This window comes from Typha latifolia, chromosome 10 (assembly GCF_019914945.1).
Source record: "Typha latifolia isolate L0001 chromosome 10, TyphaL0001v2, whole genome shotgun sequence".
Classification (NCBI taxonomy): Eukaryota; Viridiplantae; Streptophyta; class Magnoliopsida; order Poales; family Typhaceae; genus Typha; species Typha latifolia.
In genome coordinates this window covers 5,129,438-5,262,861 of record NC_133095.1, presented here as the reverse complement: position 1 = coordinate 5,262,861, position 133,424 = coordinate 5,129,438, and the positions used below count along the sequence as shown (strand labels likewise).

Below are 133,424 nucleotides of genomic sequence, written 5' to 3'. Positions count from 1 at the left end.
TTTTCTAAAAAGAAGTCATGCATAAGACATATCTGCAATTATTGCAAATTTTGCATAAATGGGTAACCTTGATCTCCCTTATTTCTTTTCCATTTTACAAAGATAATATCTAAAGCAAAGTAGTGACTTTTTGCAATAGTGGTTGTCACTTTTCGTAATGTCAAGAAAGTAGAGCACCTTACATGCACCCAAAAAAAAAAAAAAAATGCCAAAGAAGAAAATGGAAAGTAGATGGAGGATATTGGGAAGTGGGAATTATTCTCTCCATCTTGGGAAGTCAGAGTAGTAATACTTTACATGATATATACCATAAGAAAAGTAAAAGGCAAAAAAGATTGAAGTGATCTCCAATTGGAGATCAAATAAACTTGGGCTAGTTTAGGGATGAGATTGAAAGTTAATGGATTGGATAATGACAACTCTCTCTCTCTCTCTCTCTCTCTCTCTCTCTCTCTATATATATATATATATATATATATATAGATGATAAAGTTGGCAATTGTAACTGGATATTATGGCATTCATATATAAGGTAACAGTCATCTACTACTCATAAATAAAAATTTAAGGATTAATTGTATTTTATTCACCTATGGTTTAGCTCAATATATGAAATCTTCTCTTAATTTCAACTTAAGTACTTAAAACTCTATGGTTTGGATTAAAATATATTTCGTCATATTTGATCAAATAACAAGTTGAATTGGATAAAATCATAGAGAATTTGATAAATTTTCTAACACATTTAAAATAATACCTATCAAATTTTAGATGACAAATATATAACAAAAGTACACATTTATTATTTTAAATACGTCGAAAAGCTTATTTAATCATCTAATAGTATCATGCAATTAAGCCAAAACACATTTGAGTTAATTAATGTTCATTTTCCCTTAAATTTCAGTCACACTTTTACCACCAAATCTTTATATCTATCCTTATCTTAGAGTGAAGTTCAATCTGACTTCACAAGAGAAAGTTGGAAGCTAATATAACCCTCTAAGGTGAAAGATATTTAAGTGAGATTGGGTTCAAATTAATCCCAAATCTTGGCTGGACTTCTCTAATATAGACTTTGGCATATACAATAGAATGATTAGTATCTTAATAAATAACAATAATATCTAAGCTAAGCTTCTTAAGATCACATGAGCACTCTTGGTTTGCAAGCCTTTGAGATTAAGATAGGCATTGGTTGTTGGTTCCAAGACATAGTTCTTGTGCCGGATCATTGTGATTGCTTAATATAAGGTTTAAAAATCTTTGTTTAATTATCATCCAACCAAAAGCTTTGCACAAAAAGATACAATATTGATTTGCATGTGGATCCCTAAGTGCTGCCTTTGTGGGGGATTCTTGGAGGAAGATCCATGTTCATATGAACTATAAGAATTAATTCCTTTAGATTTTATTTTTCCTATTATTTGGTGGTTAATTTGGAGAGGGAAGAAAAACTACTCTCTAATTGGGAGTTTAGAAAGGAGGAGGGACTAATTGTTAGAAATTTTCACACTTTTGTTCTTTTAATGTAACTTTTAATTCTTCTACTAAAATCTAATTGCGGTCGGATCCCCATTTCTTCGATGAAAAAGAAAAGTTTAAATAAAAGAAACTCCTCAAATTTACTTGTAAAAGATTTTTGTTAAAAGAGATTTTATACAAGTATTATTTTCCTAAAAGCTCCGTTAACAACATATAATACAATAAAAGAGATTTGATCACCAAAAAAATGGCCCGCCATTAATTTAAGTAATAAGTTTACGAGTTTACATGGTATAATAATACATGTACCCTAAGTATGAATAATATTATCAAACTCATCTATTTAAGTCAACTCTACTTCTTGGGTCGATTATAATGGCTCGAATCCAAAAATGGTATTAGAAATAATAAAAACATAAAATTATTGTCCTACAACAACTTAAACTTTTATAACTGTTGATGAGTTTATAAATTGCACATATAAACTTCTATTTTCTTATATAATATGTAATATTATATTATGAAGAGAATTTTTTATGAAAGTATTTTTGCTTGTTGTATGTATTTTATGTGATTGATTAATTTGTTCTTCTTATGAAACTATTAAAGAGAATTGCACTGCAAACAAATTGGCTCATCTTCATACTGCTAGTAATGCAACATTGAAGATCTATCAAAGCTTCTGCCAGGAGAGTAAAGATGGAATCCAAGGACAGTATGTGTGTACTTTTATTGCTATTATTTACTGTTATCAAGGCTAAAATATTAAGATTAATTACACCTAGAATTTGAATTGCAATTTATTTTTCTAATGCACTTTAACCCAAATATTCTCTCTTTCTTTCTTTCTTTCTTTCTTTCTTTCAAACAAGTATAACATATGTTGTTCTTAGAACACCTAAAATTGATCATTGTCACTCACTGGAAATTTATATAGGGAATACTGGTATAATTATTCCAAAAAGAAAAAAAAAAGTTTTAAATGAACACTTGGATTCAATTAAGACAACCAAAGACCCACCAAGATAAATGTGTAAGATGAGATGGAATCACATTGCAAGCACCAAAATGATATATTAAGAGAAAAAGGAGAGAAGCAAATCACATATTATGACTGTTTACTTACATATCAGCTCTCATCTTATTTCCATTAATAAAGGGTTGTCAGAAAGGTTAAAACATTAGCCCTAACTGATGCACATCTGAAGGCATTCAATTCATTCACATAAGCACAATTGATGGATCGCAGCAGCACTCATCTATAAGGAAGCAGCAGCATAGAGCTGCAAGGCTGCAAAAGAAAAATAATAACAAGTTACTATCTTTTCTTTACTTGAATTTTATAATCTATATTAGAATTCGGTGTGGCTCAACATCGTGTGGGTTGGCCCTCGCAGCACCGTTCGATATGTGCCAACACATTGATAGTGCACATCTGACTACTCCAATCGTGCCCGTTTAAATGAGATGATCATGTACATTAATTTTTTGAGGGTGATTGAATAAGTCAGATATCCAACGGTGCTTCTTAAGTGACTCGCATTGAATTCTCGCTCTTTACTTTTATATTAGTAAGATTAAAGAAAGGAAAATAAGAAAAGGAGTAGAATGTAAACCATCCTTCGAGAAAACTAGGCTCTGATCTCGGTGGAGGAGCCGCATATTGTGGTGGTGCCATCACCGGAGGGCCTTGGTAGTTTCCTTGATAATACCCTATAAAATTTTACAATTAGAAATAGAGAAAAAAAATAAACTAAAAAACCTAAAAAAATAGGAAGAATTAAAAAAAAAATCAAATGTTTGAAATCTAAGTAGATGGAGTTACATATATAAATATATATACCTTGAGGAGGGTATCCATAAGGATACTTGGGATCATTCATCTTGTAAACTTTTGGTGTTCTATATGTGGCTTCAAGTAAGAGAGTAGCTACAAGATTAATGAAGGGGGGAGAGAGAGATATAGAGAGAGAGAGATTCTCATTATTATAGTAGGTGATTAATTTATATATATAAGGAGAGTTGCAACCAAATAAAAAGAAGGAAGGAAAGCATCGAGATAAAGGAGACCGACAAGAATAAGAGCTATGACGTGTTCGTGAGTGTTTCCTCGGATAAAAGTTATTCGGGTTTTGAAAGGAGAATAAGAGTATCTATCTATACCACAATACCATCAAATATCGAAAAAGTTTTCTTTAGATTGGATAGGGCGGTGGCAAAGTGAGCTCATTCATAACTTTATCCATCTTTCTTTTTTCTTTTCTCTTTTATATCTGAATACATATGTGAAGGAGATTGTGAACTTATTTGAAATAGACAAGGATAGGAGAGAATAATTCATTTTGTACTACTCTTTTTTTACTTCATTCTGATCTTAATTAGGGCAATATGTCTAATATTTGAACTTTATTTGTCCCATTTATTTGTCCCATTTAATTAGGGCAATATGTCTAATGCTTATTTTGTTTTATTTATTTATTTTTTGTCCAAAATTATTGGCGAAAGTAATTTTTTATTAAAATCTTTAATTTTCTTTTCGATCATTTTGCCGTTTGTATTAGCTGAGAAAGATTGCGAGGAAAGAAGTCTAAGGAAAAAATTAAAAGAATTGAGAAATTATTATTTATAATTAGTAATAGTAACATAAAAAGGATTAAATGACATAAATGAATGTTTAAGTAGCTAATCTACATTTTTATATTTTGGCATAACTATATGGGTGTAAATTATATATATATATATATTTTTTTTCTAGATTCAATTAAAAAAGAAATCATGCAAATAAATGAACATAACTTTAGATAAATTATAAAACCCGTATCTGTATCCGAATACAAATTCATATACAAAGATGAATAAAAATAAAATTCAATCTATATCCCACAAAATTCAGATAAACAGCTAGAATATTATCATACTCAGTTTTCACATCTAAATCCAAGTCATATATTTCTCCCTTTTAATTTGTTAATCAACAAATGTTTTGATGCGACAGAGGTTTGGAATCAATTTGATATTGTTCCATGTCTAGATTTTGTGATTTCTTTTTGGATTTAGAATAAATACCACATTAGCTAGCTCAAAAGTTGTTTCTTGTCTCAGTTTGATGTCAACTTAGAACAATAGAAGAATAAAAATCCAGTTCACATTTGAGAAGAAGATTAATTTTTTAGGTAGATTGGTTATGGAATAAATTTAAAACTAGTATAGTTATGCTCATTTCGTTTACTTGTATGAGAAAGTTTATACCGATTTAGGGTATAAACTAGTATAATAGTATAATAATTATACTTAGAAGAATTTCAAATTAAAGGGGAATAGTTTTTAAATTAATCAACTAAAATGTCCTTAGTGGATGGATGTAGTACACTTAACATAATATTATTTAAAATACCTAATATTAACGTCAGTTTTATATGCTAAAATTATTATTTACCCAATATTTTTTAATACCTGTTTTAAATGGTAAAACTACTCTTTTGTCCTCTAAACTGGTTTTTTTTTCTCTCATTTAATACTCCTTTTTCCCTATAAATGAGGTTACCTACATGTTTTACTTGCTAAAATTACTATTTTACCCTTTAAACTTAGTTTTGTCATCTAATATTAACACCCATTTTAACCAGTAAAATTACTATTTTTCCTTTTAAAATTGGTTTTCTCGTCTAATACTTCTTAGAATAAGGTTATTCAATATTAACATCCATTTTAATCGCTAAAACGATTATTTTTCTCTTTATTACTTATTTTTCTATAACAGTTATAGTTTAAAATGCTTTATTTTATTTTATTTTGGACCGCTAAATTTACTATTTTACTTTCTAAATGTAGTTAAATTTATTTAATACTCTTTTTTTTTTTTCGAACACATAGTTATCAAATATTAACATCTATTTTGATCGCTAAAATTACTTGAAGGGTCCGCAGCACTGCATACTTCTCACTTATTAATCTTGAGTATGATGCCCTAAATGTGTTTATGATAAATTGGTTGTAAACTTGGTTAGTGGTGTTAATCATAATTCATGGTTTGACATAAAATATGGTTCTTAAACTAGAAAGAAAAGTGGGTTTAGGAGATATTTTATTATAAAGCTTATGAGGGAGAGATAAAGATTAAAATGATAGTTGATTGAAATAATGTCTTCTAAATTATGAATGGTAGTATTAAAAAGTTTATAATGAGAGAGAGAGAGAGAGGGAGAGAAGAAGATGGAGAATGAGGTATAAGATTTTTTTTTCTTCATATATATCCTTCTAAAATCTTTTATTTACGTGGATACCCTTTAGAGTAGTTTATTTTTATATAAATACCGCTAAAAATTCTTATTTTTGCATCGATATTCATAAAAATCAACTGCCTGTTAAATTTTGATTCACTTAACCATAAAAAGGATAAGAACACTCTTACTATGTTTTGCATATGTTACTCTTAATTAACTGCATCATTGTCTTTTTATGGATTAAATGGTAAGATAATTGGTTAATGTTTTCTATTAAATACTAGAGATATTAGATAGTAAAAAGGGGTGAAAAAAAAATATTAATATCACAAAAGTTAGATATAAGGGTCTATTTGAAAATGTGCTAATAGTCTAGGGGTCTAGATGTAATTAACTCTATTTAGTTGTATCTCGAGATTCGATTATTCTAAATAGATGGCCTCCATGTGGTTGTGGGTTTCACAATTGGATTCCGCCTCCTAATTGACATCGAATCTCATGTTTGATATTGCGATTGGCCAAATTGCATTTTTTTTTAATTTAGATAATAAAAAAAAAGAGTTCCACTTGTTCCCCTAACCCTAGGAACTCCCACACTTTCTCGCATCAAGAAAAGAAAGGGAAATGAAAAGGAGAGCCACACAAAAAGGCCACATTTGGTGGAGCTTGTAAGCTACATTTGATTGTTCACATGCTAGGCAATAAAACCTTACTCGGCAGTCCACTCAGTATATGACAGAGTGATGCGTATCGGGTTAGATCGGATTACATTACGGAGAGATTAGGCTCAATGGATTCGGTCTAATTATTTTATTTACTTATTTGGTTTAGTTAGGTTATGATTTTATTTAATTAGCTAAATCCAACTCTATACAGTTTCGAGAAAATATTCACAGAATATTCTATAGACATCATAATAATATCAAATTAGCGGGATAAGATTGCTAACCTTTGATATTCACGATTTTCTCGGAATCTATCCTGTGACGAAACGAAGGATTAATTTGAGAAAGATTGTCTATATGTGACGAAACGAAGGATTAATTTGAGAAAGATAAGAAACAATTAGTTAGCTATCTTATTATTTGAATTTCAAATAAATCGGATAATCCGCATGTGAATCCAATCCGCTAAGAATTTTTACTCGTATAAATAGAAGTGGACATATATTGATAATAATCATTGAATGAGATTGAATGGGATGAATTTAAGTTTAGCTAAATTATTATTTTCGTCTTTTTTAGATCTTTCAAACTTTAGCCATCACCTTCCTCTAGCAGCCACCCTATCCTGTGACCGTCCACCACCACCCTCCAACGACCGCCACAGCATCGAATATTTACCGTTCTACCCTCTTCTGATTTATCTCCACTATTTTATTTTTAATTTTTCATCCCAACATCCAATTTAGGTAAACTAGAGCTATTAGAATCCTAACTCACGAGGCTACTACCACCCAAATTTTCATAATTTTCTTACGTTCAAATCAGGCCAGATCCGATTTGTAACACAGAGCCAGGCAGACTCAACACATTTTGTACGTTAAAGTAAAGCCCAAAACCATAAAGAAAAGGATGGGAGGGGAAAAACTCAAAGAACTACAAGAGGTATTCAGAGTAACAACCAATGTGAAAAACAGTGAATGAAAGAACTGAAACATCAACCAACACCGGTCCAAAATCCAACTAAATAATCTGGATAAGTTTAATTTACCTTGAGCACAAAGCCATGAAAGAGTTCCTCTAGCTCCACTAGTGCATTCAATGCTGAAACAGAATAGACAAGAAAACTTCTCGTTTGGTCTCCTACTGTTCCTTCAGATCTGGTTATAATTTTCCATTTGACTATTAAATGAAGCTTCTTGATAAAGTATGTGAAGTTTTTAAAATTGAGAAAATTATATTTTACACCAGTGGTTAGGCTTAAAATAACTTTAACCCCTCATGTTTATATCCACATTAAAACCACTACTTTTTTCCCATCATATTTGGTGATACCGTAGATAGAAACTCATTAAAAGTAAATTGTAAAAAATTATATTATATATACTTTTAACACATAAAATAATAACAATTAAATCTCAGATGATAACGATATATATAATATGTCATCTAATATCCAATTGATATTATTTTAAATGTATTGGAAAACTTATCAAATCCTATATAACTTTATATCTAATGAATATCTTTAAATTTGACATGCAGATTAATCAAATATGAAAATTTTTTTTTATTGAAATATAACTTTAAGGAGGCAAAGTAACACAAATAAAACTATATGGTTTGGGATAGAGTACCGTGAACTTTAAACCTAACCACAGGGAAGTAAAATATAGTTTTACTTTTAAATTTTAATTTAACCTTCAATTGGAAAGAAAAGCAAACTCACACAAGAGACAAAAAAAACATTGATATAGGATAAAGCCAACGGACTAAAAGCAAAGGTATTCATCATAGGAGATACTTACAAGGAGCAAACAGACATTCATTCATCGTATCAGAAAAGCACCAGACATAAGTACGGCATAGGAAGTTCTCACTCACAGTTCCATCACAATGTTCTCAAAAGTTTCACTTTGTAAAGCTTGGGTCACTTTCCAAGTTCTTCCAATATCCCATCCACAGAGCACGACCAAGCAACATATTCAAGGCAACGTCAAGAAAGAAGACTAGAGAGCAGTACATCTAAATACAGCTAATCCTCTCAAGAGATATACTTGCTTAGGTCTCTCTGGCAAGACTATCTCAAGAGATATACTTGCTTAGGTCTCTCGGGCAAGACTACATCTCGAATGAGCTCCAAAAATATTGTCAAAATTAACAAAATAGTCTGGGTCTTCTATCAACAAGATTTGTGGCTGCCAACTTGCCAAACCTCTACTAGCTTTAAAACAGATATCCAGTAAAAGGGACAAAGAATCACAGCAGCTCAACAGAATTGCTGGTGTAATATCTAGGTGAAAGCAATGGAACAATGCATTGACCAAGTGAATACCATGCAATGTACAAGTTCAGGTTGTCATCTTATTCTGTGAACCAGATGGCTACTGGAAAGATTTTGCCACTGAAAATTCATAAAAAGATGAAGTTAGAAATCCAAATGAACACCAGAATGCAGTTTCCAAACAGAGCAGAAAAGAGGTGATCCTCACTGAAAAATGTCTAACTAATTACAAGATGCAATATATTATTGTGGTAAAAATAATAAGTTACCAGAGTTATGTGAAAAGAATGAAACTGTCATGTTAACTCGAGCAGTGGAAAAATAACATCCAAAATATAGAAGAAATATCAAATTATTGCAAACAAGAAAAGTAGCAATGAAAGAAAAGGTAGATCTGCAAACATGTGTTTAATGAAGAAAAGTTGCATGTAGTAATTCCAGTCTGCAGAACTCAGCTTGCTAATTATCGGTTGTCTAATGAACCAATATAAGTCGTTTTGTTGCTCATGCCAATAACATGAGTTTTCATGGTTTTGATAAATGTATGATACCTGCTAAGCACAGATAATTCTAAACAACGATGGCCATGCCACAGGTATGGACCATGCTGACCACCGGCTGACACAGCTCGACATGTGCCATAAGAGGAAAAAAAAAAGGTAAGGGATACTCACTTTCACCTTTGTAGTCACCATCGCTCGTCGATCGCCGCTCACCGCCCGCTACTCACCTTGCTGTCGCTTCGTCAGATGCCCTATCCCGAGAGAGAAGACTCCGGATCCTCAACTTAAGTTTTAACCCCCCCCCCACCCACTCTCTCTCTATCTCAATCTATTCTCCTTCGGGATAGGGCATCCAACGAAGCGACGGCGATCAGTGATGGGTAACTCGACGGCGATCGGTGATAGGTAACTCGACGACGAGGTTGACGGTGAGCGGTGAAGCTATTAGGAGGGGAGCCGTGCAGCACTCCTCGTGCCATGTGCCGGTATGCCGCCAGCACGGCCATCCATGCTTCTAATCTATCAATATCGTATTAGATATTACATCAGATATGATCAGAGTTCCAAATATCGAGATCGGGAATGAAATCGACCAACTGAAAAAACGACATATACCAGCCATATCGACAATCAGTATCAAGACTATTTTTAGCCCAATTTGTCTTGATTGGAGATTTATAAACAATAAAGAAAATGGACCGCTGAAGGCCTAGAGAGAGGGACAACCCTAGATGTGAAAACTACTCGAAAAGCAATCTATTTCAATCTACAATTCCAGACGCGGATTTTACATTTCAATTCCCTAAAACTTCCTATTCTAATTGTAGCTTTTAGCAAGGTTCCCAGTTTCGGCCGATCCTGACTGGTTTCGGCCGTTTCGGCCGAAACCCGCTCCGTTTCGGTCGGCCAATCCCGACCGAAATGGGTGGGAACGGGTCGGATCCGACCCGGGGACATCAATAATTGATGTCCCCACCCCCCACCCCCCTCCTGCCTCTCTCCCTTTTCTCTCTCTCTCTCTCTCTTTCTCTCTTTTCCTCTCTTTCTCTCTTTTCTTTCTTTCTCTCTTTCTCACAGATCTCTTACTCTCTTTCTCACCGGTGACTGAATAGTGAGTAGATCTCCATCTCTCCGGTGATCTCGACCTCCGGCGACGTTCTCCGACAACCTCGATCTCCGGCGACCTTCGGTAGTTTTTTTTTTTTCCATTGTGCCGCACTCCGCACCCGCTGCTGCAGAGTCTTCCGCCGCAGCAGCAAGCATCTTCTTCTTTGTGAGCTGCAAAGAAGACCAGCCTCAGAAGCAATCTTTGCAAGAGAGACTTCTCTGCTTCTTCTTTGCAAGCAGAGATTATATTATATTTTAATTTTTATTTATGTTTTTTAATTGCAGAGCTAAAATATCAATAGCTCCAAAAGAGAAGTCATATGATACCGACATTGGGTAGCAACATTGCAGCACTATTGGGCAAAATAAAAGGTGCATTAAATGCAACTGGTGTGGAAAGGAAATGAGTGGTGGTGTCAGCCGTTTGAAAGAACATTTAGCTGGAAGACAAGGAAATGTAGCAGCTTGCACTCAAGTGTCTTTGGAAGTTAGAAAGCAGATGTTGGCTCATTTAATTGGCAAAAAGAAAGATAAACAATCTGCACAACAAAGAGAGTCAATGATTCATGAAGAATTGATGCATAATCCTGTACACATTGATGATGATAGCAGTGAGCAAAGTGAGGAGGATGAGGAGGACAGACAGATGAGGAGGGCAATGAAAGAGAGCAAAAATATGCATAGAGAAGAGGAAGAGATAAGAAGAAGCACTAGTGGTAACTTTCAGAGATCTAGATCAGTTAATATACGAGGAGAGAGAGAATATGGGGGCAGCAGTTCTACCCATAGGACTCCTGGTGTTACAGCAGAGTCTAAAAATATTGGACCAATGGATACATATCTTCAAAAAAAAAGAGGTCGTACACAGACTTCAATCAAGACAGCTCTCAAAGGAATTAAAAATGCAAAGAAACACATTGGTAAAACTATCTCTAAATTTTTCTTCTACAACCATATTCCTTTCAATGTAGCTGATAGCCCTTACTATCACACTATGGTGGATGCTATACAATCAGTAGGGCCTGGTGTTCCCCCTCCTAGTTCAAATGATATTACTACTAAATATCTTGACTTAGAAGTAGATGAACTTCATACTTATATTGAGACATTTAAACGGTATTGGGATGAATTTGGTTGTACACTGATGTGTGATGGGTGGAGTACACAAAACAGAAGAAATATAATTAATTTCTTAGTGTAGTCTGGCATGGTGATAATATTTTTGAAGTCTGTGGATGCTACTGCTCATTTCAAAAATGCAGATTAAATTTGTCAGTTGATGGATGAGGTGGTACAAGAAATCGGTGAAAAAAGAGTAGTCCAAGTGGTTACTGATAATGGGGCAAATTATAAAGCTGCTGGAAATTTACTGATGATTAAAAGACCTCATTTATATTGGACGCCATGTGCTGCACATTGTATTGATATGATGTTAGAGGATATTGCAAAAGAGCCTGAAATTGACATGGCCATATGTGAAGGTCAGAGATTAACAAATTTTATATATAACCATGGTTGAGTTTTTAATTTACTCAGGCAGATGACTGGTGGTAGGGAGATCATTAGACTCGGCGTCACTAGATTTGCCACTCACTTTTTAGCCTTGGAGAGCATCATGCGCTACAAGGATGATATTATGCAAATGTTTACATTACAGGAGTGGTCTATGAAAATTAAGAATATAAAACCTAAAGATAAATCTTTAGGTGAAACTTTGAAAAATATGGCTCTTGAAAATACATTTTGGGATAATATTACAATTGACACCGCAATATTTGAGCATATTGTCAAAGTATTAAGACTTGTAGACAGTGATGATAAGTCTGAGATGGGTTTCTTATATGAGGCAATGAACATAGCTAAAGAATCAATAAAAAAAATTGTGAGCCAAAGTTATAGAAAGTGGTGGAAGATGATTGATTCTAGATAAAACAAACAACTACATAAAGATATACACGTTGTTGGTAAGCATACTTTTAAGTTTTAAGTTTTAATTAACTTTTATTTATGAATATTTAAAAATTTGAATGCTTACAAATTTTAAATTTCTACAGGGTATTTTCTTAATCTAAGATTTCAATTATCTAAAAATGTCAATAATGATAGTGAAGTCTTGTTGGGGGTTAGAAAGGTAATCAGCAAGCTTGAGCCCGATATTCATAAACAAATCCTGTGCGATAAAGAAGTGAGTTATGATTCAATTAAATAATTTTATTATTATTTGTTTCAAGTTTTAACTTTCAATATAATCAATAAGCTAATAATATATTTATGATTTTAGATGGAGAGATATAGATTGAGAGCTAGGCAATTCAGTACCGCTATATCTCATAACACTCTAGCTGAATGGTGGTCTATTTATAGATGAGAGGAGGCACCAAATTTGACGCCAATAGCAAATAAGATTTTAAGTCAAACTGTATCTTCATCACAATGTGAAAGAAATTGGACTACTTTTTCCTTAATCCACACAAAAACACGCAACCGATTGACAATGGAAAGATTAGAGAAGTTAGTTTTTTGTCATTATAATATGAGATTGAGGGAGAGAAATTTAAGAAGAAAGGTAGAAAATGAACAACTGATTGATTTAAATCATGTTTTTGATGAAGAAGACCCCTTGACTCCATGGATTAGAGAAATAGAGGACTGATTATTAGATGACAGAGATAACCCATGGTTAGATGAAATATTGGAAGAGACCACGACGAGGGCAGAGGCTGGTACGAGTCATTCAGCAACGAGAGATAGTATACCTACTAGTACTAGTCATAATCCTGATGATACATATGGTGGTGAGATCGTTCGTTCCATCTACATTTGTTGAGGAAAGTTAAGGAGGCATAAGGAGTGATGACAGAGAAACTGAGGATATATATACATATCAGCGACGTCGTCATGAGATGCATTTTGGTTCCTATGATTATGGTACATCGAGTATTTATTGTTTGGAGCCATCACAAGATCCATATGCTAGTTATTATCCTCAGTATTCTTAGGCACAAGATCCAAATGCTGGTTATTATCCTCCTCAAACGCAAGTCATACAACAAAATCCATATAATATGACTAGTATGATGGAATCACTTTTTGGAGCATCAGGTCCCAGACATCAATATTTACAAACTTATGGTGATTATGATGATGAAGACTATAAAAATTTACGAGAACCAGCTCGTTATTCAACAAAGTTTTAAATTTTGAGTAAGTTAATACATTTTTTTAAGTTTTTAGACTTCATATGTGAGTAATTTTTGTTTTCTTATTTTTTGTCATTTTTTCTAAATTTTTCTGTATTTTTAAATAATATTTAGAATTTTATATAATTAAAAAATAGTCCGATCCGATACGAACGGCCGATACGTCTCGTTTTTCTGGACGGCCGATACCGATCCCGATCCCGATACTGGGAACCTTGGCTTTTAGGAGAAATTGCCACTGAAGTGAGCCGAGGAGCCAAGTGACCTGCCAACGCTACTATTTAATTGAGTGCTAGCATGTCGTCTTCCTTTTGTTGGTCTTGGTGCCTTCACCATAAGATTAGCAGCTTCTAGTGAAGACCAAATGTTTTTTCATATGTGAAATTTCAAAATTATTATGTAAATACATAAAAATCCTGAAAATTAAATTAAATAAATAAAAATAAAAATTATTTCCATATAAAATTTAAAAACTAAAAAAACTACATTCTCAATCTCTCTCTTCCTTTTTCTCACACAAATAAAAAAATCTCATTTTCCCTCTCTTCCCACTATCTCTCCTACTCATTCTTCCTCCTATTAACTCTCTCCCACTCCCTGCCATTTCTCACTCACCTGAAAAAATAACTCTTTTACTCTCTCCTTCTCTTAATCACTCACTCCCCCCTCTCTTCCTACTGGTTTCTCTCTTTTCTGTCTCCCTTGCATTTTCCTACTCCCCCCTCTCTCTCTTCCTTGTACTCTCTCACTCCCTCTCTCATTCTCTCTGTTACTGTAGCAAATAGAGAGAGAGAGGTGTTGCTGGATCCATTGAAGGAGCCCGTCATCTATGTTGAGGGAGATGGAAGAAGGTATGTGGCTGTCTATGACTCATTCAATAACCCATATAGGATGGCCTCAGCCAATTCAGCCAAAAGGGATCCGATATGGGGACAATTTCTTTCATCTAGCCAATCTGGCCCCAAAACCAACCAATAGGTTGAGATCAGGGTGGTATCGAGATCAGCTATATCAGATTGATTGATACTAGCATCCTTGGATATGATGATGCTCCATCAACTACTTTCTTTACATATCTTAATTTTTCCATAATTAAAACAAAGGGAAACTTCTAGGATACTTTGGAAGGTCCAAATATAACTCAAATGAATAAGTTCAGATGGTTCTATTTGGGAAGATCTATGAATTTGAAGGACAATGAACTTGTTACTATATATCAAGATTCTTTTCTTTGTGCTCAATATTGTTAATTAACAATTAGGTTCAAATGCTTTGCTTTGCTTTCCAATGAATAAATTTTTTTTTTGGTCTACTGTCGACAAGTGCACAATGATAGAAAATTCAAAATAAGATAAAATAAGATAAAATTAGAACAATGGCACTTACTAATTTAGAATAGTGAGACTAGGTAATTTATATTAGTGACAATTGTTAATTTATAGGTATTAGGAAATCTACCAAGTTATCGTATCGTTAATTTAGGATTAGGAGTGATACATGGTGTATTTAGTCTAATAAACATTTATAATAGAGTAAATGCTACTAATATATATATTGCTTTGCTCCATTGATTAGTATGATACTATGATATTTGATACGGTGATGTTTGGTCTCTGTTAATCCTCTAATTGAAGAAAATGCCATAATAGATATTTCTCTACTAATGTAATTTTATTGCAATTAAAGAAAATGAATACTGAAAGAACATAATCTAATCAAAATATTGCATTTTACGATTGTGGATGATAATGCTCCTTTAGAAAAGTATGTTACTAGGATGGAGAAATTGGAAGAAGGTAGGAGTAATCATAATTTTAGATATAAATATTGTCCACAAGTCTACAAAGGATTATACTATAAAGTAAAGACTCATATGTTGAAAGTTAGTGGGGGATTGTCCAAAAGTAAGCAATGAACAAATTATAGAATTATTGATATGACCAACTCGAGGATAAAATTTTTGATGCCTAAACAAATTCTTTTGCCAAAATCTATCCAAGCTACATCTTCTAGTAGCTTATTAGAAGTTGGAGGTGTATGTTTGGATATGGGACGGGCATTAAAAAAAAAGAGCAATAAGAATGATAGCTATTGAGAAGTCATTTAACTCTGGTACTAGTAGTCAATTAAATTGTGAGATTGCAAGGATGTCATATTCATTTAAATTAAATTGCCTTTTCATTTGGCAAAGAACCCTTACTAAGTTAGCGCCTTTCAATTGCAGCTAATAATAATATTTCTGAATTTGTGCTCTCTAGCTATTAATATGTTGGGAACTACACTGTTAAACCATATCAGAAGCATATGGGGAAGAAAGAGGTAAATATTGTATGTGATGATTGGATTGATAAATTGAGGCCACTTATAAATTTTTTGACAATAAATGAGAATGGCTTATGTTCTTTAGAGTTATTAATTGTGAAGGGCATATAAAGATAATTTTCATTTCCAATTTGATTATTAATATCAATGAAAAAATTAGGCCTCATAATATTCAAGTAGTTACAAATAATGCACCTGCTTGTAAAATAGCAGGGATGCTTCTTAAGGCAAAATTTTCTCACATTTTTTTGACTCCATATACAGTTCATACTCTTAATGTAACTTTGAAGAACATATACACAATAAAAAACACCAAAGGCAAATGAGATTGTGCTTGATGAGTGTAGCTATATTCAGACTACAGAAGATGTAACTTGCATCAAAAATTTTATTATGCAACATTTCATAAGATTGGCTATCTTTAATGAATTTGTTAACTTAAAATTGTTTGCTATAGCAAAGACTCATTTTGTTTCAGTGATTTCATTTTTTCAAGCGACCGATTCCAAGCCTAAAATCAATACTTAGAATCTTAGTTGAAAAGATTCAAGAAGATCAAGAAAGGTTTTCAATCAATAGTAATTAGTGATAAAATGAATTTGCTATTAAGAAGATGATGTGATCAAAGTACAATTTGTCAAGGATAAAGTTTTTAATCTTTGGTGGGATAAGATTGAATATATACTTTGCCTTCATAGAGCTTATATATAATATGTTACGGGTTGTAGATAAATCATGTTTACACTTATATATAAGATGTAGAATACCATGATTGCAACGGCGAGGAAGGTCATAGGTATGCATGAAAATAAAAAGGCAATGAACATATTTTTAATCCAATGGTGCACAAGATCCTAGTAGATAGATGGTACAAAAGCAATGCACCACTATATTGCTTAGCACATCCTTTAAATCCAAGGTTAAGTTAATTTCTAGTCATTTTTTGATAATTTAATGTCTTATTATTTCTTTCATTGCTATGTATTGTTTATTAATTTGATGATTATGTTAATAGATAGTATGGTTCGTTATGAATTCAAGAGGATCCAAATCTTTCACCATCACATAAGGATTTGGAAATTTCTAATATGAGAAATAAATACTTCGAAAGGTTATTTAAGGTTATTTTTGAATGTAGAAGAATGAAAAACTATATATCAAGAATATACCAATTTCTCCATAGTAACTAAATTTTTCGTTGATTATGATTCAATAAGAGATACAAATGATTTTGATTCAAACATGTGATAGGTTGCTCATGGTGTTTCTGCTCTAATTCTCTAGAATTTAGCACTTGAGGTTATTTGGGCAACCTTTGCTTTTCTTCAAATTGTGAGAGGAATTAGAACACCTATTTTTTCATCCATTCAATGAAAAGGAATAAGACAACTCTACAAAGAGTTGAATATTTAGTATATGTGCATACTAATCTTCATCTTCTATCAAGGAGTTTTTTAGATTATTTGAAAGTGGAAACTAACATATAAAGTGTCTAGAGAGATTCTATTGATTCCTTTGATGGTGCAAAAGTATTAGAGTTTATCGATCTCTTAATTGATAAATCAAATTTGGAGGCTGATACTGATGAAGGCAATGAGAATCCACCATTAGCTGAAGATGAATGATCTATCTTATGTTATCTCTTTACTTTATAAAGATTACTAACTTTTAACCTTTTAGGGTGCATTTATCTAAGGGATATAAAAATGAGATTAAATTAGTTATCCTGTGAGCCCCACATAATCTCATGTTTAGTATGAAATTAATAGATGAGATGAGAAATTCAGACTAGATGATATGTCCCGAGTGGAGGGATAAGGACATTATTACTATATTGCCCTTATATAAGAAATAATAAATTTAGATATATAAATAACAAACTAACAATCTTAATTACTCAAAAATTTTATTTTCATTTTTTTCTTATTAATATTTTATATTTTATAATTTTTAAACTATTACTATATTAAAAAAATTATATTTTTATTACTAAACATGTTTATATAACTTATTCTATTATTTTGCATTACTTTTGATTTTAACTCTGATTATTTTGAATTGAAAGTGATTAAATTTTATAATTAATATAGTATAATTTAATAATACTTAATGATATGATTTAAGGTTAAAATAATCAATAATAGTTTAAAATAGTAAAATTACGTTACTATTTTCTTATTGAGGATAATAATATAGTTTTGTTTAATTATTTCATATATAGTCTTGTATAAACTAAACAATAGATCAAAATTGTAGTATGAGATTAGTAACCCTTGAAATAAGCCTAGGGATGACTTATCCCCTCTTATTTAATCCTATAACCAAACGCAGTCTTATGGAACTCAATTACTCAGACATGTTTTATGGCTTGTAATAATCATTCTTATGGCTTTTTAAAATTTGTACACTTTTGATTGTTTTTCAATCTCTTATTATCTCTAAATTCTCATGAATGCTTCTTATAGCTTAATGTATGCGTGTTTTACACTATGAGACTACAAACTTTTTCTTTAGATATTATTAATAAACTATATATTTTAGTTACTTATTTACTTATTCTACAATGTCCATAACTCCATATTGTGTTGCCTCCCTGCTTCATTGGTGGCGATATTTTTCAAAATCACAAAAATACCCCAAGAAATAATTACTAGGAAAGTAGAAATAGATATAGCATGGTATGTTTGTCATTGATTTAAGGAAAATTTGCATATAACACCCTATATTTTAACAAAATTTTGATTTACATCCTATATTTTCATTATTTGCAAATCAAGCTCTATAATTTAGCAAAGATGTATAAAAAACACCCTACCATTAAGATCCAATAGTTAAACTTAACCAAATCTCTAGGTTAAGTTAACTATATTGGAAAAATTATGAAAATACCATTAGCTAAATTATACTTACCAAACATATACTGCGGGTATTTTAGTCTTTTTTTAAACAAATTATATATTTGATAAAATATTCTTATCTACGCAAACGGTGTTAGTTCGAATCTAACCAAAGGTATTTTCTGCACTTATTCACTATATTATAGGGCTCGATTTGCAAATAGTAAAATTGTAGGTGTAAACCACAATTTCATTAAAATACAAAATGTTATATGCAAATTTCCCTTGATTTGAAGTGAGTATTGGATGCTAATATCCCTTGCCCTGGAATATCAATTCCCCATTAATAAATATCCAAACAGATTTCAATTTACTTCATGCTTTTTGGTAGAATTTCTACCTAATTACCTTACAAGAAAATGTCAGGAGCAAAGAAAAAAAAACACGGGGTAGTAAAGTAAAAACATGGTAATAATTAGCTTACAAAAAAGAAATCTCCTACTAGTAATCTGCATTGTCAAATACATAAACAACATGCGGAAAGAAAGTACTACAATCACAAGCTATCCTTATACATTTGAATTATTAAACATAAAAATAAAATCTTATTTTAAGATTAAGTGAGATCGGAAAAGAATGTTATACATCATTTTTGGGATCAAAGAGGGAAAGATTTCTTATGTGCCAGAATATCACAATAATTTTATTGATAGATTAGAAACTAGCCTTTCAGGCCAGATGATGTAAAATTGAACAAGAAATAAAGGCAAATGAAGTTGAGAATCAGCATGTGTAACTTACACACCCAAACAGAGAAAGAGAATAGAGACTTCATGAATTAGCATTCTAGAGAAGCTTGACTAAAGCAACATTAACGAACTTCCATTTGAGTTGGCAAAAGAAAATAAGCAAGACATGCAAATGATAAACAGTGCCTCATGAAACTTGCAGAAAAGATGAATACACGAACCACAACATGATTAAAGAAACCAAGAATCTCACCTTTCGATGACTCCAGGACTACCACAACGTGCATTGTGGCATTGTTGGGTGGCAACTGCAGACGAAGAGGATAGAGCTTATTGTTCAGTGGGTTCCGGGAGCATATGATTATATTACTGAGCTCAGTTTCCTCCTGCAACTTGTGGGTCAACTCCTCCAAGCTTGTCCCATTGAAGGTTAATGAGTGCCCCTCAAAACCGCCTTCTACATTGCCATCATCATCCGCGACAACATAGTAGATTGCCCTACCTTCCACCTTGTGTGGTGGAGCAGAAAAAGATTCTGATGACTGGTAACACAAGACAAGTTCAAAAATTATCAAGATATTGACAAAAAAAAAATCCAACATAATGCAACTAACAAAAAAAATCACTGACAACAGCTAGAGCAAGATCAGTGCAATGTTATCTATCTGGATTCTAAAGGTAGAACTCTAAAGATCAAGAATAATTTATCAAAAGAACAAGTAAGAGATGAAGACAAGACACCCTACAAGATTCAAACCTTAAACCAACACAAATAAGAGAACACGAATGATCAATTCAAATTCAAGAAAACAAACTCATGATTGAAACATGTATAACAAGTTATATTCGCACAAGAACCTAAGATCAATAATTCCAGGAAGAACCAATATCAATTCATATTGATAGAAAGATCAATCCATAATAACATAAACAGAATTCATAGCCTTTAAGCAACACAAGAAAAGTTGGATTAATATTACCACATGGAAATAATTCAATAAGAATATACCATAAGAATAGTCACACTAAAACACTAAATAAGAAATACTGTATCAGAGATTCAATAAGCTACTCAAAACAAAGTCCAACATTAAGCAACACAAAAATAATAACCCAAATGATAGAAGCAACATAAAAAAAGGTTTTGAAAGAATGTAGGTGATAGATGGGCAGACAAGGGATCATGTAATGCCTAGACACTTGATGGGTGCCTAGGTGGGCGCCCAGAATTCAAGGAGGTTAAAAAAAATAAACAAAAGAAATAATAGTTAGAGAAAAAGTTAGAATTAATACATATAAATTTAAATGATATATTAATGCATTCTTATTAAGAATTATAATAAGCTATTAGAATCCAATAACTCATCAACATGTACAATCAGTTTGAATTTCAAAATCAATCTACATATTAAAATATGATATTAGATGCTAAGACAGTCACCTAGGCGGAATCTAAACGGAGCCTAGTTATATTCTATCTAAATCGGAGCCTAAGCGTTAAGGCGAAAGTTTTTTTAATAATTTCAAGAAAATTAAATACAAATAGTTCTGAGAAGATTCAATTCATCTCTAATTCAAGAAAAAGCAATCAAGATTATCACAACATAATTCAACGACCTCCAAATTCGGGCCCGATGATGACCGCGTTGGCCTGGAATCAACCATAGACGGCTTCGTAGCCGGCGATGGAGACGACGCGGGAGCGACCTCGATGATCTCAACATCCCAAAGCACCCAATCCTGCGTCGTGGTACGGCTGGGGACGTCGTGGGTGACCGAATTCCTCCACGGAGGTAATCCGCCATTGGCGCGGAGGTAGTTCCCATACCTGGTTTTCAGCTTGACCTGGAAACCCTCACCGATGGGCTCCCACTCGATGGAAGAGTCAAAGCGGTCAGGGATAGTCTGAAAGACCTTGCGGCCGGTCATCCCAAGGAGGAATGGCTCGTTGGAGGCGGTGAGGTAGCCGCCGTAGCGGCTGCGGAGGCGGAGGAAGTGCGCTGCCTCACCGGCCACGGAGACGGGGACGGGCTCCACGAACCACCGGGCGTCCGGGGAGGATCCGTTGCGGTCCTGGGTGACGTGGTGCTCGTCGTCCTCGGCGACGAGGTACTTGTCGTGCCGGCTCTTGAGGCGGACGGCCTTCGCGCGTTGGAAGAACTCCATCGAATAGACGAGAGAGGAGGAGGAGGAGGAGGAGATAGAAGAAATGGAGGATTCGATGACTAGGGTTTTGGAATTTGGAGGTAAAAGAAGAGGAGGAGAGGAGAGGAGATTTTTTCAACGCGGAGGAGACGAAGGTAGCGATGCGGAGAAGGAAACGAGGACTTTCTCGGTGAGTCGTGACGACGAGTTCAGATATCGTTAATTTCGGAGGTTGGAGGATTTATTTTGGGCCAGAAGGTCTTATGGGCTTCGGCGTGGCTTGCACGGGGATGGAGGACACTTGGACTTAAAAGGGGAGTTTTGACAAGGAATGGTAGTAAGTACCTTACTAATGACTTTTTTTTTATTTTATATTATTTTAATAAAAAAAATTATTTTCAATAGTAAAAATATTTATAAATTTTTAGGTTAATTTTCCCACAGCCAGCGTAGCGTATCTAATTAAATGTAAACATTTCCAAAACATTAGACCTCGTTTAGTTTAGGAATGAGATTAATTTTAGATTAGATATATTTTTTAAATAAAATAATTATTTTTATGTTCACTTGTATATTAAATAACGGCATAATCTTTAATATAATATAAAGTGAAGAAATTATTTTTTTATAGAATTATCATAAATTATTTGATTTAATATAAAGTAGATTTATGAGATAGATATCAAAAGCAGATTAATAATTAAATTAGTGTATGGTATAAAATATTTATATCTTAGAATAAAGTTATTATGATATTTAGTTATTATTTATAAAAAAAAGTTATATTTCAGAATTAAAAAAAAAGATAATTCCTAGAATGAATGTGTGGCATCTTTGAAATACTTTCAAAATGTCTTTATAAACAATCTGAAACTTTCAGTATATTTATGTTACTCTAAACCCGCTATTAAAAGTATTTTTTATTAAAATAATAATAAGAAAAAGGTCTACTTTAAGGAAAACATACTTCAATTGCAGAGATGCAAGTAAACTAAAATATGGAGCAAATTGATGCAAGGTTTACAGTGGCAACATTTGGTCGTGGTACTTTATAAGTTTGCCACCAGAGATTGAATTACTAAAGCATGCCTGGAAAGCAATTTAATTAGCTAACACCATCGTTTGCATGGCCTTGAGCAAACATTGAAGAAGCATTGAATTGTGAGCTGGAGTTGCTGTACTGTTGCAGATATAAAAGGGACTGAACTCTTCAGGTCAAAGGATGCCAAAAGTTTTGGCCATCCATGTCCAAAATCATCCTGCCTCTCTTGATTTCTAGTAAATATGTGTAGAACTCTCATTTAACCGAAGCTAAAATACAAAAGGATGAAGGTTTACTTTTCCATGAGCTAAATAGATGTAAGAATCAAGAAGACATTGACCATTTTCTGCTCTACTCTATGCTTGTTAATATCCACTTATAGGGACAGAGGTGCAACCTAAGTTTGAACGTCTAATGAGACCAAGTCGATGCATTTTCTTCTCATTGGATTGCTGGTTTAGTGTAACTGCAGCTATTTGTCCTTCAAATCAAGTCCATCAAAATATGATCAAAATATAAGTCAACAAACTTAAAGCTGTTCCATTTTGATCATTAAAATATCCTCATGATCCAAATTCTATGCCTATGAGTCGACCTTCTTGATTGGGATTCCATTCCCACAAGCTTTCACCATCAAATTCGATATCAATGTTTTCAGCATTAATGATCACCCTGCATGGCCCAATAAATGCATCGTTGATCAGAAGAATGCAATTCTTATACATACCATCTCCTGGTGGCTGATTTAACATGGATGATCTAGGAGCCAAAATCCTTCGGTCCATACAGACGCATTGTTCATCCAATCTCAGCACAACACGGTGCCTCCTCCCTAGTAGTTCAGATACATACTCCATATCACCCACAGCCAGAGCACGGCGAACACGAGTAGAAGATACTTGTCCCTTATCGGTTGAATTGATACCTCTACTGGCCCCATTATAAGAACATTGTGTCTTATCCAGGACAGAGCTTACAATAAATGCAGACAAACCATACTCCTTGCATAGTCTAACCAACTCTAATGCATCACCAGATGCTTTATATCCAAATCTGTAATTCTCACCTGCCAGATAACATAACCAGTAAACAAACGGTAAATGGCAGTTGCAACACAACTATTAGAATAAAAGAATATGTTCCATACCTGCAACTACACCACTAATTCTGAGCTCCTTGGATAACCTTTCAACAAATTGCTGCGGAGTAAGATACCTAACCTTTGAAAAATCAACTTGATATTCAAGAGGAGCTACATTACCACAATAAGGGGCCCAAGATGAGAGGACTCGTTTCCGATCAGATGCAGCAACTATAGGAGGCCTGAATGGGAATTTACCAAAAGAAAATTTTACTTGAGAAGAAAAAAACAGATTAGCTTCTTCTTATGACAAACTTATCTATAACTCAAACTTCAAAATCCGTAAGTGCAGATGAAAACCATTTACAAGATAAACAAATCAAGCAACCAGATTCTTCTTCTATTGGGCACTTCTTATAAACAGAGATGAAAGTCATGCAATGTTATGTTGTTTATCTTATATGTAGACATCCAAGATGACATTTATCTACAGGTGGGTAACTGTAGTTTATTTCTAAAAAGGCCATGCAGAGAGGCAATCAAATACATAAGAACAAAACCTATGGTCTCATTACATATGTTGTACATTGGCCATACTTCAAGGATGCGAAGGCTGGTGATGGTCAAAATTGTACAGAAATTCCAGACTGGGTGTACAAAAAACTGAAGAGGTGCACATTAGTCTGAGCCTTCCACAATATTAGGCAAACCTTCTGTAGTTCCTATAGATGAAAGCAGCCAAGGGAACCCATTAGAGAAGGAAAATGACCTTGAAACCTTTATGTAAATTATTTAGTTTTGCCATGTAGAATTTGCAACTAACTAGTTATGTAAATGAACACTGAACAGGAGATAGAGTATGAAGGTTATCAAGCTACAGCCTACAGAGGAAAAGAATGGGGAATGCAGTCTCTTACTGTGAAAAACTTTACATTTAGTGTGGAATCTATAGATGCGCAAAAATGACAAAAGCTCATAAAATCAAATTTAATGCATATTTTGTGGTCAGCTAAAATGTCCACAGACGCAAGCTCCTATCAATCATGGATGCCAACTCATAGGGAAAGATCATGTAATTCATTTATCATACTTCATTAATGTAAACTTGGAAAAACTTATCATAAAAAAGAATAAATAAATTATTACTGTGATGAAGCTTATAGTTTCAGTGCAACACATTACTACTTTGACAGAAGCATGAAACTAACACAGAAGCACTGATAGGCTTAAAAAATTTACCTGGATTCCCAACCAAGTACTTCTGCTATTCCTACAAATGAAAGAAGGAACGGAGTCCCAGCCTTTGACGCTTGTATTGCCAGTTGTCGATGGCCAATGTGTAAGGCATCAAACTTTCCCAATGCAACTATACCCCCTAAAAGTTCAGATAAAAAATAATGCCCAAGTTGGATATAGCTCATAAAAGCACATTCAAACAAATATAAGCCTAATACTAGGAAACAGAAACCACAATTTGAAGTGTACTGCTGGCCAACCTTCTACAGCCATAAAAAACTAGCGTATATAGAAGTAATTATTAAAACAATCAAATAATTTGGTATCATCAATAAAGACTAAGGCATGCCATCTTAGATGATTAAATCAAGGATACAAATGTTGGTTATGCCCAATAACACAAATGCAGCAAATGATCTGTGGGAAATGGATGTTGTCACATAGTGATACTAAATAGGTATATAATTGAGGATCCATATAACCGACGAAAGAAATCAAATGAGTTTGGATGCCAAACATATATACTAGAAGCCTAGAACATTGCATTGTTCCATAAGAATCGAGCATTAATTGATCTATGCAGGTACTAAGGAATGCCTAATTAATGATCATGAACTTAGATAACAAATGTTTAGCAACATGAAAGTTGAATGGGAAATATTGCAAACGTCAAGATCTAGTGTTAGATGTAACAGTTGAGCACCTTACTATAAAATGGCATCACTCAGACAAACCACTAGGACATTTCTTACAAATGATGTGCCACATGACATGCCAAGTACTTTCAAGACCAAGAAAAACCGCTGAAGGAAAACAAAGCTTCCTTCTTGATTATGTCAATTTGCTGCTAGAATTTTGATAAAATAGCTAAGACCACTATCTAGTGATGTTCATGTGAACAGAACAGACATTTAAAATTTTTAAAACACCATAAAAAAAATGCTTAAAAGATCATGTGTGTATGCCATATTCAAGAGTATCTCCTTGAAAACATTAATTACAGTTGACAAGATTCATTTGAATCCAAGTCTCAGCATGATGTCACATTAAGAATCTCATGTCAATCAACTGCTGATATTCATTGTTAAACATTGGTCTCATAAGCGCAAGTGAAAAGACAAATGGAAGCAAGATTTCTTATTCATGGTCCATAAACAGCACCTTGTTTACTCTACAAACATATCACTAACACGAGATGATAAAATATACAATATACAGGGACACCAGAGGAAGAGCAATAAATTCTTGATCGCCAATATTTTATATTCTAAAAAAAGGTCACATCTTCATCTGAATCTAAAGAATTGCATAATAAATTCAAACTTTTGAATTACGCAAGATCACAGTAGAACTACCTACCAAGTACACATTCTTGATCATCTCCACAGTCAATTAGAAATTTATCTTTCTTTGTTTCTTCACTACTTAGGTTAGCCTCTTGTGACCCATATGAGCTGAAAGCCTTCAAAGAACATTTGCAGGGTCCATCAGGAAAAATTAAATGTTCTTCCTCTTTCAAAAAATTACAAGACCTATAAGTAAAAAATAAGCTCAGTTAACCGTGGAGAGAATAAAAGAAAATTTAAAATTCATGCTAAAAGAACCACTTTATGAAACTAACATAAAAATGAATTCCCACAGAAGGCTCTAGAGTCTGCTCATTCATACAACTGCGAAGTTGCGAACACGTATAGCCATAAGCATAACTAGCGTGTAGCGTCATGATGTCCTCTATTCAGTGGGTTAATGGTTACCTAACTTAAATTGCTGAGTTAATGGCCGGTTTGGTACAGAGTGGAACGAAGACCGTTGATGCGCATTGACATGGGTCAGTATCACAACATTAACCAATATCTATGCCAAATTCATATAGACACAATAAGTATGCTGCAGTACACCTCACTCTACTTGATAAGAAAATCCTTGACATGACTATGAGACTTGAGGAACCCTGGCCTAAGCAGTGCCTCCAAATGTCTAGCCTACAATGCTCCATTGTCACCATATGTAAATAGATCTACCACACAAAAGGAAGGAACTACCAAGAGAAACTACTTTTGACATCTTAAAATAGCTTTTCCATGAGTTCATGTAAACACATACTACCTATCACCATGATGATGATGCCCATGAGTAGATAATTATGTGTGTAAGTGCAATAAGTTTGTAGTGGATAGAAAGGTCAAAAGGAGAAGTATGGAAGAGGAAAAATTCAGAGTAGGCATATCAACAATCGTAAATCAAATCTAACATTTCAAATATTGTTTCACAAGTCCCATCCTAGATATCAGAATTGTGAAAAGCAATTTTGGCAGCCACCTTGAAATCTTTTGCATAGGCCATGCGTGGCATAGAAAGGCGGGCAGGCCACTTACGAGATAGTTGTGATCATATTTTCTAGTTTTTCCTAATTTCTAGTGATTTACTGAATTAACTATTGTGATATTTTACTTCTTTATTAGCTTCTTGAATGGCTACCATTATTAGGTTGTAGTTTTATATATTTGATACAAACATGCTGCTACCAGATGCTATTTGTGTGCATATAACATGGTTCTGCATATGTCAATTAGTGCATTTATACACAAAAATTTATTACTAACAAATTTCACTTATCATTTACATTATATCATTCACATATAATATAATATTTTAATATGTTAAAATGCTAGGTCGTTGGGCGCCCACATACTGCCTTTGCAGTTAGAGGGCAACACGCATATGGCAAGTGCTTTCGCAAATTACAAGAAATGCTAGGTTGGTTTAAACCAAGGAACTCTTAGCCCCCGTTTGGTTCTAGGTTACTTTTTTTCCCCTATTCTAGATTAAGGAGTACTATTCTAGATTTATAACCAAACATCAAATTATCCATTTATCCCTAATCTAAATTAGAAACATTTCAAGTTATTCCACACATAAACCTAATTACAATTTTACTTTTGATTTGACTAAAGTTATTTTAAAATTCTCTCCTCTCTCTTGCTACTGACCTATCTTGTTCGACAAACTAAAAATTCTCATTCAATTTTTCCACCTATCTCCTCTCTCTCTTAATGCTCACCTATCTCATTTCTTACTCAAGTATGGGAATACTTTAATTTAAATTTATGTATCAAATCAAGAGTACTTAAGTCAATTTTCTCTTCTTATCTATATTTTTACCTTAACTCTATGCCACATCAAATATAATTATTACACTATTATTCTAGTTAACATTCAAACATCAAATTATCCTATTCTAGATTAGAGGTACAATATTAAGAGTAAGAAGTTAGAATACATACTCTAGATTTTCGGATTTTCCCTTATCCGGAAACCAAGTGGAGCCTTAGAGCTTCAAGGTGCATCAAGCTCGGAGGTTCAAACAAGTTGAAGAGCATCTATAAGAGCCCATAAGCAGGGCAAAAAAATCTCTGTCTTCTCTCCTTTCTAATAATGCAGTTTACACATCTTAAGGTTGTGGGTTGTAAGTCAGGAATCCCTTGTGTTGTTTTCTATCTAAATTTCTTTCTGAGTTTGGTTCTAGATACTCCTAGATTGTATTTGTTGTAAATGAAAAGACAATACATAAATACAGCAAATAGCTGTCAGAAAAGTGCCTGAAAAAAAAATTAAATAATCCTTAAAAATATTTAAGCGACCTGGTTTACCTGGCAGCTAATATAATGAAGCAAGCCACTAGACCACTCACCCTTTATTTTATTTATTAAAGCCTTCCATTCTTTCCCATTCTTGGTTCCTTGAGTACTTCTTTGTAACTTGGTAAACTTTTCTATCATGATACCTTAATAGTTCCAAACAGCAAATTTGGTTAAACTAGAATTCCAAATCAATTGAATTCCACCGATTTGATGATTCCAAACAGGGTGGAAGGGAAGAAGGGTGAATTGCTCATAAGGAGACCTCCCACTCTAGCTAGTTGTTAATTTTCATATGTTTCCAATGTTTCCTGTGTCCTTCTACAATATAACCAAAATTAATTACTAGTATCATGGTGTTTTCCATCGCATTATCACCTAAATCTCTCCATATATATGCAAAAGATCATATTTTTCTTGCAGACAGATCCCACTGAAGAGCAGACGATCGAAAGGAACAATCTTTACACCAGATTACCATCTAAAAGCAGCCCAAAATCCACAATAGACAAAAAAAAATCCAAAGAGGAAAAGAAATTAACCAAAAGAGCGATGAAATCGGACCTGAAGCGAGACAGCAATCGAATCTTAGTGGAGCAGCGGGACTTCGTAGTGCCGAGCCGCCTCGCGGGGTTGCTAGGGCGAGGTGGGAAACGGTGGTGAGAGCGGCAGAGGAGAGGGGAGAAGCGGAGGGGGGAGGCGAGAAGGCGACCGGACCGGAGATTGAAAGAGAGGGCTCCTCCCCCTCTTTCCATCATCTCCATTTTGGTATTATTCTTCCACTAGCTCACCCATTACCCGCCTCCGCCGCTACGTATCACGCTTCATATCCTTTTGCTTCTCGCCTTTCCACAGGGTTCTTTTTATTATATATAAGTATATTGTATATATGGGATTTTTACATAGTTGCCATTAAATATTTTAAAATTACAACTACGTTCTACAAAATATCATAAATGAACCTTTTTCAAAAATACCATTTATTTTTCTTAACTACGAAAAATCTTCCCTAAAAGAAACTATGAAGAATCTCCAAAATGCCCCTTTCAAATAATTCTAGTTGTCTATTAAAAAAAAATGTAATTAAATTTTACATGCTCTAGGAACTATTTTACCTTTATTTTAGAGAAAAAAAAGAAAGAATTTATTTTTTTAAGGATTAGATGATTGTTTGAAGAGATTAGAGATTAGATTATTTAGGGAGATTCAGAATATTGCAATAAATAAATAAATTGGTTTATGTGAAAATTGACAAATAGTTCATGTTAGGGGGTATAACAAGACCATAATATTATGATTATATAATTAATTACTAAATTATGTAGTTGTTACGGCCATCTGTAGAATGATTATAAAAATTTAGTTGGAGGTAGCCTCATGAGTTAGGATTTTAATTGCTTTGATTTCACTTAAATCAGAGGTCGGGATGAAAAGATAAAAATAAAATAGTAGAGATAGGTCAGAGAGGGCAGAACGATAATTTTAACGACGAGCTGCTGGATGTAGAAGGTAGAAAATCTATCAGGTAATATAAAGATAAGGACAAAAATAATAAAGATTTCTCTCAATAATTTCATTCAATTCCCTAATTATCAATACATGTCTACTCATATTTATAGGAGTAAAAATCTATAGCGGATCGAATCCATATGCGGATTATCTGATTTATTTGAAATTTAAACAACTAGCTAACTAATTAAATCAGCATTCCTTATCTTTCTCAGATTAATCCTTCATTTCGCTGCAGATAGATTCCAAATATGAAGAAGTTGTGAATACCAAAGTTGTAGATCTAGAGGTTAACGATCTTATCTAGTTGGTTTGATATTATTTGAACGTCTGTAGAATATTATACGAATATTTTCCTAAAACTGCGCACAATTGTATTTAGCTAATTAAATAAGATTCTAACCAGCTAATTAAACCAAATAAGCAAATAAGATAACTAGACTCAATCCATTGAGTCTAATCTCCCACTGATGTGATCTGACTCGATTCGCATTAGTAGTTTTTGCATATTATAAGTAGTCTTAATTTTTTCAAAAAATGTCTGTCATACTACTATTATGTTTGGGTGCAACCTTGAAGTATTATGCTCTAAATTTTAGGAGGTTTCAGCTATTAAATTATCATAATTTGGTGATAAAAGCTATGATTTATTGATTTAGAATAAAATATTGTTTTATTATAATACTAATTATTTGAGAGGGATTTGAGTATGATCGATAATAAATGGAATAAATATGAATATTTTTAAAGATTATTTTTTCATTTAAAATTCAATATGAGTCAAAATTAAATAAAATTTAATAGATATGGATCCAATTTCTATATATATCTGACCGAGTTTAATCCAAATAGAATCCTAGTTCATGCAACCTTGGTGTAATAAGAATCTCTATTGAAAGAGTTAAATGATGAGTCTTCTCTATTTTTCTTTTCTTTTCTTTCCTTTTACAAAGGGTTAGACTAAATAACAATCTCAATATTACTATTACTTTCTTTTTCAACGTAAGTTGGTAAACTCCAAGGGTGATAATTTGAGAGGGTCAATTCTTATACCAAATAAATAAATAGAATTAACTATACTTAGTCTTCCAAACTATCAACATTTTTTACATCTATCTTCTAAATTATTTTTTTACCACATAGACTCTATAGTTCAAGGGTCTAAGTGGATATAGAAAAAATTTAAGATATGTATATAAATAAACCGTGTTCTGCGGAGTTGTCAAACAAAATAAAATTTATAGGGGAAGGGGCATTTGCCCTAAACCCCTTTTCCAATCCCAAAAGCCCTTCACTCTCTCTATATTGGTAGCCTAATTTATAACTTTAAAGTCTAATAACATAACAGGGGTATAGTCATAAGAATTTCCTGTACACAATGTCTAATAAGGCTCATAGAATACCTTGAACCCTTCATATTCATCAGGACTAAAATAGGGTATAGTTGTGAGAATTTTTCAAGTTTGGCCCAATTATAGGAAATTTTCTTGTACCTTCAACTTTTTAAATGCAGTTGTTGCTTTCTTTTTATCATATTTAAGCAAACCAAAGATCGAATTTAAAAATCCTCACAAAAGTATAAAGAAATAAATAAATTTTTTAATATATCTAAAATAATACCGATCAAATTTCACATAATAAAAAGTCGAAGATAGAATAAATAGACTGCACAGATATATATTTTGTTCATAAAGAGTTGGAAAACTTTCTTTTAAATTCTCCACTGCGGTTCTCATACTATAATTATAATACAGAGTGATCTAGTTAAGTGTTTAAGTTGAGAATTAAGAGGTATAATGTAATTAAAATTTTGAAATATGAAACGAAGAGACAACCAAATCAGCACATAGATAACATCCTAAATTTGGACTCTCTTTCAAATAAATCCATCTCTTTTTGTTATTAAGAGATAGAGACCCTGCCACTTGATTTGGTGTAGTTTTAAATTTATTGATTTTTCTGGAATTTAGGTATTTGAATGCAATTTTAGTGCTTCAGAGGCTTGATTCAGTTTTTCCGGTTTCTTTCTAGATTATTTTAGAAGTTTAGTTTAATTCTTAGGTTAAATTAATCCACCGGTTAATTTAGATTATATGTTTTTTATATAAAAAGATAAGGTATGCATTAGTATGGGGCTATTTTTTTTTAAAAATCTCTTAGATTTTTATTAATAGCAAGATTAGGCTCTTAAAAGCTTTTATTTTTTATAATGCATGCATATTTTTTTAGAATAATTCTCTTTTCACCTTCTGAACTATTATTATTTTTTATCGGACTCCATGAATTTTTTTTTCTATACATAATAACTCTCTAAAGTTTTATCTTGGTACATAATAACCCCTTAATGGAGGAGATTAATGAGTTATTTTTAATAGTTTAAAGGTCATTATGTACCAAAAGGAAAAATTTAAGAAGTAGTTTTGGAAAAAGGTGATAGTTCACGAGGTGAAAAAAAAATTATTCATATTTTTGTCTGTAATAAAATTCACACGATTTACATAAGAAATACACACAAATACTCATTTTTGCTAATTTTAAAATTAAAGAGTCTTTTTGTGCAAATATCCCCCCTAATGTGTTAAACAAATGGGAGCACTATTTACAAATAATAAAAGGGAGAACATTTTATTTGTAATATAGCCAATAATAATTGGGCTTTATCTCTAATTTTCTCTACATATAAATAAGCTAAGAGTTGGTGCTTCCTATCCATCTCTCAATTTTATTAAAAAGAAAGACAAGTTGCAGCTAAGATATTCGTTTGATACCAGGGTTAGAGACATTAGATAGCTGAGCTATAGTTTTAAGCGGTGTAATTAACACTAAGATCTTATGCCAGTGCACTATTACTATCTTAATTTGACATACAAACATACCAGTCTGTCTAATAAAATATTTGAAATCCTTATTATCTCTCAGATAAGAACTCAAACTAAGATGTATATATATCTGGATAATCTCAATCTATTATTTGTAGACAACCCACAATCACCCATCTGGAGAGCTTCATATCTCACACACTTGCTCATCTGTGAGAAAGAAATAAAGATAAGAATACACATGCCCTTGCTCTCTCCTAAGGCTTTTAAATTCTTTGGTTTGGTACAAAAAGTCTGATCAGATCTGAAGCAAAACACACCACACTAGCCAATATTAACTCGACGGCGAAAAGAAGAAATATTTAAGGAGAAATATATAACTACCACTGCTTGCCATGGTATGGAATGATGATGGGCACAACATGGTAAGATGCTTGCATTGATTGAATATTCACTCATCAGTAGCACCACAAATACAAGAAGTGCTCAAGGTTTGTGTGATCTCTGGATTTCTGCCGAGCGGTGTATCATGGTCAGGTTTCATCGTTCACACGGTGTAGGATTGCTGGATGGTTTCAATGTCCAAACCTTTCAGCCTCACTACAGACTCCACATGCCCTTTCAGTGTACTTAGTTCACGGAGCCTGCCAATGGAAACAATAACCCAATGATTGCAATATGAGGTGGTTAAAGTTTGAACAACACCATCCAGAATTTCTGGTACAATGGTACATATGACAGTCAAAGTTATCAAAAACTCTATAGTTATTATAATTTCTTATACTGACATAGAAGAGCTTATACCGATAAAGCTATTCTAGTGTTTAGTTATATATAGTGTAATAATTATACTTGATGCGACATAAATTTGAAATTATAGTTTAGCAAATGGTTAAAATACCCTTTACAATGAATCGACTAGGAGAAGAGAGAGAAGAGGAAGAGGAAAATGAGTGTGATTTAAATAATAATTAATTAAAGTGATATTTTTTCAAGGGTAAAATAATAATTAATAAATATAAATATAGTATAAACCTAAGTGGTTGTTTACTTGCTATAAAATTGCAAAAAAGCTTATGTTAGAATAAGTTTTTTCTTATTTCACAAGTGGACGGGAGACTTGAATAATGTGAAGCAGTGGGGGTGTATAAAAGACTGCAATAATTTAAAACTTAAAACAGCTTGCCCATAATACAAGGTCCTGTGGTCTTACCTTGCAATCTCAGCTCGCCTCTTGGCCTCTTCGGCCATCTGATTAAGATCAGTGATGCTGGCTCTCTCGCCAAACATCTTGGTGTCAGGTGGCTGCAGCCCATGCAGTGTTCGCTGAGCATGTGCCCACTTGAGCTCCCTTTCTTCCTTGCCAAAATCTTTCTTCCTGGTAAAAGCAATCTGCACAAAGAAAATAACCGTCAGTAATGGATAATCAACATATCGTCAAATAGATGTTGGCTAATTGTTGGAGTGCTGCAATGAATATTACTCTTTGCTCAAGAACAAGATCCCATGCTCTCCCGCTCAGTGCATATCGGATCAAGAACTTGATAATATCAAGAGGAAAGTAGAAAATGATATTGTAAAGCCAAATGACGCCAGCCCAGCCCCATCCAATCCCCTTAATGGCAGCAAATCCCCAGTCGGCGTATACAGCAATCAATGTAGCAATCTGCACACAAACATGATAATCATCAAGTACAATATGTAATCCTAAGGGTTGATGCATCTTAACGTATGTAAACATATGGAAAAGGAAATATACCAGCTGAGCAACGAAGAAAGCAGTAACAAGAAGCAAACCGGGACGCTCAACAAATGACCAACCACGGGAACGGGTCACAAAAATAAGTGCCTGACTGATCGTGCTGACTTGCAGGTAGACAGCAGAGGCAAGCTTTTGGAAGTCATCTTGAGCTGTTCTCTCAAGGCTTTCAACATTGAATATCCTCTGAAAATTCAACAAAACCAACAACGAAACGACCATGTCAAATGCATAAAAACCAAAATAGCTTGAGAAGAAATGACTAATCATGTAAGTGAACAATACTTTCAGTTGTTTGCAATGACTTCAGAAAACAATTAACTACTACAGATTTAAGAGGACGAGCAAAATCATCTTGGAGACATGCTAACTAGAAAGCAATTTCAAGGTCTGTACCGGGAAAAAATCAGTATTGTATGCAGCCCAGAAGAAAATGACTGTCATCATTGCCAAGTAGCCACCAAGGATAACTCCAGTCGCAAATATCTCAGCCAGCTTCCAGCTATCAGGGAGAGGAGATGGTTTGACCCTGTCCTTTGATATAGTCATTATTGTACCTGTTCGTGCCCAAAAAAAGAGCTGATCATGAGAAAAAAGAGTAGTTCATGATAGGACTCAAATTAGTATGCATTGAACCACAGTCAAAAGCGTGATAAGTAATGAGCCAGAAAAAGAACTCAGTTATAAAGAAGGGGTGAAGGAATACCATCATTGAGAATTGCTATGATCAGGACCATAAATGGTGGGAAGTCAAACTTCCAAATGAGAGCGAGCAGCATAAACCCAAGCTGTTGTAATAAATAAAAATGTAAACAATATAATCAATCCCGATTCTATTTCTAAAAGGCAAAGGTTGTTGCGAGCATAAAATTCATGAACTTTTAAGACAATAAAAAAAAAATCAGGCTATTCCAACATGTTAATCCACACAAAAATGGTGTATAATATCTACTGAGCTTGCAGTCAGTACTGTCATAATAGATAGTATTATCTCGGATGATCCAATGAAGCATCCAAGAAGATCTCATTGATGGCCAAAAATATCAGCATATTAAAAATTCCAAGGCTGAAAAAAAAACACATACCACAATACGGATGGTAATTGAAACTGCATAGATCTGCAACCATGGATATATTTTAGCACATGTATAAAATATATCTAGGAGAGTTTACAGATACAACCTTACGCACAACTTACGGTGTAATTCTTCATCCGCTGAAAAATTGCACGACTAGTCAGCACAGCACTGATAATGACACTCAGACCAGGCTCAGTAAGAACAATATCAGAAGCACTGCGAGCTGCATCAGTTGCATCTGCAACTGCTATCCCAATATCAGCTTTCTTTAAGGCCGGAGCATCATTTACTCCATCACCAGTCATTCCACATATATGCTTCCTTGCTTGCAAACGTTTAACAATCTCATACTTATGCTCTGTAAATGGAAAAACAGAAGAATTTAATTCCACCAACATATGGGGTCGTAGAAATTAGAAAGAATGAAACAGAAATTAGTTTACTTTAGCAGAAAGCCAAAGGAATAAAAAAAAAATGATACCTGGAAATACACCAGCAAAACCATCAGCTTTCTCTATAAGTTCATCAACTGGTAAAGCTGCTATTGACTCATCCTTGTTCTGACCCAGCAAAGCTGATGAAGGGTACATGTTTGTACCCATCCCCAAACGACGGCCTGTTTCTTTCCCTATTGCTAGTTGATCACCTGACACATATGAAATAGAAGTATAAATCCTTCTGTCTTAAGAAATAATCACCAAATCAGCTTGCAATCATGAAAAAGGGCAAATCTACCTATATCTAGTTGTCATAAGTTCTTTATCACTCTATATCTAACTCTTTAGAGTTCAGAAGTTATGGAACCTAGAGTACTAATTGAGTGAAAACTACGAAAAAAAATAGCCTTAACAGGATTTGTCTGGATATAGAGTTGTATCATCTGATGTTAAATTCAAGCTTCCATCTTTTCTCAAATCATGTAACTGACATGCAAAATAAGAGTTAGCATCACAAAAGTGTAAGATATAATAACTCCACATCTCTGGCTTCCCATCAGACCTCCACTTATTTTCCAATGTCTTTTTCACATGCATTTCTTATACTACAGGAAATAGCCGTACATATGTCCAAATAAACAATTCCAATAACTGCTGCCCTCCAAGTGCACTAGGCTCCTACGCGAGGTCTAAGGAGGAAGTATACAGCATTACTCTCATTTCTGAAGAAGTTTTTAACCGTTGAACCCATGATCTCTTAGATGAAAAGGGCAAGTCTTACCGTCATACAAAGCGATACCCTTGTTAAAGAACAGATTTGTGAAGTAGAATTTTCCTTTAAGGGGAGAGGAAGACCAAACTAAAAGAGGAGGAAACTAGGAAAAGGGACATTATCGCACTTCATTCACAGCAAACAGTCTGCCTCATTTTGAGGAAAACATAGATGAAAAGCACCAAAATTCAAGCAATGACAATGAAGCAAATAGATCAATGACAATGTTCCCTATGATTGACACGTCACTTGACCCAACATAATGTAATAAGAAGGAAATACTGCTATATCTAAATCATATATATACTTGTCACATAATAGGAGGTGACAACTATGACACAGAGAACATGATCAAAGAAAAACTATTCATGGTAAGCCGTTAATAATTAAATAACCATATAATCAGTTCAGCAAATGTTTAGTAGTCCTTCGAAACCACAGTCCTGGACACTAGTAACCTAACTTGAAAGAAAATCCTTGCAGCTCATAATATGCATGCTTGGCTGCTTGCACGAATTTATGTTCCTCACCATCCTTGGTAATATATGTTATAATATAAAATATAAAGACCATCTTTCTTAATAGCTTAAGTTTTTAGAGTAGTTGGCATGTTAACATAATATTAGCGCAAGGACTCTGAATTTAAATCTTGTCAAGCACGTCTATTGTTTAAAATATAAAATCTCCACTCAAGTGAAATCTAGGATATGCAATACTACATACTAGTATCAAATATAAAGAATAAAATTAAGCTCTACACAGACAATTGCATAATCGGAGCAACTTTAGTCCCATTTACTTCTTCAAAGTAAATAATTCAGTTTAAGCATAGTGTGCACCTAAGAGCAGCATATGCAAAAGATTAAAAAAAACATAACTGTTAAGATAATATAGTCAGTATTGAAATTAGTTGGTTAAAAAAATGGCTTGACTACTATAGAAAAGAAAAAATGGCTTGACTACTCATTTGTTCATGAGAAAATATAACACAAAATTTCAATTCAAATATAAAACTTTGGCTACTTCATTCTCAATTTTTCTTTTATATATTATTTTAATCAAATTAGAGGAGTGTTATTCTCACATAGAAACATCAAACGTCTATTGCTACCCGGTGACGTAGGAATAAGATTCTAGATTGTACCTTGGAGGAAAGAGAGACGATTAACTCTGTACAAAGAGCACCACTTTCTCATAGAGCAGCTATACTTTAGTGTGCCTCACAAGCCAAAGTTTCTTAAAGTTTTATTATTATAATATTAAATAATATTTATTTTATTTTTGTAAACATAAAACTAGATTTGCTCTATGCATAAATAGTTTATGTTAAATTTAAAAAAAAAATACTTTATACTATCATTTGCAAGTGGTTTACATCAAGGATTGCCGTGCCATCATTGACATGTGCCATACCGAAATCTAGTATGTCATTGGTACACTGTATAGACTTGACATATCAAAGAAACAATGTTCAAATCTTTCTAGGGCCTTAAAATAAGCTTTAGGGCTATATAAAGTACTTCAATACTCGATATCAGTAAAACATGTGCACTTAGATTCTAATTTCATGATTTGTCCCAATTTTCTCGAATCTTCTAAGCTGGGACAAATAACTTAAGGAAAACCAAAATTTCCTTTTCATTTCTAATATTTAAAGTATAACTTATATAGATTAAGCAACAAAGAGCAAAGGGGTATCAAAAGGGATAAAAGAGGCCCTAAATTGGGGATATATTCAATTTCTAATGGCATGCACGACATGGATGGATACGAGGGAGTATCTCCTTATTGGTTCCAAAAATTCACTAGAACAATATGTAGACCCATGCTAACCATGTTGACTGGCATGGCAATCCATGATTTACATTGACATAGACTTTTTAGCGATTTCCAGTCCTTAAATCCAATTTCATTATGTTCATCATTATGCAACTACTGCACAATAAAAGATGCTCTACACCAAATTAATTACTAGAAATATCTAAGCTATAATATCCTGATACAGCTCATTAGTATACCATAATTTAATTAAATCACTGCTCATCCACTAAGAAAGTACTGTTCGGATGTTTCATATGCTCAAGTTCTTGGAATTTTCTAACAATGACTTTCCAAGGCATGTTAACTGTTAACACTAGCTCAAATTCACCAGGAAAAAGAATAAGCAAAGATTCAAAAGTTCGATAAAAAAAGCCAGACCTGTAATCATCTTGACACTGACTCCAAGGTTGAGTGCCCTCCGAATTGTTTCTGCACTATCATGCCTGGGAGGATCAAAAAGTGGCATGAGGCCAATGAATTGCCATGGACTTCCTGAACTCTCTTTTCTTCCTTCAGGAACTTCCTGCAAAACAAAAGGAAAGGAGACATCAAGACAAGATACATAAAAAACCAGATGCCAGATAATTGCACTGGGAAAGAACAGAAGCAAGTGGTGTTTCTGGGTCAAAATGAACTATTCACCTGATATGCAACAGCAAGAGACCGAAGTCCACGTTCTGCATACTTATCAATAACAGCATGGACCCTACGGTCTATCTCTGATTTATTATGTGCGAGATTGAGAATCTGCAACTCAATTAGGATTATCAGAAAAATCCAGAACCTGGTAAAGAGAATAATATGCAAGACAACCAATATGTTAACATATCAAGTACCTGTTCTGGTGCACCTTTGCTGACACGATGCATCTTTCCGTCATTATCGATATAGGTCAAAGCAGTTCTCTTATCCGTAGGATTAAATGGCAGAAAATGAACTTCTTGAATACCAGCCCTTGCCTTGTAGCAGCAGTGATAGAAGAAGTAAATATGGTAAGAATAAAAAATTTATGCATCCAAGGAAAGTAAGAGAATGAAAGCTCCAAGTATACCTCTTTCGGATCAGCTAGCATCCCAACTATGGCAGTGTCTATAGCATCTTGATTTTCAGTTCTTGAGGCTCTAGCAGCCATTAGCATTACTGTATCCTGGGTTACACCTTTGGCAAAAACCTGGTAAGCCAATTAAAAGGTGGTAGCTATGTCAGAGTGAGTGATATAAACACAGGGAACAACACTATAGGAAATCTCCTAAATCTGACCTCAATGAGGTTCTTGTCCACAGTGAGTTTATTCAAAGTTAGTGTTCCTGTTTTATCACTGCAAAGTACATCCATACCAGCCATCTCCTCGATTGCAGTCATTCTCTTGGTGATAGCTCCCTACAAAAATCAGAGAAGTACCTCAAAACATGAAGTTTGATTAATGACGGTTAAACCTGTGAATTTCTATCTCATGAACTAGTCCAGCTTTTTCCCCAAAGAACCCATTCAAAAGGTAAACTCATATAAAGTGTAGTTAGACATCACCCTCTAATTTTTCATCCCAACCTGTTGAGCTAAGCGATGGGATCCAATTGCCATTGTAACAGAAAGTACTGTCGGCATGGCTATCGGAATCCCACCAATGAGAAGAACCAATAGATTGTCAATCCCTGGGCGATATGCTCTGTGCTGGATAGGATACATTACAATAATCTCCACAAACATTCCTACTGCAATCGAGCAAATACAAAAGTTTCCAATAGCCGTTAAGACCTGCATAGCAATTAGAAAGCAAGATCTATCACTGCATATCAAAGAGTAATTATATTTAAAAGTAGGAATCATCAAAGATAAGATATGTGCTTGCCTTTTGGAAATGACCAACTTGGTTTGTGGAGTCCACAAGATGTGCAGCCTTGCCAAAGAAGGTGTGAACACCAGTGGCAATGACAACAGCTTCAATCTCACCTTGTTTACATGTTGAGCCAGAATAGACACCATCTCCAGGACCTTTGGAGACTGGTAAGGACTCTCCAGTGAGAGCAGACTAAGAAATTGGATCAATGGGGAAAAAGAAAAGAAAATAGGACTCCATAAATTAATTAAGGTATAAGTTGATGCAAATTACGAATGAAAAGAATGGTGATGCATACCTGATCGATCCTCAATGGATCTCCATCAAGGAGACGAGCATCAGCAGGAACAATATCTCCTAGTTTAATGCTGATAATGTCCCCAGGAACGAGGATGGCTGCTTCCTCCTCGCTCCACCGCCCATCTCGAAGCACCTAGATTATGAAAACATACTGGTTCCTCAAAATTCTATGCTACTTATTCAAAATCTAATCTTTTGGAAATTTCTTCTCAAGCAATAATAGCCATACTGAAACAGTATAGGATTGTGTAGTGTAAGATATGGTCTCAAGACCTTGGCTTTTGGAGCAAGGCGAGCCATGAGGGCAGCGGCCGCATTACCAGCGTTGTTCTCCTCGATGAAGCTAATGGTGGAGTTGATCACAAGCAGGGTTATAATACCCACGAAATCCTGCCAATCTGGTGGCTTTCCCTGAGTAAAAGGAACCAAACAGCACATCTCAAATTGCAACACTAACACATGAAAACACAAATGAAACAAACACTGGATTTTGCTGCTTCTGGGTTCTTACCCCTCCATTGGCGAGGGCGATGGCCATGATGGCCGCAGCCTCCATGACCCAAGACAAAGGATTCCACATGAACCCCAAGAACTTGAGAAATTTGCTCTCCTGCAACCAAAATAACCACCAACAATGCATCAAAGCTTCACCTCCCAATCAATCCAAAAATAAATAAATAAATAAATAAATGACTACCTTCTTCTCCTCGAGCTTGTTCTGGCCAAAGATGGCAAGCCTTTGCTCGACTTGCGCAGTGGTGAGACCCTCTCGGCTGCATCGCAAATTCTCAAACACCTCCTCCAACGGTATGTTCTCCTGCAAATTTCCAACACCAACTCAAGATTTTACTCCCAAACCAAGAACAACCCATTTCCCAATACCCCAAAACGAATCGACCCACGTGAAGAAAAAAAAAAGCGGAAAAATGGAATGAAATGGCCCGGAAAGAAAAGAGGTTTGGAGTACCAAATCAACGACTTCTTTGAGAACTGCGTCCAGAGTTGCCTCCTTATCCGCCATCTTTATTCTCCCCCTTCACTCTTCCTCAATCTCAATCTCAATTCCCGACTCTTGTTCTTACGCTGCTGCTGCTGCTACTGCTGCTGTAACTGAAGCTTCTAAAGCAGAGAGGTTTTAGAAAGTGGGAGCGAGCGTCGTGCAGCTAAAAAAGCGAGGAAAAAAGATGGCTTTTTTCTTTTTCTTTTTTTGATAAGATAAAAAAGATGGCTTTTTGCAAAGTGAAAGGTTGGAGAGGAAAACAAAATAAAGTAAAGAAAAGGTATAGAACTAATTCTTCTTAGCTTATATATATATATATATATATATATATATATATATATATATATAACAAAATAAAGATGGCTTTTTTTCCATATAATCCTCTATTTAACAAACCTCTTGTGACAATTTATGAAAGAGAATTTAATAATATTTAGAGTCACATAGTTAGGCAAAAAGGGTAGGAAAATAGATATGACCACAAAATAATTTACCACTGTAAGCAATGCATATATTTATGTCAGCATATATTAAACACAAAATAAATTTATATCTTTTTTTAAATAATGCATTGATCTGTATGCTTTCTTTATATCTATAAGCTATTGTAAATAACAAGAGTTATGGTTTGCATTTACTAATGTGATTATAAAGTGGAATTAATTTGCAAAAAAAAATATTTGTGTTGGATTGCTTGTTAGAGTGCAAAGTTTGCAAACAAAGACCAACTTCATTGTGACTAATCTCTTCTTCTAAGATTGGTTTTATTTACAGATAGAAAAGGAGATTGATAATTTCTACACTACTCTTAATCAAGTGGAAAGAAGGTTAATAATTGCTAATTGGTTGGACACTTGGGAAGAGACTCATCTTGAAGTAGATTAATTAATTAATATTGCATAAAATCCTCAAGGTATTAGTTTAACTTTAATCATCACTTAGTGATTAGATTTATAAATCTTAATTCCTAGAATAAACATGGCATTATCTATGTATGTAGAGTGATTATTTTTATCTCTTTTTTTTACATAATTGATGAGCTTTTCCTGTTAATATTAATAGAGAGAGAGATCAGCAGGACACAAATAAATCTATTAAATAAAATTTCTTCTAAAATTAAAATTTTCCTCTGGATAAATAAATAAATAAAAGGAAGTCAAATTTATCATTCTTACATGATATAATATCCTAAGTACCTCAGATGTAAATTGAATAAGGAATATCCTTGATTAGCTTTTAAGAAGAAAGATTCTTCCAAGTATGCTAGCACAATGTTATTTTGCCATATCTTTAGTAGTGCATCTAAATATCTAATTATTCTTAAAAAGAACTAATAACTTAATTTCAAAAGGAAAAAAAAAGTAATAAGAATATCCAGTAAACTTGCCATCTTTTTTAAAAACTTACGCTGTTAGAGAACGACGGTGTTAATTTTTTAATATTACAAAATATATATTTTTCCAAAAAAGAGAAGAAGAAATAAGTAGACATCACCTTCAAAAGGGAAAGCAAAAGGTATGAAATCTGAGCTTGTGATTATGATCAGATTACAATTCAGAACTAAATTATTTACCTAATTAATTAATAACTCATTGTTTATAACTATTTGCCATTTATAATCAACCACTGTCAATAATTGTTTAGTGATTAGCTGTTTTTTTAAGTCATTAGGGGATTGTACTTTGGCAATGTTAGTATATTCTTGAGAAACCTAGGCAGAGTTCCACATTTTTCTGAAGAATATAGTCATTAATTCCCTTGTACTTAATAGCCAAACGGCATTTGATTATTGTAAAGGAAGTACATGTAACTTATCAACTATTTTAAAAGCTCAAGTGTTGCGAGAAAATAATTTTTATCTCTAACCCTCTCCATCAAATTAAATATAGTAGGACTTAAATTTAGAACATTATTTTAAAAGTTTAAGCTGCTATAACGTGCTTTAAGCTTATTAAAGATTGCACTCAGGATCACAAAACTTGAAGGGGTTAAATGATAGGATTTTTATTTATAATGAATGAGTTGTATGAGACCTCTTCAGAAAAAAAAAAAAAAGACTAGTCATAAATCATATAACTTGGAATATGCTTATTTGTTTCAATTTGTTTGTATTAAATCATTAGAGGCATTGCAGGATTCGAACACGAAAATAATTATATAATATGAGTCTCTTTAACTATTCGAGAATTCTTTAGCATATTTCTCTTACAATGTAAGAGTTAGGACTAAATTATCCACCAAAGTTATGAACAAGATTACAAGAACAAGAGACCAAAATATGTTTTGATTTCTCAAGCAAGTTAACCATAGGAATTGGAAGAGCAAAACCCACTGAGGGGAACAAGTAGCTTTCAGAATAATAGACAGGAAAGTAGTCACATTTTACACACTCTAAAGGCCACAAAGTTTGCATCTTATCCTTTCATGGACGAAGACAAGGCTTAAGAAGCAAAGTTGGAGAGAAACTGGCATTAGATTTTGTTAAAGAGGATTTTAATCCATTGAAGTATATTATGAACATTAATATGTATATATATAGAGAGAGGGAGAATACAAACTTTACATTAAATTTTAGAGAAATTTTATTAAAAAGATGCACTACATTTTCACTTTATTGTCATTTGCACTCTTACATTTTAATTTTAATGCATTAAAACTACTTAGACATTAGTTTTCTTAACAGATAGTTATCATACAAATGAGTTAATCTAACTACAGATATAATTGACATTTATACTCCTAAGTAAGCTTTTTAAGGTTAACGTGAAAAATAAGAGTAACCAAATTTTAAGGTCAAATGAGAGGTATTTTCGATATTTTTTTAATATTTTTTTTAATAAATTTCTCTAAAATTTACAACCAAACTAACTATTCTATAGCATGAAAAAAGTGGAGAAGAGTTATTTCTCCTTGATGAAGTCATAGAACTGCTCAACTGTGATTAATTTTCCCAGCAAATTGATTATGATAAGAGTTGTTAAACAAACTTCAAACCTAGAAATACCTATAAGAAAGAAAGAAAGGCAACTCTTCTTCTTCAAATGAATCCAAGGTTTGGTAGAAAGTTAAGAGCAATCAAAATATAGCTACAAATTGATTACTTGCAACTTAAATTTCAAGGGTGGTTAGTCTTTCACCATAGTCCACGTAGAACATCAACCAACTTTGTCCAAATAATTTATGACAATCTAAACCTACAAGTCTTGGAACATTACTCTCTAATGCTCTAATAGGTTGATCCTGGTCAATGCATACTAGTAACACTCTTGGCATGATGCAGATGATGGAGTCCATTTAGTCCACATGTGGTTAAATTCTAGCTTATCAACTTAGATTTTCTATTTGGACATTACAAAATCTTATCGAGAATATGCGGTCTTGTGGAAACTTTTGTCTAATATAGGTCTGCTCACCAAATATTGTATCCAGATAGCCAATTAGGTACCCTCTAGTTCACACGAGATAACATCGTAACCAGACAAGCGAGTAATAAATTTATCTGATCGATTTGGTGACTTCTAATTCAAATGGATACTGCATAGATGCATTAGGAGAATAATCGGCAAGAATTCAATTGATATTATTCTCTCATCTAGGAAACTCGGGGCAATAATTTTTCTACGTATGTATGTATCATCTTATATAGTGTTCATGGGAATCAAAATTGAACTAGCTGATATAAATAAGATTATAACTCACCTATATGAGAGGTATATCGTTTGGTAGGCATACCACCAACCTGTCAAAAACTCTAGTTTTCTGATTGAAACCACCCATGAGGCTTCATATCACCATCAATTAGAAGACAAGTTTTCTTCCATCAATTGTGGACACACATTTGTCTTCAAATTTTTTCTTTTTTCTTCAAAAGAAAAGTAAAAATAAAATTAGAAGACAAATATGTGTCTACAATTGATGGAAGAAACTTGTACGATTTGTACATAGGCTTTTATATATATATATAGTTACCAGTGATGAATGTGGATTGGAGAAAAGGACATCCCACCAGTTTGGTGGACGATTTGATCACGATTTTGATAGGATGACTTTCATAAAGCCTGGTTTCTGTGGCACACCAGTCACTCTTGTCCATGATAGGCAAAGAAGCCTAACAATTTTTACAAGGAGAAATGATGCTAGGGTTCCAGGCATCCTGGGACCAATCTTGAATTATAAGCTTAAAAGCTTATGCCTGGCTAACTAGTTATCTTTATTCAATTTCAGACATAATTAGAAATATTAGATGTGCACAATCAATGCGTTAAAGTTCATTAAATGATGCATTTGAATTAACACGAACAAGTGATCAGCAAGCTTTGAATATCTAAATCGTTCCCTCCCACGTAATCTGATTAACAAACTTTTTGAGGTATTCTTATATTTTTCTTTTTGGTATTAATTGGAACCTTATTTCTCTTGAAAAAGTAGCTACGCATGACAGATACGCATGTAACAAGTATTAATTAGGTTATATTAATAATTATAATCCATCTATTACTTAAAAAATTCTAGGCATCCGTAATACAAGTAGTATTGCTAATAACAAATTACCGGTAAGTCTTCTCTTTTGGTTGTCAACGACTTAGTGCCCTTTTTGTAATCTCTCATTGATATCGTTAAATACATGATATACATTGTTGATCCGTTACCTAACAATTTAATTTTTTTTGGCTCAATAAATTATTGAACATAATATCAAAGTTACTAATTATGGATGCCATGGGTTCATCCATATTTAGCCCAATTAATCCACTAAATTTTATTATTGCTATATCGTGGTTGTGCGTCCTATTGTGTATTATCTATCCACAACATATAATATATATTGTTAGTCTATTATCTAATCATTTGAATTTTAGCTACTATTTTTTTTTCTTTATCTCCATAATAGTAGATCATTTGGTACAAAGTTTAAGAGAAATTTGCACCAAATTTTGCCGCTATGAGATATTCTTCAATTATTTGTCCATAAGTACTTAGTGGAGTAGTTTGATTTGATCATGTAAAGAGTAGTGGGAGAATAAAGCAAGTTTAGTGGGTGCTACTACTGCATCTCATTCTCAATCCACTTTCAACTTTTAACTGTTTGCCTTCTAATTATTGGTTCAAAGTTATGCTTTCGTACAATTAAAGTATACAAGTTCTTATCAAACTCTCATAGAAAACCTTCTATTGATTCTTTTCATCTTAATGTTTTGTTAGAGATTTAACTCAATTTTGAGAACAATTATTGAATTTAACCTAATTTTTACAGTTTTCATATTGCAAAATTAGTTGCAAAATGTATATAATATGTTGAAAAAGTTAAATATCATAAACAAAGAAAAGAAAAAATAGTAATCGAAATTTTATTATGACTAACTGGATTATTTAGGTATTGCATCTATTTCTTTGCTAAATTATCTCTATTTCTGTATTATTAGGGCTTATTCTATTTTAATAAACCGTCAAGTCTTCGGAAATAGTAACAGTTATAAAATATGTATTCATCTTTGTTATTAAAAAAAAAGACTTTTATTCTAGGAATAATTATTCCTATGTTTTAATTTGATAGAGAAAAGATTAATGAGATAAATATTAAGGATAAAATGATAATTTGCTTAGTATATGGTAAAAGATATAATTTTAATAAATATTATTTGCTATTACGATATTATTTTCTAATTAACAATTAACTAACAGTTGCAAGTTTGTCTAATACAGTGTTTAAATTTAAAATACATGAGATAAGTTGAAATTAAGCAAAATAATAGGGTGACAAATTACTCTAGGAAATCTAGAGGCCCTGACATGGATGAGCCATTTTTTTTGCAATCCTCAGCCAAGACTCCACGCGAGCTTTCAACGAAATTAATAAGAATAATGAAGAGGCTTCAAATATTCATCAATATAAGAAGAGGGCAAACACCCCTGTTACTTTGTGTATCTCAAACCTCAAAAATGAAGAGGTTCTAGGTATTCTCACATACAATCAGATGTATCTCACCTATTCTTTTTAATTGCGTAAATTTAGTCAATTTAGATCCCAATCTGATATCTCTCTTTAAATCTATCCGATTGCAATATCTAAAGTGCTTACTTTGTCATTTTTCTATTATTATTGAGATAACTAAAGTTTAACAATTTAAATCTAATATAAAAAACTTGGTGTTAACTGGTTTCTTTTTGGGCCGATGAGTTAGCTGTCTACGTGTCTAAAAGAGAAGTATTCCAATTGAAGTATTTAAAATTTTGAAAACGAAATATATTGATGAGAAAACTCTATAATTAAAACTAAGCATAGTAGTGGTTGCACCACCTTGGAGTACTCACATGTGAAAAAAAAATTAAATACATACATTGAATTGAGCAAAGAAATAGCGATTATTGCACAAATCTTCAACAACATTTGGAGCTGCTCATACAAATGCTTCTTTCACATAAATTGGCTTACAACTCAGAGGTTGAAATTGAGTCAGACGATCAAACTTTTCTTGGTTTCAGTTAAAGACCAACTTTTCGCATTGTAATATGTGGCAACTGTTTCAGTATTTCACGCGATGCTTCCATTTATCTGCTCTTTGGCGTGGCGTCTATATGCTTGGAGTGCTGCAATTTGTTCTTCTTCGCTTTGTTCTATCATGTATTGGTCTCCCATTCCAAGATGAACCGTCAAAAGCCATACAAATGTGAGTAGCTCTCCTCCATCACTGAGCTGCTTAGCATGGATGAACCCTCTACAATGAGTTGCAGTAAAACATAACATCTCTACCCAAACACGACTCATCAACTCCCATCTCCTCTCTTCCTCCAACTTTAGCAACTCTTTTGCAAGTATAACCGCATCAAATAACACTGATTTGCTTGCATCCCCTTTAATTATAGCAGGTGGAATTCGAGTATCAACTTTGAGAAGCTCCTCACACGCCTTTTTCTCCTCATCTGATTGTAAGTCATTCTCGTCGAAGAATTGCTTAGCTTCTGCACAGGTGTCTCCATATCGAATTTGTCCGATCCCAGCAGTAAGCATAGAACGGTGAACTATGAGAAGATATAACATATAATCTAACAATTCTTTGCTAATCCTTTGTCTCTGAGTTGAGTTGTATGGATTTTGAACTGTACTATGATAGCAAAGATCGGAGGCAATGTGCCAGAGAAGAATGCTTTGGTCGAACTCTATGTTGTTGACACTTTCGACAAGTGTCTTAGCATCTTCCTTATCCATCTTCTTGAGAGTGTCCATTCCTCTGCAAGTGGTAAAATGCTTATAATCTCTAGAATCATTTGCTTTCTTAGTCGCTTCTTTAAGCACCGTAAAGATGAAATCTTTTAGTTCATCAGTAACATCAATACTCCTAGTGTGCCATAATTTATCCCAGATTTCTTTTAGAGTACATGTGGATGTAGGTGACTGATCACTGAGGCAAAAGGTTATGAGATTGCATTTTCCCATTGAATTGGACCATCTTTGTTTACTCTGCCAACGGAAGAACGACATGATGGAGAATATGATTTTCGACAGCCAAGAAATATATTTGAGATTGTGAAGGCGGATAACAGCCCACTTAGAGAAGACAAGTAGTCCAACAGAATAGAACTCAAGAACAACAGCCCCTCGTAACAATATGTACGTAATTACTAAATCAACCTCACCATAGCTATGCTTCTTGATGATCAAGAAGGCAATTAGGGAGGATAGGATAAACGCCAAAGTGAAGCAATGAAGAAAAGGTCCTAGTTTGGTATGAATTGCAGTCGATTTAGTGTAAAGCATTTCATAAACAAAAGAAAGTTCTATCTCAATCACCTTGAAAGCATAGAGGTGCAGCACTTGAGGAAGAAGGGCTGGCTCAACTTGCGGTCATTAAAGTTTAGGATGAGGCCCACGATGAAGCGTTTGGCAATCTGAAAGAAATCATCAGCTTTCAACAGGAGTTCTAGCCTATTAACATCCTGCATTTCTCTCTCCGGATTAAATGCTACAATGGTATATCCCTCTCTTCTCCCTCTTTTCTTTCTCTCTCTCTCTATCTCTCTCTTTCTCTTTCTTTCTCTATCTCTGCCACATATTCAACTATCTTTCTTTCTATCTCTCTATCATCTTCTATTAGGCGTAACCATTCTATTTCATGGACGTAGTTGGGCCCAAGCGTGGGGTCAGTGACCAAGGACTTCCTTAATACCCCCTCGCTTGCACGCTAGAGAGCCCAAGTCTTTTCCGCATATTTGATAATTCCAGCAAAAAACATTAGAATTGCTGGGACCAAGAGCTTGGTGCTGGACTAAGACCCAACGAAGACATAGATGACCATTGTAACTTGAAAAACTAGCCCAAGGAGGTGCCTCCTCCAGAGCTCATTATCCTCTAGGGAGAAGGCAGTGATTGTGTCAGGCCCGCCTAGATGTAAGAGAAGGAAGGGTGCCCAGAAAGCATGGAGGTCTCTATTTGCAAGACCAAAGGAAGTATTATTCCAGTTATTTGAGAGGAGGCCGAGCGCAAAGGTGGCGACCGAGTCGGCAAGCAAGTAGGCCAACCACATTATCAAAGCAACCAATCAAGATCCATTGCGCGTCCTATACTTCCCGGAGAAGATAAGGACGACCTGCAAGAATAAGCTGAACAAAACAGATGATCGAATTTCCCAAAATTCCCATACCTTCTCTACTCTATTTAGGATGTGATGCATCATCCCCCCTTCCTATTTCTTGATGCCTCTATATACTCGCTTCGAGCTCTCGAGATCTCCTTGAATGGCACCAGAAGAGAGATTTAATAATGATATAAATAGTCTCATATTATATTCTTCTTTCTGTTCCTTTCTTGGGCAGATGGACCAAGCGATCCAAATCTTGCACCAAGGTTTACCCTCTAATATGAGATAGTTTCCTTCTTCCAATAGATCAAACTTTCTGAATATGCTTAGGGTGTTCTGGCATCCCAAGATAGGTATTATCCACTTGAAAAGTTGGCCAAAATAAAGAACACTGCAGGATTAAATGGTCCAACCTCTCTCCTTTAGATCATACTGCAAACCATACGATTAGAGCACCTCATTATGAATTCTATCAGAATGCTATTATCCTGATTACGTCTGTATAGAGCACCTCATTATGAATTCTATCAGAATGCTGTTATCCTGATTACTTCTGTATTTCAAGCACAAGTCAAAGCAATTCCAAACAACAAATGATGAATATATACCTCCTCATCAAAACTATATTCACCGGATAATTTCTCATGCATATATAAGCCATGCAAAGCCATTTCCATTTCTAACTATCCAATTTAGATCAAACTGAGGGTATTCTTTTAGATCACTCTACATGCATGGATCCTAAGCACAGTTAGTCTTTTCATCATGTTTTATTGGCACCAATATTTTCCAACGTTAATAAATAGCCAAATGACCAACTACTACTCATCTATAAATCAAACTATATTTCTAGGAGGTAATTAAGTATTTTATAACGTCCTACTTAACTGTTAACAAATAATTATAATTTTGTCTAATAAAATGTTTAAGTTTAGAGCACATAAGATAAGTTGAAATTAAGCAAAGCAATAGGACGTCATGCAACGGACGAGCCGTTTTACTGCAAACCTCATCCGTCTAAGTTGGGCCTGAGGAGCTCTTTTGAGGGAGTTTTCCACCGTGAGGAAGAGAGAAACTTCGTGCCCATAAAATGGGGAATCATAAAATTGTGATGTTTTCATGCTCACTTGTTAGGCTAAGAAGAGGAAAAAGGCCACCAGCTAATTCCGACTGTACAATTATCATCATTATTTTTGAACCACTGAGCCAAATCAAAACAAAGAAGCTTCATGAAACTAAGGAGCATCATTGAAGAACAAACAACATTATCTGCTAGTCTTGAAACAAACAATCGGTTACATAAATTTTCCCAAATCAAACACTTTTGATTAATCAAAGAGTACAAAGGGATTGAGAAAATTCAAATGGTGCTATCTCACAACTACTTTCAAAACTTTTCTAAATGGAGAGTACTAGGTGATACAGCAGTTCACTCCTAGCAATTTACCAGTATACCACAGCAAATAGATAACATAGATTGACAAGCTTTAGATGGGAAGGTTGCAATTTATGCCGCATTTACAAAGGTTCAACCCATATTCATCTCATGGTTGACATGAAATGGACTGGAAACCAGAGTGATCATACCAGGTCAGCATCAAGACTCCGTGCGAGCTTCAACCCAATTAATAGGAATCAATTAACTTTTATGGACTCATATTTTTCACCCATAGAGCCACCTTTTTGCTTCTGAAACTGAATATATCAAAGAAAGCATCGGCAGATGAATCAGAAGTTGCATTGTCGCTTTGCATGTCAGTCGTGATCAATTCGATCAGACCTTGAATTACAGAGCTTGTGATCTGAGGATTTTCTTTCTCAAAGACGTATAAGTGTACCTGCAAAAAATTAAAAAAAAATCCAGATTATTCAGGATCTCATTGTACTCTAAGAATATAGAAGATTATGTTCTACAAATACATACTTGTTCAGTATTTCAATGAAGAGTGCAACGGACCCACTTCTTCCCCTTGTAACATTAGCCATCTGTTGAGCAGCATTTGGAATCCTCAAGGCACGCTTTAAGCAAAGGAGGACCCTGGAACAAGAAGCAGATCACAACTAGCATGAAGAGAAGTTGAATATTAAGGCTTAACATTCATAGAAGTTCGGAGAAGGATAAGATGAAATCATTAAATTTTCCAGACATGTCATTCTATTCATTGGCGTACTTTCTAAAGATTGGATGAAGAAACACAGGGAAACTTTACTATAGGGACACAAAAGAACTAACAATAAATGGTTATGGGAAAGGGGCAAGATCCTCGAAGAGTAAATGGTAAGGCTAATTAGATTTTAATTGAAAGCAGGAAGTCAGATGAGAACGCGCATATACACCTCTACACTGATCAGGCTTCTTTAAAAGTTTTGCCGAGTACTGCACAAGTCAAAGGAAAAGATGTCTATTCACGATATAAGAGGAGATAGTCCAACAGGAATAAAAAATAGAACAATCTCAACTGACGATAATGAAGAGGTTCCAGTGATAAGAAAAGTAAAAGAAGGCAAATACCCCCTTTTGCTTTGTGGGTTAGCATATCTCTATTCTCAATCCTAAATATGTTCATTTGTTACGAGCTGAACACATTGGTTAAGTCGAGTCAAGTAAAGTTAGTTAGTTAGCTTTATCTTATTATTTGAATTTTAAATAAATTAGATAATCCACATGTGGATCCAATCTGTTAGAGATTTTTACTATATAAATAAGAGTAGATACATATCATTGAAGGAATGTAAGTTTACCTAAGTTATTATTTTCATCCTTATCTTTTATCATAGGTAAATTATAGCCTTAGAAGTATCTCGATTTTCTAAACCCTAGCCACCTTCCACCACCACTAGCCACCCTATCTTATGTCTGTCCACCACCACTCTTGGCCGTCTACCACCCTCCGATGACTGCCGCAATATTAGTTAATTACGGTTCTATCCTATTTGACCTTATTCCACTATCAGTAATTTCTTTTCATCTAGACATTGGATTCTCGTAAAACTAGATCCATTAGAGCTTTAACTTCCGAGACTACCTCCATATAAATTTTTATAATTTTCTTACGTCCAGATCATTCCAAATCTGGTTCATAACATCACCCGCTGTAGAGTTCCTATTATTAAGTTAATTGCGGTCATCTGTGCACAATCAATGTGTTAAAACCAACTATGCGATTGACTGGTTATCTTTATTCAATTATCAAAAATATTAGATGGGCACAATCAATGTATTAAAATGCATCAAATAATGCACTAGCACACAATGAATCCCCAAATCGCCCCTTCCCACGTAATTGGATCAATAAACTTTTTGTGAGGTATTTTTACATTATTTTTTTGTATTAATTGGAACCTTATTCCTCTTGAAAAACTAGCTGTGTACGAATGTAATAATATTAATTAGGTTATATTAATAATTATAGTCCATATGTTACTCTAAAAAATTTTAGGCATGGGCAACATTCTACGCAAGTAGTATTGCTAAAATGGCAAATTACCTTGGGTCAATGACTTAGGGTCGTCCTTGTAATCTATCATTTATATTGTTAAAGACATAATATGTATTGCTGGTATGTTACTTAACAGTTTAATTTTTTGGCTTAATAATTTATCTAATATAATATTAGAGTTTAGAGTTAAGTTTTCTGGATGTTATGGGTTCATCCCTTAATAGCTCAAATTTATTCACTAAAATTTATTATTGCTATCACGTCCTATTATGTACCATCTATCCACATGCGGTATTAGGGACGGCAAGTGGAAGGGCATATTAAAGACATAACAAATATTTTCAGTCTATTATTTAATCGTTCAAATTTTTGCTACTATTTTTTCTTCTCTAGTAGATCATTTGGGACAGAGTGTAATTTTCACCAAATTTTGCCGCTAAGAGATATTCTTCAATTATTTGTCCTTTAAGTATTTAGTGGAGTAGTTTGATTTGATCATGTAAAGAGTAATGGGAGAATAAAGCAAACTTAGTAGTGAGTGCTACTGTAAAAGAAAAAAATCTGATATGATCACTGATTCTGTTAGCCAGCTATTATTGTGTTGTAATAATTCAGATAAATAAATAAATAAATAAAATAAAATAAAATAAAATATTAATATTAATATTAATAATAATATATAAATTAAAAATATAAAAAATAGACAAAAGAAACAAATAAAATAAATTAAAAAAAAATTTGTTGTATGGCGCGAGCTCGTGCCATGCAAATTATGGGCGCACATTGAGGGCGCCACGTGCGCCCACAACCGCCGGCCCGGCCAACCAGGCTGGGCCAGCTGGCTGCGGCAGGCCCCGCCGCGGCCCATCCCCTCCTACACCGCCTCTCTCTCTCCCACTAAATCTCTCTCCCTATCTTTCGGTCTCTCGCTCTCTCCAACTCTCTCTAACTCTCTCTCACTCTCTCTCTCTTACCCTCCTCTCTCTCTCGAGCTCTCTCTTTCTCTCCTTCCCTTGCCGACGCCGGCCTAACGCCACTGTTGCTGCCGTCGCTGCTAGAAACCCCCCTCACCGTCTCTCTCTATAGTTCTCTCTCTAACTCGCTCGTTCCCTCTCTCACTCTCTCTCTTACCCTCCTCTCTTTCTCTCTCCCTATCACCTCTCCCTTTCTGTAACAACCAAATCTAAAAAAAAAAATTCTTTGCATGGGCACGACGTGGCCGGCCTCGTGCCCATGCAATGAGGCAGCGTGGGGGAGGTGCCACACACCCCCCTCACGTCGCCGCAGCCAACCGACTGCGCCCAGCTGGCTGCGGCGGGCCCCAGCGCCGCTGCAGCCACCTCCAACCCCTCCCACCGCCTCTCTTCCTCCCGCTACATCTCTCTCTCTCTCTCTCTCTCTCTCTCTCTCTCTCGCTCACACCCGAGCTCGGGCCTATCGGAACCGAGCCACCGGCGAGAGGCCGGTGCCCTCCCCGCCGACCCGGTTCCGCAGTCCCCTCCCCTCATCTCTTCTTGTTCTTGTTCTTGTTCTCCTTCTTCTTTCTTTTTTTTTTTTCTCTTCTTCCTCGACTTCTTCTCCTCACTGTAGCAGGCAGTGCTGGGCCGAGCTTAGCGCTGATGATAGTGTTTTATTTCTTTCTTTATTTATTAGTATTATTTATTTAGGTTTTCCTTCTTAATTGATGCAAATAGATTATTTAGACATTAACTATTTTATTAATATAATATATTCTTCAATATAATTATTATTAACCATAATTTGTATAATTAATGATTATTTAGGTATAAATATATGTAATACTTATATTTATTATTTATATCCCTATTAGAGTAATATATTGATTTGTAAATTTTAATTATCAAATTTATATACTATTATCCTTATGAGATACATTTTAAGTAATTCTAAGAATTTATTGTACATTATTATTTTGTCAAATAAAATACTAGGCTTAGATATTTATTTATTATTTTATAAAGTAATGATTATATAATTTCTAATTAATCAAGATATAATTATAATTAGGTTTTTATCTATATTTATAGTTTTATTTTTAAAATCTAGCAAGTTATAAAGATAAGTAGAAATTCTAAAACCTACTAAATCATCTTATATTACATGAACGAATTTTAATCAGATTAACGACTAACATCATACTATTTAAATAATTTTAGATTCCGACCCCCTCCCCCCTATTCAGGATCCCGTGGACTTAGCTATCGAGGCTTGATCATTGTCGTAGCAACGTGAACGAGTGATTATTTGGTATTTGCAGTGGTGGTGAGTAGTCTTATCCCTTAGATCCCTTTCTCAAATTAGGTTATATTATATATTATGTACATGCATGTTTTGGCTTCCAACATGATTATATGACTTTATATAGAGATGATTTCAGTCGAGTATATTTTATCATGCATTTGATTAGGCTGATCTAGGATATGACTATATTGGTGATATATAGATATGATTGGAGATGATTATACTATTCTGATTTTATACCGAGATGATCTCTAGCATGAGTGTGCATGTGATAGACTGGCAGGAGTATGCATGTGTTAGATATATGGTTGGAGTTTGCATTATATCATTTTTCTCTTGATTCCTATTCCACCTAAATTACTATTATGCATTGACTTGTTATCGTACTGGATATATGCATATAATTTGTCATTTAGAAGGAAAACATAAAATGTGATTGATAGGATAGTTGATAGAAAGCATGAGGATACTCGAGTAGGCGCCAGGGTTAGGGGTGCCTGGAGTGATGATTATGGTCGCTGATATGCGATATCTCGTGGCTCATGTCCGAGGTCAGTTGAGTCTGTTCGCACAGATAATCGGACACATGCCGTTCGCCAGGGCATATGTGGCGAGTTATCCTCACGAGGTTTCTATCAGCTAGGTGGGTGCCCGATCTGGATGGATTTTGATATACCCTTAGCGTATGGCAGGGTATGTTTTGAGCCTATGGGCAAGATATTGAGATCGGGTATCAGGTGTTGACTGTGCACAGTGGTCTAGTATAATGATGACATATAGATATGACATTGATGACCGAGATGTTGAGAAATGCATATGATTTCATTATCATCTGATTACCTGATTATCGAGTAGTCAATATACATCATATATGATTGCATTTGATATCATAACATGGTCATGGTCGGCATGCATCATATGTATATTTGAGAGAGAGTTATGATGATAGTATGATACGGAGATTTGTTTACTCATAGTCGAGGATTATATACTTTTATCAGTTATGATATGTTATCTACTTTTCATTTATACATTATTGAGGATACATTCATATACTCATTCATGACATGATACTCTTTCTGATTCATATTATCCAGTACATGATTTACCTTCTGTTTGGCATCACTAATTCGGGGTAAGGTCTATTGACTAAGCCTTTTGCTCATGACTCTCTTTATTTCTTTTCTAACCCCTCAGATTTGTGGTATGTGATAGCGACTTGAGATATCCTGATGATATATTTTAAAGCAAGGATGATGTGCGCTATAGACGTGAAGCGGTATAGAAGATAGTTTAACCAGACATTAAGTTGTATCGTTGTTTGTTATATTTGTACCTTATTGTATCAGATGATGATTTGTATAGTATATGTCAGATTATAGAGCACTCGTTATCAGTTGTTTAGTTGTGGCCTGTGTGGGTCCTATTAGATTAGGTAGTGGTCTCGTGTATATTATTCTGGACTTGGATATTTAGATGTTATTAAGTTTATTTGGTTGATTAATATAATTTATTTGGTGTTGGATTATGTGAGTATGCATATGTTAGTAGGTATTATTTGATGATGTCATGATTACATGTGCAATGAAAAATATCTATGCGTGACGGGCCCCGCCCATCCTATCGCGTGCGCCGCGCGTGCCGTGTAGGCGCGTGGGCGTGCACGTGCCTGGGCTGGGCGGGGGCGTTACACTTTCTATTCTCGCCGTCGCCGTCGTCGCCACCTCACCCCTCACCACCTTCTCGCTCTAACTCTCTCGTTCTGTCTCTCTCTTACCCTCCTTTCTTTCTCTCTCTCTATCACCTCTCTCTTTCCCTCCTCGCCGTCGCCGCCGTCGCACCCCTCACCACCTTCTCTCGCCAGCATGATTATATAACTTTATCTAGAGATGATTACAGTCGAGCATAGTTTTATCATGCATATAATTAGGCTGATCTAGAATATGAGTATGATGATGATAAATAGAGATGATGAGAGATGATTGTACTGTTATAATATTATGTCCAGTTGATCTTTAGCATGAGTATGCATGTGTTGACGATATAGTTAGAGACTACATTGCATCATTTTTCTCTTAATTCCTATTCTATCTAAATTCCTGTTATGCATTGACTTGTTATCATACAGGATATATACATATAATCTGTCATTTAGAAAGAAAATATGAAATATGATTGATATGATAGTTGATAGAAAGCGTGAGGATACCCGAATAGGCGCGAGGGTTATGGCATGCTTAGAGATGATTGATCGCTCGATATAGTCGCGATCCTATTAGCCTTACATTTGAGGTCGTTAGTCTGTGTGTGCAGCAGACATTCAAGCACATGCCGTTCGCTAGGGCATATGTGGCGAGTTATCCTCACGAGGTTTTTATCAACTATGTGGGTGCCCGGTCTGGATGGATGTTGATACCCTAGTGGGTGGCGGGGTATGATTATATTTGAGATACTCTTGCGGGTGGCGGAGTATGCTCTATGCCTTCGGACATGATGTTGAGACCGGATATCGGGTGTTGACTGTGCACAGTGGTTTAGTATGATGATATTATACTGAGATGTCAATGATGATTGTGATGTTGAGAGATGCATATGATTTCATTATTATTTGGTTGCCTGATTATCGAGTGATCAATAAATATCATATATGGTTGCATTTGATATCATAGCATGGTCATGATCGGCATGCATCATGTATCATATTTGAGAGAGAGTTATGATGATAGTATGATATAGAGATTTGTTTACTCATTGTCGATGATTATATACTTTTTATCAGTTATGACATATTATCTACGTTTTAATTATATATTATTGAGGTTACATTCATACAGTTAATCATGACATGATGCTCTTTCTTATTCATATTATACAGTATATGATTTACTCTTTGTTTGACTTCACTAATTCGGGGTGAGGTCTATTCACTAAGCCTTTTGCTCATGATTCTCTTATTTCTTTTCTAACCCCTTCAGATATGTGGTACGTGATAGCGACTTGAGATATCTTAAGGAGATATTTTAGAGCGAGTATGAGGTGAGCTATAGGTGCAAGATGGTATAGATGATAGTTTAACCAGATATTAAGTTGTTCCAGTATTTAATATTTATACTATTTTGTATTAGACGATGATTTATATACTACAGGTCGAATCATAGTGTACTCTTGTATTAGTTATTTTAGTTGTATCTTGATGGTTTGTTGTGTCCTGTGTGAGTCATGTCAAATTATGTAGTGGTTTAGTGTATATTATTGTGGATTTGGATATTCTTATGTTAACAAGTTTATTTGGTTATTAGTATGATTTATTTCATGATGGATTATGTGGTCATGGATAGGTTAGCAGGTTTTATTTGATTATGTCATGATTATATGTGCACAGAAGTATCTTTGTGTGACGGACCTCGCCCGTCTTGTCGCGTGTGCCGCGCGTGTCGTGTGGGTGCGTGGGCGTGCACATGCCCGTGCTCGGGCAGGGCCGTTACAAGGCGGCTGACTGGTTATCTTTATTCAATAATCAAAAATATTAGATGGGCATAATCAATGTATTAAAACGCATCAAATAATGCACTAGCACACAATGAATCCCCAAATCGCCCCTTCCCATGTAATTGGATCAATAAACTTTTTGTGAGGTATTCTTACATTATTTTTTTGTATTAATTGGAACCTTATTCCTCTTGAAAAACTTGCTGTGTACGAATGTAATAATATTAATTAGGTTATATTAATAATTATAGTCCATCAGTTACTCTAAATAATTTTAGGCATGGCCCAGGGGTGAAAACGGATCGGATACGGATCGGATAGTGCTCAACCCATATCCGGATCCATATTTTTTATCCGGATACGGATTCAGATACGGATATTTGACGAATAACAAAAATTAAAACTGTATCCTAAGAAAATGGATACAGATAATTTTTGAATACGGATCAGATAGTTTTCGGATATGGATTGGATAGTTTTCGGATACAGATCGAATAGTGTTTGGATAAATTTTCGGATCTTAATCTACGTATCAAATTTTAAACAATTAATATGAACTTACTACGAATATCAATCAAGTCTAAAATCATTCAAATACAATTTGAACAAAACTTACAGTATTTGAGAACTGATTCATTGGCAAAAAGATAGTAATGGTGCAAAAAGAAAAAACAAATGAAATTATAGACTTTAAACAAACATAATGTGCATAAACCAATGATCTAAACCTTGATCCAAAAATTACAACAACAGCAATAATGAGATTCTAACTTTGTAAACCAAAAAAGCAAATAAAATATTTTTGCACACATTCATATTGTCAATCATAAAAGCAAATATAACATTGTCACAAGTTCACATTGTCAACCATATAAGCAAATATAATATCCTGGTACAAGTTCACATTGTCAACCATAAAAGTAAATAAATTATTCTAACACAAGTTCATATTATCAACCACAAAAGCAATTAAAATATCCATCAAAATAAAGTTTAGAGTTGACACATGTTTACATGAACTTCAACAAATAAAATTAACCAAGTTTAAAAAGTATCAACATCCCAAAGTTAGAGGAACAAAACATCAAAACATCTAGCAATTCAAACAATCCTCCTCTTCAAGTGCACTGCAAAATAAATGAAACTAAATTAACCAACTTAAAAGTAATATAAAGAAACTAGATTAATCAACTTAAAATATAAAGTGAAAATACTTACAATATGATTACTCCTCCTTTAAATCAACATCTTCAGATTGTTCAATATCCTGAATAATTGATGCTATTTGTCCTAATAAGAAAAAAGTATATGAATATTAGTAAACAATACAATTTTATAAAATACTATCGAATATTATAATCATTACCTTTTCTTGTAGATCTTATCCAATCTTAAGTGCATACTAAAGCTTCCACTGATTCAGGATCCAACTTGCTATGATAAGCATCAACTACTCGGCTACCTGTATTAAATACAGATTCAGATTTAACTGTGGCGACTAGAATTGCTAATACATCACGGGCAACTCGTGATAATATATGATACTTTCCACTACCTTCTGTCTTCCACCAAGATAATAAATCAAATTTATTGTCATTACGTTGCCATAAAAGTGAGGCATCCTTAATATATTGATCCAAATCTGTCTTAATAGATTGTTATTGACATTCCTCACTTAAAAATTACTCTAAATCTTCATCAACATCAAGATCAATTCTACCACTCTGCAACAGTTGGCTATTATTTATATTCACATCCGGATCAAACGGAGAAGAAAATTTGGATGCATTTTCATTATACAAATTTCTTATAACTTCACGAACTTCCTCAAGTTCCTTAACACCACCAAGAGGATAAATTTTAGGAAAGTAATACACCATAAGTTTCATCTTGTACCGAGGATCCAAAAATGAAGCCACTGCTAGTATAAGATTGTATTGCTTCCAATATTTATCAAATTTGTCTTGCATTGATGTTGCCATAGAAATAATAAGTTCATCAAAACGTTTAGACCATTCTTTAATTTGCAACTAAATAGCACAAAATTCTTTGAAAAACAAGTTAGCTGTCGGATATTAAGTTCCTGAAAGCAATTTAGTAATCGTATGGAATGTTTTCAAACATTTGCATAACACAGCTGCTTTCTCCCATTGCCCATTTGTTGGACATGTAACAAATTTAATTGGATCAGCACAATAAAGTCTCTAAGATGTATTGCTATAATATATAGAATCTTTAAACATCAAATATGTAGAATTCCATCTTGTAGATACATCAATTGAAAGAGACTTATTGGTATCTAAATTGCATTTTCTTGCTCTTTTAAGAAACTCCTCCCATTGCAAAGGTGAATTTTTGAGAATTATAATGATATAATGAATATTCTCCACTGCATCTTTTATTTTCTTCAAACCATCTTGCACAACTAAATTAATAATATGTGTGGCACATCTAACATGAAAAAATATGCCATCACAAACAAGAGCTTGTTGTCCATTCAGCTGAGTAACCACATCTCTAACACAAACATCATTAGCCCGATCATTATCTAAAGTTAATGAAAAGAGCTTCATGCTAATATTCCAATCAATCATATTCTTTAGAAATGCTTAACAGATATTCAACCCTGTATGTCTTCCTTCTAAATGCATAAAATTTATGATTCTTTTCTGAATACTCCATTCATCATCAATGAAATATATTGTAACACATAAATATCCTTCATTTTGTCTAGAAGTTCAGAGATCTATGGTAGCACTCATACGGCATGAAAGTAAAACAAACATATCATACAAAATCTTCTTTTGCTCAACATATAGTTCCAAGATCTCTTTTTTGTTAGTAATCCGTGACTTTGTTGGAAAAGCAGGCCGTAGAGATTTTATAAAGTCAATAAAATACTCATGCTCTACAATAGAGAAAGGATATTTATGCATTACTATTGCCATGATAAGTTTTCTTTGACTTATTTTTTCATTATATTTGTATGACTCTAACATTCCATTTTCTCCAACTTTTCTGAGATTGAGTACCATTTGCCCTCTATCTCTATTATGCTTGTTTTTATAATGGTTCCTCAAGTGTGATGTTCCCATAGAACTTTCCCCATTAAATTGCTTTCGATAATATTTACATATTGCCTTGTACTTGCGAATTATTTTTCCATCAATTACTTCTGTCTCTTCAACTTTCTCAAAATTATTCCAGACATCCAATGTCAACTTCTTCTTCTTTGTTCTATCATCATTAAAAACACTACTTGAGGTGTCACCTTGAACTGATGCACTTGTAGATGCCATTGACCCCTAAACGTGGATATTAAAACTAATTACAGCTAAAACATTAAAGGTCAAAGCATAAAAGAGAGAATACATTAAATACAAAAATATTCTTACCAGTCTAATAATTTTTGAAAACTAATTATTCTTCCAAATTGCAAAAATATCAAACAAGAGAGGAGAGAAAAAAACTAGCTCCAAAATATGCAAACAGAGGCAATTTAGTCAAGAAGTCATGAAAATGTGGCTTCTATCTGTAATAAGGTGACAACAAGGAACAATATAAAATAGACAAGGACTTCCAAAATAAACTAACAAAACAGAGGCAATTTATTTATTTCCAAAATAAACTAACAACACCTCTTCTCCAAAACTCTCTCTCTTTCTCCATATATACATGCTTAGCTTCTAAGTTCTTCTCATCAAATTAACTCAAAAAAGCCACAAAAATCTACTTCACCATTAGAGGAGCAAGAGAAGAGATGGGTTCTGCAAGCAAGGCTTCTCTGTTGATAGCTGCAAGTGTTGGAGCAGTGGAAGCACTGAAAGTTTCTTATTTCAATTGGGGGACTTTTGCAATTGTAATATAATAGAGTTTTTTGAGATATATATAAGCCAAATCTATAGTGATGCTTCTATAATTCCAGATCTACAATGGGATATTCATAGAATTGAGAAACATTCTCTTATTTCCTACTCAATCTCAATCTCAATCATAGGTAGACTCTCTCTCAGCTTCAGCTTGATAAAACTAGTAACAGACTGACAGTCGATGTCACTAACAGATAGTTTTTAGATAAAAAGATAATATACATTTTGCTTAAAATGCCTCACAAATACACTTGACATTAACTTTATTATAATTAGTTAATGTAAAAATGGCTATGAATGATATATAGTATCTGACCAGTGGAGTGGAGGGAGGGCCGGTGGCGGTGGAGGAGGGAGGACCCGTGGAGGGAGGGAGGACCTATGGAGGGAGGGAGGACCTATGGAGGGAGGGTCGGTGGTGGTGGAGGAGGAGGACCCATGGAGGGAGGCCAGTGGAGGAGAGCTAAGGTCGACGAGGGAGGGTCGGTGGAGGAGAGCCGAGTTCGACGAGGGAGGGCCGGAGGAGGGAGGCAGTGAAAACGGGTGAGGGCGATGGGGATTTTAGTCCTTAGATGGAGGCAGCGCTGCGGCTAGCAGTGAGACTGTGAGGGCGATGGAGATTTGGGGGAGATGGTGAGTAGATGGAGGCGATGATGGCGGTGAGGGTGGTGGGCTGATTTTAGATGGAGGCGGCGGGCGGTGAGGGCGGTGATGGCGATGGATCGAGGACCCGTGGAGTGAGGCCGGTGGAGGAGAGCCGAGGTGGACAAGGGAGGGCCGGAGGAGGGAGGCGGTGAAAACGAGTGAGCCGGTGAGCCGTGAGGGCTAGCAGTGAGGGCGGCGCCGCGGCTAACAGTGAGGGCAATGGAGATTTGGGGGAGATGGTGAGTAGATGAGAGATAGAGGTAGGGTTTAGTAACTTTAGTTGGGTATTTATTAAGTGGGTAAACGGATATCCGTTATCCGAATCCGTATCTAATAAAATCAACTATACCCGTATCCGTATCCGGATCGGGATTTTTTTCTAAAAGATTATCTGTATCCAGATCCGGATCCGGATATTTTTGGAAATAGCTATCCATATCCGTATCCGAATCCGGATCAGATAGGATTTTCCTATCCGTATCCGATCTGATCTGAATCAGATAGCTGGTCGGATCGGACTTAATCCGACCCGTTTTCACCCCTAGGCATGGGCAACATTCTACGCAAGTAGTATTGCTAAAATGGCAAATTACCCTGGGTCAATGACTTCCTCCTTGTAATCTCTCATTTATATTGTTAAAGACATAATATATATTGCTGGTATGTTACTTAATAGTTTAATTTTTTGGCTTAATAATTTATCTAATATAATATTAGAGTTTAGAGTTACGTTTTCTGGATGTTATGGGTTCATCCCTTAATAGCCCAAATTTATTCACTAAAATTTATTATTGCTATCACATCCTATTATGTACCATCTATCCACATGCAGTATTAGGGACTGCAAGTGAAAGGGCATATTAAAGGCATAACAACTATTTTTAGTCTATTATTTAATCGTTCAGATTTTTGCTACTACTTTTTTCTTCTCCTGTCTCCATAGTAGTAGATTTGGGACAAAGTTTAAGAAAAAATTTCACCAAATTTTGCCGCTACGAGATATTCTTCAATTATTTGTCCTTTAAGCATTTAGTGGAGTAGTTTGATTTGATCATGTAAAGAGTAGTGGGAGAATAAAGCAAGCTTAGTGAGTGCTACTATAAAAGAAAAGAATCTGATATGATCCCTTAATTGATTTTGTTAGCCACCTATGATTGTGTTAATAGAAGTTAATAGATATCTGTATATTATTTGCTATTATGATATTATTTCCTAATTAATAATTAACTAACACTTGCAACTTTGCCTAATAAAGTGTTTAAATTTAAAATACATGGGATAGATTGAAATTAAGCAAAATAATAGGGGGACAAATTAGTCTGGGAGATCCAGAGGCCCTGTCATAAATGAGCCATTTTTGCCGCAATCCTCGCCCAAGACTCCATGCGAGCTTTCAACGAAATTAATAAGAATAATGAAGAGGGTTCAGATATTCATCAATATAAGAACAGGGCAAACACCCTTGTTGCTTTGTGTATCTCAAACCTCAAAAATGAAGGGGTTCCAGGTATTCTCACATACAATCAGATGAATCTTACCTATTCTTTTTATTTGTGTAAATTTATTCAATTCAGATCTCAATCTAATATCTCTCTCTCTCTCTTTAAATCTATCCGATTGCAATATCTAAAGCGCTTACTTTGTCTTTTTTCTATTATTATTGAGATAACTAAAGTTTAACAATTTAACTCTAATATAAAAAAACTTTGTGTTAACTGGTTTCTTTTTGGGCTGATGAGTTAGCTGTCTACGTGTCTAAAAGAGAACTATTCCAATTGAAGTATTTAATATTTTGAAAACGAAATATATTGATGAGAAAACTCTATAATTAAAACTAAGCATAGTAGTGGTTGCACCACCTTGAAGTACTCAAATGTGAAAAAAATTTAAATACATACATTGAATTGAGCAAAGAAACAACGGTTATTGTACAAATCTTCAACAACATTTGGAGCTGCTCATACAAATGCTTCTTTCACATAAATTGGCTTACAACTCGGAAGTTGAAATTGAGTCAGACGATCAAACTTTTCTTGGTTCCAGTTAAAGACCAACTTTTCACATTGCAATATGTGGCAACTGTTTCAGTATTTCACGCAATGCTTACCTTATCTTCTCTTTCGACTTTTTCTGTCATATATTGTTCTCCCATTCCAAGATGAACCGTCAGAAGCCATACAAATGTAAGTAGCTCTCCTCCATCACTGAGCTGCTTAGCATGGATGAACCCTCCGCAATGAGTTGCAGCAAAACATAACATCTCTACCCAAACACCACTCATCAACTTCCATCTCTCCTCTTCCTCCAACTTTAGCAACTCTTTTGCAAGTATAACTGCATCAAATAACACTGATTTGCTTGCATCCCCTTTAACTTCAGATGGTGGAATTGGAGTATCAACTTTGAGAAGCTCCTCACACGCCTTTTTCTGCTCATCTGATTGTATGTCATTCTCGTTGAAGAATCGCTTAGCTTCTGCACAAGTGTCTCCATATCGGATTTGTCCAATCCCAGCAATAAGCATAGAATGGCGAACTATGAGAAGATATAACATATAACCTGACAATTCTTTGCAAATCATCCTCTGGTTTCGAGTTGAGCTGTCTAGATTTTGAACTGTACTATGAAAGCAAAGATCGAAGGCAATGTGCCAGAGAAGAATGCTTTGGTCGAACTCTATGTTGTTGACACTTTCGACAAGTATCTTAGCGTCTTCCTTTTCCATCTTCTTGAGAGTGTCCATTCCTCTGCAAGTGGTAAAATGCTTATAATCTTCAGAATTATTTGCATTCTCAGACGCTTCTTTGAGCACCTCAAAGATGAAAGTTTTTAGCTCATCAGTAACAGGATAACTCCTGGTGTGCCATAATTTATCCCAGATTTCTTTTAGAGTACATGTGGATGTAGGTGACCGATCACTGAGGCAAAAGGTTATGAGATTGCATTGTCCCATTGAATTGGACCATCTTGGCTTACTCTGCTTATCGAAGAACGACATGATGGAGAATATGATGTGCGACGGCCAAGAAAAATATTTGAGATTGTGAAGGCGGATAACAGCCCACTCAGAGAAGACAAGTAGTCCAATAGAATAGAACTCAAGAACAACAGCCCCTCCTAGCAATATGTACGTAATTACTAAATCAACCTCACCATAGCTATGCTTCTTGATGATCAAGAAGGCAATTAGGGAGGATAGCATAAATGCCAAAGTGAAGGAGCGAAGAAAAGGTCCTAGTTTGGTATGAATTGCAGTCGATTTAGTGTAAAGCATTTCATAAATAAAAGAAAGTTCTATCTCGATCACCTTGAAAGCTTGGGAGGTGGAGTACTCGTAGAAGAAGGGCTGGCTCGACATGCGGTCATCAAAGTCTAGGATGAGGCCCACAGTGAGGCGCTTGGCAATATCAAAGAACTCTTCAGCATTCAACAGGAGTTCTAACCAACTAACATCCTGCATTCCTCTCTCCAGATTAATTTCTAAAAAGCTCTCTCTCTCTATTCTCTTTCTCTCTCTCTCTTCTCTGTCTCCCTCTAACTCTATTCTCTCTCTCTCTCTCTCATTTGCTCTCTCTGTCTCTCTATAAATCTCTCTCTCTGTCTCTCTTCCTTTAGCCATAACTCTGCCATTCCCTTGTCATAGTGGGGCCCAGGGTTGGGGTCAGTGACTAAAGACTTCCTTGGTACGCCTTCGCTTGCACACCAGAGAGCCCAAGACTTCTCTGCATACTTGATAATTCCAGCAAGAAACATCAGAACTGCTGGGACTAAGAGCTTGGTACTGGACCAAGACCCAACGAAGACATAGATGACCATTGTAACCTGAAAACCTAGCCCAAGGAGGTGCCTCCTCCAGAGCTCATTGTCCTCCAGGGAGAAGGCAGTGATGGTGTCAGGGCCGCCGAGATGTAAGAGAAGAAAAGGTGCCCAGAAATCATGGAGGTCTCTATTTGCAAGACCATAGGAAGTATTATTACGGTTATTGGAGAGGAGGCCTAGCGCGAAGGTGGCGACCCAGTCGGCGAGCAAGTAGGCCAACCAGATTATCAAGGCAACCAATCGAGATCCATTGCGCGTCCTATACTTCCCGGAGAAGATAAGGACGACCTGCAAGAATAAGCTGAACAAAACAGATGATCGAATTTCCCAAAATTCCCATACCTTCTCTACTCTATTTAGGATGTGATGCATCATCCCCTCTTCCTATTTCTTGATGCCTCTGTATACTCTCTTTGAGCTCTCGAGATCTCCTTGAATGGCACCAGAAGAGAGATTTAATAATGATATAAATAGTCTCATATTATATTCTTCTTTCTGTTCCTTTCTTGGGCAGATGGACCAAGCGATCCAAATCTTGCACCAAGGTTTACCCTTTAATATGAGATACTTTCCTTCTTCCAGTAGATCAAACTTCCTAAATATGCTTAGTGTGTTTAGGCATCCCAAGATAGGTATCATCCACTTGAAAAGTTAGCTAAAATAAAGAACTCTGCAGAAATAAATGGTCCAATCTCTCTCCTTTAGATCATACAACAAACCATACGATTAGAGCACCTCATTATGAATTCTATCAAAATGCTATTATCCCGATTACTTCTGTATTTCGAGCATTAGCCAAAGCAACTCCAAACAACAAATGATGAATATATACCTCGTCATCAAAACTATATACGCTGGATAATTTCTCATGCATATATAAGTCATGCAAAGCCATTTCCATTTCTAACTATCCAATTTAGATCAAACTGAGGATATTCTTTTACATCACACTACATGCATGGATCTAAGCACATTGCTCTCTTTTGTTCAACTATGATGTCATCAATTCCTACCTTAAATAACTAAAAATGGAATTGTTTAAAGATATTCCAACATACTTTATCACTCATGCACGCCCACTTCTTCTCATCCATTTCATGGACTGGCAACATCTTTATTTAATCAAGTGCAATATCCTTTTGCAAGAAAGAGGGAAAGCGAGAGACTATATACATTTAATAAAATTCCGGTCACATGGGTTAAGTCGACTAAAGTAGTTAGTTAGATTTATCTTATTATTTTAATTTCAAATAAATTAGATAATCCGCAATATGGATCCGATCCGCTAGAGATTTTTACTTCTATAAATAAAAGTGAATACATATCATTAAAAGAATCTGAGTGTACTAAGTTATTATTTTCATCCTTATCTTTTATCATAGTCATTAGATTGTATTTATTTTTCTAGGAGTAGATTATAGCATTAGAAGTATCTCGATTTTCCAAACCCTAGCCACCTTCCACCACCACCAACCACCAACCACCCTATCTTCCGTCCACCACCACCCTTGGCCGTCCACCACCCTCTGACCACCGTTGCAACATCAGTTAATTACGGTTCTGTCCTATTTGACCTTATTCCACTATTTCAATAATTTCTTTTCATCTAGACGTCGGATTCTCGTGAAACTAGATCCATTAGAACCCTTACTTCTGAGGCTACGTCCTACAAACTTTTATAAATTTCTTATGTCTAGATCATTCCAGATCTGGTTCATAACATCATCTGCTGCAGAGTTCCTATTATTACGTTAATTGCTGTCATCTGTGCACAATCAATGTGTTAAAACCAACTAGGCAGCTGACTGGTTCTCTTTATTTAATTATCAAAAATATTAGATGGGCACAATCAATGTATTAAAATGCATCAAATGATGCACTAGCACACACTGAATCCCCAAATCGCCCCCCTCACACATAACTGGATCAATAAACTTTTTTTATGAGTATTCTTACATTTTTTTTTGTATTAATTGTAACCTTATTCCTCTTGAAAAACTAGCTGTGTACGAATGTAATAATATTAATTAGGTTATATTAATAATTATAGTCCATCAGTTACTCTAAAAAATTTTAGGCATCGGCAACATTCTTCGCAAGTAGTATTGCTAATATGGCAAATTACCCTAGGTCAATGACTTAGGATCCTTCTTGTAATCTCTAATCTATATTGTTAAAGACATAATATAAATTATTGGTATGTTACTTAATAGTTTAAATTTTTGGCTTAATAATTTATCTAATATAATATTAGAGTTATGTTTCCTGGATGTCATGAGTTCATCCCTTAATAGCCCACATTTATTCACTAAAATTTATTATTGCTATATTGTGGCGGCACGTCCTATTATATATCATCTATCCACATGCAATATTAGGGACTATAAGTGAAAGGGCATATTAAAGACATAACAAATATTATTAGTCCATTACCTAATCGTTCAAATTTTTGCTACTACTTTTCTTCAGCTCTGTCTCCATAATAATGGATCATTTGGTACAAAGTTTTAAAAAAATTTCCACCAAATTTTGCCACTACGAGATATTCTTCAATTATTTGTCCATAAGTACTTAGTGGGTTAGTTTGATTTGATCATGTAAAGAGTAGTGGGAGAATAAAGCAAGCTTAGTGGGTGCTACTACTACATCTCATTCTCAATCCACTTTCGACTTTTACCTGTTTGCCTTCTAATTATTGGTTCAAAGTTATGCTTTCGTACAATTAAAGTATACAAGTTCTTATCAAACTCTCATAGAAAACCTTCTATTGATTCTTTTCATCTTAATGTTTTGTTAGAGATTTAACCCAATTTTGAGAACAATTATTGAATTTAACCTAATTTTTACAGTTTTCATATTGCAAAATTAGTTGCAAAACTTATACAATATGTTGAAAAAGTTAAATATCATAAACAAAGAAAAGAAAATATAGTAATTGAAATTTTATTATGACTAACTGGATTATTTAGGTATTGCATCTATTTCTTTGCTAAATTATCTATATTTCTGTATTATTAGGGCTTCTTCTATTTTAATAAACCGTCAAGTCTTCGGAAATAGTAACAGTTATAAAATATGTATTCATCTTTGTTATTCCCCAAAAAAAGATTTTTATTCTAGGGATAATTATTCCTATGTTTTAATTTGATAGAGAAAAGATTGATGAGATAAATATTAAGGATAAAATGATAATTTGTTTAGTATATGGTAAAAGATATAATTTTAATAAATATTATTTGCTATTATGATAGTATTTCCTAATTAACAATTAACTAAAAGTTGCAACTTTGTCTGATAAAGTGTTTAAATTTAAAATACATGAGATAAGTTTAAATTAAGCAAAATAATAGGGTGATAAATTACTCTGGGAGATCCAGAGGCTCTGTCATGGATGAGCCATTTTTTCTACAATCCTCAATCAAGGCTCCATGCGAGCTTTCAACGAAATTAATAAGAATAATGAAGAGGTTTCAAATATTCATCAATATAAGAAGAGGGCAAACACCCCTGTTGCTTTGTGTATCTCAAACCTCAAAAATGAAGAGGTTCCAGGTATTCTCACATACAATCAGATGAATCTTACCTAATCTTTTTTTTTGTGTAAATTTATTTAATTCAGATCCCAATATGATATCTCTCTTTAAATCTATCCGATTGCAATGTCTAAAGTGCTTACTTTGTCTTCTTTCTATTATTATTGAGATAATTAAAGTTTAACAATTTAAATCTAATATTAAAAACTTGGTGTTAACTAGTTTCTTTTTAGGCCGATGAGTTAGCTATCTACATGTCTAAAAGAGAACTACTCCAATTGAAGTATTTAACCACCTTGGAGTACTCACATGTGAAAAAAATTTAAATACATACATTGAATTGAGCAAAGAAACAACGGTTATTGCACAAATCTTCAACAACATTTACAATTAGTGGAAATGGAGTCTCAACTTTGAGTAGCTCCTCACACGCCTTTTTCACTCCTTATCTGATCATATGTTATTCTTGTGGAAGAATCTCTTAGCTTCGCACAAGGTGTCTCCATATCGGGTTTGTCCAATCCCAGCAGTAAGTATAGAATGTCGAACTATGAGATGATATAACATATAGTCTGACAATGCTTTGCTAATCGTCGGTCTCTGAGTTGTGTTGTTTGGATTTTGAACTGTACAATGGTAACAAAGATCAGAGGTAATGTGCCAAAGAAGAATGCTTTGGTCGAACTCTATGTTGTTGACACTATCGACTAGTGTCTTAACATCTTCCTTACACATCTTCTCGAGAGTGTCCATTTCCTCGCAGGTGGTTAAATAATTGTAATCTCTAAAATAATTCGTTCTATCATGTATTGTTCTCCCATTCCAAGATGAGCAATCAGAAGCCATACAATTGTAAGTAGCTCTCCTCCATCACTGAGCTGCTTAGCATGGATGAACCTTCTGCAATGAGTTGCAGCAAAACATAACATCTCTACCCAAACATGACTCATCAACTCCCATCTCTCCTCTTCCTCCAACTTTAGCAACTCTTTTGCAAGTATAACCGCATTAAATAACACTGATTTGTTTGCATCCCCTTTAACTTTAGATGGTGGAATTAGAGTATCAACTTTCAGAAGCTCCTCACATGCCTTTTTCTCCTCATCTGATTGTATGTCATTCTCGTCGAAGAATTGCTTAGCTTCTGCATGGGTGTTTCTATATCGGATTTGTCCGATCCCAGCAGTAAGCGTAAAATGGTGAACTATGAGAAGATATAACATATAATCTGACAATGCTTTGCTAATCATCCTCTGCCTCTGAGTTGAGCTGTCTAGATTTTGAATTGTATAATGGTAGCAAAGATCGGAGGCAATGTGCTAGAGAAGAATGCTTTGGTTGAACTCTACGTTGTTGACACTATCGACAAGTGTCATAACGTTGTTCTTACCCATCTTCTCGAGAGTGTCCATTCCTCTGCAAGTGGTAAAATGCTTAAAATCTGCGGAAACATTTGCCGTCATAGACACTTCTTTGAGCACTATAAAGATAAAATATTTTAGTTCATCAGTAACATCAATACTCTTGGTGTGCGATAATTCATCCCAGACTTCTTTTAGGGTACTTGTGGATGTAGGTGACCGACCACTGAGGCAAGAGGTTATGAGATTGCATTGTCCCATTGAATTGGACCATCTTCGCTTATTCTGCTTACCAAAGAACGATATGATGGAGAATATAATGTTCGATAGCTAAAAAAAATATTTGAGATTCTGAAGGCGGAGAACAGCCCACTCAGAGAAGACGAGTAGTCCAATAGAATAGAACTCAAGAAGAATAGCCCCTCCTAACAATACGTACATAATAACTAAATCAACCTCACCATAGCTATGCTTCTTGATGATCAAGAAGGCAATTATGGAGGATAGCATTAATGCCAAAGTGAAGCAGCGAAGAAAAGGTCCTAGTTTGGTATGAATTACAGTCGATTTAGTGTAAAGCATTTCATAAATAAAAACAAGTTCTATCTCGATCACCTTGAAAGCTTGGGAGGTCGAGCAATTGTAGAAGAAGGGCAAGCTCAACAGGCGGTCATTACAGTTTAGGACGAGGCCCACGATGAGGCGCTTGGCAATCTGAAAGAAATGTTCAACTTGCGACAGGAGTTCTGACCTACTAATACCTTGGAATTCCCCCTCCCAATCGGGTACGGCATCTCTCTCTCTCTTCAGCATCTCTCTCTCTCTCTTTATCTCTCTCTCTATCTCTGCCTCATAATCGGGCAGCTTTCTTTCTCTCTCTTCATCAACTCCCTCAAATATTTGTTCTTGATAGATACAGTTGAGCCCGGGGTTGGGGTCACAGACCAAGGACTTCCTTTGTACGCCTTCGCTTGCACGCTAGAGAGCCCAAGACTTCTCTGCATACTTGATAATGTTGGCGGTAATAATCTGATTCCAAAGAGTCACAATAAATCCGATCAAAATAAGATAAATAACTTACATATTATAGAATATAAAATTTTGAATAGTCGAGTCTAGTGTTGGACACCATTTGGGTCGGGTTCAACCAACTAACTGATTGATTAACTGTTTATCGAAGGGACACACCACTTCGACCCCGAACCAAACCAGATTTGAACCCGTATCAGGCAAAAAATTAAAATTGGACTTGACCCGTGCGTTCGAACCGAGCCGAGCCGGGCGGCGCGCGTGTGTGTGTGTGAGTAAAGTTGCATAGTAATCTTTACCCACAAAATAGGTACCCCTTTTGGGGCCCAAAGCCCATAAGAAGTTTGTTACTTATATACCATACTAACATTTATCAAATATCCAATATGGTACTAAACTTACTTTCCTTTATTTTCCATTGCCATGATACCCACTTTAGAGCCAATTTTCATTCACTTTTCTTCATGGATTTGACTAAGTGAATATTTGACAATAAAGTACACTTTGAGCTAAATTAATTCCACCATTAAACCATCATTAATAATGTGTGGGCCCCACTTAAAACTTAGCTCAAAGTTAAAAAAAAATTCATGTCAAATACATGAAATTACCAATAGATAATTCCAGCAAGAAACATCAGAACTGCTCGGACTAAGAGCTTGGTGCTGGACCAAGACCCAACGAAGACATAGATGGCCATTGTAACTTGAAAAACTAGCTCAAGGAGGTGCCTCCTCCAGAGCTCATTGTCCTCCAGGGAGAAGGTAGTGATGGTGTCAGGGCCGCCGAGATGTAAGAGAAGGAAGGGTGCACAGAAAGCATGGAGGTCTCTATTTGCAAGACCAAAGGAAGTATTATTCTAGTTATTGGAGAGGAGGCCGAGCGCGAAGGTGGTGACCCAGTCGGCGAGCAAGTAGGCCAACCACATTATCGAGGCAACCAACCGAGATCCATTGCGCGTCCTATACTTCCCGAAAAAGATGAGGACGATCTACAAGAATAAGCTGAACAGAACAGATGATCGGATTTCCCAAAATTTCCATACATTCTCTACTCTATTTAGGATGTGATGCATCATCCCCCCTTCCTATTTCTTGATGCCTCTATATACTCGCTTCGAGCTCTCGAGATCTCCTTGAATGGCACCAGAAGAGAGATTTAATAATTGATATAAATAGTCTCATATTATATTCTTATTTCTGTTCCTTTCTTGGGCAGATGGACCAAGTGATCCAAATCGTGCACCAAGGTTTACCCTCTAATATGAGATACTTTTCTTCTTCCAATAGATCAAACTTCCTGAATATGCTTAGGGTGTTTAGGCATCCCAAGATAGGTATCATCCACTAGAAAAGTGGGCCAAAATAAAGAACACTGCAGGAATAAATGGTCCAACCTCTCTTCTTTAGATCATACTGCAAACCATACGATTAGAGCACCTCATTATGAATTCTATCTAAATGCTATTATCCCGATTACTTCTGTATTTCAAGCACTAGTCAAAGCAATTCCAAACAACAAATGATGAATATATACCTCCTTATATACACTAGATAATTTCTCATGCATATATAAGTCATGCAAAGCCATTTCCATTTCTAACTATCCAATTTAGATAAAACTGAGGATATTCTTTTACATCACACTACATGCATGGATCTAAGGACAATGATATCTTTTGTTCAACTATGATGCCATCAATTCCTACCTTAAATAACTAAAAATGGAATTGTTTAAAGATATTCCAACATACTTTATCACTCATGCATGCCCACTTCTTCGCATCCATTTCATGGACCGACAACATCTTGATTTCATCAAAGTGCAATATCCTTTTGCAAGGAAGACCGAAAGCGAGACTGTGTACATTCTCAATAACATATTTCATGAATGGCTTAGATCCATTATTCTCCATGTATTTCAAGTGTAATATTATTCAGGGTGATATTAAATGGTTTGATTTATGTCCCAGCAAGATACTTTTAGAGAGTTTCAGAATCAATTCTTCTAGCTTTTTTTTTTTCCACATGAGACCCTCTAATTACAGAACCCCAATTTATGGAAGAGAATTTTATAAAATCTAGTCATTAACTGATATTGATCAAATCGTCCTACATGTCTTCCAATTAGACATTTAATAGTAGATTATTTTAGAGCGTAAGCTCTTTGTTATTATTAATGGTGGGAAGATTTGTCAGCCAGTCGTTCACAAGTGCAAATGATTTTGTTATAGCATTCAGATGGCAGGCTATTAATTAAGCACAGATTTAAAGTTCGATTGATTAAGAAAGAAGTGGATAGGATTTACGCACAGTGTAATGTTAAGGAATGTCCATGAAAGATTGAAGCTCAAAAGCTTTTAGGATTTCAAACATTCTAAATAAGAACAGTTTTGAAACACCATGCAAGTATACGTAATAATTCAATTTTTAGAAGAGATAACAAACATGCTCAAGTTTGTTCGTTACAGATGAAGTGCGAAAATAGGTCTTAGATGATAAAACGTAGTTTTGGTTTAGCGCGTTAGAAAAGTAAAAGGTTTCCAAATCAAATTAACAGTTAGTTTTTTCAACATGTTTTATTGGCACCAATATTTTCCATCGTTAATAAATAGCCAAATGACCAACTACTCCTCATCTATAAATAAAACTATAATTCTAGAAAATACAATCAGATGAATCTTACCTATTCTTTTTATTTATGTAAATTTATTCAATTCAGATCCCAATCTAATATCTCTCTTTAAATCTATCCGATTGCAATGTCTAAAGGGCTTACTTTGTCTTTTTTCTATTATTATTGAGATAACTAAAGTTTAACAATTTAAATCTAATATAAAAAAATTGGTGTTAACTAGTTTCTTTTTGGGCCGATGAGTTAGTTGTCTACGTGCCTAAAAGGGAAGTATTCCAATTGAAGTATTTAAAATTTTGAAAACGAAATTTATTGATGAGAAAACTCTATAATTAAAACTAAGCATAGTAGTAGTTGCACCACCTTGGAGTACTCGCATGTGAAAAAAATTTAAATACATACATTGAATTGAGCAAAGAAACAACGGTTATTGCACAAATCTTCAACAACATTTGGAGCAGCTCATACAAATGCTTCTTTCACATAAATTGGCTTATAACTCCGAAGCTCAAATTGAGTCAGACGATCAAACTTTTCTTGGTTCCAGTTAAAGACCAACTTTTCGCACTGCAATATGTGACAATTGTTTCAGTATTTCACGCAATGCTTCCGTTATCTGCTATTCAAATATACCTTAATTCGCCTTGTTCTATCATGTATTGTTCTCCCATTCCAAGATGAGCAATCAAAAGCCATACAAATGTGAGTAGCTCTCCTCCATCACTGAGCTGCTTAGCATGGATGAACCCTCTGCAATGAGTTGCAGCAAAACATAACATCTCTACCCAAACACGACTCATCAACTCCCATCTCCTCTCTTCCTCCAACTTTAGCAACTCTTTTGCAAGTATAACCGCATCAAATAACACTGATTTGCTTGCATCCCCTTTAATTTTAGCCGATGGAATTAGAGTATCAACTTTGAGAAGCTCCTCACATGCCTTTTTCTCCTCATCTGATTGTATGTCATTCTCGTCGAAGAATCGCTTAGCTTCTGCACAGGTGTCTCCATATCGGATTTGTCCAGTCCCAGCAATAAGCATAGAATGGCGAACTATGAGAAGATATAACATATAATCTGACAATTCTTTGCTAATCATACTCTGTTTCTGAGTTGAGCTGTCTAGATTTTGAACTGTACTATGGTAGCAAAGATCAGAGGCAATGTGCCAGAGAAGAATGCTTCGGTCGAACTCTATGTTGTTGACACTATCGACAAGTGTCTTAACGTCTTTCTTACCCATCTCCTCGAGAGTGTCCATTCCTCTGCAGGTGGTTAAATACTTATAATCTTTGGAAACAATAGCTTTCCTAGACGCTTCTTTGAGCACCTTAAAGATGAAATCTTTTAGCTCATTAGTAACACCATAACTCTTAGTGTGCCATAATTTATCCCAGATTTCTTTTAGAGTACATGTGGATGTAGGTGACCGATCACTGAGGCAAAAGGTTATGAGATTGCATTGTCCCATTGAATTGGACCATCTTGGCTTACTCTGCTTATCGAAGAACGACATGATGGAGAATATGATGTTCGACAGCCAAGAAAAATATTTGAGATTGTGAAGGCGGATAACACCCCACTTAGAGAAGACAAGTAGTCCAACAGAATAGAACTCAAGAAGAACAGCCCCTCCTAGCAATATGTATGTAATTACTATGTCAACCTCACCATAGCTGTGCTTCTTGATGATCAAGAAGGCAATTAGGGAGGATAGTATAAATGCCAAAGTGAAGCAGCGAAGAAACGGTCCTAGTTTGGTATGAATTGCAGTCGATTTAGTGTAAAGCATTTCATAAACAAAAGAAAGTTCTATCTCGATCACCTTGAAAGCTTTGGAGGTGGAGCACTCGAGGAAGAAGGGCTGGCTCGATTGACGATCCTTAAAGTCTAGGATGAGGCCCATGATGAGGCGTTTGTCAATCTGAAAGAAATCATCAGCGTTCAACAGGTTTTCTAACCTACTAACATCTTCCATTTTCGTGTGCATATTATATTTCAGATAGCTCACTCTCTCTGCAATCTCTCTCCTCTTTCTTCTCTTTCTTATCTCTCTATTTATATCTATCTCTGCCACACATTCATCCTGCTTTCTTTCTCTCTCTTTGACATCTTCTATTCGGCATAAATGTTTTGTTACTTCGACGTAGTTGGGCCTAGGCGTGGTGTTAGTGACCAAGGACTTCCTTAATATGCCCTCGCTTGCATGCCAGAGAGCCCAAGTCTTTTCCGCGTATTTGATAATTCTAGCAAGAAACATCGGAATTGCTGGGACCAAGAGCTTGGTGCTGGACCAAGACCCAACGAAGACATAGATGGCCATTGTAACCTGAAAAACTAGCTCAAGGAGGTGCCTCCTCCAGAGCTCATTATCCTCCAGGGAGAAGGCAGTGATGGTGTCAGGGCCGCCGAGATGTAAGAGAAGGAAGGGTGCCCAGAAAGCATGGAGGTCTCTATTTGCAAGACCAAAGGAAGTATTATTCCGGTTATTGGAGAGGAGGCCGAGCGCGAAGGTGGCGACCCGGTCGGCGAGCAAGTAGGCCAACCACATTATCGAGGCAACTAACCGAGATCCATTGCGCGTCCTATACTTCCCGAAAAAGATGAGGACGATCTACAAGAATAAGCTGAACAGAACAGATGATCGGATTTCCCAAAATTTCCATACCTTCTCTACTCTATTTAGGATGTGATGCATCGTCCCCCGTTCCTGTTTTTTGATGCCTCTATATACTAGCTTCGAGCTCTCGAGATCTCCTTGAATGGCACCAGAAGAGAGATTTAATAATGATATAAATAGTCTCATATTATATTCTTCTTTCTGTTCCTTTCTTGGGCAGATGGACCAATCAATCCAAATCTTGCACCAATGTTTACCCTTTAATATGAGATACTTTCCTTCTTCCAATAGATCAAACTTCCTGAATATGCTTAGGGTGTTTAGGCATCCCAAGATAGGTATCATCCACTTGAAAAGCTGGCCAAAATAAAGAACACTGCAGGAATAAATGGTCCAACCTCTCTCCTTTAGATCATACAGCAAACCATACGATTAGAGCACCTCATTATGAATTCTATCAAAATGTTATTATTCCAATTACTTCTGTATTTCGAGCACTAGTCAAAGCAATTCCAAACAACAAATGATGAATATATACCTCCTTATATACACTGGATAATTTCTCATGCATATATAAGTCATGCAAAGCCATTTCCATTTCTAACTATCCAATTTAGATCAAACTGAGGATATTCTTTTACATCACTCGACATGCATGGATCTAAGCACATTGATATCTTTTGTTCAACTATGATGCCATCAATTCCTATCTTAAATAACTAAAAATGGACTTTTTAAAGATATTCCAACATACTTTATCACTCATGCAGGCCCACTTCTTCTCATCCATTTTATGGACCGACAACATCTTGATTTAATCAAAGTGCAATATCCTTTTGCAAGGAAGAGGGAAAGCGAGAGACTATATACATTCTCAATAACATATTTCATGAATGGCTTAGATCCATTATACTCGATGTATTTCAAGTGTAATATTATTCAGGTTGATATTAAATTGTTGAATTTTAGTTTACCGCGTTAGAAAAGTAAAAGGTTTCCAATTAGTAGTCCAAATCAAATTAACAGTTAGTTTTGCAACGGACCCACTGCTTCCCCTTGTAACATTAGCCATCTATTGAGCAGCATTTGCAATCCTCAAGGCATGCTTTAAGCAAAGGAGGACCCTGGAACAAGAAGCAGATCACAACTAGCATGAAGAGAAGTTGAATATTAAGGCTTAACATTCATACAAGTTCGGAGAAGGATAAGATGAAATCATTAAATTTTCCTGATATGTCATTGGCGTACTTTCTAAAGATTGGAGGAAGAAACACAGGGAAACTTTACTATAGGGACACAAAAGAACTAACAATAAATGGTTATGGGAAAGGGGCAAGATCCTCGAAGAGTAAATGGTAAGGCTAATTAGATTTTAATTGAAAGCAGGAAGTCAGATGAGAACGCGCATATACACCTCTACACTGATCAGGCTTCTTTAAAAGTTTTGCCGAGTACTGCACAAGTCAAAGGAAAAGATGTCTATTCACGATATAAGAGGAGATAGTCCAACAGGAATAAAAAATAGAACAATCTCAACTGATGATAATGAAGAGGTTTCGGTGATAAGAAAAGTAAACGTAAACGAGAAGGCAAATACCCCTGCTGCTTTGTGTGTTAGTGTATCTCTATTCTCAACCTCAAATATGTTCATTTGTTACAATCGGACCATAACTGTTAAGTTGAGTCAAGTAAAATTAGTTAGTTAGATTTATTTTATTATTTTAATTTTAAATAAATCAGATAATCCGTATATGGATCTGATCCGCTAGATACATATCATTAAAAAAAAATCTAAGTCTACCTAAGTTATTATTTTCATCCTTATCTTTTACCATAGTCGTTAAATCGTTTTTATTTTTCTAGGAGTAGATTATAGCTATAGAAGCATCCCAATTTTCTAAACCCAAGCGACCTTCCACCACTAGCAGTCACTTTATCTTACGTCCGTCCACCACCCTCCGACGACTGCCTCAACATTAGTAATTACGGTTCTGTCCTGTTTGACCTTATTCCACTATTTCAGTAATATCTTTTCATCCAGACGTCTGATTCTTGTGAAACTAGATCCATTAGAACCCTGACTTCTGAGGCTACTTCTATACAAATTTTTATAATTTTCTTACATCCAGATTATTCTAGATCTGGTTCATAATATCATCTGCTGCAAAGTTTCTATTATTAAGTTAATTGCTGTCATCTGTGCACAATCAATGTGTTAAAACCAACTAGGTGGCTGACTGGTTATCTTTATTCAATTATCAGAAATATTAGATGGGCACAATCAATGTATTAAAATGCATCAAATTATGCACCAGCACACACTGAATCTCCAAACTGCCCCCTCCCACGTAATTGGATCAATAAACTTTTTGTGAGGTATTCTTACATTTATTTTTTGTATTCATTGGAACCTTATTCCTCTTGAAAAACAAGTAGCTGTGTATGAATTGTAATAATATTAATTAGGTTATATTAATAATTATAGTCCATCTATTACTCTAAAAAATTTTAAGCATCAACAACATTCTTCGCAAGTAGTATTGCTAATATGGCAAATTACCCTAGGTCAATGACTTAGGGTCCTCCTTATAATCTTTCATTTATATTGTTAAAGACATAATATATATTGCTGGTATGTTACTTAACAATTTAATTTTTTGGCTTAATAATTTATCTAATATAATACTAGAGTTACGTTTTCTGGATGTCATGGGTTCATCCCATAATAGCCCACATTTATTCACTAAAATTTATTATTGCTATATCGTGGCCACACATCCTATTATGTTTATCTATCCACATGCGATATTAGGGACTACAAGTGAAAGGGCATATTAAAGACAACAAATATTGTTAGTCCATTATCTAATCGTTCAAATTTTCGCTACTACTTTTCTTCTCCTCTGTCTCCATAATAGTAGATCATTTGGGACAAAGTTTAAGAAAAATTTCCACCAAATTTTGCCGCTACGAGATATTCTTCAATTATTTGTCCTTAAGTATTTAGTGGAGTAGTTTGATTTGATCATATAAAGAGTAGTGGGAGAATAAAGCAAGCTTAGTGGGTGCTACCGTTAAAGAAAAGAATCTGATATGATCCCTTAACTGATTATGTTAGCAGGCTATGATTGTGTTAATAGCTGTTAATAGATATCTGTATATTATTTGCTATTATGATATTATGTCCTAATTAACAATTAACTAATAGTTGCAACTTTGCCTAATAAAGTGTTTAAATTTAAAATACATGAGATAAATTGAAATTAAGCAAAAAAAATAGGGTGACAAATTACTCTGGGAGATCTAGAGGCCCTATCATGGATGAGCCATTTTTTCTGCAATCCTCGGCCAAGACTCTATGCGAGCTTTCAACGAAATTAAAAAGAATAATGAAGAGGTTTCAGATATTCATTAATACAAGAAGAGGGCAAACACCTCTGTTGCTTTGTGTATCTCAAACCTAAAAAATGAAGAGGTTCCAGGTATTCTCACATACAATCAGATGAATCTTACCTATTCTTTTTATTTGTGTAAATTTATTCAATTCAGATCCCAATCTAATTTCTCTCTTTAAATCTATCTGATTGCAATGTCTAAAGGGCTTACTTTGTCTTTTTTCTATTATTATTGAGATAACTAAAGTTTAACAATTTAACTCTAATATAAAAAAAAATTGTGTTAACCGGTTTCTTTTTGGGCTGATGAGTTAGCTGTCTACGTGTCTAAAAGAGAAGTATTCCAATTGAAGTATTTAAAATTTTGAAAACGAAATATATTGATGAGAAAACTCTATAATTAAAACTAAGCATAGTAGTGGTTGCACCACCTTGAAGTACTCAAATGTGAAAAAAATTTAAATGCATACATTGAATTGAGCACAGAAACAACGGTTATTGTACAAATCTTCAACAACATTTGGAGCTGCTAATACAAATGCTTCTTTCACATAAATTGGCTTACAACTCGGAAGTTGAAATTGAGTCAGACGATCAAACTTTTCTTATTTCCAATTAAAGACCAACTTTTCACATTGCAATATGTGGCAACTATTTCAGTATTTCACGTAATGCTTTCGGTTGCTACATTCTCCATATTTCGGTTCTTTCTATCATATATTGTTCTCCCATTCCAAGATGAGCCGTCAGAAGCCATACAAATGTAAGTAGCTCTCCTCCATCACTGAGCTGCTTAGCATGGATGAACCCTCTGCAATGAGTTGCAGCAAAACATAACATCTCTACCCAAACACTACTCATCAACTTCCATCTCTCCTCTTCCTTCAACTTTAGCAACTCTTTTGCAAGTATAACCGCATCAAATAACACTGATTTGCTTGCATCCCCTTTAACTTTAGACGGTGGAATTGGAGTATCAACTTTGAAAAGCTCCTCACACGCCTTTTTCTCCTCATCTGATTGTATGTCATTCTCGTTGAAAAATCGCTTAGCTTCTGCACAGGTGTCTCCATATCGGATTTGTCCAATCCCAACAATAAGCATAGAATGGCGAACTATGAGAAGATATAACATATAATCTGACAATTCTTTGCAAATCATCCTCTGTTTCTGAGTTGAGCTGTCTAGATTTTGAACTGTACTATGAAAGCAAAGATCGAAGGCAATGTGCCAGAGAAGAATGCTTTGGTCGAACTCTATGTTGTTGACACTTTCGACAAGTATCTTAGCGTCTTCCTTTTCCATCTTCTTGAGAGTGTCCATTCCTCTGCAAGTGGTAAAATGCTTATAATCTTTAGAATTATTTGCATTCTCAGACGCTTCTTTGAGCACCTCAAAGATGAAAGTTTTTAGCTCATCAGTAACAGGATAACTCCTGGTGTGCCATAATTTATCCCAGATTTCTTTTAGAGTACATGTGGATGTAGGTGACCGATCACTGAGGCAAAAGGTTATGAGATTGCATTGTCCCATTGAATTGGACCATCTTGGCTTACTCTGCTTATCGAAGAACGACATGATGGAGAATATGATGTGCGACGGCCAAGAAAAATATTTGAGATAGTGAAGGCAGATAACAGCCCACTCAGAGAAGACAAGTAGTCCAACAGAATAGAACTCAAGAACAACAGCCCCTCCTAGCAATATGTACGTAATTACTAAATCAACCTCACCATAGCTATGCTTCTTGATGATCAAGAAGGCAATTAGGGAGGATACCATAAATGCCAAAGTGAAGGAGCGAAGAAAAGGTCCTAGTTTGGTATGAATTGCAGTCGATTTAGTGTAAAGCATTTCATAAATAAAAGAAAGTTCTATCTCGATCACCTTGAAAGCTTGGGAGGTGGAGCACTTGAGGAAGAAGAGCTGGCTCCTCCCGCGGTCACCAAAGTCTAGGATGAGGCCCACAATGAGGCGCTTGGCAATCTGAAAGAAATTATCAGCTATCAACAGGAGTTCTAACCAACTAACATTCTGCATTCCTCTCTCCAGATTAATTACTAAAAGCCTCTCTCTCTCTCTCTCTATTCTCTCTCTCTCTCTCCTCCTCTCTCTCTCTTCTGTTAGCCATAACTTTGCCATTCCATGGTCGTAGTTGGGCCCAGGGTTGGGGTTAGTGACCAAGGACTTCCTTAATACGCCCTCGCTTGCACACCAGAGAGCCCAAGTCTTTTCCGCGTATTTGATAATTCCAGCAAGAAACATCAGAAGTGCTGGGACCAAGAGCTTGGTGCTGGACCAAGACTCAACGAAGACATAGATGGCCATTGTAACCTGAAAAACTAGCCCAAGGAGGTGCCTCCGCCAGAGCTCATTATCCTCTAGGGAGAAGGCAGTGATGGTGTCAGGGCCGCCAAGATGTAAGAGAAGGAAGGGTGCCCAGAAAGCATGGAGGTCTCTATTTGCAAGACCATGGAAGTATTATTCCGGTTATTGGAGAGGAGGCCGAGCGCAAAGGTGGCGACCCAGTCGGCGAGCAAGTAGGCCAACCACATTGTCAAAGCAATCAACCGAGATCCATTGCGCGTCCTATACTTCCCGGAGAAGATAAGGACGACCTGCAAGAATAAGCTGAACAAAACAGATGATCGAATTTCCCAAAATTCCCATACCTTCTCTACTCTATTTAGGATGTGATGCATCATTCCCCCTTCCTATTTCTTGATGCCTCTGTATACTCGCTTCTAGCTCTTGAGATCTCCTTGAATGGCACCAAAAGAGAGATTTAATAATGATATAAATAGTCTCATATTAAATTCTTCTTTCTGTTCCTTTATTGGGTAGATGGACCAAGCAATCCAAATCTTGCACCAAGGTTTACCCTTTAATATGAGATACTTTCCTTCCTCCAATAGATCAAACTTCCTGAATATGCTTAGGGTGTTTAGGCATCCCATTATAGGTATCATCCACTTGAAAAGTTGGCCAAAATAAAGAACACTGCAGGAATAAATGGTCCAACCTCTCTCCTTTAGATAATACTGCAAACCATACGATTAGAGCACCTCGTTATGAATTCTATCAAAATGCTATTATCCCAATTACTTCTGTATTTAAAGCATTAGCCGAAGCAACTCCAAACAACAAATGATGAATATATACCTCGTCATCAAAACTATATACGCTGGATAATTTCTCATGCATATATAAGTCATGCAAAACCATTTCCATTTCTAACTATCCAATTTAGATCAAACTGAGGATATTCTTTTACATCACACTACATGCATGGATCCTAAGCGCATTGCTATCTTTTGTTCAACTAGGATGCCATCAATTCCTACCTTAAATAACTGAAAATGGAATCGTTTAAAGACATTACAACATACTTTATCACTCATGCACGCCCACTTCTTCTCATCCATTTCATGGACTGACAACATCTTGATTTAAGCAAAGTGCAATATCCTTTTGCAAGGAAAAGGGAAAGCGAGAGACTATATACATTCTCAATAACATATTTCATGAATGGCTTAGATCCATTATAATCGATGTATTTCAAGTGTAATATTATTTAGGTTGATATTAAACGTTTGGACTTATGTCCCAGCAAGACAGTTTAAGAGTTTCAGAATCAATTCTTCTGGTTTTTTTTTTCCACATGAGACCCTCTAATTACAAACAATTTATGGAAGGGAATTTTATTAAATGTAGTCATTAAAGTGAGAGGAATGAAAATATTTAGAATCAGAAGGTTTTTTGTTCTTTTCCTATTTACCAAAGTTGGTATGAACATAGAGGATTTCGCAATTTAATTACATTTAGTTTTTATAATTTAGAATATAAAATTGAGTCTATATATTTGTTATAGTCAATATACATTTTGTTAGATTAGAGTGCACACTAGAATCCATTTCATGTTTCATGTTTCCATTGAAAAATTACTCATTTTTACTATTTTAGGACTAATTTGCCCTTAGCAAGTGGTAAGAGAAAGTTCTGATATTTATTTAATAGTAACTGATATTGATCAGATCCTCATACATGTCTACCAATTACACATTTAACAATAGATTATTTTAGAGCATAAGTTCTTTGTTATTATTAATGGTGGAAAGAGTTGTCAGCCAACCAGTCGTTCACAATTGCAAATGATTTTGTTATAGCATTTAGATGGTAGGCTATTAGAATAATCACAGATTTAAATTTCGATTGATTAAGAAAGAAGTGGATAGGATTTACGCAGTGTAATGTTAAAGAATGTTCATGAAAGATTCAAGCTCAAAAGCTTCCAAGAGTCCAGACATTCTAAATAAGAGATCGCAAACATGCTGAAGTTTGTTCGTTACGGATGAACTGCAAAAATAGGTCTCAGATGATAAAACGTAGTTTTCGTTTACCGCTATAGAAAAGTAAAAGGAGAATACTACTTTCCAAACTTTTCCAAACTTTTCAAAGAGTACAAAGAGATTGAGAAAATTCAAATGATGCTATCTCACAACTACTTTCCAAACTTTTCTAAATGGAGAGTACTAGGTGATACAGCAGTTCACTCCTAGCAATTTACCAGTATACCACAGCAAATAGATAACAAAGATTGACAGGCTTTAGATGGGAACGTTGCAATTTATGCCGCATTTACAAAGGTTCAACCCATATTCATCTCATGGTTGACATGAAATGGACTGGAAACCAGAGTGATCATACGAGGTCAGCATCAAGACTCCGTGGGAGCTTCAACCCAATTAATAGGAATCAATTAACTTTTATGGACGCATATTTTTCACCCATAGATCCACTCTTTTGCATCTGAAACTAAATATATCGAAGCGTGCTGGCAAAGAAAGCATCGGCAGATGGATCAGGAGTTGCATTGTCGCTTTGCATCTCAGTTGTGATCAATTCGATCAGACCTTGAATTACAGAGCTTGTGATCTGAGGATTTTCTTTCTCAAAGAAGTATAAGTACATGCAAAAAATTAAAAAAAATTCCAGATTATTCCAGATCACACTGTACTTTAAGAAAATAGAAGATTATGTTCTACACTTGTTTAGTATTTCAATGAAGAGTGCAAATACCCCTCTTTTTATGTGTTCGTGTATCTCTATTCTCAACCCTAAATATGTTTATGTGCTACAATCCGACCACATTGATTAAGTTGAGACAAGTCAAGCCAAGTTAGTTAATTAAATTTATTTTATTATTTGAATTTTAAATAAATCAGATAATTCGCATGTGGATCTGATCCGCTAGATACATATTATTGAAGGAATCTGAGTTGAGTAGATCATAGCTGTATAAGCATTCTGATTTTCTAAACCCTAGCCACCTTCCACCACCACTAGTCATCCTATCTTACGTCCGTCCACCACCACCCTTGGCCGTCCACCACCCTCCGACGACCACCCCAACGTCAGTAATTACGGTTCTGTCCTATTTGACCTTATTCCACTATTTTAGTAATATCTTTTTATCCAGACGTCGGATTCTCGTGAAACCAAATCCATTATAACCCTAACTTCCAAGGCTACCTCTATATAAATGTTTACAATTTTCTTATGTTCAGATCTTTCCAGATTTGGTTCGTAACATCATCTACCGCAGAGTTCCTATTATTAAGTTAATTGCTGTCACCTGTGCACAATCAATGTGTTAAAACCAACTAGGCGGCTGACTGGTTATCTTTATTCGATTACAAAAAATATTAGATGGGCACAATCAATGTATTAAAACGCATCAAATGATGCACTAGCACACACTGAATCCCCAAATTGCCCCCTCCCACGTAATTAGATCAATAAACTTTTTGTGAGGTGTTCTTACATTTTTCTGGTATTGATTGGAGCCTTATTCCTCTTGAAAAACTAGCTGTGTACGAATGTAATAATATAATTGGGTTATATTAATAATTATAATCCATCTGTTACTCTAAAAAATTTTAGTCATCTCCAACATTCTTCGCATGTAATATTGCTAATATGGCAACTTACCTATAGGTCAATGACTTAGGTTCCTTCTTGTAATCTCTAATCTATATTGTTAAAGACATAATATAAATTATTGGTATGTTACTTAACAGTTTAATTTTTTGGCTTAATAATTTATCTAATATAATATTAGAGTTACGTTTTCTGGATGTCATGAGTTCATCCCTTAATAGCCCACATTTATTCACTAAAATTTATCATTGCTATATTGTGGCCGCACATCCTATTATGTATCATCTATCCACATGCAATATTAAGGACTGCAAGTGAAAGGGCATAATAAAGACATAACAAATATTGTTAGTCCATTACCTAATCGTTCAAATTTTTGCTACTACTTTTCTTCTCCCCTGTCTCCATAATAATGGATCATTTGGTATAAAGTTTAAGAAAAATTTCCACCAAATTTTGCCACTACGAGATATTCTTCAGTTATTTGTCCTTAAGTATTTAGTGGAGTAGTTTGATTTGATCATGTAAATAGTAGTGGGAGAATAAAGCAAGCTTAGTAGGTGCTACTGTTAAAGAAAAGAATCTGATATGATCCCTTAACTAATTCTGTTAGCCAGCTATGATTGTGTTAATAGCTGTTAATAGATATATGTATACGGTAGGATTTAAATCTTGGGCCATGAATTTACTTCCCATTATAACAAGTGTTGTTCTCTAATTCCAAGATGAACCATCAGAAGCTATACAAATGTGAGTAGCTCTCCTCCATCACTGAGCTGCTTAGCATGGATGAACCCTCTGCATTGAGTTGTAGCAAAACATAACATCTCTACCCAAACACGACTCATCAACTCTCATCTCTCCTCTTCCTCCATCTCTAGCAACTCTTTTGCAAGTATAACCACATCAAATAACACTAATTTGCTTACATCCCCTTTAATTTCAGATGGTGGAGTTAGAGTGTCAACTTTGAGAAGGTCCTCATACGCCTTTTTCTCCTCATCTGATTGTATGCCATTCTAGTCAAAAAAGGTGCCTCCATATCGGATTTGTCTGATCCTAGCAGTAAGCATAGAATGACGAACTATGAGAAGATATAATATATAATTTGACAATGCTTTGGTAATCCTCTGTCTCTGAGTTGAGCTGTTTGGATTTCGAACTATACTATGGTAGCAAAGATCGGAGGCGATGTGCTAGAGAAGAATGCTTTGGTGATAATGAAGAGGTTCCAGTGATAAAAAAAGTAAAAAAGGCAAATACCCTTGTTGCTTTGTATGTTAGTGTATCTCTATTCTCAACCCCAAATATGTTCATCTCTTACAATCCGGTCACATGGGTTAAGTCGACTAAAGTAGTTAGTTAGATTTATCTTATTATTTTAATTTTAAATAAATCAGATAATCTGCATGTGGATCCGATCCGTTGGAGATTTTTACTCTTATAAATAAAAGTGGATACATATCATTGAAGGAATCTGAGTTTACTAAGTTATTATTTTCATCCTTATCTTTTATCATAGTCATTAGATTGTATTTATTTTTCTAGGAGTAGATTATAGCATTAGAAGTATCTCGATTTTCCAAACCCTAGCCACCTTCCACCACCACCAACCACCAACCACCCTATCTTCCGTCCACCACCACCCTTGACCGTCCACCACCCTCCGACGACCGTTGCAACATCAGTTAATTACGGTTCTGTCCTATTTGACCTTATTCCACTATTTTAATTATTTCTTTTCATCTAGACGTCGAATTCTCGTGAAACTAGATCCATTAGAACCCTGACTTCTGAGGCTACTTCCATACAAACTTTTATAATTTTCTTATGTCCATATCATTCCAGATCTGGTTCATAACATCATCCATTGTAGAGTTCCTATTATTAAGTTAATTGCTGTCATCTATGCACAATCAATGTGTTAAAACCAACTAGGCGGCTGACTGGTTATCTTTATTTAATTATCAAAAATATTAGATGGGCACAATCAATGTATTAAAATGCATCAAATGATGCACTAGCACACACTGAATCCCCAAATCGCCCCCTCCCACATAATTGGATCAATAAACTTTTTGTGAGTATTCTTACATTTTTTTTGTATTAATTGTAACCTTATTCCTCTTGAAAAACTAGCTGTGTACGAATGTAATAATATTAATTAGGTTATATTAATAATTATAGTCCATCAGTTACTCTAAAAAATTTTAGGCATCGGCAACATTCTTCGCAAGTAGTATTGCTAATATGGCAAATTACCCTAGGTCAATGACTTGGGGTCCTCCGTGTAATCTCCCATCTATATTTTTAAAGACATAATATATATTGCTGATATGTTACTTAACACTTTAATTTTTTGGCTTAATAATTTATCTAATTTAATATTAGAGTTACGTTTTCTAGATGTCATGGGTTCATCTCTTAATAGCCCACATTTATTCACTAAAATTTATTATTACTATATCATGGTTGCATGTCCTATTATGTACCATCTATCCACATGTGATATTAGCGACGGCAAGTGAAGGGTATATTAAAGACATAACAAATATTATTAGTCCATTATCTAATCTTTTCCTCTGTCTCCACTACTAACTAACTAACTAAATCAATCTTCTTTATCTTTCTCAGATTAATTCTCCGTTTCACCGTAGATAAATTCTGAATCTAAGTTGTAGATCTGGAGGTTAACGATCTTATTCAGCTGGTTTGAGCCAAGTTGAGGAGGTTGATTATAGAGAAACATTTGCACCAGTTGCCAAGTTAACGACAGTACATGTGCTTCTTAGCCTTGCAACACTATAAGATTGGCATTCGCATCAACTTGATGTTAGCAATGCATCCTCAATGGGGATCTTTCTGAGGAAGTATATATAATATATGAAGCTTCCACCTAGTTTCGGATGAAAGGGGGAGACTCAAGTCTGCAAGCTTCACAAATCCATTTACGGTTTGAAGCAAGCCTCACGGCAGTGGTTTCTTAAACTACCAACACCCCTCAAATCAGCTAGATTTCACCAATCTTGGTCGGATTATTTATTATTCGTCCGAAATCATTCAGGTAGATTCACAACATTACTGGTTTATGTTGATGATGTGATCTTGGCAGGAAACAGCTTGGAAGACATCACTGATACCAAGCAATTTCTTTCGAGCCAATTCAAACTAAAGGACATGGGGCAACTAAAATACTTCCTTGGCGTTGAGGTTGCAAGGTCTAAGCAAGGTATTTATTGCATTGTGTAAGAGGAAATATGCCTTACAAATTCTTGAAGAGACAAGTTTTCTTAGTGTTAAACCCTCATGTTTTCCAGTTGATCAGAACTTGTCACTAACACAAACGAGTGGTGAATTATTACATGATCCATCCCAATATCAGAGACTTGTAGGGCGGCTAATATACCTCACAATTACGAGACCAAACCTTGTGTACGTTGTTAACATATTAAGTCAGTTCATGGACAAGCCTAGACAACCTCATCTTGAAGCTGCACACAAGGTCCTGCAGTACATCAAACACACACCTGGCCAAGGGATTCTTTTACCTTCCAAAGGACCACTAGAGCTGAAAGCATTCTGTGATGCTGACTAGGCTCGCTGTAAAGACACAAGAAGATCTTTGACTGGATATTGCATCCTACTTGGACATGCACCAATCTCTTGGAAGACAAAGAAACAAAGTACAGTGGCGCGTTCAAGTGTGGAGGCAGAATATCGTTCACTGGCTACTACATGTTGTGAGGTAACTTGGTTACAAAGTATATTAAAAGATTTGAATGTGTGTCAAGCTCAACTAGTTAAGCTGTTATGTGACAACCAAGCTGCTATACATATAGCTTTGAACCCAGTTTTCCACGAGCGCACGAAACATATAGAGATTGATTGTCAGGTAGTTCGTGAAAGGGCGCAGAGAGGAGAAATTAAGACTGCATACATCCGTACTAGTGATCAACCAGCAGACTTGTTCACCAAGCCATTGAGTTCGACAAAATTTAAGGCATTGCTCAACAAGTTGAACGTAGTCAATATACATTCCAACTTGAAAGGGAGTGTTAAAGAAAAGAATCTGATATGATCCCTTAACTGATTATGTTAGCCGGCTATGATTGTGTTAATAGCTGTTAATATATATCTGTATGGTAGGATTTAAATCTCAGGCCATGAATTGTGGATCGTAAATATCCTGTATAAAGCATGTAAGCTGATTCATTGAATGGATAACGAAAATCTTCTTCACATTCAAATTCTCTTCAGCTACTACTACATCTCATTCTCAATCCACTTTTGACCTTTTACCTGTTTGCCTTCTAATTATTGGTTCAAAGTTATGCTGTCGTACAATTAAAGTATACAAGTTCTTATCAAACTCTCATAGAAAACCTTCTATTGATTCTTTTCATCTGAATGTTTTGTTAGAGATTTAACCCAATTTTGAGAAGAGTTATTGAATTTAACCTAATTTTGATAGTTTTGATATTGCAAAATTAGTTGCAAAACGTAAATAATATGTTGAAAAAGTTAAATATGAAAAACAAAGCAAAGGAAAAATTGTAATTAAAATTTTATTATGACTAACTGGATTATTCGAGTATTGCATCTAGTTATTTGCTAAATTATCTCTATTTCTATATTATTAGGGCTTCTTCAATTTTAATAAACCGTCAAAAATAACAGTTATAAAATATGTATTCATCCAAAAAAAGATTTTTTTTTCTAGGAATAATTATTCCTATATTTTAATTTGATAGAAAAAAGATTGATGAGATAAATATTAAGGATAAAATGATAATTTGCTTAGTGTATGGTAAAAGATATAATTTTAATAAATATAATTTGCTATTATGATAGTATTTCCTAATTAATAATTAACTAACAATTGCAACTTTGTCTAATAAAGTGTTTAAATTTAAAATACATGAGATAAGTTGAAATTAAGCAAAATAATACGGTGACAAATTACTTTGGGAGATCCAGAGGCTTTATCATGGATGAGCCATTTTTTCTACAATCCTCGATCAAGATTCTATGCGAGCTTTCAACCAAATTAATATGAATAATGAAGAGGTTTTAGATATTCATCAATATAGGAAGAGGGCAAACACACCCCTGTTGCTTTGTGTATCTCAAACCTCAAAAATGAAGAGGTTCCAAGTATTCTCACATACAATCAAATGAATCTTACCTATTCTTTTTATTTGTGTAAATTTACCCAATTTAGATCCCAATCTGATATCTCTCTTTAAATCCAACCGATTGCAATGTCTAAAGTGCTTACTTTGTCTTTTTTTTCTATTATTATTGAGATAACTAAAGTTTAACAATTTAAATCTAATATAAAAAACTTGGTGTTAACCGGTTTCTTTTTGGGACGATGAGTTAGCTGTCTACGTGTCTAAAAGAGAACTATTCCAATTGAAGTATTTAAAATTTTGAAAACGAAATATATTGATGAGAAACTCTATATTTAAAATTAAGCATAGTAGTGGTTGCACCACTTTGGAGTACTCACATGTGAAAAAAAATTTAAATACATATAGTGAATTGAGCAAAGAAACAACAGTTATTGCACAAATCTTCAACAACATTACAATTGGTGGAAATAGAGTCTCAACTTTGAGAAGCTCCCCACATGCCTTTTTCACCTCCTCATCTGATCGTATGTTATTCTTGTGGAAGAATCTCTTAGCTTTTGCACAAGTGTCTCCATATCGGGTTCGTCCGATCTCAGCAGTAAGTATAGAATGTCGAACTATGAGAAGATATAACATATAGTCTGACAATGCTTTGCTAATCGTCTATCTTTGAGTTGTGTTGTCTGGATTTTGAACTGTACAATGGTAACAAAGATCGGAGGTAATGTGTCAAAGAAGAATGCTTTGGTCGAACTCTGCTTTGTGACACTATCAATGAGTGACTTAACGTCTTTCTTACGTATCTTGTCGAGAGTGTCCATTCCTCTGCAAATGGTTAAATATTTATAATCCTAGAATACTTCGTTTTATCATGTATTGTTCTCCCATTCCAAGATGAGCGATCAGAAGCCATACAATTGTAAGTAGCTCTCCTCCATCACTGAGCTGCTTAGCATGGATGAACCCTCTGCAATGAGTTGCAGCAAAACATAACATCTCTACCCAAACATAACTCATCAACTCCCATCTCTCCTCTTCCTCCAACTTTAGCAACTCTTTTGCAAGTATAATAGCATCAAGTAACACTGATTTGCTTGTATCCCATTTACTTTCAGACAGTGGAATAACAGTCTGATCTTTGAGAAGCTCCTCACATGCCTTTTTCTCTTCATCTGATTGTATGTCATTCTTATTGAAGAATCCTTTAGCTTCTGCACAGGTGTCTTCATATCGGATTTGTCCGATCCCATCAGTAAGCGCAAAACGGTGAACTATGAGAAGATATAACATATAATCTGACAATGCTTTGCTAATCCACTTTCTCTGAGTTGAGTTGCATGAATTTTGAACTATACTATGATAGCAAATATCGGAGGCAATGTGCCAGAGAAGAATGCTTTGGTCAAACTCTACGTTGTTGACACTATTAACAAGTATCTTAATGTCAATTTTACCCATCTTCTCGAGAGTGTCCATTCCTCTGCAAGTGGTAAAATGCTTAAAATCTTTGAAATAATGTGTATCACAACACGCTTTTATGAGCATCTCAAAGATGAAAATTTTTAGCTCATAAGTAACAAGATAACTCCTAGTGTGCCATAATTTATCCCAGACTTTTTTGAGAGTACTTGTGAATGTAGGTGACCGATCACTGAGGCAAAAGGTTATGAGATTGCATTGTCCCATTGAATTGGACCATCTTGGTTTACTCTGCTTATCGAAGAACGACATGATGGAGAATATGATGTTCGACAGCCAAGAAAAATATCTGAGATTATGAAGGCGGATAACAGTCCACTTAGAGAAGACAAGTAGTCCAACAGAATAAAACTCAAGAAGAACAGCACCTCCTAGCAATATGTACGTAATTACTAAATCAACCTCACCATAGCTATGCTTCTTGATGATCAAGAAGGCAATTAGGGAGGATAGCATAAATGCCAAAGTGAAGCAGCGAAGAAAAGGGCCTAGTTTGGTATGAATTGCAGTCGATTTAGTGTAAAGCATTTCATAAACAAAAACAAGTTCTATCTCGATCACCTTGAAAGCTTGGGAGGTGGAGCAATTCAAGAAGAAGGGCAGGCTCAACTGGCGGTCCTTAAAGTCTAGGTTGAGGCCTATAATGAGGAGCTTGGCAATTTGAAACAAATCTTTAGCTTGCAATAGGAGTTCTAACCTACTAACATCCATCATTTCTCTCTCCTAAAAAATTGCAGCTATAGATCTCTCTCTCCTCTTGCTCTCTCTCCTCTCTCTCTCTCTCTCTCTCTCTCTCTCTCTCTCTCTCTCTCTCTCTCTCTCTCTCTCTCTCTCTCTCTCTCTCTCTCTCTCTCTCTCTCTCTCTCTCTCTCATCTCTTTCACTTTCTTTGCCATATATTCGAGCAGCTTTCTTTCTTCCTCTTCGCCAACTCCCTGAAATCTTTGTTTTCCATCAATGTAGTTGGACAAAAGGAAGGGGTCAGTGACCAAGGACTTTCTTAGTATGCCTTCGCTTGCATGCCAGAGAGCCCAGGACTTCTCTGCATACTTGATAATTCCAGGAAGAAACATCAGAATTACTGGGACCAAGAGCTTGGTGCTAGACCAAGACCCAACAAAGACATATATGGCCATTGTAACCTGAAAAACTAGCCCAAGGAGGTGCCTCCTCCAGAGCTCATTGTCCTCCAAGGAGAAGGCAGTGATGGTGTCAGGGCCGCCGAGATGTAAGAGAAGGAAGGGTGCCCAGAAAGCGTGGAGGTCTCTATTTGCAAGACCATAAGAAGTACTATTCCGATTATTGGAGAGGACCCCAAGCGCGAAGGTGGCGACCCAGTCGGCGAGTAAGTAGGCCAACCAGATTATAGAGGCAACCAACTGAGATCGATTGCGCATCCTATACTTCCCGGAGAAGATGAGGACGATCTGCAAGAATAAGCTGAACATAACAGATGATCGGATTTCCCAAAATGCCCATACCTTCTCTACTCTATCTAGGATGTGATGCATCATCCCCCCTTCCTATTTCTTGATGCTTCTATATACTCACTTCGAGCTCTCGAGATCTCCTTGAATGGCAACAGAAGAGAGATTTAATAATGATATAAATAGTCTCATATTATATTCTTCTTATGTTCCTTTCTTGGGCAGATGGACTAAGCGATCCAAATCTTGCACCAAGGTTTACCCTTTAATTTGAGATACTTTCCTTCTTCCACTAGATCAAACTACTTGAATATGCTTAGGGTGTTCTGGCATCCCAAGATAGGTATCATCCACTTGAAAAGTTGGCTAAAATAAAGAACACTGCAGGAATAAATGGTCCGACCTCTCTCCTTTAGATCATACAGCAAACCATACGATTAGAGCACCTCATTATGAATTCTATCAAAATGTTATTATTCCAATTACTTCTGTATTTCGAGCACTAGTCAAAGCAATTCCAAACAACAAATGATGAATATATACCTCCTTATATACACTGGATAATTTCTCATGCATATATAAGTCATGCAAAGCCATTTCCATTTCTAACTATCCAATTTAGATCAAACTGAGGATATTCTTTTACATCACTCGACATGCATGGATCTAAGCACATTGATATCTTTTGTTCAACTATGATGCCATCAATTCCTATCTTAAATAACTAAAAATGGACTTTTTTAAAGATATTCCAACATACTTTATCACTCATGCAGGCCCACTTCTTCTCATCCATTTTATGGACCGACAACATCTTGATTTAATCAAAGTGCAATATCCTTTTGCAAGGAAGAGGGAAAGCGAGAGACTATATACATTCTCAATAACATATTTCATGAATGGCTTAGATCCATTATACTCGATGTATTTCAAGTGTAATATTATTCAGGTTGATATTAAATTGTTGAATTTTAGTTTACCGCGTTAGAAAAGTAAAAGGTTTCCAATTAGTAGTCCAAATCAAATTAACAGTTAGTTTTTTCATCGTGTTTTCATCGTTAATAAATAGCCAAATGACTAACTACTCATCTATAAATCAAACTATATTTCTAGGAGGTAATTATGTATTTTATAACGTCCTACTTAACTATTAACAAATAATTATAATTTAGTCTAATAAAATGTTTAAGTTTAGAGACATAAGATAAGTTGAAAAAATTCTAGCAATTTACCACTTTCAAATGGTGCTATCTCACAACTACTTTCAAAACTTTTCTAAATGGAGAGTACTAGGTGATACAACAGTTCACTCCTAGCAATTTACCAGTATACCACAGCAAATAGATAACAAAGATTGACAGGCTTTAGAAGGGAACTTTGCAATTTATGCCTCATTTACAAAGGTTCAACCCATATTCGTCTCATGGTTGACATGAAACGGACTGGAAACCAGAGTGATCATACCAGGTCAGCATCAAGACTCTGTGCGAGCTTCAACCCAATTTATGGACTCATATTTTTCACCCATAGATCCACCTTTTTTGGTTCTGAAACTGAATATATCAAAGAAAGCATCGGCAGATGAATCAGAAGTTGCATTGTCGCTTTGCATGTCAGTCGTGATCAATTCAATCAGACCTTGAATTACAGAGCTTGTGATCTGAGGATTTTCTTTCTGAAAGAAGTATAAGTACCTACAAAAAATTAAAAAAAAAATCAGATTATTCAGGATCTCACTGTACTCTATGAAAATAGAAGATTATGTTCTACAAATACATACTTGTTCAGTATTTCAATGAAGAGTGCAACGGACCCACTGCTTCCCCTTGTAACATTAGCCATCTGTTGAGCAGCATTTGCAATCCTCAAGGCACGCTTTAAGCAAAGGAGGACCCTGGAACAAGAAGCAGATCACAACTAGCATGAAGAGAAGTTGAATATTAAGGCTTAACATTCATAGAAGTTTGGAGAAGGATAAGATGAAATCATTAAATTTTCCAGATATATCATTCTAATCATTGGCGTACTTTCTAAAGATTGGACGAAGAAACACAGGAAAACTTTACTATAGGGACACAAAAGAACTAAAAATAAATGGTTATGGGAAAGGGGCAAGATCCTCGAAGAGTAAATGGTAAGGCTAATTAGAAAGCAGGAAGTCAGTTGAACATAATAAAAGATAGTATGCAGTCAGAATTATGTTGGTGGAAAACACTCTTGCTATGCTGATGCCTGATGAAACGTTGAGCAAAAAATAGCTGATGCACTGCTTCACCTTTCACCATCATTTATTCCGTCCTGATCATCAACCCAGAAGAGATGAGAATGCCCATATACAGCTCTACACTGATCAGGCTTCTTTAAAAGTTTTGCTGAGTACTGCACAAATAAAGGGAAAAGATGTCTATTCACGATATAAGAGGAGATAGTCCAACAGGAAAAAAAAATAGAACAATCTCAACTGATGATAATGAAGAGGTTCCAGTGATAACAAAAGTAAAAGAAGGCAAATACCCTTGTTGCTTTGTGCCCCAAATATGTTCATTTGTTACGATTTGACAACATTGGTTAAGTCCAGTTAAGTAAAGTTAGTTTGTTAGCTTTATCTTATTATTTAAATTTTAAATAAATTGAATAATCTGCATATGGATCCAATCTGTATATAAATCCAATCCGCTAGAGATTTTTACTCCTATAAATAAGAGTAGATACATATTATTGAAGTAATCTGAGTTTACGCAAGTTATTATTTTCATCCTTATCTTTTACCATAGCCGTTGGATCGTCTTTATCATTCTAGGAGTAGATCATAGCTGTAGAAACATCTCGATTTTCTAAACCCTAGCCACCTTCCACCACCACCACCCACCCTATCTTACGTCCATCTACTACCACCCTTGGCTGTCTACCACCCTCCGACGACCGTTGCAACATCAGTTAATTACGGTTCTATCCTATTTACCTTATTCCACTATTTCAGTAATTTATTTTCATCCAGACAGCGAATTCTCGTGAAACCAGATCCATTAGAACCCTAACTTTCAAAGGCTACTTCCATATAATTTTTTATAATTTTCTTATGTTTGGATCATTTTAGATTTGGTTCATAACATCATTCGCTACAGAGTTCCTATTATTCAATTAATTGCTGAATACTGCAGAAGTCAGGGGAAAAAATGTCCAACAGAAAAAATGTCCACAATATACACCTTTACACTGATCAGGCTTCTTTAAAAGTACTGTACAAGTCAAGGGAAAAAATGTCTAATCACGATATAAGAGGAGATAGTCCAACAGAAAAAAAATGAAAAAAAAAAAAAACAATCTCAACTGGTGATAATAAAGAGGTTCCAGTTATAAGAAAATTAAAGAAGGCAAATACCACTGTTGCTTTGTGTGTTAGTGTATCTCTATTCTCAACCTCAAATATGTTCATCCATTATGATCTCACCACATGGATTAAGTCCAATCAAGTCAAATTAGTTAGCTAGCTTTATCTTATTGTTTGAATTTTAAATAAATCAGTTTATCCGCATATGGATCCGATCCGCTAGAGATTTTTACTCCTATAAATAAGAGTTGATACATATCATTGAAGGAATCTGAGTTTACCAAAGTTATTATTTTCATCCTTACTTTTACCCTAGCCGTTAAATCATCTTTATCTTTCTAGAAGTAGATCAAGAACCATTCTGATTTTCTAAACCCTAGCTACCTTCCACCACCACCAGCCACCCTATCTTACATTCGTCCACCACTGCCACCTTATCTTACGTCCGTTCACCACCACCAGTCATCCTATCTTACGTCCATCCACCACCACCAGTCATCCTATCTTACGTTCATCCACCACCACCCTTGGCCATCCACTATCCTCCGAAGACCGCTCAACGTCAGTAATTACGGTTCTATCCTATTTGACCTTATTCCACTATTTTAGTAATATCTTTTCATCCAAATGTCGGATTCTCGTGAAACTAAATCCATTAGAACCCCGACTTCCGAGGCTACCTCTATATAAATTTTTACAATTTCTTACATCCAGATCATTCTAGATCTGGTTCATAACATCATCCGCTGTAGAATTCCTATTATTAAGTTAATTGCTGTCACCTACGCACAATCAATGTGTTAAAACCAACTAGGCGGCTGACTAGTTATCTTTATTCAATTACCAGAAATATTAGATGGGCACAATCAATGTATTAAAATGCATCAAATGATGCACTAGCACACACTGAATCCCCAAATCGCCCCCTCCCACATAATTGGATCAATAAACTTTTTGTGAGGTATTCTTACTTCTTTTTTTTAGTATTAATTGGAACCTTATTCCTCTTGAAAAACTAGCTGTGTATGAATGTAATAATATAATTAGGTTATATTAATAATTATAATCCATCTGTTACTCTAAAAAATTTTAGTCATCTGTAACATTCTTCGCAAGTAGTATTGCTAATATGGCAAATTACCTATAGGTCAATGACTTAGGGTTCTTCTTGTAATCTCTAATCTATATTGTTAAAGACATAATATAAATTATTGGTATGTTACTTAATAGTTTAATTTTTTGGCTTAATAATTTATCTAATGTAATATTAGAGTTACGTTTTCTGGATGTCATGAGTTCATCCCTTAATACCCCACATTTATCCACTAAAATTTATTATTGCTATATTGTGGCCGCACGTCCTATTATATATCATCTATCCACATGCAATATTAGGGACCGCAAGTCAAAGGGCATATTAAAGACATAACAAATATTATTAGTCCATTGCCTAATCGTTCAAATTTTTGCTACTACCAAATTTAAGAAAAATTTCCACCAAATTTTGCCACTACGAGACATTCTTCAATTATTTGTCCATAAGTACTTAGTGGTGTAGTATGATTTGATCATGTAAAGAGTAGTGGGTAAAGCAAGCTTAGTGGGTGCTACTACTACATCTCATTCTCAATCCACTTTCAACTTTTACCTGTTTGCCTTCTAATTATTGGTTCAAATTTATGCTTTCGTACAATTAAAGTATACAAGTTCTTATCAAACTCTCATAGAAAACCTTCTATTGATTCTTTTCATCTTAATATTTTGTTAGAGATTTAACCCAATTTTGAGAACATTTATTGAATTTAACCTAATTTTTACAGTTTTCATATTGCAAAATTAGTTGCAAAACGTATATAATATGTTGAAAAAGTTAAATATCATAAACAAAGAAAAGAAAAAATAGTAATTGAAATTTTATTATGACTAGCTAGATTATTTGGGTATTGCATCTATTTCTTTGCTAAATTATCTCTATTTCTGTATTGTTAGGGCTTCTTCTATTTTAATAAACTGTCAAGCCTTCAGGAATAGTCACAGTTATAAAATATGTATTCATCTTTTTATTCCCAAAAAAAAAGACTTTTATTCTAGGAATAATTATTCCTATGTTTTAATTTGATAGAGAAAAAAATTGATGAGATAAATTAAGGATAAAATGATAATTTGCTTAGTAATTCTGTGTAGTTGAGAATTACTTACCTATTCTTTTTATTTGTATAACTTTATTAACTGTAGATCTCCATTGTTAACCCTTGTTCGTATATTTTCCACCTTTGTCCTATTTTGTATAGGTCTCCCAATCCAAGATGAGTCATCAGAAGCCATATAAATGTAAGTAGCTCTCCTCCATCACTGAGTTGCTTAGCGTGAATGTATTCTCTGCAATGAGTTGCAGCAAAACATAACATCTCTACCCAAACACCACTCATTAACTTCCATCTCTTGTCTTCCTCTAACTTTAGCAACTCTTTCGCAAGTGTAACCGCATCAAATAACGTTGATTTTCTTCCTTCAATATTGAGAAGACGCTCCCACATCGTTTCGTTCCTTGGTATACACATGAAATTTTCCAATAAACTCTTAACTTCTTTATAAGTGCCTTCATATAGGACTTGTCCCATCATAGTAGTAAGCATAGAATGGCGAACTATGAGAAGATATAACATATAATTTGATAATGCATTGCTAATTTTCTGTGTTGGAGTTCTGTTGTTTGGATCTTTAACTATACAACGGCAACAAATATCGGAGGCAATGTGCCAGAGAAGAATGCTTTGGTCAAACTCTACGTTGTTGACACTATCGACAACCGCCTTCTCCTTCATATCCATCTTCTCGAGAGTGTCCATTCCTCTGCAAGTGGTAAAATGCTTATAATCTGTAGAATCATTTGCTTTGTAAGACGCTTCTTTAAGCATTGTAAAGGTGAAATCTTTTAGTTCATCAGTAACATCAATACTCCTAATGTGCCATAATTTATCCCAGATTTATTTTAGACTACATGTGGATGCAGGTGACAGATCACTGAGGCAAAATGCTATAAGATTGCATTGTCCCATTGAATTGGATCATCTTGGCTTATTCTGTTCATTGAAGAATGACATGATGGAGAATATGATGTTCGACAGCCAAGAAAAATATTTGAGATTGTGAAGGCGGATAACAGCCCACTCAGAAAGACAAGTAGTCCAACAGAATAGAACTCAAGAAGAACAGCCCCTCCTAACAATACGTACATAATTAGTAAATCAACCTCACCATAGCTATGCTTCTTGATGATCACAAAAGCAATTAGGGAGGACAGGATAAATGCCAAAGTGAAGCAGCGAAGAAATGGTCCTAGTTTGGTATGAATTGCAATCGATTTTGTGTAAAGCACTTCATAAACAAAAGAGAGTTATATCTAAATCACCTTGAAAGCATCAGAGGTGCGGCGCAGAAGAAGGGCTGGCTCAACTGGCGATCCTTAAAGTCTAGGATGAGGCCCATGGTGAGGCGCTTGGCAATATGAAAGAAATCATCAGCTATCGACAGGAGTTCTGACCTACTAACATGCTGCATTTCCCTCTCTGCAGCTCTCTTTCTCTCTCTTTCTCTCTCAAGTTCGGCTGTACTAGTCTCTTTATTACATCTCGTTACGCATAACTCTTTTACTATTTCGAAGCAGGTGTGCATAAGGTTGGGGTTAGTGACCATGGACTTCTTTAATACGCCCTCGCTTTCATGCCAGAGAGCCCAAGTCTTTTCTGCATATTTAATAATTCCAGCAAGAAATATCGAATTTGCTGGGACCAAAAGCTTAGTGCTGGACCAAGACCCAACGAAGACATAGATGGCCATTGTAACCTGAAAAACTAGGCCAAGGAGGTGCCTCCTCCAGAGCTCATTGTCCTCCAGGGAGAAGGCAGTGATGGTCTCAGGGCTGCTGAGATGTAAGAGAAGGAAGGGTGCCCAAAAAGCGTGGAGGTCTCTATTTGCAAGACCATAAGAAGTACTATTCCGATTATTGGAGAGGATGCCGAGCGTAGAGGTGGCAACCCAATCGGCGAGCAAGTAAGCCAACCACATTATCGAGGCAACCAATCGAGATCCATTGCGCGTCCTATACTTCCCGAAAAAGATGAGGACGATCTGCAAGGATAAGCTGAACAGATGATCGGATTTCCCAAAATTCCCATAACTTGTCTACTCTATTTAGGATGTGATGCATCATCCCCCCTTCCTATTTCTTGATGCCTCTATATACTCGCATCGAGCTCTCGAGATCTCCTTGAATGGTACCAGAAGAGAGATTTAATAATGATATAAATAGTCTCATATTATATTCTTCTTTTTGTTCCTTTATTGGGCAGATGGATCAAGTGATCCAAATCTTGCACCAAGGTTTACCATTTAATATGAGATACTTTCCTTCTTCCAATGGATCAAACTTCGTGAATATGCTTAGGGTGTTTAGGCATCCCAAGATAGGTATCATCCACTTAAAAAGTTGGCCAAAATAAAGAACACTGCAGGAATAAATGGTCCAACCTCTCTCCTTTAGATCATACTGCAAACCATACGATTAGACCACCTCATTATGAATTCTATCAAAATGCTATTATTATATGAGCCATGCAAAGCCATTTCCATTTCTAACTTTCCAATTTAGATCAAACTGAGGATATTCTTTTCGATCACTCGACATGCATGGATCTAGCACATTGATATCTTTTGTTCAACTATGATGCCATCAATTCCTACCTTAAATAATTAAAAATGGAATTGTTTAAAGATATTCCAACATACTTTATCACTCATGCACGCCCACTTCTTCTCATCCAGTTCATGGACTGACAACATCTTTATTTAATCAAAGTGCAATATCCTTTTGCAAGGAAGAGGGAAAGCGAGAGACTATATACATTTTCAATAACATATTTCATGAATGGCTTAGATCCATTATAATCGATGTATTTCAAATGTAATATTATTTTGGTTGATATTAAATTTTTGGATTAATGTCCCAGCAAGATAGTTTAAGAGAGTTTCGGAATCAATTCTTATGGCTTTTTTTTCCCACATGAGACCCTCTAATTACAGAACCCCAATTTATGGAAGGGAATTTTATCAAATCTAGTCATTAAAGTGAGAGGAATGAAAATATTTACAATCAGAAGGTTTCTTTTGTTCCTTTCCTATTTACTAAAGTAGGTAGGAATAGAGGCTTTCGCAATTTAATTGCATTTAGTTTTTATGATTTAGTATACAAAATTGAGTGTATATATTTGTTATAGTTGATATACATTTTATTAGATTAGAGTGCTCACTAGAATCCATTTAATGTTTCATGTTTCCATTGCAAAATTACTCATTTTTACTATTTTAGGACTAATTTGCCCTCACCAAGTGGTAAGAGAAAGTTCTAATTTTTATTTAATATAGTAACTGATATTGATCAGATCCTCATACATGTCTACCAATTACACACTTAACAATAAATTATTTTAGAGCGTAAGCTCTTTGTTATTATTAATGGGGGGAAGAGTTGTCACCCAGCCATTCACAAGTGTGCAAATGATTTTGTTATAGCATTTAGATAGTAAGCTATTAACCACAGATTTAAATTTCGTTTGATGAAGAAAGAAGTGGATAGGATTTACGCACAGTGTAATGTTAAAAATGTCCATGAAAGTTTAAAGCTCAAAAGCTTTCAAGATTCCATACATTCTAAATAAGAACATTTTTGATACACCATGCACATAATAATTCAATTTTTGTTCGTTACAGATGAAGTGCAAAAATAGGTCTTAGATGATAAAATGTAGTTTTAGTTTACCGCGTTAGAAAAGTAAAAGGTTTCCAATTAGTAGTCCAAATCAAATTAACAGTTAGTTTTTTCATCTTGTTTCCATCGTTAATAAATAGCCAAATGACCAACTACTCCTCATCTATAAATCAAACTATATTTCTAAGAGGTAATTAAGTATTTTGACGTCCTAGTTAATAGTTAACTAATAATTATAATTTAGTCTAATGAAAATGTTTTAAGTTTAGAGCACATAAGACAATAGGACGATATGCCACGGATGAGCAATTTCACTGCAAACCTCATCCTCTAAGTTGGGCCTGAGGAGCTTTTTGAGGTAGAGTTTTCCACCGTGAGGAAGAAAGAAACTTCGTGCCCATAAAATGGGGAATCATAAAATTGTGATGCTTTCGTGCCCGCACTTGTTCGTCTAAGAAGAGGAACAAGGCCACCGGCTAATTCCGACTGTAGAATTATCATCATTATTTTTTAACTACTGAGCTAAATCAAAACAAAGAAGCTCCATGAAACTAAGGAGTATCATTGAAGAACAAACAACATTATCTGCTAGTCTTGAAACAAACAATCAGTTACATAATTTTTCCCAAATCGAACACTTTTGATTAATCAGAGAGTACAAAGATATTGAGAAAATTCAAATGGTGCTATCTCACAACTACTTTCAAAACTTTTCTAAATGGAGAGTACTAGGTGATACAATAGTTCACTCCTAGCAATTTACCAGTACACCACAGCAAATAGATAACAAAGATTGACAGGCTTTAGATGGGAACTTTGTAATTTATGCCTCATTTACAAAGGTTCAATCCATATTCATCTCATGGTTGACATGAAATGGACTGGAAACCAGAGTGATCAGACCAGGTCAGCATCAAGACTCCGTGCGAGCTTCAACCCAATTAATAGAAATCAATTAACTTTTATGGACTCATATTTTTCACCCATAGATCCACCCTTTTGCTTCTGAAACTGAATATATCGAAGTGTGCTGGCAAAGAAAGCATCAGCAGATGGATCAGAAGTTGCATTGTCGCTTTGCATCTCAGTCGTGATCAATTCGATCAGACCTTGAATTACAGAGCTTGTGATCTGAGGATTTTCTTTCTCAAAGAAGTATAAGTACCTGCAAAAAATTTAAAAAATTCAGATTATTTCGGATCTCGCTGTACTCTAGGAAAATAGAAGATTATGTTCTACAAATACATACTTGTTCAGTATTTCAATGAAGAGTGCAACGGACCCACTGCTTCCCCTTGTAACATTCGCCATCTGTTGAGCAGCATTTGCAATCCTCAAAGCACGCTTTAAGCAAAGGAGGACCCTGGAACAGGAAGCAGATCACAGCTAGCATGAAGAGAAGTTGAATATTAAGGCTTAAACATTAATAGAAGTTTGGAGAAGGATAAGATGAAATCATTAAATTTTCCAAATATGTCATTCTATTCATTGGCGTAATTTCTAAAGATTGGATGAAGAAACACAGGAAAACTTTACTATAGGGACACAAAAGAACTAACAATAAATGGTTATGGCAAAGGGGCAAGATCCTCGAAGAGTAAATGGTAAGGCTAATTAGAAAGCAGGAAGTCAGTTGAACATAATAAAAGATAGTATGCAGTCAGAATTATGTTAGTGGAAAACACTCTTGCTATGCTGATGCCTGACGAAACGTTGCGAAAAAAATAGCAGATGCACTGCTTCACCTTTCACCATCCTTTATCCCATCCTGATCATCAACCCAGAAGAGATGAGAACATGCATATACAGCTCTACACTGATCAGGCTTCTTTAAAAGTTTTGCTGAGTACTGCACAAGTCAAGGGAAAAAATGTCTATTCATGATCTAAGAGGAGATAGTCCAACAGGGAAAAAAAAAGAATAATCTCAAGAGATTCTCTTCTCAACTGGTGATAATGAAGAGGTTCCAGTGATAAGAAAAGTAAAAGAAGGCGCATACCCCTGTTGCTTTGTGTGTTAGTGTATCTCTATTCTCAACCCCAAATATGTTCATCCGCTGCAAAGTTCCTATTATTAAGTGAATTGCTGTCACCTGTGCTTTTGAATCCTGTTCAGAAGAATATACCCATTGAACACATTAATGAGAACCGAAGAGAATATAGATGTTTACATGACAGAACTCTAGCAATGCAAGGAATGTGACTCATGTTGCCTTGCTCAAAAGGGAAAAGTCAATACTAGAAGGTTTGGAGTCTTGGATACTTACTGAAATCTCCTCTTCATATAAAATGAATGCTTGAGTGAAAAATTCATATGCAACAGGTTCTAGGTCACAATCATTGGCAGCCTGAAACATAAAAGACACACTATGGCAAAAAAGCTGAATGGAGAAATGAAAAGAATAGACATAAACAGAACTGACGCACCTCTGCACATTGCAAGTATAACCTTAGTGCAAGTTCTGGAGAAGGAACAGATGACAATGCCTCAATGGTCTGCAAAATCATTTAGAATTTATAAGTGTATGGAAGGGCAAGATGATATATAAGACAGAAACAAGAAAAAGAATCTTTCGTCAATGTTAATGGGCCGGTGAAATGTGCAAACACATATAAAATATTAATACAAGTATCAAATAGAAAGAGAGAAACACGTATCAAATGATCACCAATGCTGCAATTTGGAAGACAATATTTCCAGGTACTATTTTGGTCGTCCCCTCGAGAACCCCCCTACTTTCCTGAAGTGATCAGCACTGGCACTAGGATTGACTGTATCGTGCAAGATAATTTCTACAGGAGTACATAGAAACATGGACTTAAAAAGGTAATATTTGCTGCCATAGCAGATATATGGTGTGATTATCCTACCGCATGCTAACAGCCTAAACTCTCCCTACCTTTGAATCATTCCTATGGTGTATATCTACCCATCTTTTACCAATCAAGGATTCAAAACAGAAGAGAACCAAAGAACCTACTTCTCTTAACCAGAAATGCAGGAAAAGATCGACCCATTTCATCTTTTCTCATCTTCTATGAGGAAAACATCTTGGATACCAATAAGACTTGTTCTCCCACCACTTCTCTTCCAAATTGAATACATAGCAAAGGAGGATTTTCTGAGTGTGTAGATGTATAGTGTGTGATTTTCCTACAGGAATGGACATTCCTGTGGTGTGTTCTATAAGGGAAGCATCTTGGGCACCAATTCACTTGCCTAGTTTGCTGCTCTCTGATGTTTCTTGCAACCAACCAAACCAGGCTAAGCTAGCAGCACCACACTTTAGACACCAAGACTGGCTTCGCCCATGCCAGCCTTGCTGCAAGCATGGTATGTCCGAAGTTGCCTCTCTTCTGCATTAATGTAGAAGAGAGATGCCTCCCTTTACTGTTGCAGCCACCTTCACTGCTTCCTCTGCCACAGCCATACTTGTTCCACTGGCTCTTTGCCAGCATGCTTATTCCTCAACATAGTTGCCATCCTTTTCTCAGAACCATAACAGGAAAAATAAAGCATATCTCATGATACACCTATAGCAGATCCTGAGAAATAAGTTACAGTATGCTTTCTTCAAAGCAGGCGGTGAGCTACTTCGCAAGATCTGCTCTGAGTGGTAAGCCAAGTTTTGCTTTGAAAATGCAGATTGTTACTTATTTCTCGCGCAGATTATATGATGACCTTTCTTCCTGTGTGATGACCTAGGGCTGCAAATCATACTTAATACCAGATTCAAGGGGTGCCAATGACAGCATTGGTGTCACATGCCAGCACCCAGTCACTACAGCATGTGATGCCGTCACGATAATCCATGCAGCAATAATATAATATTGGGTTCCCCAATTGCTGCCAACTACATAAAATCCAAAGAGAGTAGTGAAATCATCAAATTGGAGTCCAATACACCATGATTCGGATCAACCATTTAGATGTGATACGAAACGGGTCAGATCGGTGATACGAACCGGGTCAGATCGGATCACATCAAGGGAATAATGGGCTCAATGGATCAAGTCTCGTTATCTTATTTATTCTACTTATGTGGTTTAATTAGAGTTTATTTAATTAGCTAAGTTCAGTTTAGTTAACTTCAACATAATTTTAAAAAAATATTCATAAGATATTCATATAACGTCCAAATATTATGAAACTACTTGGATAACGTCATGATCTACAATCTTCGTATTTAAATTATCTTTTAATTTGGACTCTATCTGTGGTAGAAATAAAAAAACATTCTGAAAAAAATAAGAAAGACTTATTTAGTTAAGTCATATTTATCTTCAATATAAATCCTTAAGGCAAATCCTAATTTAAGTCAATTTAGGACTAGCATCTATATATGTGGAGTGCACCCTTAATTTTAAAAAAGCAATCAACTATTAAGTATTTGGCTTAAGCTTGGTTGCCCTTATCTCCCCTCTCATCTTAGCTGACAGCTACAACTTCTTGCACCTCCATCTTCACCAACCTGCGCCACTTCTTCCGTTGGTAAGGTATCTACTAGCTCTTAATCTCTAATCGTGAGCCGCACCACCCTTGTCCCTAAGGGTTGGCCTTCTGTTTCTCTTGGATTGTGCAGAACTTATCATAACCTTCGGCCACTGTTTGGTCGATAACTCAAGATCTAATCGGCGAAACCCTGAAATCTTAAATCCGTTGGAGAACTCTCTTCTAGAGGGACAATATACGTAAATTCCAAGAGGATCCAATGGTTAGATCATCTGAAATCATCCTTGCAAATTACGTGCTTAATTCTATCCAGAACCTAATTCAAATCAGGTCAAGCCAGTTCGAGCACAATTTTCTCATCCAATATGAATCGAATATCCCTACAAGTTTTAGTTTGAACTCTTAAGAAACGTCTGTCTTGACGATGACTTATGTTCCTATTTCTATGCCATTAATTTATTGTTTCACTGATTTTCTAAGGCCAAAGCTTTTTGATTTAGCCACTGAAAGCTATTCGAGGCCCTAAAAGGCCTAAATATCTTTTTTCGGGTGTGTCAAGGCCATGCCACTAGCATAGCAATTATGACCCCCACTACAGACTAGTATTGCCTACACAGTCATAATCTTCCCATCAAATGACTATATTCCCAATTCCAACCTCTTTCCCTAGCATCGCTGCGATAAAATTCCACTAACCAACCCGTCATATCTTCCTTTCCTTCTCTCATGGATTCCATTATCCTACTTTACCTCCAAACATTGTCGTTTCAGGTCATCATCACATGCCAATCCTTGATGCAGCCTCTAGCTCTCCTATTGCGCTCACTAGAACTCTAACAACCCCCCATATCCTCTTCATTCCCCCCTGCACCCCCCATATCCTCTTCATTCCCCCTGCACCTCATCTTTTCGCCACTGCTCTCACTCGGCAACTTTTTTCACCTCCACCCAACCCACTTTTTCCTCCTTGCTATCCCTCCAACTTAGAACATCTTCCTCCCTAAGAACTAGTTTGATTTAACTGGAAGGGCATGACTGCTTTGAGAGGAAATTCTCTTTTCAGTTCCATGAGTCCATTTGTTTCCTACATGGTACATTATTCCAACAAAACACAACATGGTGAGGATTCCTATGAAAGACTTATCCATAGGATCCATTAAGAGTAGCACTTCAATCCAGCATTGCACCCAACACACCCTCTACATAGACAACATGCAATAATAAAAAATAGACTTATTCTGATCTATGCTCAAAATCTGTTATATTCAAGTTATCTTTGGCATTGAAAGTAAATTTGATAATTTTTAATCACCAAAATCCAAAATTAGGCCTTATAGTTTAACTGTGAATGTGTGTTTCTGCATGCAAAAACTGCTTTTAGTATGTATATAAATAAGTATAATGGCATATATAATGATCAACAGAGAGGACCTTCAATCATTTTGATGTGTATATAAGTTTAGTGTGAGTGGATCCGCAATTTGCATGAAGTTTGATATAAATAATTAGCTTTATGAAACATTAGAGGGCAGCACATGGTGTTGCAGTAATGGATTCCCATAGTATCCAATAGGTCATGACTTCAAGAATTGGAACAACCTCTTCAAAATTGAAGTTTAAGTTACATAAATCCCCCCCAGACCACACATAAGCAAGACAGCCTATTTTTGGTTCTTACAGAAACATATGAAACACAGGTATGCATGTGCAGGTAGGGGTGTAAACAAGCCGAGCTTGGAGTTGCTCAGGCTCGGCTCAAAATTAAGCCAAGCTTGAGCCGAATAAATTCGAGCCCGAGCCGGGCTCGAGCTAGAAACGAGCCAAGAAAAGAGGAGGAATAGAGGAAAGAGAGGTTAGCGTCAGCTATTTGCTCTCGTCAGCGTCAGGGAGAAGAGAGGTGGGAGAATGAGGACAAATGAAAGGAGAAGAGAAGAGTAGCAGGAGAATGAGAAGAGATGAGAGAGTAAGAAATTGAGAGAGGGAGAGAGAAAGAGAAGAGTTACTAGGAGAATAGTGATGAGAGGAGGGTCAGGTGGCAGTCGGCGTCGAGAAGAAGGCCGGTGATGATGCTGCCATGGTGGTTTGCATTTTGGATTTTGTGTTGAAGAAGAATGGAACGTGATGGGAAGGAGAATAGTATGGGTTTATCACAAGGGCAAAGAGAAGATATATAAAATAAAATAAAAACATTAGTACTTCATACTTGAGTGGCTGGCAAAATGAGATGGAATGAGAGCTGGGATAGGTCATAGCCTCATTCGGAAAAGAAGAAAGTACTAAAATTGTAAGAACTGAAAAAAAAATTGAGAGAGAAGAGGGCGCACGTGGAGCTCTCCTTCCCTTTCCTTCTCAGTCATGCAACTGGAGTGGCTACGGGATTTCCGACCACTCCGAATCTAAGTCGGATTAAGGATTAGGATTAAAACCTAACCTATAAATAAAAACCATAATCCTATCTTATTCACCCACCCTAGCCTCTTTTCTTTCCTATCTTCTTTCTTTATCGTTGCCCTGGAATCGAACCGTCAAAGTGCCGCCGGAGCAATCGGAGACCACCACGTGACACATCGGTAAGCCCTCTTCCAGCTCTCATAATTAATTTGAGTTTAATAAGTTAGAATAGAAATACCTATTTTTAGTGTGAAGCAAGTCATCGATGAATCGAGCCGGCCAGCGGCTTCGAGTCGCTACCGCTCGTGTGCCAGTGCTTCGTGCCTTTGGCCTCATGTCATGGGTGTGCTTCCCTAGAGCCCTCGTGACTCGGTGAGTGGTAGCAAACGACTCCATGGCCGCCGGGCATGGAGTTGATCGCCATTTGCGGTTTCTCCTCCATCTCGTGAGGACGATGGCGTTGTGAGAACGTCGGGGAGCTTGAGGGTGGCCGCTGAACAGTCGCTGGTGATGACCGCCGACGTCTCTCTCTCTCTCTCTCTCCCTTCGTTTCCCTTCGAGTTGAAGAAGTCTGGCCTTCTTCCTTTAAATTTTGGATTCGGGTCGGGTTGGATCCGAATCCAAGGAACCCAACTCGCTTTCATTAACTTAATTAGATTGGGCTTTTAGCCCAATCCATTTAAGTATATGGTTGGGTGGGCTACAGGCCAACTGCAGCCCAACCCAACCGATTAGACTTGTTTTGGCCCAAATTATTGATTTTGAGTTAAATTGTAGAAAATCTTAATATTTTTTTAATTTAAAATTTTTATTATTATTAAAGGTGGTGACTTTTAGCACGTGAGCTAGAGATTTCAGCTATTTTGCCTAAACTCAGGTAAGTGGGTTCACTCACATAATTATTTATATTATACTTCGTACCTTTGTCAAACCATGTAATATGCTGTATGCAAATTTATTTATTTTATTTTTATGTGCAAATTTTTTTATTACATTTTCTGTGTGCATTCAATCATTATACTCAGTGCATCGTCATACCTTGTGCAAATTACAAATTTTAGTGAGGAAAAAAATAAAACTAATATTTGTAATAACTTAGAGAACAGTCTCAGTATAGATCGCTTGCGGCTTTCCGTAGTGACTCAAGTCTATCTGAAAGTCTAGGGGAAAGTCCTATATCAAATTACTGCGGTGACTTTTTTAGGTGACTCTGACGGGGTTAGGGAACAATCCCAGGATGAATCAGAAATTTTCTAAGATGACTCTAACCTCTTTCAACGATTATGAAAAAGATAAGGTGTGTTGATCACATAGTGACACCTCCTGATAACCTAACTAGATCAACTATGAAGAAAAGTCCCAAGCATCATCTCGAGATCACTTTTAATTGATGTAGATCCACAAGGTATAGACCCATTGAGACAAATAACATTATAAATATTGAAAAAATGATAATATGTTGAAACTGAGCAAGATTACAAGTTATGACTCTATTGTTATCATTGTCATTATTTTTAAGAGCATGCCTATTGAAAATTGTTATTTATATTGTTGAGCTTGAATTTTATTTAACATTATAAAATTTTAGAATTTATTTGGTTTTCGAGTGGATTCCACTCACTAAATTATAGTTGTTGGCTCATGGATTTCTTTTTCTCTTTTTTTTTATTATCTCAGGTAATAATCAGCGTGACAACTAAGCGAGATGCACTGAGACCCTATCTCCACTTAGGACCTCCCTATTTACCTTTCCGCTCTTTTGGTTTTATGTTTTAGGTTAATAGTTATGTTTATTACAATTAGTTTAAATTTAATAAAGCAGATTTTCTTCGTTCATTTATTCTTGCCATTGTACCCTTAGGAAGTATTAGTAAGACTTCATGTATCTCAAGCGTATTGAGGTGCATGGCCGACCATGATTCCAATTTCGGGTCGTGACAAAAATAACTGGGGATAAAAATAAATAGACAAGAATAAACTATTAAAATAAAGCTAACTGAAATGATAGCCATCAAATTAAGATTCAACTACCATAACTTTATATAATATAAATTAATATATATATATATTATTAATTTTGAGCTTTTTAAGCCGAGCTTGAGCAAGCCGGCTTGTGCTCAGGCTCGGCTTGAAATAAATTTCGAGCCAGTAATTTTGTTTTAGGCTCAGCTCATTTATATATGAGCCGAGCCTGAGTTCAACCATAGCCGAGTTCAAGCTGCTTGTTTATTCTTATAGCCCTATGTGTGGGCACACACACACCCTATACAAGAGGTTATTATAAGAAAAACCTCCAATTTAAACCTAAAGAGAGTGCCATAGAGGAAGTCTGTCTTGCTGAGAAATTAATCACAATTTCTAAAAATCAACTATTGTGCATATTAATCAACATTCATCAATCTAAACTTAATCACACATTCAGATAAAATTCAAAAATATAACCTGATGCAATATTTGGAATATTTTCTTAGGTGTTGCAGGAACCTCTTCTCCCACAACATCTCCATCCTGACCTTGTAAACGTCTTACCAACTGCATACCAACACAATTCTTGTAAGTAAGCCTATCACAGTCAAACAAACTTTAAAAAATTGTAATAAAGTTTCCATGTATATTTGTACGTCTTATGAATTAGCGTGATATGCATGATTTGTATGACAAACAGAAAAATGTTCCCTTTTCACACAAACAAAATTTGCTTTAGCTTCCAATAGAGTAAATGGCTGCAATCAAGTCTTTCACAATAGTACTTACTGCTTACAAGAGAAATAATACTACCTAGCAACAAATATGTGATTTAATGTGTAGGTCTATAATAAAATGACATAACAGCATATTTTGAGGCCTACTATACTAGAAAAGAGTCATTGAAAAGCCTCAAATGGAAGTTGACGTTTCTAGTTGTCAACACTACTCAAGTTGAACCCCCATATTGATTTCAGAGGCTGGCATACAAACGCTTGATTCTTTACCTTTAAATTGCAAAGTTCCATTTATGAATCATGAGATGTATATTTATTTATTTCGAATCACCTTGGTGCTTCTTTCCTATTAAGGTAAATATCTTTCACACTACACATTCACATGTTGCTCCTTGAGAGCACAAACTGACAAATGAACAATAAGGCAAATCCATGTACCAATCAACTGGCTTTATAATTTCCAGCAGGTCAATGCCTCACCTGAATGACTTGGTCAATGTTTAAACAGATTCTAAGAGTTGACATCAAGCAATAATCAATCATAAGAATTAGTTCAAGACACCGTATATTCGAAATGAATTTTATAAGAAGAACAATGATGATGAAGATGATTGTGCATATACATAGATAAACAGACTACTGTGATGAACTAATTTCAGGAAAATGAAGCAATGAATTAAAGCATACCAAAAGCAATTCAAAGACAAACCTTAAGAGCAGAGAAAACTAATGAAGGCACAGTGAAAGGTAGACGCTTAAGACCTCCAAGAAGAATATGCTTCCTAACAGAACATATAATCTGCAAAATCAAAATTACAATCATGATCATGTTTGTAGATCTAACTACTATTATTACAGCTAAATGGTAGTTAAGAAGAAACACAAGACCAGTAACAAACATATGATATTTATTTGGATTTTGAAATGTTTGTTTCCTTCTTGTTATGATGCATATTCGTGAATACGGGAAAAAATAAAAGATTAAAAGGAGAGAAAAGAAAAAGGAACATATAGCATGATCTACTAAGCATGGTTTTAAGTTTCGGCCGATCCCAAGTCCTAGCCAAACACAATATTTAAGCCTCTTATCAAAGTATTTACGACTTATAATAGTGATGACAAGTTTGCGATGGATTTCTATTATGAGGCAATAGACATAACAAAATAATCAATTAAAAAAAAATATGAGAAAAAATTATAAAAGTGGTGGAAGATAATTAATTCTAGATAGAACAGACAATTATATAGAGATATACACGCTATTGGTAAGCATACATTTAATTTACTAATTTATATTTATTTATGAATATTTAAAAATTTTAATACTTACAAATTTTAATAGAATATTTTTCTAATCATTATCTACAAATGTCAATAATGATTCTAAAGTCTTGTTGAAAGTTAGAAAGGTAATCAACAAGCTTGAGTCCGACATTTATAAACAAATCATTTGCGATAAAGAAATGAATTATGATTCAATTAAATAATTTAATTATTATTTGTTTCAAGTTTGAACTTTTAATATAATCAGTTTCTTATTAAATGTATGCAATAATATATTTCTAATTTCAGATGGAGAGACATAGATTGAGAGTTGGGTAATTTAGTACTACTAAAATTACTACAGCTATATATCATAACACTCCAATTGAATAGTGATCTACTTATGGATGAGAGGAAGCACCAATAGCAAAAACAAATTTAAGTCAAACTATATCTTCATCATAGTATGAAAGAAAATTAAACTACTTTCTCCTTAATCTACACCAAAACACGCAACCGATTAATAATGGAAAGATTGGAGAAGTTAATTTTTTATTATTATAATATAAGATTAAGCAAGAAATTTAAGAAGACAGAAAATTAACAATTGATTGATTTAAATCGTGTTTTTGATGAAGAAAACCTCTTAACTCCATGGATCAGAGAAGTAGAGGACAAATTATTAAACGATAGAGATAGCTTATAGTTAGATAAGATACTGGGATAGACCATAACGAGAGCAAAGGCTGGTACAAGTCATTCAACAGCAAGAGATAGCACACCTATTAATACCAGTAATAATCCTGATGATACACCTGGTGATGAGATAATCTCATCTACATTCACTGGAAAAAGTCAAGGCATAAATATTGAAGATAGAAACTGATAATTTACATACATATCAGCGACGTCATGAGAATGCTGCTCCCTATGATTATGCATCGAGTATTTATTGTTTAGAGCCATCACAAAATTCATATGTTGATTATTATCTTCAGTATCGTCAGACACAATTCATATGGTGATTATCATCTTTCTCAGACAGAAATCACACAACAAGATCCATAAGATATGACTAACATGATAAAATAACTTTTTGGAGCACTAGGTCTTAGGCATCATTATTTATAAACTTATGGTAATAAAGATGATGAAAACCATAGAAATTTAGAAAAAATAGCTCGGTATTTATCAAAGTTTTAAATTTTGAGTAAGTTAATATATTTTTTAAAATTTTAGGCTTCATATATGAGTAATTTTTATTTTCTTATTTTCTTATCAATTTTTCTAAAATTTTAGAATTTCTTTTATATTTTTAAAAAATGTTTAGAATTTTACATAATTTAAAATTAGTCTCATCCGATATGAATGGTCCATACGGCTGATACGTATTTTTTTTCCGGACAACCGATACTGATTCTGATACTAGGTACCTTGATACTAAGAACGACTGCACCTTAAAGTTTTGATCATAATTTAAGTGAGTAGAGCACTAGGAAGGAAGAATAAGACTTGGATTAAAACAAAATGATATTACTGCCCTAAAACTGATGGTATTAAATAAAGTTGCATGATATAATAGGATTTATACACCAACTCCACGAAGTTGGTACAAGGATCTATTGTTGCATTGTTTTAATTAGATAAATGGTTGCTGAGTGGATACAACTCAACCAAATCCTACAAGAACTGTGGCAGAATAGAGATAGAAAATTAGAACCCTACTCAAGATTTGCCATGTTTGTAACACATAAAAGGTTACATCTGTAAAAGCTTGCTAGCTACATAGTTCAATAGAAGCAGTTGCAAAAGAATAGTTGTTATAACCTATCCATCTACAACATCACTTTTACTTTTGTTTTAAATATTAATTGCATCCAAACTCATGGCAAAGAGAATTACCAAAAATGACGGAATAAAAGAAATTGTGGCAAAAGATGATATCAGCAAACTTTATTACAAAAATGGCAAGAAGAATTTAATTTCATTCAAATCAAAGAAGACTTCTTACGTTTGGAAAGGGGTCAAACAATATTGACATCATGCTAATCAGAACAATAGTACAAGTAGACAATAGGAAAATATATTTTTCAGGAGCGAAATTTGGTTAGGACATGCTTCTCTTGCTTCTATATTTCCAAGAAGTCACAACTTGTGAGTATCGAATTAGTAAATTCGGGAGCCTAAATTCAAGAGGGGGCTCTATAATGATGTCACCTAATAATGACACCAGAAAAGCTAGCAGCATTGTGCAACTGCTAACCTAAGTTGCTATTATCCAAGAGGATGATCAAAAGCGTTTGGCGCAAGGAGCAAGGATGGCCGTGTTAGTTGACATGCCCCCCTGCCAGTGGTGGCACCGCATCTGGCGCGAGGCGAGCCGACTGGCACAAATGCATGCCAGTCCGGAATGGCTACATGTTGGTATCTGTGTCAATGTAGAGCTTTTTTTCTATTTTTATTAATCATCATCAAATGAAGTCTTTAATCCTCCTCATCATTTTATGTTCAACTAGATATTAATTTTAATTCTTGAACTGTTATCAATTAATATTATGTGTTGAATGTTATTATATATTGAATTATTATAAAGTATTCAATCAATAATATTAGTTTTAATAAATATATTTAATTTTTTATGTGTTGAATAATATTTCTATTTTGACTATTGCTTTATCTTTCATAAAGTAAGTCATTTATAAAAAAAATCTAAAGATACAGTATTATAATGTAGGTTTTAATATATATATTTAAACAAAAAAACTAAAAATTGACATACCAAAAATTCAAAAACATCTCTATATCCTACTTTTTTATTAAATTATATATTAAATACATGTCTGTAGCACGCAAAGGTGTGCCGACGATGGCACGACACGGCACGTGCCACTAGCACGGCCATTGTTGATTTAAGGATCCAATTGAGGAAATATATTTCCTACAAAATCCAGATATAAGTTTATCAACAATAAAGGCATTATGGATCCATTTGCAAAAAGTGTTTGGAAAAGTACAACTGATGTTAAAAGATTAAAAAGTTTGCTGGTTAAATGAAGGATTAACAACAGATTACTGACTGAAAGGAGGAAGATAGGATCAAATTAACATGTCTTTTGTGTTCCAAGAAAGAGGATAGTGCTAATCATCAATCCTTGCACTTCTGTTTCTCTAAACAAATATCAAAAAGTACTAAACATTGTCAAAATACAGGAACACCCGAGCACAATATCTTCAATTTTGTCGATATGGAAAAAAAGAAGAGTCAACAATTGAAAATTTGTCTCATTTGAGCCCACCTTTTCTGATCATTTAGACAATCTGGTTAAAAGGAATAGTAAATTTTCTCTAATGAGCATATGGCAGAAGACCTTCTTCAATCAATACAAAGAACAGTTGCAGATTATATCTATTCAGAAAGGCTAAAATCCCTGGGTTGCTATAGCATCCTAAGTTATGCTGATTTCTAAATGCAAAAGGTTGACAAGATTACTATTGAATGAAAATGAAGAATAAATTTCCTACTGTTGATTTACTGATGATGCTTTTAGTATTCTTTCTATTATTTCGACTTTTGAGATAATTTGTATTTCCTTTTTTCCTTGTATTTTCTCTTTTATCGATTTTGCTGCAAGGTATCACTTGTACATTTCACCTTTATCAACATCCTTGATTTTGACTCAATCACTTTCTCTACAAGGACAAGGAAAGAGAAACAGCAGAGTAATATCTCTCACTGCCAAACTTGGTAAAATTTTTTTAAAAAATGTCTTTTATCTAGCAAAACATCAAAATATATTGCTGTACTCTCATTACATTTCAACAATACAGAATATGGAGCAAGTTATAAATTATGTTGAGGTACTAGTGAAATTGTGTATCACCACTCCCATACCACTTCATCTCTATCAACATCCTTTATTTTGACTGGATGACTTTCTCAATAAGAAAAAGATAAAGAAAGAGAAACAGTAGAGCAATGTCTCTATCAGCAGAAGACAAAAAATCAGTAGGTCTTAAAAGAAGGGTCTTTTATCTAGGAAAACATCAAAAAAAAATTTACTCTCATTATATTTCAGCATTCACAACTCCTAGACAGCAACACGGAGTATGGAGCAAGTTCTAAATGTTTGTGTTAAGGTACTAGTGAAATTGTGTAATACACTCTTATTATTGTTAAGTATTTCTGGTCTCGATAGTCTTAATTGATCAATAGATAAAAATGTAAACCTAGTCAATGAATAGATATAGCAACAAACCATTCCTCCTCTAGAAATGCATTCAAAATGTTAATATGCATTTATTCCTAACCATTAAAAAAAAATATCTCAATCCATTTTGCCAACAGTTTTTTGCCAGATGACCATCCAACAACCATATGTTGACTTGGAAAAGAACATAAAGAGAAAGGAATTGATCAAGAATGCTGCTGCTAAGTTGTATACTGACCAACTTCTGATTCAAAGTCCCTAGTAAGAATCTGTCATTTTAGTAATCCCATTGTATATATTTTAATGTCTCTTTCTGTGGAAATGGAATCTTAATAATTACTTCTCATTTCTTGAAAACTTTGTCATACAAAACACTGAATAACTGCTTAAGATAACGCTAGAAACGTGTGCCACACGCTGAGATAGCATCTCACAAGATGGTCACTTACATGTGCCTATATGGAACACCAGAACAATTCTTTGGCAGTTTCCAACTTTCAATTCTTGAACTTTGGCATCAGTAATAACACAGAGGTGTAAAGAAAAAATAAACAAGTGAACTTAGTTTTTAGGAACATTAGTTAACTCCAATATCACATGATATTCGCAACTCACAAGAAGGCAATAGTAATCTTAGCAACATCAGTTACCTTCATCATTTCGTCAGGGTCATCATTGTGCAGCATGTGAATGAGGCGTGCGACAGAGTTCTGCTCCTCCTTGAAATCCTCTTCATCAAGCTACCAGAAAAAAATAGTTAGTACTGATTAGTAAGGTAACATTCAACTTCATATATAAAGTTCCCAAAGATCAATAAAGAAGGCAAGTTTTCGCATGGAACAAATGCTTTTGATGCAGATATAATTCTAACTCTTTCAAGTCAAGTAGGAAAGACTCTCAGATGAACACATCAAAATGATCATATTGCAGCCTACTGTCCAGCAAAATGGTACTCAATGCTCACCTCATCATCTCGAGCCCCATCAATATCCTTTATCAACCCCTTTATTAATTCAAATAGAGCCTCAACCTAGAATAGAATCACATTCTGTGAGACAAGAGACTCATTTCTATGCAAACTAAAGTTGTTGGGACAATAATGTACATTATCAGAAGTTGATATGAAGGTAGTGTTCTTCATGATGCTTTGAATAATAACCACAGCCATCACTTTGTTTGTGCTGTTGTCCAGGTGATCCATAATTCGTGGATAGTTTGAAAGTTTTAGTGCAGTGACTATATCATTATACTTTTCCAATGGAGCACTCAGAAGTGCGACAATTTGCTTTGTGGCTTTGCCATCTTCAAGCTTTGCTTTACCCGAAAGTTTCTTGACACATGCTCCCTGTAGAACATTAGTGTGATAAATGGGTTAGAGCTTCTTAAGAATAAGACAAAATATAGGCACAAGAAAGAATGCACAAGCAGCAAACTGTACTAAATTCCAAAATGATAACGAGCTTGTCTACTGGTCAAAGATTGAAAAACAACAATCTAATTACTTTTTATATTGGATATGTATGAATAACTAAATTTCCAAGAAATCATATCCTTTTAACTTGAAAACCAGAATCCTGCATGTGCAGGTCATCTATAAGCATGAAAAGTGACTCAAATATAGTAAAATACTACTAGCAGCATGCCAGCATATCAAAAATCAGGGTATAGCTTGAAGCAAAATGGCATACCAGTACTTGATCCACATAATCAAGCCGATCAGGGTGTACACGGAGAGTAAATGTTAGAAGGGAAACATATAAAGTTATCACTCCAACAACTGGCATGTCAACCTGTGCTTCTATCACCTGTTAAAAGCAAACATAGACAATCTCAAATGAAGGTTAATATGTAGAAAAGTGATTATATGGAAAAAGACAATGACCATTCAACACGAATTGCCACTACAGTGCATCCAATTAGCTTTTTGGTGATGTACAGAATGGTACATATATCTAGTAAAACCACCATCAGCATGGCAATGACTTGTGTGCCAGTGACATGCCTTTAATATATTTTTAATAAAAAATTTAGGATATATAAAGATGTTTTTGGAACTTCATCACATTATTCTTTGATTTTTTTGTTTATAAGTATTAAAACCTACATTACACTCATTTATCTTTAGATTATTTTTGTAAATGACATGCTTTAGTAAAAAGATAGCAATAGTCAAATATAAATATTATTCAACATATAATATGATTAAGTACATTCATTTAAAACTAATACTAATAATTAAACACTTTGTAATATGATTTTATTTAATAATATAATTGAACACAATATTAAATTGACAATAGTTCAATAATTAAAACTAATATATAGTTGAATATAAAATGACAGGGAAGATCAAAAGCTTTATTTGTTGGCATAAAAATAACATAAGAATGTTGTATTAAATACTGTCAATAATCTTCAATTATATTAATGGTGATGATTTCATTTGCCGGCACAAAATCGAACTAAAGTAGATTGATGATGATCAATGGAAATAGGAAAAAGCTTTTAAAAAAATGGACTTCACATCGACATAGCTCGGCATAGGGGTATGCCACTGGACACCCTCTACCAAGTGTCGTGTCACTATCAACATGGCCATCATTGAGTAAAACACACCATAAAGTGCATATACTATGACAATCCCATGTCATTTTAGCAAATTGAAATCATATCATTCAATACCATTCAAAGACTATCAGTATAATAATACTATCAGAATCAAACAAGACATAGAACTAGAAAACCTTGATCACACATTCACACAATGAGTAATTAACATCATGGACAACCAATCATTCCTCCACCTGTCAACTTCACATATATATTACATGGACACAAATAACAATGTACATAACCCCTGCCCCACCCTCTATTTTTTTTTACAAGACCACATATTTGAAGAGACACTAGGCATTAGAAAATAGTACATTCACTGAGGGAAATAGGAAAGTGAGACGAACAATACCACCCACTACAATCATATGAGACTCGGACGCCGAGGCCTTGTTTGGTTTGAGACTAAGCTCCGAACTTGATTAATTAGTCTCATTTCTTAGTCTTAATTTTTTTAATAGTAAACTTCGTTAGATATAAAAAAGATAAAAAAAAATGTTTTGTTACTGAACTAGGTTAGGGTCCCGAAACTCAAAGCAAACAAGGCCTGAGGTTTCTAGATTTAAAGGAGAAAAAAAAATATGGGACATTGCATTAGGACGCAACTACTAAAGGAGCATAATGACATGCATGTCAAATAAAAGACGATTGACAGATAAACAAACATTGCAGGTTGTGCAGATCAAAACGATAAACTTGTATGTCAGACAAAGACAAAAAGGTCTTGAAAGAGAGGCCAAATGCACTTATGAAGCCAAGGACCTAAAAAAGACTAGTTTATCAGAATGTAAGTGCAACTTAAAGGTCCAAAGGAGCTCAGAAATTCCAATGTAAGTCAAACACACATTAGACTAAGTATATCACAGAATAATGTGACGACAGAATCCCAAGACTGCTCTTATTCAAGGATAAAAAACATGGCAATAGCCAAACAAGTTTTTATGTCCCAAATAATTAACTTGTCTACTTACTCTAGTGGAATCTAAATATGTTTAACTCCTCTACTCATCTTTTCCATCATTCAAATCTATTCAGAGAGAAAAACTCTAAGGGAAAGATTTTTCCTTTCAGAGCGTACTGACCATGCCGATGTTGGGACCAGACAATCTTGCATTCCCAACCAACAGTTCTAAAGCATCTTCTCTATCAATGAACATCAAAGGCGTCAAGTGTCCATGAGTTAAAGGTTGTTTCACCCAAGGATGGCCATACAGTTTGTGCCATCCGGCACGGATTGAGTATAGGTTGGCACACTAGAAATGGGTCTCTTCGGCAACCACTTTACCAAATCAAAAAATCTCAAGTGAGAGAAGAAGAGAGAAGAAATAGAGGAGATTAATAAGAAATTTAAGGTTTCTTCTTCAAATTACATCAAAAGGTTTTTTTTTTCTTCTTTCACTCAAGTATTCCTTTTGCTTGACACTTTAACAACTAATTTCGGGTGTACAAGTGATAAATCTAGCTTGATTTGGCTAGATCTATCATTTGCAAGTGTCTTTTTACATAGATCTAAAAATACTCTTTAAAATATAGGAATCAAAAGAAAATTTAAAATTTTGATTTCCCTCAAATTTTGCCCCAAATATCAAAAAATATGACAATTACAAAGTCCAAAGATATATGAAGAATATATGAGGTGTTACAACAAGCATTACTATCAATGAATAAATTTTAAGAATTTTTGAGAGCATTTGATACAACATTATCATTTTATTCTTATGCTCACAAATGAGATCTTTGATCTTCTCTATCATTCTACTTTCAACTAGGTTTCTATTTTTAATTATTGAATTATTATCAATTAATGAACGTGTTCAATCATATTATGTTTTGAATCATATTTTTATTTGACGATAAAATAGGTCATTTATAACATCATCTAAAGATAAAAGACTCTAATATAGGTTTTACTATATATATCCAAATCAAAATCATGTATAAAAACCATAAAAAGTATATTAAAAGTGTGCCAGTGCATATCAATTTGGCATGCCCTATCCCAGCAGGATATCGGCAAGGCACATGCTACTGGCATGGCAATCCTTATTTTCACCCCCTTGCCAAACTTGGTTTGCGAGTGAAGTGACAACAATCACCTCAATAAGTTTGTCCATTTGCCATTGGCTTTGTACGGTTGGTGATACGTAATGGTGTTACAGTAATTTGGCAGCTAATATGCTATGTTTGATCACTTTACAGTTGATTAGTTTGTTTTACTATTCATTTCCCTCTTTAGTCTTTACAGATGATCAATAGTCAATACTTTTAGTTCATGCTAATGAAGGTGAGATGGAGTCAAGGTATCACCTCTGGAAATCACTTTACGAGGTGGTGGTGATGGTGGTGGTGTCTGGTTGTACTCATATACATAGACACAGGGAACATGACTCAAGAGCTATATACTGCAGGCAGAAATACAAACTCTAGAAAAGGTCCAGGGAAACAAAATAAAAGTACCTTTCCAATGGCACTGCTTAATTTTCCAAATGCTTCAACTTGCAAGAATTCTGGCAGTATCTGCAGTATTCATATATGAGAAAATTATCTCAAGTCGTCGATACGAGGGTGTAAAATACACACGTCTGTACACATACTCACTTCTGTACTTAGAGCCGCATAATTTGACAATCTATCCATAAGTTGAGACAAGACTGTTTTGATATCAACAGTTGGCTGCAGATGAAAACAAAATCTAAATATCAGCGGACAACAAGAAACAACTTTCTTCACAAACAAGCTCCAAGAGAAATAAGGACCAATCACTATAGAATAACCAAAAAAGTAAGCACAAGAAGGCTGAAGCTGCTGAAAAATTAATTTTCTAAATTTCATGCAATGCTTCCAATAAAAAGAAATGAAACACAATTAATAAGTGTTCCTTAAGACCCAAATTGTCTACTATTAGAAATTCAAAACATTTTTCCTAGAACTAGCTGCAACAAGATGTGCAGCAACCAATCATACTACATGAAATAGATTTCAGTGAAATGTGTCAGAATAACAAAAGGTCATTGCAACACTGTCTATATTGACCAACAAATCACCAAGTATGGTATTTACTTTCGGCTATAAAGTGACTAAACATGGATATGGATATTTCCTTAGCTGATCTATAAATAGACCAACTATAAGGTTGACTCAATTTCAACACCTAAATACAAGGGTCATTGAAACCCATAAACCATACCAAGTATAGTGCCGCGGGTGGCAAATGGTCACCCCACATATTTTTCCGCAGATCTTCCATATAAGAAACAAAGTATACCGTTTTTGTCAATTCATTGTTACCTTGGAAACAAAGGAAACATTCATGTCACAATTCTTACTGAACAGGAAAGAAAGGAAACCTTCTGCCGAGAGACTGTCATCTAATTGATATGCATAGGCTTGAAGCATAGAGGTACTTTCCCACAGTGATTCCTAGGATTATACTAGTAGAGTTTACTACATACTTGACCTACCATTGATAATCTTGACCGGCGAAAATTACACTGGTTTTCATGCCTACACTAAACAGTGTCATTTTCAAACTCCAATTTAATACCTATCTGCATCTCATGCTAGATTTGTGATGTTGACTCAACTTTCAAGTGAATCTCAATTTTTGGAATCATCCAAACCTTGAGCTGATGCTTGTAGTATCTCAGAGTTTGAATTTGCTTAAACCCTAATGCAAAAGAGGCAATTAACAATCTTACAGTGTGTCAGTGCTCACATACAAATGAAAGCTGCAAAAGGATATTGCAGATACAATCATATACATCTTGTTTTTCCAACTAACAGATTTTATGTTCACAATAAGAATTCAGACTTAGTTGCATCATAACTCTAAACACACCAACAGCTTTAGGTTAACCAGCTGTGGGAACCAATAAGATTTCGCATCGATATATTATTCCAGAAGATCAAAATAAGGTTTATGTCTTCTCTGAGATAGTTTCATCATCATAAACTAAAAAGCAAATTACTGCATTTTGTTTTCACAACAAATAGATTGAATAATATTCAAATTAGTTTCCTGCCCTCATAAATCCATCCTAACTAAATTATACATAATGAAAGGAAGATAAAAGGAAAAGATGGAGTACTTCATCTTATTCATTATCATTGATAATCACCAAAAAGTTCATCAGGTACATTGCTCATCAACTATGCCCAAGTACTACAGTATCAGCTCTGAAAATAAAATAAAACTACCAAATTAGACCTAGAGTCTTAAATAAAACAAACGCCATATTATGGTCAATTATTAGAAAACCAGCCACTTTACTGCACATAGGTAATATAAACCTCATGCCTTACAAAATCTTTCGCTTTTTATTTTCATTACTATTTCTCAGGTTGCTAGGTTTTCGATCAGAATATCCTAGTATTTTTTAAACATGTTACAGGAAATACTAGCAATAATAAGTCAACATCACATATCCAAAATTTCCACAATATCAAAGATGAAGATGATGTCCTTTGTCCCAAAGATCCTCAAATTGTCACATAGTGTTAGTTGGTAATTTGGTATAACCAATGAACATTGTAAACCAAGAATGCTCAAACAGACCTCATCCTCAAATTGTCACATAGTGTTGGCTGGTAATTTGGTGAACATTGTAAACCAAGAATGCTCAAAGAGACCTCCTATAGATAGCAAAGAAACAAATAACTTTGAACAAAGGCAGGAAGAAAACCAGGCACAAAGTTACCTACCTGAAGTTGGGGAAATGCACTTAGTAATGTTTCAAGAGTCTGCAAATGATATTCATCTGGAAAAACTTGGATTATGCAATCCATCAAGTAATACTGGGCCAGGTCATCTTTACAATTGACAACCTGTCAAGTCAACTATCAAATTGTCATTATAATGTGTGACAATGTCAACAAAATTGCCAACAAATAATGAAATTATAACCTGTTCCAACACCCTAGGAAGAACAGTTTCTTTGTACATGTCAAGGTCCACACCCTCTATCTGACTTAGAACATGAAGATTCTTTCCAACCTAATGAGAAAATGAAGCAAGGGAGAATACATAAAGGAAGAAATGATATACTAATATTATTTTTACTAGGATTATTGATCTTACAAGATCACGAAGTTCGCTCCTTTCCTTTTCCCGCTTTTCTTTTTCCCGCATAGGTCCCTGCAGACCAGAAAGCCCGATTCCTAGTCTCAACTCAGGATCACCTAACAGTATAAATAATTAACAATCACTACAGTACCTGCATAACCACAACTATTGTCATGGTATAGAAACATGCTTGAGTTTATGACATGCATGTGCTGGAGTACTATACATGTAAACTCAAAAGCATGTGATATATCTGACACTAAGACAAACCTGATGTTGCATTCGGACCCAGAGTTTATTCATCTCTATGAAGTTTTGCAGAACAAACTCAACAGCATCATTAACAGTGTCAGCATCCCTGCATGATGAAAATGCAAGATATGAAACAAAACTCAGGAAACAAGAATTTCAGAAGAACATTTCGTTATGATTTTGCTAAGCTCTCCCAAATTTAATACTAAAGTTTATGCACATCATGTAACAAGCTTCATTTATATATAACATATATGTACATATAAATATTATGAAGGTGAAACCAGCCAAGAAAATACAAAACAAAAGCGGCCATGGGTGGTGGGCAGTCAACCCATTGCCTAGCACCAAGGCAAAAGACAGGTGACAAGAAAATCTAACATTTTTAATATAACAATAATAATAATAAAATAAACATATATAATACACATATACTATATAATATACATTATACACTCATATGTAAGTTGTAACCAATATAGTATATACAAAAATTTAATAGTAAATTCATGTGTAAGAATGGGGGAATTGAAAATATTTGGGGGCTTCTTCGTAAATTCATGCGTAAGAATAGGGGAATGGAAAAAAAAAGTACAATGACAAGTCTAGAACAGCTTGCATGAACCTGGATGGTCTTTCAATTATTTTACCTAAACTCAGATAATCAGGTTCACTCACATATTTATTCGTATTATATTTTGTACTTTTTGTCAGACCACGTATTTGTGTGCAAATTTAATTATTATATTACTGTGCGCAAAATATATGATTCAATGTATTGCTATACTTCGTGCAAATAGAAATTATTAATAAACAAAAATATTAGTGAAAAAAAATGACTGACATTTGGTATGACTTAGAAAACAGTCCCGGTATAAGTCGCTTGTGACATTCAATTATGACTCAAGTCTACTTGGAGGTCCAGAGAAAAGTCCTATTTTAGATCGCCGAAGTGACTTTCTTAGGTGACTATGGCGGAGTTAGGTAACAGTCTCAAGTTAGATCGAAAGTCTTTCTAAGGTGACTCTAATCTCTCTTTAACGATTAATGAAAGAGATAGGATAAATTTATCATATAGTGATACTTCTTAATGACCCTAACTGGATTAGCTATGAGAAAAGTATCCGAGTGTCATCTCGAAGTGACTTCTAGTTGATGTGGATCCTTAGGGTATAGATCCAATTGAGACAAATAACATTATTATTATTGAGAAAAATTTAGTATGTTGGAACTAAGTATGTTTTTGAGATATGACTCTCTGTTATTATTATTGTCATTATTATTGTTATTTTAAGAACATGCTTAGCAAAACTGTCATTTTATATTGCTAGATTTGGATTTTATTTGAAATTATAAATTTCAAATTTATTTGGCTTTTAAGTGAATTCCACTCACTAAGCTATAGTTGTTGATTCATGGAATTTTTTCTTCTAATATTTCAAAAAATGGTTAGCGTGGCGATTAAGCGAGATGCACTGGGACCCCACCTTCACTTAGGATCTACCATTTTTACCTTTTAGTTATTTTAGTTTTTATGTAATAGACTATATGTTAATTCAATTTGCTTAGAGACACATTACTGATAGCATTGGTTATTTTTATTATTATTAAATTAAATTATCAAAGTCAAATTTTCTTATTAATTCTTGTTACTGTGTACTTAAAAAGTATTAGTAAGGCTTTGTGTATCTCAAGCATATTGAGGTACATGGCCGGTCATGATTCTGATTTTGGGTCATGACACGTTTTCCCTTCTATCTTCCCGCAATCCCATCTCAATACAAACCCCATTTTAGTCATGTCATCTTTTTGATCAAGTGATAAGCACACTACTGTAGGTGGTAACCAGTTAGGGTTCTCTCCATTCTTCTTCCTCCTCTCATTTCTCCCCTAAAACTCCACCACGCTCTCCTCGTCCATGCTGCCGATCTCGTTTCCGCTGCCGCTGGTTTTGATTTGTGAGAAAGACGAGTAATAGGATAAATGAGTGCTTTCTGACCTATATGATGTGTTCGTAGAGGGATATTGTTACTCATAAACCCATCAGGTTTGATCTCCTATTCCTCTCCCTCCACCCCGTCGTCCTCATCTCATCCTCTTTTAGGATTTGCCGATTTGCTATTGAGCAAGAGAGAATGAGAGAGAGTAGTTGTGCTAATTTTTTTTATATATAGGTTAGTTATTAAACCCAATCTGCTTAAAAAATCTGACCCGCTTCACTTTGACCCGCATCAACATAAGGCGGGCCAAAGCTCTGGCCTGCCTTTCGCCAATGTCAATCTGCTTAGTGGGGTGGTCGGTGCGCCGCCCCACTGTGGTGGCCACATCCGCCATTAAAAACACTAATACAAATAGACAAATTTTTTGGATGATGATATCTTAATAATTATATGTATTAAATGCTTGAACTTCAAAGCATATATAGATAATATCAACTTACCCTTCATACTCAGAACCAATATCTGGCAACTTATCCCTGCTAATTTGAGAGAGATAACTTCTTAAGAAAAGCCCACGTAGAGGATGTTGAATGGCACGGCACATTTCTACAAGGTCCTTAAGAACATCCTTGGCAGGAGCCTCTTTTGATTTTATGTATACAGATCCTACTGTGCAGAGGAGATACCTGAAAAATAAACATATTAAACTTCACACATAAGAATTTTAAGCAGGAAAACTACATACATAACAAGTTAACAAACATCTTGCTCTATCAATATATGTGTACTTTCGTAAATGAGTGCAAATTTATATAGATATATACCTGTATTCAAGTATATTTAAATCTGATGTGATGCATGCATAAACATGAAAAGATAGAACATCACATATACAAACTAGAACAAAAAGGACCAGATATATATGGCTATGTTACATCTTACAAGGCAAAAGTGACAACTGTAAGGAACGGGGTGAGACCTATGAAAACCTAGGCTTACGCATCATTCATTTTTTTATTAAACTAGATGAATTACCAATATTAGATGGTTAAAACTTAAAATCCTCCATAACCAGATATTTCCCTGAAATGCTCTAATCTGCTACAACGGAAAGATCTCTAGAGATAATTCTTTGATAAACAATAACACCTCACAAGCTTGATAATGTTCAAAGTTCAAGCCTGCTACCTCTAAACTGAAATCATTCTTGAGTATAAAAAGGGATTCGAGCATGCAATGCTCCTGCCAATGCAAGGTCTTGAAAGGGCAAACACCAGATTTCATGGTGATGCAGGAATAGCTTACTCTTACTTTATTTGGTCAATAGTAGAACTAATCAATGAGTTAGACTAAATAAGCAGGTTACCCAAACTCCACGTCAAATAAAATAAGATGTTATAACAGCCATTAGGTTAGGAATTGGATCAAAAATCACAGAATTTTCATAGGGCTTACAGCCTGGGCAAGACATTGCCGGCGTGCTGCACGAGCTCGTACAGATCAATGATCGAACAGTTGCCACGCTTGCTCTCCTCCCTGAAGAACATCTCCAGCTTCCTCAACTCATCAAACGCCCGCATGTCTACCACCATCACTCAAGTCAACACCCATAAATAACCCCATCAAAACAAACAGCCTAAACACAAAGATCACGTACACAATTCGTAGTACTTGTGGGGCGAGAGCCGCGAGGTCCGCAGTTCCGACAGCATCTGTGCCGAGAACTTGAGCGCGTCCTTCAAATTGTTCGTATCCTACCAAGATCGAGAAGAAGGGTGAAGAGATCGAGATAAAACAAAGGAGAAGATTAGGGTTAAGGTAAGGGTTTATACGAGGGCGCGGTGCATGTAGAAGGCATTGTGCTGGAGGCCGGCGATGCCCTCGGCGAGGTACTTCTCCTCGTCCTCGGCGCCCGCGTCCGGTGGCAACGTCATCGATCGAGATGGTGAATGAATTGGAGATGGAGAGCTTCCGATTCTTCTTGGAATTGCGAATTTTTTTCTTGGCCTTTGGGTATAATTTAAGGCGGGGTAGGGTTTGATGCTTGATGCGGAGATGCCGATCTAGAGAGAGAGGAGGGGACGAGAGAGAAAGAGCTGATTGACGAGCTGGTAAATGAACGGTAGTGGATCGCTTGTAGAGGTAGATGCAGGAATTTGCTACGTAGGGACGATGCAACGTGGTCAAGAACTCAGAGATGTTGAGCAATTTTCTGAAAATAAATCTATCTTAATATGATTAGAGGAATAAGCGACTTCCAACACTGAGGACTTAACACCAAGCTTTGTCTTTTTTCTCTCTTTTTTTTTTTTGATTGAAAGGAGCAGAAGTTTAGCTGGTGCTTACATCAATCCAAGTCACTCTTTTAACTATCAAATACAATAATGTCAAAGAAACTCCTTAGGCTAGGCGTCCAAAGAGCCTCACCTTCCTCCTGTCCGCAACTCTATTGCCTCCTCCATATGTGTGAGTAAACACGATATTTATGAACGATGCTAGAAGTGCAAGGCAGTTCACCAAGCCTCAAAGGCTTTGCTGCCTTGGAATATTTTGACCACGGTCTGAGCATCTGTCTCTACTATAATCTTACAGGTTTCCCTTACGCCTTCAAATGTGCTATCTGTATAGCTTTGTCCTCACAAAATTCAGCAAAGATTTCAAAAATAGACTCAAATCCTGCTAATTTAATCTTACCCTTTAGAATGGTCTCCCAACTGACAAGGTGAAAGTCGCGCCGCTCTGCGCTCTTTTCCCATAGGAAAGACCTGGCAATCCTAGAGATCTCTTCTAGGATAGATTTTGGCAGCCACATCGAGCCCATATGGGATGGTCGCCAAGGTTGCTTGCACAAGAGTTATCTTCCCAGCTAAAGATAAGACATTCCTCTTCCAGTTAGATTGTTTCTGACACACTCGTTCCACCAAGTTTTGATGGATAAGCATC

The 133,424-nt window shown here is 35.1% G+C and overlaps 9 protein-coding genes, 1 long non-coding RNA gene and 2 pseudogenes across 16 annotated transcripts; all 12 read right to left on the bottom strand.

Annotated features, from left to right (window-relative positions):
• Positions 1 to 8,174: 8,174 nt before the first annotated feature.
• On the bottom strand, positions 8,175 to 21,799 carry LOC140797019 (uncharacterized). The gene is made up of 3 exons (XM_073150284.1): positions 20,990 to 21,799; positions 19,626 to 19,914; positions 8,175 to 8,774 (listed from the first exon to the last, which is right to left on the bottom strand). The coding sequence occupies exons 1-3, from the start codon at positions 21,536 to 21,538 to the stop codon at positions 8,755 to 8,757; spliced, it is 858 nt and encodes a 285-aa protein (XP_073006385.1). The 5' UTR covers positions 21,539 to 21,799; the 3' UTR covers positions 8,175 to 8,754.
• A 669-nt stretch (positions 21,800 to 22,468) lies between these two features.
• LOC140796889 (FAD synthetase, chloroplastic-like) lies at positions 22,469 to 29,367 on the bottom strand. 2 transcript variants are annotated; one of them, XM_073150055.1, is made up of 5 exons: positions 29,079 to 29,367; positions 26,236 to 26,408; positions 24,880 to 25,015; positions 23,707 to 23,882; positions 22,469 to 23,625 (listed from the first exon to the last, which is right to left on the bottom strand). In XM_073150055.1, the coding sequence occupies exons 1-5, from the start codon at positions 29,276 to 29,278 to the stop codon at positions 23,123 to 23,125; spliced, it is 1,188 nt and encodes a 395-aa protein (XP_073006156.1). In that variant the 5' UTR covers positions 29,279 to 29,367; the 3' UTR covers positions 22,469 to 23,122. The 2 variants fall into 2 exon arrangements, with proteins under 2 accessions (XP_073006156.1, XP_073006157.1); XM_073150056.1 differs by having other exon boundaries at positions 23,821 to 23,882; positions 29,079 to 29,357.
• A 3,602-nt stretch (positions 29,368 to 32,969) lies between these two features.
• Positions 32,970 to 41,988, bottom strand: LOC140796333 (plasma membrane ATPase 1-like). Its single transcript, XM_073149325.1, has 21 exons — positions 41,815 to 41,988; positions 41,545 to 41,664; positions 41,359 to 41,457; positions 41,121 to 41,258; positions 40,846 to 40,980; positions 40,560 to 40,739; positions 40,259 to 40,465; positions 39,971 to 40,090; positions 39,762 to 39,881; positions 39,547 to 39,669; positions 39,353 to 39,457; positions 39,089 to 39,233; positions 36,162 to 36,326; positions 35,800 to 36,038; positions 35,687 to 35,719; positions 35,308 to 35,389; positions 34,998 to 35,158; positions 34,602 to 34,787; positions 34,326 to 34,508; positions 34,056 to 34,234; positions 32,970 to 33,486 (listed from the first exon to the last, which is right to left on the bottom strand). Exons 1-21 carry the CDS (start codon positions 41,866 to 41,868, stop codon positions 33,390 to 33,392), a joined length of 2,871 nt encoding a protein of 956 aa, XP_073005426.1. The 5' UTR covers positions 41,869 to 41,988; the 3' UTR covers positions 32,970 to 33,389.
• A 6,222-nt stretch (positions 41,989 to 48,210) lies between these two features.
• LOC140796675 (uncharacterized) lies at positions 48,211 to 50,588 on the bottom strand. Its single transcript, XM_073149748.1, has 2 exons — positions 49,637 to 50,588; positions 48,211 to 49,076 (listed from the first exon to the last, which is right to left on the bottom strand). Exons 1-2 carry the CDS (start codon positions 49,786 to 49,788, stop codon positions 48,380 to 48,382), a joined length of 849 nt encoding a protein of 282 aa, XP_073005849.1. The 5' UTR covers positions 49,789 to 50,588; the 3' UTR covers positions 48,211 to 48,379.
• A 1,113-nt stretch (positions 50,589 to 51,701) lies between these two features.
• On the bottom strand, positions 51,702 to 52,848 carry LOC140796663 (uncharacterized). Of its 4 annotated transcripts, none has more exons than XR_012110501.1 (3): positions 52,761 to 52,848; positions 52,348 to 52,461; positions 51,702 to 52,261 (listed from the first exon to the last, which is right to left on the bottom strand). It is a non-coding gene; the product is annotated as an uncharacterized lncRNA (long non-coding RNA). The 4 variants fall into 4 exon arrangements; XR_012110502.1 differs by lacking the exon at positions 52,761 to 52,848 and adding an exon at positions 52,571 to 52,751; XR_012110499.1 differs by lacking the exon at positions 52,761 to 52,848 and adding an exon at positions 52,595 to 52,751.
• A 13,156-nt stretch (positions 52,849 to 66,004) lies between these two features.
• LOC140796073 (uncharacterized) lies at positions 66,005 to 68,362 on the bottom strand (annotated as a pseudogene).
• A 3,871-nt stretch (positions 68,363 to 72,233) lies between these two features.
• LOC140796484 (uncharacterized) lies at positions 72,234 to 79,203 on the bottom strand. The gene is made up of 6 exons (XM_073149528.1): positions 79,174 to 79,203; positions 77,138 to 79,119; positions 73,759 to 73,870; positions 73,457 to 73,555; positions 72,871 to 73,126; positions 72,234 to 72,753 (listed from the first exon to the last, which is right to left on the bottom strand). Exons 1-6 carry the CDS (start codon positions 79,201 to 79,203, stop codon positions 72,248 to 72,250), a joined length of 2,985 nt encoding a protein of 994 aa, XP_073005629.1. The 3' UTR covers positions 72,234 to 72,247.
• Positions 79,204 to 82,966: 3,763 nt separating this feature from the next.
• LOC140796681 (uncharacterized) lies at positions 82,967 to 85,269 on the bottom strand (annotated as a pseudogene).
• Positions 85,270 to 94,111: 8,842 nt separating this feature from the next.
• LOC140796483 (uncharacterized) lies at positions 94,112 to 96,626 on the bottom strand. The gene is given in 2 exon segments (XM_073149527.1): positions 94,112 to 95,779; positions 95,781 to 96,626. Coding segments are annotated over 2 exon segments (2,148 nt in total). The 5' UTR covers positions 96,588 to 96,626; the 3' UTR covers positions 94,112 to 94,438.
• Positions 96,627 to 97,810: 1,184 nt separating this feature from the next.
• On the bottom strand, positions 97,811 to 98,924 carry LOC140796624 (vacuolar protein sorting-associated protein 35B-like). The gene is made up of 3 exons (XM_073149694.1): positions 98,776 to 98,924; positions 98,281 to 98,394; positions 97,811 to 98,194 (listed from the first exon to the last, which is right to left on the bottom strand). Exons 2-3 carry the CDS (start codon positions 98,340 to 98,342, stop codon positions 97,975 to 97,977), a joined length of 282 nt encoding a protein of 93 aa, XP_073005795.1. The 5' UTR covers positions 98,343 to 98,394; positions 98,776 to 98,924; the 3' UTR covers positions 97,811 to 97,974.
• A 3,127-nt stretch (positions 98,925 to 102,051) lies between these two features.
• LOC140796482 (uncharacterized) lies at positions 102,052 to 104,084 on the bottom strand. Its single transcript, XM_073149526.1, has 2 exons — positions 103,244 to 104,084; positions 102,052 to 102,684 (listed from the first exon to the last, which is right to left on the bottom strand). The coding sequence occupies exons 1-2, from the start codon at positions 103,897 to 103,899 to the stop codon at positions 102,057 to 102,059; spliced, it is 1,284 nt and encodes a 427-aa protein (XP_073005627.1). The 5' UTR covers positions 103,900 to 104,084; the 3' UTR covers positions 102,052 to 102,056.
• Positions 104,085 to 106,162: 2,078 nt separating this feature from the next.
• Positions 106,163 to 132,941, bottom strand: LOC140796213 (vacuolar protein sorting-associated protein 35B-like). 3 transcript variants are annotated; one of them, XM_073149134.1, is made up of 22 exons: positions 132,314 to 132,941; positions 132,139 to 132,235; positions 131,937 to 132,063; positions 130,982 to 131,167; positions 128,560 to 128,647; positions 128,305 to 128,361; positions 128,131 to 128,220; positions 127,929 to 128,051; positions 125,826 to 125,900; positions 125,685 to 125,744; positions 122,303 to 122,419; positions 121,720 to 121,959; positions 121,579 to 121,644; positions 121,265 to 121,354; positions 115,853 to 115,942; positions 114,884 to 114,973; positions 108,025 to 108,093; positions 107,865 to 107,945; positions 107,598 to 107,705; positions 107,344 to 107,447; positions 106,848 to 106,961; positions 106,163 to 106,763 (listed from the first exon to the last, which is right to left on the bottom strand). In XM_073149134.1, exons 1-22 carry the CDS (start codon positions 132,413 to 132,415, stop codon positions 106,550 to 106,552), a joined length of 2,388 nt encoding a protein of 795 aa, XP_073005235.1. In that variant the 5' UTR covers positions 132,416 to 132,941; the 3' UTR covers positions 106,163 to 106,549. The 3 variants fall into 3 exon arrangements, with proteins under 3 accessions (XP_073005235.1, XP_073005236.1, XP_073005237.1); XM_073149135.1 differs by lacking the exon at positions 107,344 to 107,447; XM_073149136.1 differs by lacking the exons at positions 130,982 to 131,167; positions 131,937 to 132,063; positions 132,139 to 132,235; positions 132,314 to 132,941 and having other exon boundaries at positions 128,305 to 128,405; positions 128,560 to 128,648.
• Between the last annotated feature and the right edge of the window lie 483 nt (positions 132,942 to 133,424).

Excerpts from the sequence above, each read along its gene's own strand:
- LOC140797019 (XM_073150284.1), bottom strand. The coding sequence starts at position 21,538 with ATGGAGTTCTTCCAACGCGCGAAGGCCGTCCGCCTCAAGAGCCGGCAC. Across the intron at positions 19,915-20,989 it reads CATCGGGCCCGAATTTGGAG|TCATCAGAATCTTTTTCTGC; the intron begins GTCGTTGAATTA and ends TTGTGTTACCAG. Across the intron at positions 8,775-19,625 it reads AGTCCTGGAGTCATCGAAAG|TGGCAAAATCTTTCCAGTAG; the intron begins GTGAGATTCTTG and ends ATGAATTTTCAG.
- LOC140796889 (XM_073150055.1), bottom strand. The coding sequence starts at position 29,278 with ATGGAGATGATGGAAAGAGGGGGAGGAGCCCTCTCTTTCAATCTCCGG. Across the intron at positions 25,016-26,235 it reads TGATCAAGAATGTGTACTTG|GGGGTATAGTTGCATTGGGA; the intron begins GTAGGTAGTTCT and ends CTGAACTTTTAG. Across the intron at positions 23,626-23,706 it reads AATTAGTGGTGTAGTTGCAG|GTGAGAATTACAGATTTGGA; the intron begins GTATGGAACATA and ends GTTATCTGGCAG.
- LOC140796333 (XM_073149325.1), bottom strand. The coding sequence starts at position 41,868 with ATGGCGGATAAGGAGGCAACTCTGGACGCAGTTCTCAAAGAAGTCGTT. Across the intron at positions 40,466-40,559 it reads AAGTTGGTCATTTCCAAAAG|GTCTTAACGGCTATTGGAAA; the intron begins GCAAGCACATAT and ends ATTGCTATGCAG. Across the intron at positions 35,720-35,799 it reads AGCGGATGAAGAATTACACC|ATCTATGCAGTTTCAATTAC; the intron begins GTAAGTTGTGCG and ends CCATGGTTGCAG.
- LOC140796675 (XM_073149748.1), bottom strand. The coding sequence starts at position 49,788 with ATGCAGGATGTTAATAGGCTAGAACTCCTGTTGAAAGCTGATGATTTC. Across the intron at positions 49,077-49,636 it reads TGCACCTCTATGCTTTCAAG|AGGAATGGACACTCTCAAGA; the intron begins GTGATTGAGATA and ends TACCACTTGCAG.
- LOC140796484 (XM_073149528.1), bottom strand. The coding sequence starts at position 79,203 with ATGCATCACATCCTAAATAGAGTAGAGAAG. Across the intron at positions 79,120-79,173 it reads TCCTAAATAGAGTAGAGAAG|ATCGTCCTCATCTTTTTCGG; the intron begins GTATGGAAATTT and ends TTATTCTTGTAG. Across the intron at positions 72,754-72,870 it reads GGACACTCTCGAGAAGATGG|ACAGCTCAACTCAGAGGCAG; the intron begins GTAAGAACAACG and ends TTCAAAATCTAG.
- LOC140796624 (XM_073149694.1), bottom strand. The coding sequence starts at position 98,342 with ATGGCTAATGTTACAAGGGGAAGCAGTGGGTCCGTTGCACTCTTCATT. Across the intron at positions 98,195-98,280 it reads TTCATTGAAATACTGAACAA|GTACTTATACTTCTTTCAGA; the intron begins GTATGTATTTGT and ends AATTTTTTGTAG.
- LOC140796482 (XM_073149526.1), bottom strand. The coding sequence starts at position 103,899 with ATGTGGTTGGCTTACTTGCTCGCCGATTGGGTTGCCACCTCTACGCTC. Across the intron at positions 102,685-103,243 it reads GCACCTCTGATGCTTTCAAG|AGGAATGGACACTCTCGAGA; the intron begins GTGATTTAGATA and ends TACCACTTGCAG.
- LOC140796213 (XM_073149134.1), bottom strand. The coding sequence starts at position 132,415 with ATGACGTTGCCACCGGACGCGGGCGCCGAGGACGAGGAGAAGTACCTC. Across the intron at positions 114,974-115,852 it reads TAGTTTTCTCTGCTCTTAAG|TTGGTAAGACGTTTACAAGG; the intron begins GTTTGTCTTTGA and ends GTTGGTATGCAG. Across the intron at positions 107,706-107,864 it reads TATATGAAGAGGAGATTTCA|GATTCAAAAGCACAGGTGAC; the intron begins GTAAGTATCCAA and ends TCTTCTGAACAG.